The sequence below is a fragment of the Pieris brassicae genome, chromosome 4, assembly GCF_905147105.1.
Source record: "Pieris brassicae chromosome 4, ilPieBrab1.1, whole genome shotgun sequence".
NCBI classification, from domain to species: Eukaryota; Metazoa; Arthropoda; class Insecta; order Lepidoptera; family Pieridae; genus Pieris; species Pieris brassicae.
In genome coordinates, this window is record NC_059668.1 from 21,639,028 (window position 1) to 21,753,519 (window position 114,492).

Genomic DNA, 114,492 nt, shown 5'->3' on the forward strand with positions numbered 1-114,492 from the left:
TGCGGATGAAATCATAGATTCATACTGCTCGTACGGTGTTGAAATGAGGCAAAAGGAAAACATCTCTTAAGAACACTCGCCATAGTATACTTTGTGGAATACGCATAGAGATGCAATGTATCTGAGTAGAGAGAGAGAATCAAGCTGGATATTGTCAATTCGACAAGCCCTACGCATAATTTCGTTAAAAGGAAGAAGCTTATTGATTGTATCTCCATTGCGAGTATAAGCTAGCGTGATCTAGGCACCGTAAGTGTCGCTAATACGTGTCGCAAAAAATGCCACCCTTAACACCCCGTATATTAAAAGCGGCAACACCTAGTTTCTTTTCACCATTTTAGTAGAATATTGACTTATCTAATTTAAATTAAAGTCAACATCAAAATATCACATATTAAATATATATCATTTGTCTTCTCATATTGTAAACAGTTTACTAACTAAACATAATTTTTCAAACAAGGCAATTAAAAAATGTAAATCGAATAAATTCAGATGCATCAAACCAATTCGGTATCATAATTGATCTGCCATATATAGGGCTAGAGGGGAATAGGGAATATAAAACTAGAACGATGACTGGCAACACTGGGAACACTTGGAGCAAAGTCAATTAACGGCACGTGGAACTGACGAACTGATTGTCTAGTATCGTGTAGACGGGCAGATAAAATTGGGATTTTAAATAGCTGGATAGGTTTCACAGTTGTAAGCAATGTTGGGCTTTTAGCTTCAGCATGCGACTCTCATCCCTGAGGTCGTTCATCCCTCTAACGCGAGGAATCTCAAAAAATCGACGACACACAGAAGGCTGCCTATCCTACTTGTCTTGAAGTAAATGCAATCTGAGGCCGAGACCTATAGTGCTGTATTATTTATTATATGTTACGTTTCGGAGTTTAAAGTTTCTTGCAATAAGTAGTGGATTACCAATAAGAAAGATAGTAAAACAATATACTAAAAAATAAAATATAATATAAAGATTGGTGTACAAAACGTAAATTTATTTTTAACTTATGGTTCATAGACTTAATTAGTTAAACCGAGCTAACTGCGGCGGCCTAAATATCTATTGCTTAGCAATTGAGTTTAGTTTTAGTTTAAGACTAGGCTTAATCACTTTAAATAATCCAAACACTTTATACTCAACGCTAGACTAATAAGTAGACATACTAAAACAAGACATATTAAAACTAATTTATAATAAAAATAACAATATGTTAATAACATGTTCCTCATATCAACACCAACTACACAAAACAAGTCAGTTTTGTATCGCCCAGATATATAACGACCGAGTAGAGTTATGTTGTTTATGTCATCTCGAATATGCTTAAGACGTATTAAGAATATCCATAGCACTAATCACCTGCATCACGAGCTCACCCACATACACACCATCACACAACACAGCCGAATTAGGATTAACTTAGTTAAGTGTATATAATATTTTTAATTAATTTATTCCTCTCGTAAATGTCTGAACTTTTGTGTAAATCTTCTGTCTTCTAACTTTGGCTATATGTTTAGTATAATTGTTTTCGTTATATGTACTTGATGTTATGAAATAAATTCTTAAAATACTGCTGGCGATAGAAGCTGGCAAGTCAAAACTATGGCAATACATTTACGCGTCAAAAAATTTATCTGAAAATCGGTCTTGTACTGTAGATTTTGGTAATTTGGGAGTCACGCGCGACTCGTGTCCGGTGCCCGATACCATTCGGACGAATGCCAGATGCAATTTTCACTATGCGTTTTACTATTGCACTTTTTGGGTAACATCATTCTTTAAATTGAAATTCAAAAATCAAAATCATTTATTCATATGGGTAACACAGTGTACATTTATGAACGTCAAAACAGCAATGTATATGAAAAGCTTTTAATTTTACATTAATGCCAGTTCTCAAGGGCGTAGAACGGAAGAGAAGAACTGGCAATTAACTCTCCGCCACTCTTTTTAATTGCCAAGTTGACTTTGCTAAACATACTCAAATATAAAAGTTTACAAAATTGCCTTGAAACAAAAGATCTGAGACACCATCTTTTCTACGGACCATGGTATATAACTTATTTATTAACACTTCGTTACACTACAGAAAAAAATGAACATAATTAAATCAAAAGGGCGGCCTTATCGCTTTCGAGAGATCTCTTCCAGACAACCACTGTGAGTAAAAAAAATGTATTAAATTACATAAGATAGGCAAGAAGTGCAAAAATACATGTTATACACAGTTATTAAGACAAAAACTAAACAGGGACAAAAAAATAATAAACTAAACTAAAAAGCTGATATATTAAAAATAGAAAGTAAAAAGACACATAAATTACGATAATTTAAGATAAGTCTCACGTCAGTAAAGAGGCTTTAAATAATAACTTATAAAAAAAACAATCTTGGGCACTACAAGCTTTTTAGGTCTGTGACTAAAATTTCTGCAAATGTTTCATGATCATTGGTCAATCTAATAGGCAAGTAAGTGCCTCCTGTGGCTGACAGACGTCGACTTTTTGGGTCTAAGGCGGGTTTCCTCTTCCGTTCGAGCGAATGTTAAATATATATAAAAAGAAAGTCTAGTGGTGCCCAGCCGGGAATCGAACCTGCGATATCAGGGATGAGGTTGCCACGCTGAAGCCACTAGGCCAACACTGAACTAACTTATTATAATTTTAAAATAACTATTGAATGTTTAGGCTTTCCCACTGGTATGCCATTTCATTTAACTAATCGAGGATTATAAGACCATTTGGTAAATTTCAAAATTGTATTAAACTTCATTCATTAAAACTTATTATAAAACTAAATTACCGATGTTTTTACCGATTACTACAGCTGCCACAGGGACTAAACTTTTTCAATTTGTTTTAATTTTCTTTTTATTATTTTTTAGTTATTTTCACTATAGCTATGCAGATTTTGTATTGTAAATACTGTATATTTCCAAACTAATTAAATTATATATTTGATAGTTATATATTAAGATTTCTATAATAGCGAATTAAGATATATTAGGTATATTAGATTTTTTTTACTGATACGAAATTACTTCATTGAAAAATATAATCCGAAAATAGAACCTAGTTTCTTTGCAGTCCATTTCAGACCTGGTTTTATCCGTAAACAGCCTTAAATAACGTCCACAATCAATCATGATTCTAAAAGAATTAATTAATTTATAATTAAAATCTTTGTGTAATTTTAAACGACACTTTACTCAGCGTGTTTTATTGGTATATTTTTCTCTTGTATTGACTGATTTCTTATAAGAACTAAGCAAAAGCCTTTACCTAAAATAAACTATAAAATAATAGGCCAAGTTTCTCTGTATGGTCTCAGCAGTAATAAACATAGAACAATATAAGGATTTCCTTATAAATATTAAATAATGTCAACAAAGCTCTGTGCGGCTCTCCAGTTCCGTGAAAAATGCGAATTACTTTAGAAGATGGGCAGCGAGACAGAATGGCATTGTTCATACTGATAGCGACCCTCGCTGGGAGATCGCTCGTGAAATTATTATCGACTAACAAAAGTGGACTTTAAAAAGCTCCTTTGTTTTCATTTATTCTTGGATTTTCATTTTACGAATCCTTAGTTAATTGTACGTGTATCTGGATGTAGTTATTCACTGGAATCACATGGGCAGTATACACAGCCGGTTTAATATATTATAACAAAATTCTAGTGATAAATGTCTTCGCGTTCATTTCGTATGGAAGCTGAAGAAGTAGGTTCGATCCCCAGCGTGGAATGACGAAGTATAGAAAGGACTTTCTACATCAATACACACTCGTATGCTGCAGAAAAACATCGCGAGGACTGTCATGCCTTAGACAAAAAGCGCCGGCGATTAAGAAAATCGTACAGAAATCTGTGGTCCAGAACTAATAGGTGCTGGCTTTATTATGCTCTCAGAGAATATTTTGTTTTCCGAATCTATCTCATTTATACCGCTCTACCGTTGTACCGCACAGGTTAAGGTAACCTTGTTCAAGGCGTTTTGCCAGTCCTTTTATACATGTGCCCTGTGGGTTGGATATACGCGGCGGGCATACAATGCTCTCCGGGTGCAATATAATAACGCTTTCAGGATGTTCTTGGGGCGCCTTAGCGGTACTGTAGCGCGTCGGGTATGTTTGCAGATGCACATGTGTATGACTTTTCATCAATCATCCGCAAACGGACAGCCTCACTGATGCGTGGGGTTCGAGCCAGTACTAACAGTATCCTGATGGTTATAGGTAATAAACCCGAATGTGCTGTTTTGAGACACTGGGTTCATATACGTGCCTATGTACCTGGTGTCTCGAATCAACGGAGATTTTTTTAATTAAATGTTTTAATAATTTTGCTAATATAGTTATAAGTGTCTCTACTAACAATATATTGATTTATAATGGTCTGAAATAAATGATTTTATTTATTTATTTATATAATATACGGGTAGGAGGCTCGTCTGATTTAAGGTGATACCGTCAACCTTTTAAAAATTGTTACGCTCATTTCTTAAAGGGCTTAAAGTCAAACTGGTTCGGATTTACTTCAGTACTTCATACGACACGAATAATATTACTATATTTAGTTATATAAAGACACTTATCAATCCCTTTACGGCGACTGAACATTGACTGGTTTGATAATGTACATAATACACATTCAAAAAATAACAAAAGTTATAACATACATTACAATTACGGTAAATATGCGTATCAATTTTAGATTTTACTAGTATTTCCGTAACGATTCCATAGGTATCAGATAGGTAGATAGCTTTTTTTTATTGCTCCGGCCACTATTGAATCTGTCAAGTTTTTATGAAAGAGCAAAAAGGCTAAAATATCTGGTCAATATGGAATCTGAGGGAAGCAGAGGTTCAATGCGACCTTACAATATAAAAATAATTTAATTTCAGTTTCACTGTCAATTTGTAGGGTTAAAAATTTGCGTTCTTAACATGGCGACTTATAAACTTATGTGTTTAGTATAATTATACAATAATAATTAATATTATTTACGGAAATATAGTTAATATAGAATTCTTGTGTGTATCATTCACCCTGAAATGTGACACAAGGTAGATTATATATTCAGACAGTAACAATTAATCAGACAAACCTTTCTCCTAGATTTTTTCACTGATAATCAAACTACAAAACTCATACTCCACAAGTGAGCGTTTTCTAAGTCAGTTTCTGCCGCGCACCACCACTATGTGGAACCATCTGTCCACTGAAGTATTTCCGAACCAATTCGACTTAGGGTCCTTCAAGAAAAGAGCGTACCAATTCTTGAAAGGCCGGCAACGCACTTGCGAGACTTCTGGCAATGTGAGTGTCCATGGGCGGCGGTATCGCTTCACAGCCTCTTGCCCGTTTGCCTGCTATTATATTTAAAAAAAATAACATTTTAGGTACAGGCTGCGTGTACCTAGAAACAGGCACCAATAAAACTCTTTGCAATCACAAAAGTATCCAGCACAGGGCATCCGAATCTCTTGTTTGTTTTAGGAAACAATTTTGTTAAATGTTCACTATAGTTATGACTTACGAGCATTTCACTTCTCTGTCTCACACTCTCTACACACTTAATATTCCTATTTAATTTATTTATAATTAACCATGTATGCATAATATCAAAGAAAAGAATTACACAATATTCAAATCAAAAACAAATTACATTGTCAAACAATACATACCAAACAGAACAATAAAGAACATTAATAGATATAAAGTAAAACTCTTCCCGATTCCTATATAGCTTAAAGTTCACTGTGTCTGTGCCAGATTGAACAACTCTTCAGCAGTCGCAATCCTATCCACTCCCTAACGTTACAAATCATACCCTTTCCACTTATTCAACTCCAGGCTGTATATTCGCCATCTTGACATTTTGACTTGCCGTAGCGTTTGGTAGCAATGCTCCGTATACATTGTATTTTAATTAATTGTTATGGCCCGGGTCAAGTCGCTGGGCCACAAATGGCGGTCAAACATGAAACCTAGTTCACTCGTAAATATAATTTGAAAACTTTAAGCAATTAATTTTATGTGTATTCGTTTCATTTGAGAAAACACCTGTCTGTAATAAATATTATTCGAAGATTTTGATGTTGGCTAAATTTAGATCAATCAAATTACATTCCGGGTTTTTTAACAGTTTTGATTTTGACCATGTATAATGGTTTGTTTATGTTAAGGAGGTGATCTCGAAATTAATACATGTATTAAACAAATTGTGATGATACACGCGTATCTATAGAAAGCTTTTATTTAATACAATAATTTTAATCAAAGATAAATCCGCCTTTATATTTTTAAATAGAAGTCCTTGAGACTAGAGAATGAAAGAGTTTATATCTTCTCTTTATAACGTCTCTCCTGTTGACACTTTACCTGACTGTGGTCCGGTTATGTACACCCTTACAGTAAATTTTGTCTAGCAATTAACTGACCGCGTTAAGGCCATTACTATGTAAATAGAGTACAGTGAGTAAATGTCCTTCGGGCACGGCCATCCTGAATTCCTGACCCCGCATTATGTGTGACAGACTTTGTTTTATGTAGGCTTATTAACTTCTATAAATTTAGCGTATTTATAGAGAAAATATGGGACGTCAAGTAAAAACATAGGCATATGGTTTGCTGAAGAGTTGTTGCAGGATAGCTCCGAACAGAGCAGATTATTCTAAAATAGACCATAAAACTGGATGCTAAAGAAAAAAGTTATCATTTGTTTTTCGTAGGAATTATTTATTTGTAACCAACGGCCAGAGAATCAAGGCTTTATTTATTAAAAGCCTAATCATAAAGCAATTGCAATAATCAGTATAAATTATAATAATTAAATAATGTGGACAACGGGCTGTCTTATCGCCTTCAATCGAAGTCTACCACCTAGTTATGTATATTCAAACTCATATAGAGAATGTTATATTGTATTTGAAACGTGTCGACAATAAAATCGGCCTGAACATTTTAAATCTGTAAATATAACGAAAATATTATCACATCTTTGACATTTTATATTAACTTACAAATTAAGAGGCAAATGATAATTGTGAAGTAAAAAGCTTAAAAAATAAACCAATATTTAAATATAATCAACTATATAATTATCCGTGTTAAGATTATTGTAAATATTTAAAAATTTATATCTTAAGTAACTAATTTGTATTTACTTAAAAATATCGCAACCTAATCTACGTTTAATACGATAATTATCAACGAAATTACGACATTTATGAATAAAATACCTCCTCAAGCCATACATCATAGTAGCAGCCATCTATTACATCGCTGTAATAGTTAGATCCAAGTAATTATTCAATGTGCCAATATATAACATGTAAGCAATACTTTAACGGTGACAACTGCTAATGTATGGAGGCTTTGGAAATTATTGATTGTATTTGAAATATGATTTAAAGTGGTAAAAGAAGTTTTTTAATATAAATTTTAACTTAATAACTTAGTTCTTTATTAAATGTTTTATTAACTATAATTGTTTATTTATTTACAGCATACAAACGAACAATTATTATAATACACAGGTACACTAACTTCATACTAGTATTTGTTTACAAAACAATCAGCCTTACCAAACCTGTCACAAATATATCCAGTTCTGGTCCAAAACTGAGGAGACGGTTAAGCAGCGAAAAACGCAGAATTGGTGAGCGGTGGCAAGGGTACAGTTCGTGAACTCTTCGTGAAAAACATTTAATTCCTTAAACAATAAAGACAGAAATACAGAGTTACTTCAACTCCATAGTATCCTCATTTAGAATATAATTTACATGGGATGTCATTTTGGCGGCGCTGGTTACGCATTCAATCGGTAACGGATGTTGGTAGAGCATTAGAACTTGAACTGTTTTATAATAATTATTAAAAGGCAATAAGCCGTGACTCTTTTCCGTATAGGAAGAGTACCTATTTATGTGAAATACACCAATAATGAGGAGTAAGTTCCAGCACGGTTAAGTAAGTAATCAATTGTCCTTTTTCATCACAGCGTAAATACAATTTGAGAGAAAAGTATGTCATAATATTATATTTAAGAGTGCAATTTGTCAATTAAAAAGACGTTCTGAATTCGTAGGAACAGTCCAATAGCAACGTTAAACGTACTCATGTCTCTTTTTATCACAATGTAAACACTTTTAACAGAAAGAGACAAAAGAGCCCAACTAAGTCTGAGTAGAATATGTAATTTAGTTTTTTATCAACATCCTTTTGTATCGTGGTCGTATAGATGAAGTTATGTTTATATTTTTATAAGCAACAAAACGGTCTATACAAAACTGTATTGTCTAATGAAAAGTAATTAACCGGTGGGAGGTGCATTGACATGACAATGCCGAGAATCGCTGGAGTTAAAGAGACTGTGCTGAGTCAGCAACATCTTGTAGGACACGCTGATATACATCGGGGTACGAAAGTGCAAAGGTGGCAATACATACCGCCAGTACATAATTTTTTATATATTCACATGAATATTGTTGAGCAGTGTGCCTAGTGGATTAAGCGTGTGACTCTCATCCCTGAGGTCGTAGGTAGGACTTTGCACCAATTCACTATGTGTGCATTGAATATTCGCTCGAACAGTGAAGGAAAACATCGTGAGGAAACCGGCTTGCCGTAGACCAAAAAAGTTGTAGTACGAGGATGATCACCATCTTGTCTATTAGATTGACAGAAAACTGAGGCCCATCCCAAAAAAAAAGCGCAACTTTTTTTGTTTTTAATGATATAACAACGTATATATTTGCCTTTGTGTATAGAGTAAATGAGTTTCTTATAGAAAAAAAAACAAAATAGACTGTATTTGTTGATAATGCATTTTTTTCCTTTAAAGTGTTTTATTTTAACTCCATATATGACATCCTAGAATAAGCCTACTGTTTGAATTATTAACAGTAATTAATAATATGATTTAGTACGACAGAAAATGGGGTCCATATGTAAATGAACACCTTGCGTTGGATCGGGTTAAATAATATAAATATAGACATTTGTGAAATAAGCAAGTTGTATTTAAAAAATATATTCATTATATATGTAATGATATATAATAGGTTGAATGAAACCTATTATGGTTTACTAAGTGATTTTCTTCATTATTAAATTTTAAAAAATGTATGATGACATGTACTATATAAAAAATGTCTAAAAATGAATGATTTCTTAAACTTATAAAAGCACAACCTATGGGATATAAAATATCGATTCTTAATTCCCGCATAGTTTTCTACGCCTTTTTTTAAATATATTACAACTATTATTCTGCAACAATTACAAACTGTTAAAAAACGCAGATTTTTAGTGTATTTCTTCAAACCATTTTTCTCAAACAGTTCTTTTTCTTTTAACGTTTTTTTAAACACTGTGTAAGGGATTAGTATAGATTGTATTTTTTGTAATTGTACTATTGTTTAGACATTTAGGTACAAGAATAAAAAAGTTACAGAATACCAGCGCTGTTTTGTTTGTTACCATATCTATTACATCGTAACTCCCAGCTCTGTCCGGTTAGTTAGGCCCCAAAGAGGCCGACATAAGTTCATTGATTAAGCGTTACGTTGATCGATGCCTATTTATGCCTATTTCACCATTTGTGAATTGTTTAACCCCGTTTCACGGCTTATTTGTGTAATAAACGACAATTTTCACGCGTATTACAACGTATCTTAGGGATATTATCTTTTATAAGCAAAGTCGTAGCAGTGATTAGTGTTTTGGGTAAGTGCCAGATAAGTGGACATTAATACATAATTACCGACTCTGATTTTTGCACGTTTTCTGTTGAATTTTAAAAGTACGAATTATTTATTTCAAATTATTTTATTTTGTTTTTGAGAAACACAATTAAAGACATTGGCTCGCGATCGCGTTGCCGGCCTTTTAAGATTAGATACGCTCTTTTCTTTTTCGCTTATTAAGTAATACCACCGGCCATTCACATTCCCAAGAGGTTCACGAGGGCGTTGCCGGCACTTTAGTTTGGTACCATCTTTTTTATAAGGAATCTTGGTACAGCTATTTCAGAAATACTCAGCGGGTAGATTCCACACGGTGGTTGTGTCAAATGCGGGAAATCCAGGATGACTATTAAAGATATTATTTTTTACCTATATATACATCCAAAGCAATTTGTTCCCAGTCATTAACCGAATTAAAAAATTTAATACATGCGTCAATAATGAGTTGAGGCAAATCGGCTTGGGGTACATGCTCGAATCCTGTTCAGGCAGCGACGCGTAAAGATCCCCGATAGGTAACCGCCATGCCACATGACGGCTACTATTGTACACCTTGACTTCTGCTGTAAATAGAATTCCGAATACAGGGAATATAATCAAAATTAGGGAGACTTTTTAACGTTCATAAGAATCTTCGAACGATTCGACCACGTGGCTGGAGTTTCATACATTACAATGTTGACAATGTGACAAAAACTATTTGTTTAATAGATTCCTTTAAAAAGTCTTAATGCAACAGATAAATCCATAGCCAAGGTAGACTTTAAATTCAATTCTTTCAACACGTTTAACACACACAAACTCACGTTTTAGTTTCAGTTTATTTGTTTAGTCATAGTATATTTATTTGTGTATTTACTGTCCGTATTGTACCTATTAGTATAGAACTATTATAGGCACTGGCCTCTCACTGGTTGTAAAGAGGCAAATAAATTCTATCTTATGTTTGATAACTATATCAGAATCGATTCATGATCCCGTTACACTCTTTGGTTTTTTATTGACCAATTGTTATCAATACAATAATTTGTATTACTTCTGGAGTGGCAAAAATTATCACTAAAACAAGATTTTTGCATTAATTTGCATCATAAATCTTACCCCTAATAAGGCTTATAAACACACAATGACACCTATGTAAACGGAATTCAAAAATTGTTTTGTTAAGATATTTTAATTAAATCTATTTTCGTAATTCAAAATCGCCTCCCACAGGTGAGCTATTGACTTGTGAAACTATGCGAACGATGACATGAAGCTTTAAGCAATCAACTTCGTGCTTTCGAAGCTACAAAGAACAATTAAAAGAAGTGAAGTGCGACCGATGATTGCCTGATATTGGCTTACGAAACTCCGTTATTAGACAAACTAAAAATTAAAATAGCTAAACGGGCTTCCCCGCCTAAGCAGAGCAATTGTAGCGCGCAGCGGGCGGCGTGCCTTTCATTATTTTATAATAAGCCCGATAGAGGGCGTCCAAACCTCCGCGTCATGCTGCGGTGCGCCAAATAACAAACTCTTAAGGGGTTAGTAGACGAGCTACTTTTAGTTGAAAACAGCTTCGCCGTAAAAGTTCACGTCATCGTTCGTTTACTTGCAAATGGACACTGTTTTAGTCACTTTATCTTTCGATTTTTAATAATGCAGTTACTATTTTCGGTTGAAAATTAAACAAAAATAGTGTAGCCTGTGAAAATTTCCCGCTTTTGTGATAGCAGATAGGTCAACTCCCTTGGATGGACACAGTGAGAAGGAAAAGGAGAGGACGCCTACCAGAAACCTGGGAAGAAATGATAGCAATTGGAGGCCGTCACTCCGCCAGAGGCTAATGCTCTAATTTTAAATAAAATAATAACATAAACTTAATGCTATCTTTATTATCGTCCTCGAATAAAGCCTATTTTTATTTTTATCCTTAAATATCCCCGATAAGCGTACAAATACAAAACGTTTCTTATTAATTGAATTTCCCATTATTATTCCTATATACACGAGTAACAATTGCTCGGCAAAGGTATCTGGCAAGTCATAATCCCTAATATTTACGTGTGTCACTCGTACAATGTGCACAGACTAAGTCACCTACATGCCTACAAAGTAAAACACAGATCTGTCTATTCCAAGCCATAGAGACTTCGTTACACGCGACCTAAATGGTCGGTCTATGAATCTATCGCCCGTTTAGTGAGCGACTTCCCAAATTAATTGCTACATTCTGGGCGGTATATCTCTTGTGATTTCAGCAATCGCATTACAATCGTAATTAATGAATTATTGTCTCCGCGATCGTGACAATCGCTTTGTTTAAACTTTTACAATAGACAATGTTTTATTAGTTTTAAAATTACAAAAGTAAATACTTATTGTTCGGTATATACAATTGTAGTAGTAATGTACTCCAGAAGTTATTTATAAGTGTTTTTTTTTAATAAATCCGCGTAACCTTCAACTACACTGAGCGTTTCTTATGGCAGTTTTTGCCGCGCACCACTTAGTGTCCAACTTGCGAGTCTTCTAGCAATGTCAGTGTCCACGGGCAGTGGTATCACTTAACATCAGGTGTGCCTTACTATATACTGCCCATTTGCCTCCTGTTACAAAAAAAGTAACCCTATGTATTGTTTTGTACATAATTGATTCCAAATGACACTGGCTGGTAATGAAGAAGTTTATTATCTTTTACACCAAACAGTTGCATGGTATATAGATTTTGTACACCTGTACAAATCGATAAAGCACTCGATTCGAAATCGAGATAATGCTAAATCGATGTTGGACGTGTCGAATGTATAGATATAGATCATCTTATTAACTATTGTTTTCGGAGGTGTGGTGTGAACGAAGCGCGATATAATCTTGCTCTGATGTGTTTTAAATTAACATAATAGGTTTTGTGAATGGGTATCGCCTATCTATTTGTTGTTAGACAAAGTGTAGCTGTGAGAAAGGCTTTTAGGTTATTGGGATTATATGAATGCAGCTTTTGAGCTAAGAGATTATATATATTACGTATATATAGAAATCAACTGTATACTAGCTTTTTAAAAGCAGCTTTTACCTGAAATTTTTAATATTTGTAGAGAAAAAATTCTTCACTAGTAGCCATATTCTTCTCTGAAACATCAAGGGAATGATATATACCTAGTCTTGCCATAAATACTGAAAGTAAGAAAAGTAATATTTCTATTGCAAATAACATTTATTACTTTTACAATGTGTTAGTTTAATACATAAATATAAAACAATTTAAAATATACTAGTAAACTTTATTCGAAGTGGTCTCCATTTGCTGCAATACAGCTCTTTAAACGTTGAGGCCATATATTAATAGAAGCACGCACTATGGGAACATTCTTCAGTTCGTACGGAGTGTTTTAGGGACTCCAAATTATCATGGCGTTTAGAGCAAGCCGTACTCTCTAAAGCATAAATCATAATCCAGCGGATTAAGACCGAAACGTTCGTTTCCAACCAAGACTGTGTAGACCGAGCTTTATGACACGGCGCCGAAGGACCATTATTTCGGACAGGATTTCTTCGATTTTTTTCCCTTACTGCTTTGACCACCTTTTTCGTACGAATACTACGTGGACAGCCAGATCTTATTCTGTCACAAACAGAGGTCTCATTGTACCTATTAAAAGCCCGGTACACAAATATTTTACTAATAACAAGCGTATTGAGAGTTTTAAAATTTGCATTTGGCTCTATACCTACCTTTTTCTGTTCTCTTTATCACCCCACACTGTAGAATGTATTGGCGCCAAAATGAGAAAACAATGAACAAGATTCCATTTTCAAATGTAATATTTTGTTTATTTTTAATTATAACAGTATTAATGGCCAGACTATGTAGTTAATAAAAAATGTTTTTGGTTCTGGTAAAAAATAATTATGCATATTACATATTATCTGTAAAATAAAATGACAGCGATTCTCAGCAAGCATTGACAACTGACTCCTTTTCAAAAAAGGTTCTAATTCGAACAGAGAGTCTTAAGAAAGGTCCTCCCTTATTTGTCTATTGACATATAGTGTCTGTTAAATGCGGGCATTGACAGGAGGTAATTCTCTGACGTCACAGCTAACAGTACACGGCCATGTTACCAAACTGATACATCGCCTATTTGTTTGTACCGATCCACATGAGAACGCTGTTCTGCTGACTCACTCTAGCCGGCTCTATCATCGTACACAAGATGTTCAGTAAAATGGAGAGCAATAAATGGGATTAAAAAATAAACAAATAAAAGGTAGTTAGCCTAGAAATTTCTATAAAAGAAACACAAATACTTTATTATATTTATCACAAACGAAATTGCCGAAGATATTTCTTTAACTGATTGGCATAGGCTTCAGGCTGAGGTTGAAGGTTCGATCCTCAGCTGTGCACCAATAGAGTTTCTGTCTATGTGTGCATTTAACACTCGCTCGTGCGGTGAAACATCGTGAGGAATGTCTCTATGAGGGCTTTAGACCCATAAAGTCGACGGTGTGTGACGGACACAGAAGGCAACTTGTCTATCAGGAAAAACAAATAACCATAGAACTGATACAGAAATCTGAGGACATAACCTAAAAGGTTGTTTATTTTGCGATAATCGTTGAATAGCTTAAGTTAACTTGACATAAGTTTGTTTCTTAAAAAAAATGTTAACTGTTTTTTTGATTCACTGGTATGTCAAAGTATATATTTTGACACACCCTGTAGTAAACAATACAATGCATACTTGCTAAACATTTTTTGTTTAGATTTTAATTGCTTTGGTTTAATTTTTATGTTATTCTTATTTTTTGTCTTGCGTATCTTATTGTTAAGTAGATATAGCAATTAGGTATCAGCTGTGCCCGGTCATGTACTTTAGATTAAAGTCTAATTCTAGTAAGAACTAAAGTCGAACTTTTCTTAAAGATAATTAAGACATTTTTTTATTCCATAAATTGTAATTTTTTTAATGTAATTGACTTCTAGTCAAACGTTCAGGATCAACTGGTGTTAAGTGATACCGTCGTCCATAAACACTCACATTGCCAAAAGGCTCACGGTTGCGTTGCCGGTCTTTCAAGAATTGGTAGGCTCTTTTCGTGACGGACCCTAACTCGAATTGGTCCTAAAATACTTCAGTCGGCAGCTGGTACTACATAGTAGCAGTGCGTGGAAGAAACTGCTTAAACGCTCAGTAGAACATGCAGAGAAATAAGTGTTTCTATAGAAATCTTATTTTACGAGTCAAGCTCAAAAGCTTCCCATCCAACATAAAGAACGTGTTGCTGTATGGTTGCGAAACGTTACAAAGAGCACCACACAACAACTTCAGGTCTTCGTGAACCACTTAATCAAATCCTTAGAATATTCTGGCCTGAGAGAATCTCCAATAATCAGCTATGGAAGCTATGCAAAGAGGTGCCAATTGACCGGTCCATAAAACGACGAAAGTAGTTTGGGCGATGCCCTCCAAAATACATTGCCAAGACCTTGACTCGAATCTTTAAGGCAAAGTACCAGGTGATGGAAGCTGGAATGACGCGGAGTTAAGGGAGCTGCTTAGGACTGATGAGGCTGGTTTTCTACGGTGGGTGCTCTCTGCCCCACTTGGTTGACATACAACTTTAAGTATAGGAAACTTCTAATTTATCTTTCACCTAAGTATGAACCTCATTTGATTATCCTTATATTTTTTTAATAAATAATTTTTATCAGCGTTTGGTATGAAGATATGCAAAACATATTTATTTGCCCAAATATCATGTCAAGTAACTATGCCATACATCATTTATAATAAAAAAAAATCAATGTCGCTATAACCTTTTTAGGCCTGGGCCGCAGATTTCTGTAACTGTATTATGATCATTTGTTAATCTAATATAGAAGTAGGTGATCAGTCTTCTGTGCCTGACGCACGTCATCAACTATTTGGGTCTAAGGCAAGCCGGCTTTCTCACGATGTTTTCCTTCACCGTTCGAGCAATGTTAAATGCGCACATGGAAAGCAATTCCATTGGTGCACAGCCGGGGATCGAACCTACGACCTGAGTGATGAGGGTCGCACGCTGAAGCCATTAGGCCAACACTGCTCATTTATAATAGAAGTAGCGTTTGTAGTGATACCTTTAAAATTTAGTATTAAAAAACAATCGAAACAGGTTAACACGAAATAAAAATGTAACATAACTATCTTTATTAAACAGGTACCTGCACAAATTGCAATCACAGCAGAATCGGATTGTTCAATAAATTAAGCACAAATTATAAATAGGTGCAAGAGATGCATCGATAGTCCACGCCCGCAGGCGAAACAATGTGGAAAGGCTAGTTAAGAAAATTATAGGCTAAGCCCATGCCAATAACGTTAGAACGACTTATCGTTCAGTTAGATTTTACTTGGAACCCACGAACTTATTTTATTTTCAGCTCTCAAACATCACACATGGATAATAAATTTATTATGAAAATGATATCAGTGATTATCATGTATGAGGACATGAGAACTTAAGACGCAGCGCTAACCAGATCTAACGGTCTTACAATCCAGTCCAATCCATATCTTAGCACATTCACTAGGTGACTTTTTGTATTAAAAAAGTCGCATTCAAAGCATCTGCAAATATACTTATACACTGTAAATACATAATTAAGGAAACATTAAAAATGGTAAGCAATAAAAACAAACGTAATCTAATCGTAATTTTTTTAATATTAGATTAAATTACGTTTTATCTAATATCGTAATTTAATCTGATATTAAAAAAAATACTTTGAGACGTGTCGTTTTTAATAATTTTTACATATTCACTTGTTATCAGAATAATTACGAGAAAACTGGCATGTCTTACCCAAATGCGACTACTAGTTACTGTTATTAAGTGATTTACAATTTTGTTCACCTTTATACATAGAAAGAAATTTTAATTTTAAACTGTAAAGATGAATAAATGATCAATAAATAACATCTCATTAAAATACTGGTACGATGCGTATACGATATATGGGCGAGGACAGGGATGGATTTTAATTGATTTAAATTAGGTAAATGTATTTAATATAAAAAAATTAAACTAAGTCGTTATTTTGAAAATATTCGTCAAGATCGTTTCGTGCATCGTTAGATTGATACAGGCCTTCGTTCCTTCATTCGGAAAGTTTTACTCCAGAACAACTTTGGAAATATACATGTTTGAGATTGGCTATGCAGCAGTGCACATGTGCGTGCGCAGAGATAAGAGTACAGTGCCTATTCCGTGTCTCTCATAATACGATCCCGCGGGATTATCACTAGAGGAGGTACCTGGGTATTTTAGGTGCTCATCCCAGGAATGGTTCTCACACCTTAGAGTTACCATTGAAATTATCAGTCCCGTACGCGATTTTAACCCATACTGCAATGGAGTATACAACTTAACCAATAAAAAAGATGGATTTCTGCTCCTCCTATTATAATACCGAATAACTTGGGATTGATTTGCTCCAGTTCAAACAATTTGTATAACTCAAAAATTAGCGATTAAAAAGAGTGTGTGAATTTTGAGTTTGAGTATATGGACTTAACGGGCCATAACTAATATTTGAAAAGTAAAATAGTAAATAAATAAATAAAAACAATATACCATAGACCACATTCACCACAAAACGAAAGACAAATTCCATACCTGTCTTGTGTCCCGAACATGGCTTAGGAATTCATAAGCCGATCAGTAAAAACTTTCAAAATGTTTCATAAGCTTCCACGCTAAAATACTTCCACGTACAAACACATCTCTAAGACAATAAGAACGTTTTTATTAATTTTTACATTGTGTGATTTTATATCGATACAAATCATTATGATTATCATCAACGATACCTTCTTATGACACATTTCACTTATCGCCATTAAAGGCGACATCCAAAATTGCCGAAATACCACCTTCTTATATGTGTTGATATAAAAATATATATTAACAGTTAGCTGCTTTACAGGAAATTAAGAATGTGTATCAATTTATATGCGATTCAGTTTAATTTGTCTCAATACAATATAGCATATACTACTAATAATTTACCTGAAAATGCAAAAGGTATCAGCATTTCCTTCAGACAAGCCTAGAGAGTTGTTAAAGCACTTCAACACTAAATAAATACATTCAATAAATAATGTATAAACTACGAAACAATTTTATTATAAGCATTTGGAACAGTCTCTGGGCTCCCGGTAAAATTCAAACTTAATGCCGACATAGAAATATGTACACCTAATATGTGTGTATTTATACACACTTTTTGCGACTGCCACGTGTTAGCATTCCATTTCCCAGATGGGGTTAAAATTGCGTGAACTATGGACTCCCGCATGTATTTTGCTTTTTTACTAACGGGTGACTTATGGTATATACGTATTTCACCCCGCTCCAAGTCTTTCTGGCTTGGCTCATTGCATCTGCAACTGTACGACGCTTTGGGTTTCATTCAAGTACTTACTTTGGGATATGATTGGAATTAGGAGTATATGGCCTATCCATTTGCGTCGCTTGATCTTCTAGGTTCGAGGTTTATCGCCAGCGCTCCCAAATTTGCGTGTTACAGATCTTCACGGCCCAGGAGATACCCAGAATACGACGAAGGCAGCGGTTGACCAAGACTTGGAGTCGGTGCAAGATGTTTTATTGGTTTGGAAAATGATGCATGCCACATAATTAACTATTTCTACTAAACCTACCATCATCATTACGGAGGCTTTCATTATTTCCTTGAGATTCTGTTAAAACCCAATCCCACATTTTACAGTCAGTCAAGCCCTTTCAGACCTAATCCGTATCTGCACGAGGCGTTCACCGATCGCCGCCAGCAGAGGGCGTGTGTACAATAAAATATGTATTGGGCAGCGCTTGCGCCGCAAGCATATGATCCGTTTTGCGCACCTTTACGTAATGAGCGATAGTCACAAAGAACTTTGTAAATAGTTTTTAGGTAATAAAACTTAATAATTCCTAATAGACAGAGATGACAATAACGTTGTTATATTGTAACCCGATCGAAAAAAAAAATTATTTCGAAATATTTTAATAGATTCATAAACGCCATGGCATAGATACAGTCGCAAACCCCATAGAGTACAGTGTTAATTCCCGGCGAAACACTTATTGTTTGAGTTATACAACTCAAATCTGTTAACAAGAAAACTGCACAGGCGTATGAGATTTTCCCACCTGATGTTAAGTGAGATGTTGCCTATTAAAGGGCAGAAAAAGCCTGTTTAATCGCCGCGTAAATGAACTGATTATACTGTCTAGGGAATGAACACTCCTCCAGTTTTTATAAGAAATGACGAACCAAATCGTGCAATGCCGCACAAAGGTATGTCGACAACGTAGGGGTGAAAACTTTAGCTTGCTTCTTACATTCGAATAATTTAATAGCACAAATAACCCTTTGTTACATATCGATTAAAAAGAGTTTATTGCCAGTTCTGCTCTTCCGTTTATGCCTTTGATTTGAGAACTGGCAGTAAATGTAAAATTAGAAGCATTTCTGTTTTTGTGTGTGTATTATGAATTATATGATTTTGAATTTTAGTATATAATGAATTTTATTATTGACCGAATTGTGTAAGTTACCTGCACTTTTGTAAAAAATATAATAGATATTGTTAGCAACTATATATACAGTGTGTTTTACATATTTTTATTTTGTATCGCTTGTTAGCTTATGAGCAGTGTTGGACTAGTGCCTTCAGAGACTCTTATTAAGGTCGTAGATTCGACTCCCAGCTGTGCACCAACGGACTATCTATGTGAGCATTTAACATTCGAATGGTGAAGGAAAACATCGTGAAACTGGCTTGCCTTGGACCCAAATAGTCAACGGCGTGCGTCAGGCACGAAAGGCATCACCTACTTGCCTGTTAGATTGATAAATAATCATGTAACTGTACATACATTCATTTAATTATGTATTAACACTTCGTTGCATTACAATATAAAAATTGAACATAACTGAATTAAAAAGTGGCGCTCTTATCGCTTTCGAGCAACCTCTTCCAGGCAACCACTGTAAGAAAAAAAAAGGAATTACCTTAGATAGGGTAAATAAGAAGTGCAAAAATACATATAAACAGGAACAAAAACGAAACTTAATAAGTATGAGGCCCAGACCTTAAAAGGTTGCAACGCCACTGATTGTACAACTAACCTACTCTAAATTTTCTAAGTGAATGAAAAATAAAGTATATTTTAACCGAATTAAGTACTTATATATTATGACCAGACTTTTCTAATAACGGGTCCCGGTGTCCCCGAAATGGACTGTGGGACGCAACATTGTCCCGTTTTCAGAAACCGCGCGACAATTTGAGCAGCAGAATATTAAAAAAATCGTGACATGAGTTTCATTCATATTTGAAATGGTCACGTTAAAACTAATTTGGTCTTTTGATAAATATGAATGCTACTAAACATTATGGATACCTGTATTTGTGATCAGTTTTAGGTAAAAGCTAACTTTTTCTAATATTTTTTTAACTGACTACTTATTATTTGACGTAAATTTAAACAATGTACCGTTTTGAGTCAAAGAATAAGTGTGGTTACCCTATACATATATATATACACACAAAATAAGAAATATCAGCTATCAAAGCTGTTCAGCGTGATCCAATAGCATTTAACAAATCAAATTAGAATCCGTCAAAGTTGTAAGACAGCGAACAATGCACAATGGTCTTCCAATCAGGTGTTAAATATAATATTATCCTGATCCATATCTAGGTGCGTGGTTTTAGAGTGATAATTAAACATTGATCTTGTACTATCAGCAAAATTGGTTGGTTATAAATGCATGTATCCAGGCCACAATCCAGGGCAAACCAGATAACAGAGGACAGATACCATCTTGTGATTTCGATGTTTTTGACAAACCATAAACCAACAATAAAAACGTCTGATTTAGACTAATCTTTCTTGTGACAAAGTAACGTGTAATTGTTATAAAGTGAAAGCTTCTTTTCCGCATAGAAAAGCTTTTTTAGCCTATTTCAGATAAATATAGATACTTATTAATATAACTGTTTCCTTACACTCCCGTTACGAAATATATATATATGTTTCTTCGACATTAGGAAGGCTGTAGAATCTCTACTGTAAAAGTCGTTATATTTTTAACCGAACAAGTGTTTGCTGATAGTACTTTTGAGTTGTATACGGTTGGAGGAAGGCTCGCCCCGCCCTCACAGGCGCCTGTCTTGTTCTAAACGATTAACGACTTATGCTGCATACGAATGCTAAATATTCTTGGAAGCTAGGACGTGTGAAACTCGGAACGTGGAGAAATTGCTGGGATTTAACAAAAGTTCTAAGTATTTAAATGGTACTAATGAACTGCGTGGTTAGGTCACGCACTAAGTTTGATAGTCGAGTCTTGAAGAAATTGAGAATTGCCCGGAAAGTAATAAACATTGTCCTACGCCTAACAGCTTTTACATATTTTCAAAATCCCCTTGTTTATGTAGTCTCACTAGCAAAGCGCTCTTAACGTTTTAATTATGTGATACCGCCACCCATAGACACAATGCCAGAGATATCGCCAGTGCGTTGCCGGCATTTAAATATTTGATTCGCACTTTTCTTGAAGGATCCTAACTCAAATTGATTCGGAAATACTTCAGTGGGCCGCGATTCTACAATGTAACGGTGCGCGGCAAAATCTGTCTTAAAAAACGCTCAGTTATGAGACGACGAACTTCGCGGTGATACGAGAGGAATTTCGTATTCCGCCTCGACGTCCGTTGATGAAATTCATCTGCAGGTATTAATCTGAACATACTAACATCCCAATCATCTCTAATAAGAAAACTTGAAGATCATACAATTAACGTTAGTTAAATATGCGAAAACCAATCTTAAATAGAGTACAACTTTACAAATGTCATCTTAAAATGCCAAGCTAAGAGGAGACAGGACAAACATCTTGTTTCGTATAAGATAAATCGTACAAGAATAGCTTAAGAGGTTGCGCGTTCCAAATCTTGAAGCATATTGGTAACAAATCACCAACGATGGGTCGTTTAGCCGCCATTTGTTGTGGGGGTGGGGGGTAATTGTATTTACAATACACCCCCTCATACCACTCGCGTTAAGCTTTTACCTCAGCTATTTGCTTGTGAACAGTCATTTCTGTTGGTCTAAGAAAAGATTCGAGTGAAATTTGAAATTCGTTTAGGTTGGCAATATATATTTTAAGTAATAGGAGGCAAACCGGCACTCACCTGATGCTTCGTGATACCGCATATGCACACATACATTGCCAGAAAGCTCGCAAGTGCGTGTCTGGCTTGTAAAATGACACAAATCTTTTTTTATCTCTTTTAACTTATAACATATTGATAGAACATTTAAATTTTAAATAGAAATTGTTTTTCACTAATTAACTTTTCAATTGCCTGTCAACCATAGCGTGTAGCGTGTAAAGCTTTTATTTATATTTTATTTACAAAATTTATCACAATTGGTTTATGCATTCAGGTCTTATGTATCATTTATAAATTCGTAGGTAATTATTATATCTATCTATATAGCTCGGTTCAGTTGACACTCTCATAAAAAGCCCATAAAACATAATAATCAATTTACGTTCAGTGACACGCGCGCTCATTTGCGTTTATTACAAACTGAGATTCAAATTTTTTTTACCCTCAATATTAACAGTAGCTTTGATTTAAGAAATTTTCGGAAAGCCAGTTTCTTTATATTACTATTAAAAAGTTGAAGTGTCTTGCTGGTCTTTTAAAAGTATGTGTTAGTATTTTGTGGCATCAAATAGAACTCCTCACGTGGCCAAGAAACGTCTGAGCTTCTGGACGGAGCTAGGCTGGCTTAATTTGCCTTAACGCACAAATGGGCATCATGTGAAAACTGAGTCCATATACATACATATATAGTGTCTATTATATATAGGGCAGAGACCAAATAAAGCCTCAGATATTGCGTTCGAATAGCTGTGTTCAAACCAACCAAATGAACACACACAAAGTGTGAATTTAATTGTATGAAATTAATACACAGTTCGAAAAAACATGTGTGTGTGTGTGTGTGTTTGTGTGTATGTCATTTGTCTTTCAAATATTAAGTGCTAATTGTCGTTTGTTAAAGGTTTCATTACAGTTTTCCTTTTTTGTCTATCAATGTACTTTTGTTTTCTGTTTCATTTTGTTTATTAATGTAATCTGTTTTGGCTTTATGTATTGTAAACGAGCTGTAAGATTACAAATAAATATATTTAAAAAATACTCTAAAACAGTACACACTTAATTGTCTATACAGAAAATAATGATTCATCACACTATTGCATTTATATTCTTTAACAAAACTCTCTTAATTAATTGAGAAGTTTTCAGTGGACGCGTGTAAAATTTACATAAACAAAAGATCCACAATCGAAAAACAAAACACGATTTTAAACTCGGGCCCACAAGGAGTAAATCGAATAAAAAATGGATTTTAAGCGTTCGATCTTGTGGATGCAATTAAAGAGTTCTGCGAACCAATGCCTCGGGATTGCATGGATCCCGCGCGAATATAGAGCATCGCTTTAACTTAAATTATGTTCAGTCTTTCAGATAGCATATATATGCGTTGATAACAGGAACTGATTTAGCATTAGTTCAAGATACTGAAAGTATTACTGTACTATACAATAAAGAAAATTAAACAAATACAAACATAACTACTGGTAGTGACACACACGGGTAATTAGTTGCTTTTTATGTGCGTATATGTAGAGTCACTAATTCGACTAAAATTTAACTTGGGTCATCTTCCGTCACGTTTGCGCGTAACTTTTGAGTAAAGTTTCCTAGAGATGTTTTACGAGCAAATGATAATGATGCACATACAGGAATTGATCCACGTCCTGGCTATCCCTGTTATATGTTTGATTCAATACTCAAAATAGGCTTTTTAGTTTTAGATTACATCATTAATATTATTGACTTAATTTATTCTAATATGAAAAGACTTCACATGGTTTAACTTTTTCGATTGGTAAATTAGTTTTGCAGAGTTGGCCTACTCTTCAGTGTGCGCGACTCTTACCCATAAGTCGTAGGTTCGATCCCCGGCTGTGCCCCAATCGACTTTCTATGTGCGCATTTAACTTTCGCTCGAACGGTGAAGGAAACATTGTGAAAAAACCGGCTTGCCTTAGACGGAAAAAGTCGATGGCGTGTGGTACAGGAGGCTGATCATCTACTTACCAGTTAGATAAACAAATGATCATGAAACCGATACAGAAACCTAAGACCCAGACCTAAAAAGGTGGTAGCGCCACTGATTTTCTTTTTTATTTGCGCCGTGTTCACTGGGGGCTTTATAAAATCCCGCTGCGACCGTATTAGGGCGAGCAAATCATAATATGACTTGCCAAAACTTAAATTGATATATAAATCAATAAAAGAACTAAATGTTTAATATCGTTATCATTAACAAAGCCCAAAGTCGAAGGAACAAGGTGTTTACGAATCTGATTTCGATCGAAAAAAAATCTTAGCGAATAAATTATAAGGGCCGGCCGTGTCGTCCCTTTAATTGGGCTATGTCCTTTGGACATTTGTTAGGTATTCCAAGAATTGTACACTTGCTCGTCCGGTATGTTTTGCATATACATAATGCAACGTTATTGTTCCATTGTATTTTATTGGATAATTACAGCCGAGTTATAGTTTCAAACGCCATAAGCATTTAATATACAAATTATAGAAACAAGTTGAGCTAATTTAACTTCAAAACTATGTTAGTTACTATTTATGTTTATATGTGTTTACCTAAAGAATGCCGCATGTCGATATTTCTAGAGAATTCATGAAAAATAATAATTATTTATAGCTAGACAAATAAATACTTTCTATTGTCTATGACATGTGTGTCGTTTTTGTAAGATTTACACTTAATTTTTTTATTTTTTATATTTCACCAGGTAGGGATTTTTAAAAGAAGTTTTTGTTCCATACTAATTTATAGTAAATCAAGAGTATTATAGCAATGATAATAAAAACTTTATTCACGATAAATAGTTTGTGACAAAATTCATATATTCATACCGACATTAGGGAGAGTCCTTATGTTGTAGGTAACTGGATAACAATTAGTCAATGGTACATGTTTAAAACGGTTTTTTAAGAAAAAGTAGGTTTAGTGTTACAACTCACCAAACACAAGTCTTATAAGACATTATGTGTGAATGAGCGAATATGTTTTTTTATGAAATAAACAAATCAACTTATAAATTATTTTAATTGGAAAGTATGGATTGTGGGCATTAGTTCCAATTCCAGTATTTCATTGAACGAAATTGTCGCATTCAAGAGACAGCCTGCGCGTGTCTTCACACCTTACAACATCACTAACACACAAGCAATTCTAACCGGTATCTCTTAATGTATAAGACCCAAAATCCTTTATAGAAATCAAATATACCTCATTTAAGAAAACAGAGAATTCCCAACTTTCACAAGATATCCTTTGAGTCCATAGTTGCAAATTAGATTGAATGAGTCGTGCATTATCAACTTCGCTTCACGGCTAAATGGATTTAAACAGCGTTAAAATAAAGTCTATGTTTGCTTGAGAGGTTTCGTATTCGTGCCCGTAATGAGGTAGAACAAAATCTGAGCAGTTTCAAATATGTATAGTTTTTATCTTTTTAATGGACATCTATAATCTGAATTGCGATGCTTAATGCACGATTTGGATGAATTTTCAGGAGAAGAGCTTTAATGCTGCTTGCAGCTTGAATAAGCATTTTAACGATTTCATAATGTATTGAAAGTTATGTTTTATTTAATTATAAAAAGTAGTTAATGATTGTTTGACGATTATTCAAATAATCCTAATTCTTGGGATTGATCCAGTTCAATCAATTTGTATAACTCAAAACGTGGCGATTAATGAGAGTGGCGGAGGGCTAGTTCTTTTTGCACGCTCTACGGCCTGGACTTGCAAATTAAGAATCAGTTTACCGTGTTTTCTGTTGACGTTCATAAGTGGGTACCTAAATGTATAAAGATATTTTGAGTTTTTAAAATAACGTTACATCGGGTAAGACTACAATATTTAGAGTAGCTACTTACGTTTTATGGTTTTAATAGCAATAACATTTTGATCGAGGGCAATTTACGAATTGCCAATTCCATATGTCAGAGACTAATCATTTTCTCTTCTTCTCTTTAATAGGCAGCTCATGTCTGAGCGCCGTGATCAGCAACGAAGGCTGCTGTCCAGCGTCTTTCTTATGACAGTGTACAGTTTTGAGGACGTCGTCTTTCACTTGATCGGTCCATCTGGTTGATGACCGGACACGCGATCTTTTGCCTACTGTGTTACCATCCACAATCAGTTTCTCCAAGTCATCTTCTATATATCTATGCATGTATTACTAATTTATTAGTTAAGAAGTTGCAAATGCAAAAAAAATACGAATTTCCATTAATAAAATCTCCATTATTAGCTCATCTTTAAAGCATTATTAATTAGACAGTTATAGGGCGAACAAATACACCTGATAACCTGCACCTTGCTTCAAATGATTGTCTACACCTGTCTTATTTATTTTAACCACCTCCTTGAAATCACTGGAGTGAACAACTAGGTAAGGTGTTTGTGTATTTATAGAATTAATTACGTCAGAATTTTATATCACGATTCATTCCTATTTAACGAAGAGATTACCTTTTTAGTAAATTAGGTTAGACTTAAATTACTTATTAGTCTTAAATTAGGCTAGATTGTAATGTTCCATGATGTCGTAGTAAAGACACATGTATATATAAAAAAATTTTTTAACGAAGAGATGAAAAACACAATATATGTTCGTTATACCACTTTAAAAAAATCAGTAGAACGTGCGCGGTGTACAGTCAGAGTAAGAGAAGTAGAATCGTGTTCCCCATACCCCATTTAACAACAAATACATTTTATTCGATATTTTATAAAACAATGTGGTTTAAATCATAATCAATTCAATGTGGTTTAAATCCAAAGTTCTAATTAGATTTATTATAAATAAAAGTAATTTTAATATTGATTTATCAGTATATCTGTTAAAATAGTATCATAAATATTATGTTGCCTGCTTAGTTTAAAAATCAATTAACAATTCATGTTGGAACAATTTACTAATAAGTTATTGTGTTCAGTTACAAGACTTACATACACAACTAGACTAGAAGTTTTGCTATTTTGAATCTGAACTAAACTTGTCATCATTTGTAACACATATCCAATACATAAGAATAAACATATATAGTCATTAAATCACTAATAAGATTTAGTAGCAATTGGTAAAGATTTCTTAACGTAGTCTTTTCAAGGACAGGTGACGCGTGCCTGCCACCTGACACCTGACGGAGGTTGCAGCCACAGAGTGTCATCTTACAACTGTGATTGTTCATGTGCAAGTCTTACTGAATATCGCTCGTTGGAGCGTGAGTACAAAGACAAAACGAGTCGCTACATAGAATAGAAAATTCTATTTCAAGCCACACTCTTTAATGGGTATACGCGTTGCGGTTCATGCTTGATGGATTACTTAATAATTACTTTAATCAAATTGGAGCACAGGGAATTCTCAAATAATATAATAACAGTTGCGCTACAACATCTAGCCCTTGGCCTCAGAGTTATGTATGTTTTGTGATATTACTTTTCTTAACAGTTCCTTTGGTTGCCTTTGTACGAATCATGACCTCAGGGTTGAGCGTCGCAATCAAGGCCAGGCCCTTGCTATCATATAATTATTGTAATGAATTATAAAATCTTAAACAAATCTCAAAATATTGAAGTTGAATATTTAAATTATTGTAGTGTTTATAGATAAAACTCAGAATCCATTTATTTGTGGTAATAGTATTATACGACTGGCTTTTGATTATAAAAATATGTGTGTGTGTATTTGTGTACACACGTAAGAAGTGAAACTTATTTATGACCTTATTTTTCAAAAATTGATCTAGTATATGCAACAGAAAGTGGTTAAATAAAGTTAAATTAGATAAAGTTTAACAAAAGGCTTTACGACGGCGTAACGGCCAAATGTGACGGTAAATTATGATACACTGCTCTAATAATACGCGTCTCAATCTCTATCTATTCAGCGAAAGGGACTCTTTGAATTGATATGTCTACTAGAGTATTAAACTCTTTAAAATTGAAGCAGTCGTAACATCAGTAGTAAAACAAAAACAAAGTTAATGATCCCATAATTAAAGCCGTTGGAAGATTAAAGGTGTGTTAGCAAACACCCGTTCGTCGGAAGTTGGGGCAGGTTTGCAATCAGAGGTCATAAATGACCGACGCACGTTGATCTACAGGTGCAATATATTGCAATATATTTGTTTTAAATATAGCATTTGGCAATCATCGCAGTTGTAAATACTGGTGATAATGTTACCAATAAATATAAATATTTTGGGTAAGACGAAGTTAATAGAGCAAAAACACGTAGAAATACTTTTATCGAGTATTAAATTCGGCACACTAATTTACTTTTTTATGAAACAGGCAGGACATGCACCCGAAGGTGCATGCCCATGGACAATGTCACAGGGCGAGTGCGTTTCCGGACTTTTAAGAAATGCTACGATCTTTTCTTGACGGACCCTAAGTCGAATTGGTTCGGAAATACTAGGAGTCAATAATAGGAGTACCGAAAACTTATTTCTAGCCTTAAAATTATTTTAAAATTACAATTAATAAACAAATTAATAGCAAGAAAGTGTGGGCAGGCCTTTGTAACGAATTGCTAATAATGAGTAACATGGCTGGAATAGATTGTTCTATAGTATATATTATTTAAAAAACGGTAATTTGTCGAAATGTTTTCTATTTATTTTCATCACTCGACATGGTGTACCATTCAATAATGTGGTGGTGCATGCTCTTTGACCCCATAGAAATTAGTTTAAACATCATGATTTGTAAAATGAATGAAGCTACAAATGTTTGGCTTTGACCACGCCACTTAGCATTAAAAAAAACCTAACCTAACCTAATGTAATTCACTGTGACCCACTGGGAAATGAGACGATATCACATCATGCGTGTAATACTTTAAAATTTTAAGAGGTCCAAAACCATCCTTAATATCAGAAGTCGTAAGGAACGATAGAAAAAAATTGGAGCTTTTTAAGGTGGAGCATTCGACAAATTTACCACATACGTCATAACTATTTATGTCTCCTTTCAAATTTCAATTTTAAAATTCAAAATTCTTATTTAACAAAGAGAGAGTAATGAATAATGATTTTGTTTTTTATAAATAGATACTTATTTATAGGTATTTGTATGTATTTAATGAAAACGTTTAATTGAAAAGTTTCTACCGGCTTATGAGGGCTGAACAATTAAAAAAAGCGCCTATCTGGTACACAATCCGCATTACAAAGCAAAAAATTATTAGAATTTGTAATTTTTATAAGTTTTATATTCACCATGTCATGTCATATACTGTAGACGCTTCATTCAATGATGTGGTATAAATAAATAAGTGTTTTGGTGACCTCAGCATTAAAGTCAAAAACAACGGCAATCGTCTCGGATTGTGTACATCACAGTTCCATATCAAAACTTATTTTCGTGTGACAGCACTTTATCGAAGTATGTGTCAGTTATCAGGTCACCTGCCGGACCCTTGTCGGTTGCTAATTAGCATACTTTAACTCCAACAAAAAGATTATTTGCCCCCAATACTTGGACATTCAATACGTTTACACCAAATAATTACTTCGGATGCTTTAAGTTATATTTTTTGTATATATTACAATATTAATGCATGAGGGAGTGGGCAGGTGCTGTCGTTAGAGCTTCAAATGGAATGGATTTCGTAAAAGAAATTTCACATTAAAATATTTTCTGTTGTAAGACAGTTTTATTATTACAGTTACGTCAGCTGAGCCCGAATGAATTTTGTTGCGTCGGAAATCTAGGAGGTTTTTAATTTAACAAATAAATTATATGTAAAATATTTGTTTAAAAATGTTATACGCGCAACACAATGGCCTTAAATAACTCACCTTAATAAACTCACAATTAAGTAGCACCACTAAAACTTCCCAAAAATAACACTTGATCTATATTGCAGAGATTCTTCAATTACTAAAATCTTATACACATAAAAGTTTTTGTAAAAGGTTTAAACTAAGACAATTCAGTTAAAATGTAATTGCCGACAACACACTCGTGAGCTGGCCTAGACTTTCTGTTCTATAACATGCTCAAAAGCTACTTGTTATCCATATTCAAAGTTATTGTTATACCATACAATTTATTGGCCGTTATAAATTCCAAACATTGCCGTCGTGCAAGGGTCAAAGAGATAAGCTAAGTCGCAGATTGATTCTCGGATCAGACGTTCGACGCAGCCAAGTGAAGTCGATCCTTTTTCTCGATTCGCTGACCATTACGAGTGTGTCCTTAAATAGGATTTAGCCGACACTCTGCTGGGGCTGATCTGCTGTTTGATTTGTGACCGGTTATAAATTATAGCTCTCTGATTTGCTACTTTGACGACAGAGATAATCGAAAATCCTGTAACGTGGGGTATTGTAATTGTAAGCAACTTTACAATATCTTCTTACCAGGAAGATAGGCACACAATATTATCAGCCGTAAGGATTTGGAGAAAATCTATTAGTTTGGGAACAAAGAGAGGTTAGACTGATGCTAATACCTTGCCTCACGATAGTTCTCAAAAACGCTTTAATAAGACGTAACTATTATCAATTATAATTAACAAAAAGTATAAATCAAAATAGAAATGTGTCTAACGTAACCCGAGTAAATCTCAACAATGACTCAACTAATAAATGTGACGATCGGCCGAGAAAAAATATTTATTTCAAAAATTATTAAATTGAAATTATGTAGGTATTTCGAACAATACATTTATGTTAAAATGAATACTATGAAACACTCTAAAAATACATAAGCGAACCATTAAAATATGTACATTTCCTTTAAATCTAATTGTGTTTTATTTGATAATCTAGTTTGATTAGAGGATAAAAGAAATAAAAGAAAATCAGTGGCGCTACAACCTTATCAGGTCTGGGCTTCAAATTTGTAAACCTAACAGGCAAGTGATTAGCCTCCTATGCCTAACACGCCGTTGTTGGGTCAAAGACAGTTTTATCACTGTGTTTACCGTTTCAGCGAATGTTATATACGCACGTAGAAAGTCCATTGATGCACTGCCCAGGATCGAACCTACGACCTCAGTAATAAGACTCGCTGAAGCCGCTGGCCACTGGCCAACACTGCCCTTGGATAATTAGCGAGACGAAAAGAGATTAATGATACATTTAAGTTGCTAAGAGTACTTGTTAACTAAATAAATATAGTGTTTGCTTGTAGTGAGGAACAGGAAAGTCGTAATTTAGCGAAGTGTGAAGTTCGTCGCGTCGGGGGGTGTAAGAATATTTGCTGTTGTAAGCCTCGAATATTCCGCGCTGGTGCCTCAATAAATCCTGCGGAGTGATGGCGTTTTTGTTGGGCGACACATTCCCGCGCCCACAGTGCATATATCACGGCAAAGCTCCTAGTGACTTATGCGGCTGTCTCGAAACTCGTTTAAAACAAACTGTCGTTTTTTTCAAAAACGTTCCACACTCAACACTTAATTCGTGTTTACGTCTTTTATTTGCCATCTACTCGATTTAAAGATACAAATCGTAATACAAAGACGTTTTACTTATATCTAAAGTTTCTGAAGAAACCACCGCAATACCGCAGGATGCAACGGTGCGTGTTACGGACTGGCGAAATCTAAAAAGATCAATTGCAAACATTTGTGTACCAACAATGTCACCCTCGAAATCCGGATGAAGCGATACCGCAAATAAAACGAAACTTAACTAAGGCCTATCGAGTCGGGGAAAGCTTTATATGTACTTTATCCGATGTCCTTTCTGAAATGCGATTAAAATTGAATAGGTCCATATGTCGCAGGCAGAGTTCGTTGCGTCACAATCACACGGCCCGTTGCATTTTCAATTTGCCGCGAGATAAACGTGAATTTTGTACGTTTTTCTGCGGAATGGCGGAATTGATCCAGTGACTTATGGCGAAAGTCGTTGCGGATGGTCAATTGAATGCGATTCTAATTTTATTTCAATGCGGAATGGATGTGTGAGCTTTGTGATGTTCGCTTGACCGGAAAATAAGTAGATCGAATGATACATAGACATTCGTCTTACAACTCTCTTACTAATATTGTAAGTTATGTTCCCATAGAACTTGAGCTGAGTTATTTTCTGTAAATCTACCTGTCATCTTCGTTCCTACTTTGTGGTGTAGGAAGATTCCCTTTAAGAAAAGAGCGTACCAATTCTCGTAACGTTGGCAAACCTTCTGGCAATTTTAGTGTCCATGGGCACTAAACTATCACTACAACATCAGATGAACCTCCTGCATGTTTGCCTCAAAAAATAAAACAAAATATAATTAGGTCTGTAATGGTCAAAGTAAATAAAATCCATATATGAAATATCAATATTTATTGATAAATTATTCGCAATTTTATTTAAAATACACAACTTCACATTGTTCTGATTTATAAACTAAAAATTTACGGATGGGATTATTAATGGGCTTTTCTGTGATCGCTAATTTACATCTGTTTATATTCTAAAATTTTCCATTTACAATAGTATTTACATTTTGGATACTGACATATAATTTATGGGCGTAGTCACATCACTGAAACGTACTGCGTCCACAAATAACATTGATCAATTATGGCCACACAATAACTTAATGTTTAATAAACAAATATTTCACGATACTATTAGTGAATTGGATCACAGATATCCAAATAATGTGACCTATATGGGATGAGCCTGGCACGAGCTTACATTGAATTAATCACGATGAACTAGAATTCAGAATTTAAGCCGTCACACCACATTCCTAATATGGTGGTGGTTCTTATCGAACCACACGTCTTAAGATGTTAGCTCCCACCAAACTCATAAAACATTTCCGATATATTTACAAATTATATGATTAACGCTACTCATATAAATTACTATTGCATCTCAATAAAGTCTACAAATCAAATTTACAAAACTGTCAAACTCTGAACACATCACAATTCCTAGAGCGAACAAAGATTAAATAAAACAATCTATACAGGAACGGAATATAACTTATATTTACAAAATACACATGATAACAATACCGACATTAATCTAAGCGGACATTAGACTTACCTAGGTTATAATACTGTACAATTTCTCTATTTGTAAAACACTCGGGGAAGCGTAAAACGCGTTGAAAAAATGGGATTTTTGTATGAGATATGCTCGCAAACATCAATTCTGTTACAGTCTTATTATTTAAGTTATGTGTCAAAGTGATTCAGTACATGAGTTATGTTTGTGAAATCACAGTTACTATTGTGTCGCCGTCTAAGCTCGGCTTCATGACGATTTAAATTATTATACTCATAGACTTATCACGTATACTCACTCCTCCAGCCAGCCTGAAAGGAAGAAAAAAAACTTAGTCAAGTTATAAAAAAAATCAATGGCGCTACAACCTTTTAGGTCTGGGCCTCAGATTTCTGTATCTGTTTCATGATCGTTTGTGAATTGAATAGGCAAGTAGGTAATCAGCCTTCTGTGCCTGACACACACCGTCGACTTTTTGGGTCTAAGGCAAGCCGGTTTCCTCACGATGTTTTCATTCACTGTTCGAGCTAATGTTAAATGCGCACATAGAAAGAAAATCCATTGATTCACAGTCGGGGATCGAACCTACGACCTCAGGGATGAGAGTCGCACGTTGAAGCAACACGGCCAACACTGCTCTTTATTTTATATTATCATGAATAATGTTATTTTATATGCATGCATTTTTCAGAAGTGATTATAACTTATAAATACTCATTGCTAGAATTAATGGAGTCTCGCAGTCAAATTCTCCCTAATGCTTAAAAGAAATGAAATTACTATCTCAACTTACCATTGAATTAAGCTGCGCAAGGTGGTGGTGATGGTAAGGGTTATGAGAGGCAGGTGGTGGGGCAAAACCCTGGTGCGGCGCTCCATACCAGTGGGACATGTGAGCCGTCGCTGGATGCACTAACCCTACTTGGTGCTGACCTGAAAAATAAAAACGATTAAGGATTTATAATATACATAAAGATGTGTTTTTTGAGGTTTTTTTTTCATATTTGCTATTTGGATTTGTGCAGCAATTATATCGTAATCTATTTAAAAACTCAACATTACTTAAAAGTATATGAGCTATACAAATAAATATATTTATTTCAAAGCTTCTAAGAATGCGTTAGCTGCGTGCGTAAGTTAAAAACAAAACAATTAAAATTTATGATGCACAACGCAATGTCGCCAAGCTTATATAGAAACTAACTGCTAATGCCTGTTGGCGGCCTCATTAAAAAACAAAAATACTAACCAAAGTCCATGGCTGATGGAAATGACCCCCCAAAACCTTTCGAACCGTCCCCTAAAGGTTTGATCATGTCTCCCATGACGCCCCCCAAAGCGAGGGCACACGCCCCGCCTCCCCCCATTCCCATTCCTCCTTTCTTCTTTTTGCTCTTACTGCTAAGCTTGCGATTTCTCGTCTGGATGCCTTCCTTCTTCATAGTCAATGGCCGGTTTACCTATAACAAGAAATTGTTTATTGAGTTTGCTAAAAGGTCATTTAATCTTTATCCAAAAATAATTAAAACACTTCAATGTACTAAACGGAGTCATAATCTCTGTTCTGTGATAGGGGATAACATTGCTTTCCCTTGTATTGTCCATAATGTTCGTGACGAGGTATGGAATCCTTCGTCGAGCAAGGAATGCTACAGAAGGAGAGAGCAGTACGAGAGAGGGAGCTAGTAGTGTGTCCTGCACCGGCGGTTTATGAGTCTAACAGCCGTTGAGGTCCCAGTAGAATGCGAGAGCGACCCCGGAGACTCAAGGTGGTTTTAGTCGGTTTGGCTCACCCAGTCTCTAAATAGCAGAGACTGTGGTGTAGGTCGAGTCCCACATACCTCTACAACTTTTGGGGTCAATGGGTGCGCAAATGCAACTTCCTCCTCGTATAAACAAACGGTAACATTGAGTTGTAAAAAATAGCAGTAGTTAGACAATTTTTTCTATACTATTCGGAGATTAACCTTTATAAAATATTTGTTCAATAAAATATTGGGTAATTATATTTTAATTAACACTCTTTAATTGTTAAACTGAAATAATAACTAAATTAGGTTCTTTCGAAACAATTGTCGAAACATTTGGGAGAATACGACTTAATTATAAGATAGCAATCATTTTTTATTTTATTATATTATATTGTGAAAGCAAATAGAAACAAAGCATTGCTTAACAATAAAAAAGACTATTGCAATTAGTTGCTACTTCACATAACACGAGGTTAACAATCGTAACAAGTGACGCACCAACTCCGGTTTATTACTCTGACACGACATTAAAATGGTATGAAAAAACATTCACAATACCAATTTTGAATGCTAAATAGCCAGCATAAAGCGGCCGGCACCATAAAATGGTATCACAATAGTCATGTGCGAATATTTAGTCGTTTGGTGACCGATGCCGACATGCGTGAAGAGTACTCCTCGTGCATCCTAATGCAACGATGCAGTTGATGACTGCTTTGTGGGAAGCGAAGAAGTTCCTCTTGCACATTCAAATTGGTGATGTCATTTAGGTGTTCTAAGAATGTGGGTTTGGCTGTAGCGCGCCTACCTTCTGGTCCCAGATTTCCTGATGTTTCATACTGTGTCGATATGCATACTAATTAATGAGGAAGAACTTTTCATGACTACGTAAATTCCAAATGAAAATAATGGTTTCTAGAAATTGGTAAGTTTGTACAAGGAAAGCACAGTAGTTAGGGGTATCCTGCTAGGATGTCAAGGTAACGTTTATGCATACATAGGTCAAATATCTCGGTCAGTTACTGCGTTTCCGAGAACATTGTGTCACGACTTACGGATGGACAATGAGTTATTCATTGCCTTCCCTGGAACTTGGCGGCATGTGGCCCTACGGATGAATTCAATGTTCACCGCCAGCAACCCAGCCGTATGACCTGATATTTGTAATTGCAGCACCCTAGTAAAATACTGGCTGGTAGCTTGTCATAAGGAAATATCTAATTTTACACGATTCAAGTATGATTCATTTATGAATAAAACACTAAGAGCATTGAACATGTGTACATCGTAATCAATTGCATCCTTAATTTCGGCAAAATTCCCAACAAATGCTGAACAGTGCGTGCTAATTCCAAATGGCCGTAATATCTTCCCGCAAATCGCCCACACAAGTGCCCGCATACCACGCCGTCTCTGCTCCAATTGAACCAATATAAAATGCATTAACTGCATGCGCCGGCAGATTTACCACCAATTAGGTCATTGGGAAACCTTCGCGTTCCTGTCAAATTGAAGTCTACTTCACGCCTATTCTTTATGCTATGACACTGTCTTTGCCTTTGCCTTTTATACAGCATTTAATAACATAGTTCACAAATGGACTACAGACACAAACACTGTGTGAGATAATTTTGATTAAATCCTTACAAAATATACTATTTGAGTGATTGCTCTTTTGATACTCATCTTAAAATAAAAATGGTATTAAAAATTCAAGTATGTCCCCATCTTCACATACTACGTTGTTTGCATGCGAAATACTACCTCGTAAAGTATATATCTATAAGTAGTTGCGGAAGCCGTGCATCATATTGAAGTAGTTCTTCATACCTGTCGAGTTATATAGTTAAGACATCCGCCATGTTAGCAGAAATTGCTTAATAACATGCCATTATGTCAGGTTAATTACATTGCTGTGAGTCGATCTGCTCTGTATACTCGTATGTACATTATATTTATGTGTACATATACAAACGAGACATATAACTTGAAGATAGAAATACATATTAAAATAACAATTACGAGAACTATTTTCGGGCTTGTGGAGGCAACAGATACTTTCGTGGATATGTTTCAGTAACAAATGAAATCCGAAAGTAGAACAACAGCAATGAAACCTTAAAAATAATTTTGGCGAGGTCAGATTTTAGATAGACACTGTTTTTATATCTAGCGGGGTTGGGTGAATCATTTTATTTAGTTATAATAACCATTATTTACTTGACATTAACACTGTACTATTATTATATATATTAGTGCAAATTGTATTATTTTAAGACTTCAGACTAAAAAGCATACAAATGAAATAGATTATAAGCAGTAGATTAACTTAATACCACAGCTCAGCTCTCACGATGTGATTCGCTAGAAATTTTACGAAGCAGACTGGCTTATCACGTGGAAAGTAACACGCCCATTTCGCAAAGGCAAAACAATCATAATTACCTAGAAATATCTTGGTCATACAGTGCTCCCACTAACGATACACGCACTTTGCATGCAACATTCCACCTCCTTGTACGGTAACACAATTGGGTAATGCGATGGAAAAGCGTCCATGCTATTATGGCTATTATGCGTTTGCAATAGGAACCATTTCGCGTTTTAATAGTTACATCTAAATAGGAAATACTCAGTATAAGGCTTTGCTTTTATTTGTTACGGCAATAATTGTGTCAAGATAAAAGATATGTTTGTGGAAAAGGATAATAAAATTGTCTTACATAATATAGGACCGTTTTAAGATTAATATAATTAATTTATGAATGTACATTAAGGCCCTCTTGCCTCTTTACTCTGACTTCGATTTTATTCCCTATGCAGTGGACTCTTGGGCCGCTATTAAAAATAAATTAGTTGACGCCTGGTAGATAGTTGACCCCAGAGCTGGTGCTTTCCTGTCTCATCGAATAAGTATTGCAATACAAGCTGCTAATATAAGCTGCTAAAATTGCTGTTTAAAATTCCTTTAATAATATTAACTGTATATTTCTCATTGTTTTTATTACTCGAAAGCTGTAATGAAAGTTACTGAACAATTACAATTCATGTTTCCCATACTATAGGGGTGAGTGTTTAACTTATAACGCAGGAAGTATTGGTAACTTTACAATATTATGTCTGTAATTTAATACTAAATTTAAATATTTGGATGCGTTTAACAGAAATGCGTAAGAGTTTAAAAATAGTGAACACCTAATACAATTCTAATGTTTTAATTCAAATATAATCAATATTAATGAGCATAAAAACTTACAAATAGCTGCTATAACATGCCGCGTGCTAATTGCAACGACATCAATGCGTTGTACGATTTTCATCGCGTTTTTTATTAGCAAATTAAAAGCCTATACACGCAATCATTATGTTAAAATATATATGCGTGTGTTTAATAACGTTTTCTAGATTGCACTATCTGAGTCCATCTGACTAAATAAAACCGCAGGGAAAATAGCAGGCTCACATAACAATACCGTGGAAAATTCACTGAATAATTTTTCCGACAGCTAGAAAGCTTCATTCTATAATTAGAGTTAATGCAAATGGTTCATTGTTACGTACTGTTACTTTGTATTTTAACATGAAATATCATGTTAGGTAATTAAATCACGTAGCTTTAATTAAAAAGGATATTCTAAGTAAGTCTTGTTGAAAAGATTATTTATACAACACTATGCTTTGAAAATAAAATATAATATTTAATATGATGTATACTTCTTATCAGAAGTTAGTTGTATATGTCATCATATAATACATAGCATAAATGACCACGCAGATGAGAGTAGTGTTGACGGGTGGCTTCAGCGTGTAACTGTCATCCCTAAGGTCGATCGATCCAAGGTGCACCAATGGACTTTCTGTTCATGCACATCTACATTCACTCGAACGGAAGACATCGTGTAGAAACCTCTCTTGTCTCTTGCTTGATAAATCATTATAAAAGAGATACATAAATCTGAGGCCCAGGCCTTATAATGAGACAGTATATATAATCTCCCGATTACTTTGACAATTAACAAGTTAATATAACTTACAATTGATCGAAAAAAAAGCTTGTCTATTGAAATATAATCGTTGACGTGAGAGTATAGTTTTTACTGCGGTTGATTGATACACCGTTTATTGGCATTTAGTCAACAATACAAGCATAATTATTGCGTTTATCACGTTTTGTTATAAATAAAATAAAAAATATTTTACACAAGCCGGTGCTCGAATTTACTCCGAAAAAAGCACCCACCTTTTCATGATTTAAACTAAAAACAAATTTTAGTAGATTCACTGAATCACAAGCCGTTTTTAATTGTATTTCTATGTATATGTAAAATAATAATATATCTATTTGTGTGTGTGACACTGTTAGTTAGACACTTGCTGACAATTTACAAGAACTTAATTAGTTTTAATTCCATAATATGGATGCCTATTATGTCACGCTGAGAGCTTTAATATCTTGAAACATCAGCTCAGTTTCCAAGTAATTATGTATTATGAATGCATCATAAATCTTAATTGATTAATCAAAACGTTACCGTCACAGACTCTAGACTCAATATAAATCACTCAGACCATTTATAATTCCTAAACCTGTCATTCATAATTCTTAAACATATTATTTTGCAAAGATCGACGAAGCGTCTAAAACTACTAGGAAATAATAGGTTGTTTATTTACGAGTAAAAAAAAATATTAAATCAGTAGCGCTACAACGTCTTTTGAGGTCAGAGCCTCAGATTACTGAATCTGTTTCATGATCATTTGTCAATCTAATAGGCAAGTAGGTGATCAACTGTGCCTTATACATGTCGTCGAAATTCTGGGTCTAAGGCAAGCCGGTTTCCTCACGATGTTTTTCTTCACCGTTCACAGTCCTTGGTTGGAAATCGAACCTACAACCTATTGAACTTTTAAAAGCCTAATCTTTTAAAGGCCTTTTAAATAAGAGATTTTCAGTAAAAATGCAGGACCGCTGCATAATATCAGAAATTAGAATGTTAAAGATGGTTTTGGCGAGGTCAGTTTTCGGAAATATCGGACACTTGTCAACTAGCGGGATGAAGTGATTTATGATATGTTCGATTAGGTTTTAATCATTAATAAAATCTTCTACGTGTAAATGTGAGTAAATTTAATATAAATTAAACTAATTACATTTATAATACAAAATATACTATAACTAAACTATAACTTCTACAGCAAAACAGAATATAATAAACGAATTGATTACATTTCGATTTATCAAGTATAAGCAAACACAATAAAAATCGTATCCCGTATTTTTAACGATCTTTTAGTTAAAACGTGTAATTAAATGTAGAAATAATTCCGAGGACAGGAGAAATGTTGCGTGGAGGAAAAATAAAAGGAGACGATCTCAATTGGGCGCGACGCGGCCACACGCGAGTTATAGGAATTGACGACACAGGCTTAGTACTTATTTAAATATACACAGAGTATATCTCATTATTATGATTCTAGTTAGCTAATAAAAAGTTATAGGAAGCTACTATAAAACAACTTAAATGATAATGGTTTAAACAGGAATAAATTACCGAAGTGATTGGTACTTTGTAGTTAATAGGACGTTGGTTGTTATTAGTCGTTCATTTTCACTAAAACTTCAAGAAACAATGTTATATTACAAATTACCTTAGATATTGTTATATATTACGACTATAATTTTTACAACAACTCTCTGAAAGCAAAGATTTCGCTTGATAAATATTTACGAACATGTGTATATTTTACTGGGAATATATATACTAAAACATTAGTCGGTCTCAAGTGAAGTAAATTGTGTACCCTCTTTTTAGTTAAATTTTTTAAAGTAGAAAATTCAAAAATAGAACGAAACCAGTGGCGCCACAGACTTTCTACGCTTAAAAGATTCTTAAATTGTGCATTCACGAAAGGGGTTCACAAATGTTTGGTGCATCTTTTCGGTTCAATGCGGTCGGCTCTTTCACTGTCAGTGAATTAGTTCCGCGTAGTTAGCGCACCCGGCAATCGAAGGAGCCGGCGCCTGCGCATCTTTTTACTTTCAAAGATTATTGATTTCATAGCCATTCGATACAGTTTTATAGATGTGTTTATTTTGTCTCTATTTTTCAATGAATGATTTAATATAAATTGTTTGTATTTTTTTCGTTTAACGAGATAGTTTCCAGCTTTGCATAAAAAATATAAATATATAATGTGTAGTTACTGGTACGAGCCTTATGAATCACATTTATTAATGTACGGCTGTTTTAATATTACAAACATATTATACAAAACACTAACGATATAATATATTTAAAAATATTTATTTGTATTTTTAATTTCGGTAGATTGGTCTTAAGCAATATTTCATAATTAAGGATGTGCCCGGAGATATGTCGATGAAACACCATTCCTTGTTTGAAGTGAGCGTGTGATTAAAATAAATACTCCGGCCAGAAGACAGCTGCTACTCGAAAAGATAATTGAAATTGCGATTTATACCACACCAAATTTATTGATATTCTCAATTTCGAGCTTCCTCGCGATCTTGAAATTGTTTATGGAACTAGTGTCCAATGGGTTGAAAATAATGGCGTCATGTTAATCTAGTTTTAGTTTATTTCGGTTCCTTTAATAGATCGTGTTCGGACGTCGAGGCAGAATACAAAATTCCACCCGTATCACCTCGACGTCCGTCGTTCCATAATTGACGTTTTAAGGCAATTTTTGCCACGCACCAACACTATGTGGAACCAGCTGCTCACTGAAGTACTTTCAAACCAATTAGGGTATTCCAAGTCAATAGCGTACAAACTTTTAAAAGACTGGCAACGCACTTCCGAGCACTCTGTACACTCAGTCCATAAACGATGGGATCACTTAACATCAGGAGAGCCTCCTGCCTGCCCCAGTTTTTAAAAGAGTTTGAGTTTCCATGTCTTCAAGCAATGCTGCAGTCAAAATTTCGGCACCAATAGTCAGATCTTTACCAATATTATCATCTTTCTTAATATTGTTTATGTATGTATATACGATTTATACATATGTATGTTTTGTGTATTCTAGTATGTTTTCTCTTTCTGTAATTCTATATATTTTGTGTTTCTAATATTTAAATATTACAAAAATATTTTTTCAGCTTAACTATAAACGCACTAAAATATTAAGTCGGTGAAAAATAAACACTACACTAATAACAATACACTAAGCACTATTTCATTTTTATCGACAAGTTTTTAACTTTGAAAACAATTAAGGAAACCGATAAATTTATGATGAGCCCGTGGCATCAAACCCAGACCAATTAGATGTCAGTTGTAAATCTCACGCAGCTACCAAGCTACACTTTGCCGCCAACGATTTTAAATGTTGACACACCGAATATCGATAACTCCTGCCAACCTTATTTATCTTCGTCCTGGATTAAATTTTAATATTCACCTTTATGTTTGTTTGTATATTATTAGTCAATTTTGGTAAGGTTTAAGAGTCGATTACCACTAACGATTAAAAGAATTTTAATTCAATGGTATATTGGAAATGGATTAATAGGAAATTTTAGTCACGTGTCAGCAATTGTTTACAGTCGAACAGTGAATACCAGTATTTGAAATGACTAAGTCTTAATTATTTATGTAGAAACATTTTTAGTTCTAAAGGCCGACAACGCGCTCGCGAGCCCTCTGGCTTTGAGAGTGTCCATGGGCGGCGGTGTCACTTAACATCAGATGAGCCTCCTGCCCGTTTCAATAAAAAAGTTCTCTTTTTCTTACGAAAATTATTAAGTTGTTTTAATCTTTAATTCTCAATATTAATCAATCATTAGTTGTACTTTAAAGGCTGATCGTCAAATAATTTATCCGTTATATAATGTAACTGTATCGAGAAAAGATTGCATTCGTGAATATTGAAAAAAAGATTTCACTATGCCGTATCGGTTAGTAGGCAAAAAAATAAGCGTCCAACCGAGCGAAGCTAGGATACAATTTACTCATAATTAATAGTGCATTTATCTTTATCACTTCTGTTATCAAGTGTCCCTGAAAAAGTTATTGTGATAGGAAATCTACATAAGGAATTATTTAATGGACGCTACAATAGCCATAACTTTGAGCAGCTGTATGGCGGACATGATGTAACAATTTATGAGCGACTACTTTGCAATTTATTTGATTGTAGTTTTACAAATTAATGTATTGTTTAGAGAATGATTCTGAAATTAAAGTTTATTAATTGTCTTAAATATGGATTTGCCTATAGCGAATTGTATCATATTTCGGCCTAATAATACGTAGAGACAATGAGAACTTGGAAATACTGATCGTGGTAACGAGGCTAATGATCACGTGGCAGTTTAGCAACCAGATGGATCAAGTGAAAGATTCATCGTCCTCAAACCTGTACACCACCATAAGAAAGGCGCTGGACAGAAACCGTACAGATAGTCTGCTTATTTTCTAGTTAACCACGACGCTCAGACCTGAGCTGCTGATTAAAGAGAGAGAGTCTTTAAATATCTTTCAATTAAAATCTACTCAACGATTTAACCGTAAAAGTACAACATACCCATGTGTTCTGATATTAATATAGATATACACAGAACGCTATTTAATATGAAAGGGTATATTTTTTTAAACACTATGACGCTGTCTAAATTTACCTCCCAATCATCTGGTTAAATCTCGATACAATAATTGTTACATGTAAATCTTAAATTCTTTTCAGTATCAACGAATCCGGAGACAATCACAGTAATACTCGGGAAAACAAGGGAAATATTGCGCAAGGGACAAGTTTGTCACCATAAAAACTAGTGATTAATAACACCAATTAAAGAAACGATAGACTTTGTATTATCTAAGAATTCGGTTGGATAAATTTGGCTTAATGCGGCGCGTGCGGCTTAGCACCTGCCCCAAGACCCCAATAATTATTCCACTTATTATATGATTATCGGACTTTTTTGGTGCTTTCAATCAAATTACACCTTGAGTTTAAGTAAGATGTCATAAATTTTTTTCGACCGTTATTAACATTGCGTGGCAACAGTGTAAAACGTTCGAATATTTATAATTATATTCATGTTGAGTATTTCGAAATGACAGAAATGAAGCTCCGAAATGTCACTTCAAATCACTAAAACTGTTTCATAGTATTTTTGTACTAATTCTCTTACGGAAGGCCTAAATACTTGTTAAAATTTGAAAAAGGAAATACGTGAATAACATCAGAGGAACCTAGATAATTTTAAATTTGGAACGCACTACCACTGTAGCGCATCGATGTACCGATAAATAATTATAATTAGAAGTGGGGTGTAGGAATATCGTTGGGATAGTGATGTTATCGGTAACCGCGCTTTGTGTCAAACGTCGGATCGTTATCTAAGATGTTTACAGATGTAGGGGTAACGGGCCGAAACGCAATCGACCGGCACTATATGCCTGATGTGGACCGAGGTAATTAACTGTGGTCTACCTAAATGTGATGCATTGATTTATTGACGAGCTAATACTAGACTAGAGAGAGCGGTGTTGGCCTAGTGGCTTCAGCATGCGACTCTCATCCCTGAGGTCGTAGGTTCGAGCCCGGACTGTGCACCAATGGATTTTCTTTCTATGTGCGCATTTAACATTAGCTCGAACGGTGAAGGAAAACATCGTGAGGAAACAGGCTTGCCTTAGACCCAAAAAGTCGACGGCGTGCGTCAGGCACAGAAGGCTGATCACTTGCATATTCAATTAACAAATGATCATAAAACAGATACAGAATCTGAGGCCCAGACCTAAAACGGTTGTTGCGCCATTGATTTTTTTTAAATACTAGTCTAGATATAAAATGTATAGTGTAAATTTAAAGTTGATAATTCAAAATTAACGTTAGCTTGGCTGTTTCGTTAAGAATTATATAAAAGAAAAATGTGATTTAATTCATAGTTTGCCAATGTGAATGTAGCGAAATGGTCCGGCCACATATTTTAGCTAAGATATATGGAAATTTGGTTTTTGGACATTGCGAGTCATATCTTGACAATATTTTACATGAAGTAATGTACAAATAAGTGTTCAAACAACGTATTTTGCTTGTTACTTAATTTATTGGCAATAGAATACTTGTAAAAGTTTTCAAGAATGTGAGATTTTATTTATATTAAGATGTAGTTTATAAAAACTGTTTACAGCTTTTTGAAAGAAAGTAGTTGGTATACAACAACTACCTACAAGATCATCTCGGGACGTCGCGACATTTCTTGCCTAATATATTTTTTGTACGCATATAAAAACGTCTTCTAAGAACTATAAACGCGGGAAATCTATTTATAAATTTAGATTTTATCCAGTGAGATATGCAGATGTCGAGTGCCCGTAGATCACGGTAGATGGCGCTGATAACACTGGCGCAATGCCACATCTCTGGTGATCGCCGCTTTGGCGTTATATCTACTCATTATAATTAACGTCTTGATATAATCTTCAGTTTATTTAGCTGGCCTACTCATGAAAATACCAATGTCATGTAAACGAATTAATAAATAACTTATATGTGTTTACACGCACTTTATGAATATATTAATAATGCAACTACTATTTATACGTAATTAATACATTAATAGGCTTTAATATATAAGACTTTAAATTATCAAACTTAACAGGCTTATCAATGTCCTGTGTCTTCAAAAATTTATCAATAACTATGTAAACTTTATGCACTATATAAACACCACAGGTACAAGATATTTTCTTCGGTACAAATCGCTACAACTGTTTTAGGTCTGGGCCTCAGATTTCTGTATCTGTTTCATGATTATTTGTCAATCTATTAGCAAAGTATGTGATCAGCCTGTGCCAACACACGCCGTCGGCTTTTTGGTTCTAAGGCAAGATTTCCTCACAATGTTTTCTTTCACCGCTCGAGCGAATGTTTAATGCGCACCATTGATGCACAGGCGGGAATCATACCTACGACCTCAGGGATGTCAGTAGCACGTTGAAGGCAATATAGTCACTTAGTTAACTTTATACTGGCTACTATAAGCTGTAAGCTGCTGTAAGCAGACAGTCTCCTGATGACATATGAACAACACTCGACACATAGTAATGTAATAAAACCAAAGATTAAAGAGTAGAGATTACAAAGTATGTTATTGAAATTGTCTATTTGTATAAGCTATAAACTTTCTGCTTTTATTCAAGCGTATAAATACCAACGTAAAAAATAGCAACATTCGCCAAATAGATCTTTAGAAAGCACAATAATTGCTGAGTGGAAGGACACAGTTTTATCGTACTTACGATCAAAGTGCCGTGCAGCTGCCTTTTGTCAAAAACCCCCTCAAAATATTGTAGTTACACAGCGGCTAAGTACCACTCATTCGCATAAATTAATATTGTTTTAAGAACGTTTTAAAAGGTGTTAAAACTTGTATATAAAACACTTGTTCATAAAACATACTAAAATATATAACTTAAGAAACAATTAAACCAAGGTAAACGAGGAATGCTCTCGTGACAAATGCGCTGCAGATATCTATAATAGATCGTATAGGTGTTTAGAATTCAAAAAGCAATATATCCTCAAGGAGCCCAGTTTCCCAAACACAAAGACAATAAATCAGGAGAATCGCTCGCTAAGCGGAATGAGAGCCTCATGAATAAAAACATGCTATTTAGCGCTACACTCCGTCTTCGGATCCAACAAAACCGTTTTATTCCACTCATTGGCACACGATATTAAACTCTAACATTTCGAATTGAGCTTCCAAATTGCTAATAAACTTTATAGAGCCACCGTTGGCCAGTGCTCGCCAGTTCTACGCAAACGCATTTCCGGCCGAACGCTGCCGGGAAAAAGCTATTTAAAACAAAAAAATGGTAACACGCCTCGCGCCGCGCTCGGACACTTCCGGTGGGCGCCATTTTTTCTGTATAGCCAACAGATAAAATCTTTCCGGCCTACTGCACGAACGCCCACTTTATTTCTTTTATTTTAAACAAACGATCACGTTTTGGCGAAATTAGATCGTTCGGATTGACAACTGTTAATTGTTAAAATTTTTAGAAAGTTTAATTCCGATATCGGCAATGCATTATGAGAGCCTATTTGCGAAATGAAAACGCCAAGTCTATGTTAATGGAATTGCTATTCGAAGTTGAATATTCAAATTGATGTCATTATAACATTCGCCCAACCTAGCGGCTGTTTGGCGACCAGCCAGTGCATGTGTAATGTAATGAGAAAATTAACGTTTTTTATCTCGCACGCGATTAGGTTCAACAGTTTGGTATTCTTACTTTAACGCCATTATCTTGTGAAGCCGTCGTGCATTTCAATAATTACCTCGTAAAAGCAACGTATCAGTAACCTAATATTAAACAAAACAGCGAAATAGTAAAAAAATAGTGACTGTCACATTCTCTCGGATGTTGGCCGAACAAAACAGCACTTTAGACGAAGGAAAAAAAAACAGAAGAACGTTCTCAATTCAAAAATTGAATTGATCGCCCATTGTATTCGAAATGTATCATTTGAGCTGTTATTATAGTAGCTCTCTCTCTAACGTTGTATGCAACCTGGTAATCCAATACTTTTGAATAGAAGGCACTTAACGTTTTGGTCCAGTTTTGAAAGGCCGTAAGCGCTCGCTGCTCGTGATTTGTTTAGTATTTTATTATGATTCATATAGGGATTTTCACCTTCTGAAGTTTTTTTTATTTATAAACGATTTCAAGTTGTTTCACAGTGTTAACATTCATTCAGCTACTGACTAAAGTGGTTTGATTTTTTATAAGTTAACTGGATCTTTCACTGTTTACTATATATAATGTTAATAATTATTAATATAAGAAATTACAATGAAAAACATAAACTTACCGGAAGATCGCAAAAAGTTAATTCGAATTAAGAATTGAAAAACTCCAACAAAAACATGTACACCACAAAAACCTAATTGTGTATAGGAAGTTCCGAATAACGAGCGTGATAAATTAAATAAACTTTAAAGCTATTGAGAGCTTTATTAAGTCGTTAAAAGAATTTTGACCTTATTTATAAACGTATAAAGAATGATATCTCGTGTAGAACCGTTGGGGAAGCATCGTAGTTAATCCTATTAGATATTGTGGGTAAATTCAATAAATTATATGGTCGATTCCCGCGTATTTGACTGCATTGAATTGTATTTAAGTTACCACATGCAAGTCAAATGAAGGCGCGTAACAATAATTAACAATATTATGACAAATTGGCCAATGTCAGGACTTAATGTTTAATACCAGTGTCCAGTGCAATAGCAGCTTTCCCAGTTGTTAAGGCTATTTAAAAACCTAGGGCCCAGCCAGGTTTCTTTATTTATTTAAACCGTCTAGCCTTTCACTTTTCAACATACGTTGAAACGTTCATTTCAATCACAAAAGCGAATAACAAATGCAACCCCATAAATATTTATAAGAATGTCATTGCTACCTACCCGCATTGTGCACACATTTCTCGAGTACCCTCCCATTTTCTTTGTAGCTCCTTCCGAATAATTAGACCAAACAACATTGTATTCGCAAGTATACATTTCAACATTGAGGGCTTGTGCATTGTAGCTGACAAATGTATCGCTTACTGTAAAACTGTTTCGGGGCTGTAAGTGTCGTGAGAATGCAGTATGATTTCAAAAAGTTAAGGACTCGTAAAGGCACCAAAAGTTAGGTATAAGGGTGATTGATATTCTCAGAAACACTTTTATGCGTTTAAATTAATTAAAACTATTGAAAAGATTGCTTTATTAGAACGTGCACGATTTCATAAAATAGCATGAGAATCAAAACAGTTTTGTTTTTTTTTTAATTTTCCGTGTCTCGTATGAAACCGAAAAAGGTTACTATTAAAAAACTAATCCTAATTTATAATTAAATTCTTATTCACGCAATCGCAAAGTCATAACGAAATCGTTATTCATAGGCATGTTATGACACATTTGGGGTGTGGGCCATTTAGTTCCCCAAAGGTAGTGAGATAGTGTCAATTCATCCCGGGAGGATAGCCTTGGGGATTTGGGACTTAAAATTGTTTATAGAGATCACATCAAGTGTATGATAGAGAATTGATTTAAGACTTCTTTTGTGTTATATGTATTTTATAATTATTATTTTTATGAAAATAGCATTAACACAAAACAATAAGGAAAGGAGTTATCACGTACAAATTAAATTAAAAATATAAACAAATTTTGACTTACAACCTTATTTACGAGTAAATAAAGTTAATTAAATAATTTTTTGGGAGGTATTTTTTGGAAAACCTTCTACTTGTTTTGTGTAAATTTAAAAAAAAGTCTAGTTTCGTTAATATTTCTGAATTAGCAATTCCAATTAAAATTAACGTAAGATTAATTTGTACTCACATTATGTAATTTGTAGTAGAGTCCACACGCATTGCACACAGGTTCGCCATTTTGATTTCGTCTCCATAGTGTAGTGGTTGTCGTCTTGCAGTTGGCGCACGAGGTGCCCGCCCGCCGCGCCGCTGACTGCAATGACTGGAAATATAATATTTATATAAATACACTAAGGTACTTACGTAAATTAATACGTAATTCTGTCCTAAGGAACTTAGAACATTGTTTAACTAAACTGAAACTCTATAATATTATGTTTAACGCTTAATTTTTAAGTTTAATTATCACGTTTAAAAAATTCAATCAATTTTTTTTAATAAGTAATTTAAAACATCAGTTATACATGAAAGTTAAAAGTTTCTTCCGATTTTCTTAGAAGTCTGATCATATAAAATGCTCACTGAAAAGACACATGTGTGCGTTGGCGGATTAAAAGTCCTTAGTCCATCATTTCAATGTAGCCACACTAGAACAGCTATCGGCTTACGCACCTGTCCATTACCACACGTCAATCAAAAATAATTCCGGTGGCCGCTTATACAGTCGACAAAAGTGCTTCACTCAATTAAAAATGCATTCCCAAAACACCGGCGCGTAACTCATAATAAATCCATTAATTTGACATGACATTCGGACAAAATAAAGATTTATTAAAGTAAACAGTAAATACTACTTAGACGATAGTAGTATTTTACAGTCGTATAAAATAAGGTTGTTTATTTGTCAAAAAAAAAATAATCAGTACAAACATTTTAGGTCCTCTGATCTGTATGTGTTTTATGGTCATTTGTCAGTCTAGGCAAGTAGCTGATCAGTCTCCTGTGCCTGACACACGCCGTCGACTTTATGGGTCTAAGGCAAGCCGGTTTCCTCACGATGTTTTCCTTCCCAATTTGAGCGACTGATAAATGCGCATATAAAAATAAAGTCCATTGGTGCAAAGCCGTGATTGAACCTACGACCTCAGGGATGAGAGACGCATGCTTAAGCCACTAGGCGAACACTGAACACATTATTTGTCTAATACATATGACAAATATATGAAATAGTTACGAATATATTCCGCCTCTAATATTTTGTCCACCATACCTAACGAATAACTTAGACCTTACTATAAAACGTAGTTTAAAGTTACTGACGTAAGTATACAAATAATAATAAATATTAACTAAAACTGATTTTTTTTTGTTCATTATAATAAAACTTATTGGTTTGTACATAACACAGCTACTTCTTAGCTATTCATAACATTTTACACTAAATTAAATAATATAAACTGCCTATAACTTATCAGCTGGTTTCCTAAAGGCATTTTCCTACAACCTAGTATTTAGTTGTATGAATGAATGAATAAAATTCACTTTTGAAAATATTTCTATAAATTTTAAAACAATGCATAAACTTCAGAGTTCTGAGCATGACATTACACTTAGAAAATCTTAAACGCGTACAATAAGTATAATACCTAAATGTTGGATGGTCCGTCAATATCCGCCTCGTCATGGCATTTCTTTTGTACCACAATAAGATTAGAGCGGTTTTTTCAGATAGACTTTGTCATTTTATCTTGATATTTCATTGAATACTAAGAAATTTGTCTATTATTAATCGAAACTTCGGACACAATAGAAAACTGTATTAAGTTAGTAAATGTATGCGTCAATCAATGTTGGAACGGCTCGTGGCTTATTCTAAAACATGATTACGAGAGAATTTAAATAAGACTTCCGTATGCCAAGATTCTCATTTAGAAATACTTGAGTCCTACCTAGTTTTAAGCTTCGACTTAGAATCTAGCGCCTAAACTGCGCCTAATAAGTGTAAAAGTCAAAAATAGTCATATAACCATCACCGAAGCACGCGTTTATGTATTGGTTATAATTAGAATTTTTGTTTAGAATGATATGGTACTCTAAAATTATTACTGAGAATCGAAGCCAGGCGCGCAGTTCTGAACGCATTAAGTTACTTATAGATATCTATTATAAAATGGGTACCACAGCCGCGCCCATCTTTCTATATGTATGAAATTAACTCCAAAACTGGACTATTGTAGAGTTTAAATGAAAGTGTCATACTGAGGAAGGTTTAGGCTTATAAATTAAATGAAATGTAACGGTTTTTGTTGGAGAGCCCGTAAAAAAATGACCAGACTACACGAAACTAGTATACTATATTATGATACCAACTGTCAAACAATTAATTATAAACAGTGTTAGTTAGAAACTATGTCTAATAGGAGATAGAAGTTGCTATGAGATTTATAGCAGTTTTAAATTAGCCCCAGCTTTACGACTCAATTACGCGAAACCGATTTCATAAGCTGAAGATAAGAGTTTCTAATCAAACTATTGCATAGCCCTGCATCTCCTGGGAATCTGGTTAACGGAGGGTTCTATAAGCCGATTACAAAAGTCAACCAGTCGTAGGGGCGCTTTTATTTCCGAAGAAAAACGACTGTTTATTCGTAATTTTATGGGCGAATTACTTTCGCTCCTAAAACACCGATACGCCGGGGAAACATCGTAAATTTTACGGGCGCAATTATTTTTTATTTCGTATAAAATGGGAATTCTCGAATTAAAAAAAAAACTCGAGGCACGCGGGCACTTGTACCACGAAAGAGTTTTATTAATTGCTGTACCCGTTTCACTGTCAACGGCATTCCGAATTATGGGATAAACGCCGACAAAGATAAAGCTATACACAAATAGACAAAATTCAGTACATTGTAATACTGGTACTTAAATTTTCAGTGTTGTGTAAACTCAAAGGAGCGCGCAGTGACAACAGGCCAGCCTTTGTGCTGTGAGACAAACAAAAACGTGTCCTTTGTTGTTATTTCAGAAAGAATTTGTCAATTATAAACGTAACGTCCTTAACGTGAAACTTTATTCAAAGTAAACAATACGGCATCATCGATGAACACGGACGTAATGAATATTTAAACTCATAACATTAATTTAACTTATAAACAAGTAGCACATCAAACAGATTAGTGACGCTCCAATTCACTCGAAGTTAGCTAATTCAATAATCCACCCACATTAAAAACATATTTCCATAAGCCCTGCCCCCTCCCCGCGATCCAATCACCCTTATCTCTCGACCCTACGCAAAACACCTCCTAATCAAATCAAATCACAGCCTCCGTCTTCCCTAATCTATCCACCTATCTACACTTAGACGTAAAATTATATTACAAAAAAGGGATGGCTACCTCCAGCCCCTCATATATTTGCAAACACAGGCAGATTTTAACCCAACGGAAGCTACCACTACATACCGGCCTGTAATCGAGCGCAAACACTTGCAAACATCGTTCAGTCACATCACGCTCACAAGCCCGCATATCAGCATATCTACGCCATCTAGATCCCACTATGAGAACCCCCAAGAGGGAGGCAATCCATTTACCAGCGGTACGGCTATACTGGAAATTCTCTTCTATGAGTAACGATTTAGAGATGACAATCGCACGGCTACTGTGCTGTTGTTAAAGGTTTACATGGCCCCTAGCAGTGAAAGCGCGGAATCGATGTAGCCTTTACCCCCGCCCCGCGCCAGTTTTTCCGGCGCTCCGTCCTTATCTGACTGTGGCGATTAGATAAAGAGAGATAGAGCGTGAAAATAAAGATTTTCATCGTGTTCACTCACACCACGCCGCTTTCAGCTGGTACGTTTTCATAACGTTTGTGTGCCGTGTAGGTATTAATAGGGTTCGTATACTATAGGTAAAGCGCTTTTGAAATAGAGCAAGGGTCGAAAGAACTTTGATGTAAGGAGTGGCTTCTTCGCTTACAAGACCGCTTGGTTCTATATAAATTACACGAACAATAAATGAATTTAAGATGACTGAATGTCTAGATACAAATTGATTCGATCTAACAGGCGAAACACTGATCTATCAAAAATGAATTGATAAAATTTGTGTCCATTTCGGTACCAAAACTAACAAAGGCCGGTTGCTCAATAGATATTAGTATCGCGATGGAACAGATTGACACGTCAAGAGATTATATCTACGTAACGTAATCGGCAGCGTCACGCCGCCGTTCTATCAAGCTAATGAATATTTTACAAAATATCCCTGCTACATGAAATAATTTTTGAGAACGAATAAAAATCTATACTAACGGTTATAAAAACTGGGTTTCTTTAATTACAATTATCTTTAAGCAGGGTTCATGTAAGTGGGAAAAATTTAAATAAAGAATATTTAAAATAAGAATGCACCACAATTAGTTCAGGCCGACGTTGATGGATGGCGCTACTATGCAATGTAAATAAAGCCTTAAGGTACTGAGCACGGAATTTCCGAACTAAGACATTGTACTTGTTATAATCATATCTTATTACTGGTTTAGGTAAGTCATTCATATTTAGCTCGCTTTAATACAAATATTCGTTAAAATTCTACTTACAATAACTTATATTAATAAATAAATGTTGGATATAAATTGTCTGTACAAAGACAAAGGTCATTTGTAGTTAAGAAATAGATTGTACATTATGGCTAGAATATAGAGTAGTCTATGGGCTATGTAATGGGAGCAAAAAAATCATTTAAATAGCAATAACGCGGCAATATAACAAGCGAAAACATAAAATTATTTACCTCAGGCGACTAAACGTTCGTAATTCTGCGTTCAATCGTTTCTTATAATGTGAGAATTTGCATTGAATGGAAAGGACACTGGGAGCTTTCTCAAATTGGATACAAGGAGAGGCTGCTTGGAAGACGAATAACGAACTCCCGAAACGATGCTAAACTGTGTTAATGTTTGTAAGAATTATCGAGTTTACAATCGAATAACAATTGGTTAAATACATAGGTACCTCGAAAGAAGTTTTCCTAGTAGACAACGTGCCTTTGAATATATATAGAATTGTATAATAAGTACAAATCATATTTCATATATAGAAACTTTATTTATCTATATATATTTAAGTGATTTACAACCAGCATGGTCAATGAGTTTATATTTTTTAATACACCCGCCAATAATGTTAATTTGAACGTGGAATAAATTTTCTTCGGACATGGGCCGCTATTTTTGAAGTGATAATAATAGCACAGTTATGTCAGCTACATGACAGGTCGGGGAATTAATCAATCGAAACAGGTGCATAGTCCCGAAGGAAAGCTGCACAGTGGGAAGTCATAAATACAAAACAGCTGCTTCTATAGTCGTAACACTTTCTAGGGTCCATTCTGATGTGCTAATTTACATTCAAATTGATATAGTCCTCTTTTTGTGTCAATCGAAGTTTTTAATAGAGAAAACTCGTTGCATTTATGCCACAGTGCAAAGGTTATGTCGGTTTTAACATTGTTGACATTTGAAGAAATGTTTTTACCCTATTCGGATAGAACGTTTAGATACTTTAACATAACTGACAATTTAAATGTCTATCTTTATCAGGAAAATCGACTTTTTTCGTATTTCAAATATCATCTCATTTGTAAGGCATATTGATGAAAAGTAAAGTAATAGATAAAAGTTGCCAGTGCAACAAACAAGGTTGCGCTCACGCAACGAATAGAAATATAGCTTTATATCACAAAAGGCATGTTAGCCATGTTCCCTTATAAAACGGTGCGAACAAGCCTCGCGGGTCGTGGGGTCACTTCGCACAGTTTAGCACCGCGTCATATTTATAATTACCGCAGGCGTGCGCGAGCGCAAACCAGCGCTGCGCTCACGTCGATAAATCAAAATTTTAAATCACCGGTGGGCGGAACGCACCGCTCGCCCAGCGCCGAATAAAATGAATTAAAATAAAACAACGTGCGCCTCATGCGCCCTGAGAAAATTTAAAAATATTTCGCTTTAGTTTTTTTAATTAATACCTTGTTAAAATTTAATATCGAGAGCGTTATTACAATGGGTGTGCGAGGTTAACTTATTGAACGCTACCCTTTATTGGGATATTTTATGCGCGAAAATGTAATCAATCAATTTTGAAAACAGAATTTAAATCGTATAGATCATAAAATGTATTTACATTCAACTAATTAACCACAGAACAAAGTTGACAGATGACAGACTTAAAACATGATCGCTGTACGCTGTGACGTGTTTTGTTGTTACAAATAGTCTGTGGATGTTTTAAGGTATCTGTCTTATATCAAGATAAAAAAGGGAATTTAAGACATAGCATTAATAAACTCAGGTTTTACATATATCGTACAGAAGTCCAAATTACGTCACCCAACCAGTTCAAACAGTTATTTTAATAGCGTGCCCTCTAAAAAATAAAACCTACCTTGGGTCAAATATTCAACGTCAGTCTGTACAGTAGTTGCTCACGCGTCGCTGCCTGACAGATTTCATATGAACATAATGCGTATACTTTTAATATCTGTGACAGACGTGAAACGAAACTAATGACTGGCAACTAGGCTTTTGGGCAACAAAAAGTATAAACCGCCTATCAGATTCTTTTTAATTACTGTCTGTCAAATCTAGCTTGGTATGTCGGTTGAGTTTTGTTATTGTTGTTCAAATTGTGTTTGTAGATTTATATAAAATTTTCTAACTGAACAGTGCTTATACGGAGCTGGATATATTCGGTAGTGGGCTGATCGGTTTTAGCGAAGCCATTGTTGGGTGCCCATCTCGAACCAAATTCGCTGTTTAGCTGGAGATTTTTTTTATATTTCTATTTTTTTTTTGTTACTTTAACAAAAAAAATGTTATTTTATTGTGTGCTTATTTTATTTTATATGTTTTAATTGTATTTTTTAATTTTTTTAAACACGTATGTTTAGTACAATTGTCATACATTTTAGATGAAAGATTTTGTAAAATATGCAGTAGATTTAGTACTATAATGTATTATGAGTATGATGTGGTAAACTTTAATAAATAAATAAAAAACGTTGTAACTCGTGTGTATTGAGTAAACAATTATGTTTACAATGTTTACAACACAAGGTGAATGACCTTGGTGACAGTTAGACAGACTTTGTTTTCTAAATCATCTGAAACAATATGTTTAAATTTAATAGTATATTAAGGTAACCGTATTTGAAAATGAAACCTATATTACAATATAATAATCGCAATCAATCCTTCGCAATGGCAGGTGTATCCTAGTGGCATTTAATATTCTTAAGTATTAACAACTTTGATCCATTTTTTTACATTTAGCGTAATAATGTATTTGAACTGAGCACGTTATGGCAATATAATTTTTTACTACTAATTAAGAATTAGTCAAGCGTCCTATAAGAAATTATAACCTTATTGAGGAATTAAAATTATAGGTTAGTTAACAAGGTAATGTTTGCAATTGACTGGAGTAATTTTGTGCTACTTTATACGTTTTTGCGCAATTTCGGCTTAATGTTAAATGAAGTAACTTTTTATAGTGTTTAAGTGTATTACTTTTTAGGTAGTAAATTATTAATTTATATTTTAATTAATTTTGTAATGAATTCATGTTTTGTTAAATTGAGTTTTTGTGTTTGATTATTTAATTATGTCCCTTGCTAGCTTGCTTGTGTTTTAAAATTTATGTGTATGTGTGTAAATGACGTGATATTTTCTTGTATTTATTATGCATTGTTGTTTTAGAACTTTTATTTTAATATAAGATTATCATAAGCGTGTCTTTACAATTTTACAAAAACCGCTGGACCAAGGAAGATAGATAATTCGAATTTAAATTTTTACGAAACATACGGGTTTGTCTTGATTTCGCCAGTCGACATTTAGTCGAAAAACTTCCAGACGAAAGTCAATAATAAATTACTTCTACACTTAAGTGACCGTATTTTTTTTATAATTTTATACGCCGCCCTGCACGCAAACATAAGTTCACTCAATTCCAAGTTTATCCTTTTAATTGCAATAGTTATGGAGTGTTAGGCAATTGAATATTTATTATCATGACTTTAATGTAAAATTCAATTTGCGCTTGACATTCGACATTTCTCTTTTTATAGGTCATTTGAACAGAACATAAATTAATGTTGCATACATTTCATATTAATTCAAATGGGTTATAATTAAAATATTAATTATAATGTTTGAGGTATAGAATATTTTTGTTTAGAGAGCCAATGCATAACTTATTGTTATATGTTTTTCCGGGAATCGAACCTGGAACCCCCAAATTATGTGCCTTTGTATACGCCACAGAGGGCGGAAAAAAATGAAAGTTAAATTAGCAACAATCGAAGAAAATATTCTCAAACACAACACTCTGTACGTAAAACAAACATCTTTGTTTGTTATGAAAGCCTTAAAGATACTTAAATTAAGGTTGTATGGGCAATTAAACGCTGGCTAAAGCACGGTAACAAATTAAAGACGATAAGGGTGGGCCCACATTTAACAATACGGATTAATTATCGACCAAAACCGAGCACTCAAATATACCTGTCACCGCTGTATAGTGAACCGATCGAATTTATAAGGGCCCCGAACAATGGTAAATGCAGTAAACACAATGACAATCTAAAACGAACAAAAGTGTATGAATGAGAACGAACGCAGCCGAGATATGAATGTAGTCTTGTTATAAACACTTGCGTATGACCTGATTCACTATTAAACTCTAATTTAATTTATAAACAAGCCTGAAGTTTTCACGTTAATGTAGTATCGTTAAAAAACAACATAGAGTTCAGTTGCCTCTCATTCGAATTCTTCGCGAATACCTACCACAGAAAAAACGCTAGTTACGGCTTGACATATTCGGTAGAGGAGTGTTCAATTAAAAAAAACGTTAAACGCCCATCAAGTAGGCTAATCCGCGTTGTTAAGTAAATAAGTGTTTTTAAATTAATATGAAAAACTTGGAAGAGTAATATTTATATTGTATTTAATTTTTTATTAAAATTTATGTTCACCGTCATATCATTTCGATAGATTGTAACATATACTGTAGAAAATGCTTTATGTGGTGTACTTAATAAGTAAATAAAAGTTCAAGAAATTACGCTAAAACAAAAGAGCATCTCACATATATTTTTCCCGCCAAATTTTCTGTAAACTCAAAGAGTTTTATAAATTTTTGAAATTGGATTTGTTTGTGCATTGTAGGACTAATACAATAATCTGCTAATATTTAGAAACAAAAGTTTATGCAAAGTAGGAGGGTAGGCGCGCACGCGCGGTTGTGACGCGAGGACCACCGGGCGGCGATGTCAGCTCTGATTCACGACCCTGGTGTTAGGGTTAACACTAGATCTTTGGTACAAAATTTAAAGGTATCACAGGCAAGGCAAACAAACATTCACAAATATTATAAAACGTGTTTATTAAAAAAAAATAGTTAGCTATTGGCTAAAGGATTTAGAAAAGAATGTCATAACACTGTTAATCAGAAGATATATTGATAAATTTAGTGTTTTTAGGCAGATTAATCTCGTCAATTATCAAATCGAGCCAGCCCTGTTGTAGCGGCGTTGCAACGACAAGCCTACACCATTGTTAGTATGAGGCCGCCCTCAGCCCTGAATAAATACATTCATATTGCCACTCTAAATATCTGCAATATCTGTTCGCAATATATATCAATCGAATTGAGCGTTATCACGTTAAATGTGAAGATTAATCGATAAGTAAACCGGTTCGATATCTAACAGGTGTTACAAGTACAGCGCATTGCACACCACCTTCAAAACTCCACGTTAACACTAACGACTTACTCCTACAACGCCCCAGGGCTCACAAAATCAAGCGCATCGCTTCGTATTCAATCGAAAAGAATGCGCAGAAAATGGAAAAAACATGGCGCTAAACCGCGAATCTTTATGTATTTAAACGCCGATTTCAAGATTCCGGACCCTCAAAAAAGCGGCCAACGCTTGGTCATTTAAATTTTTCCAAAACGTGAACACAATGGAACAGTGTTTTTATTTTTAATTTTAAAAAAGGAATCGGCAGAGCCGTCACATCACTCCACCTAAGTGATGCCGGACGCACGTCGTTCTAGATATTTTTTTTATTTCGTCCGAACTGTATCTGCTTTTTATAATAGTTGTCCGAGTCGCGTATATGATTAATTTTATAGCCGTTTGTTGTGTGGCGGGTAGTATATGTATTTTACTACTTTGTCAGTTCCAACTTTGTTCTTATTTTGTTGGGAATTTTAATATCAATACTACCTGATATGGCAAACTGTATTAATAGGTACGTCTTAAGCTCCTTATGATATATACCTTTGCAACACTGGCAACATTTTCTCGCTGTATTACGATACTTATTCGTTGAGCGTGAAAAGCGTCACTCTTTATATACAACAGGCACTCCGATCTCCGGCTCGACTAATGCGATAGCATTATAATAATTACCACGTATTAAATATAGCCTGAGGTAGCGATATCAAAATAAAGGCGAGAGCTCACTAGTGACTGTCCGTCTACTTGCGATTGACGTGCGTCCAGATGACACTAAAAGGTCTATTGTATACGAAATGCTCGTTACTCCGTTTTCAACCGGTCTTTAACACGCTGGAACAATGTTATCATTCTATACATATGTAAAGGTGTTCTATAAAACCAAACGAGAAATTTGAATTCCATTTAGGTTTATTGGCTAAAAGCGCTATGGCGTTTTCAATTCAGTTCACTTATAAGTATAGTATAGTATATCAGAAATTTATACAAATTTGTGAAATTAATTTTTTTATCAGATGGATGCAAAAGGCGTAATTTTGGACCTAAAAGCTGATGATAAAAAAATCATTTACCTAAGCCTAAAATTTGCATTAAAATCCACGAGCTTAAAAGCTCATTTAAATTAAGTTTAACTAAATACTGACGCTATTTGGAAAGCACACAGTGCAAGGTTATACATTAACTTAATCGTAACCATTAAGGCATAACTTATTGTAACATTTTGTCGATTAAAGATATACAAAGCCCAAATTGACCTGTTACATTGTATTAAAATGTTAAAAACACATAATTCATAAGTGTCAAGCTTTAGTAAATAATTATTCTAGTTGACTCGTTAATAGGGCAATCAATCAAACGTTATGCGTGATTACAAAAACAAAAGCAATTACATAAATGTATGCCTCATTAAGCATTTGTATATTATGGCAACGGAGTGATCCTAGAGGATATTGCGCAATTTCTTGATCGCATCGAACTTTTGCTAAAGATTATGGTTCAAGTTTCAAAATTGTCAATAAAATATTTGTTGAATTACAGTACATTTATCAGTCTTTGTCTTGTTTTCTTCTTTATATTGTTTAATAGTCTGTGTAAAAAAGGTTTTAACAGAAATAAAGGTTCTATGACCATATAAAATCCTTCGAAACCGTTTATGCACAATATTTCTAACAAAACTTAGTATAGCAGAATATTTCCTATCATAACTCGAACTCAAACTCAAAATAACTTTATTCATATAGATAACTAAGTACAGTTATGGACGTCAACAGAAAAGATGTTGAATTGCATCTAAATTTACATTTACTACCAGTTCGCAAGTCAAGGGCTTAAAGCGGGCAAGCAGAACTGGCAAGTAACTCTCCACAACTCTTTTTAATCGCCAAGTTTTGAGACATACAAATTGTTCAAATCAATCCCAAGGAATAGGATCATTAAGTATTCGTCAAGTTTATAAAAAAGCTTTATTGATTAATTTACGTTTAACGAGAGTTTTGAATTTATTCAGTGATTTAATTAGTGAGTAATTTCGCTTAGGAGTTTCTTGTAAAAAAAAAATAATTCCCGAGACAGTACTATACAACAGTTGAACAATATCACTACAGCTATTGTGTTGCCTTTAAATAAAGCTTTTGTTTCACAAAGCAGTTACTAGTGTCCTTAGATAGTGACAAATCGTCAGCCAGACGCAACATTTCTGTAATAATGGTCGTTTGACCACAGGAGACACGGAAGTAAATGGGAATGGCTCGGTGGCTTGTACGACCGCGCGTGGGATGGCTAACAGTCGGCTGGAGGGTTAACATTTAATAGATAGAAAACAATGATAGTGACGTGTTAATAGAGAGTATATCTATATATATCTTTATAAGACTTCAATTAATAAAGTACTTAGATTGAGATACAGCGCCGAGACCTTGTATGTCTAAAAAGCTTTTCCTTGGAATATATTTATTTCTTTACATTACAAACTTCATTTATTCAAGCAGACAATCGGTTTATATATTAAGATCAAGACTAAGGAATGCTATTCGTTAAAAACATTTTTAAATCAAATTCCTGAGTACATTTTTATAATCTTATAAAATTTATCTATAATTTCATATTATGTTAAACAACATCTATTGAATGTAGTGGAATTAATATTTATTATAAATTAAAGGTATCCAGAAGCCAGCATATGTCAGTATAAAATATTCAGTCTTATTAAATATTGTATGCAGCGGTAGTGTAATCATTAGTCAACGGGACACCCGACAATTTGACCAGCCCAGTACTTATGCACTGTCTATGTGTGGTACCTGTGATTTTGTATATGAAATACTTTGTTTAAACCTTTCACTGACTGTAACTTAAATCAGTCACTAAGTCAAGATTGTGCTAGCTGAATTTCACGGTTCTTTGTTAAGTTTGTCTGAAATTATCGCTGTCATAATATATTTTATTTTATAGATCAGTGGGCAAAGGGTAGGAGGCTTACCTGATATTTAGAGATACCACCGCCCATGGACACTCAATGCCAGAGGTATCGCTAGTGCATTGCCGGCCTTTTCAAAAAACAAAATTGTCCGGACCCGAGGGACTTTTTTTTATTATAGGTTTATGTGATAGTTACGGCTACTCTCACCTCAGTTATAAATTTAAATAGGACAACAGGACATCCTCGTCACTTGTGTTTCATTTAATAAAAAACGTAGTCAAAGAATCGTTTCTGGCATTAGAAATCGAAGTACAGACACACACTCATATAGGCATTTATAGGTAATAATTATGTAGTGGTAAACAGTGATTCGTAATGCATTTGGGAGAACAGTTGGCGCTGACGGGGTAATGACAGCGAGCGCTTCCCGTATGTTAATTGCTGAGGAAGTCAATAGACTGCGCTTGCCCCATTTTTGGCCCGTCACGTTGGCGTCTACGCTTCATAACGCTTAACGCTTAGTTTAACCGGGGTTTATTAAGCTGTTGATTAAATTTGTGTAAACCAACTTTGTCACAAACGTTACTTTAGTAGTTGCTTTTTTTTATATAACGGGCAGGATGTTGAGTGATCCTGCAGCACATTGTAGGCTTGCGACTCCTTAGTCGGGCTTTAAAGAATTTTTATTCTTTTCTTAATGAAATAAAAATTCTCTTACTTTAGAGTAAAAAACTTTAGAGTTAAATGATACAAAATCGTCCAGCTCTCAGATTTAAACGAGATATTTAATACATTAATGTATTTTCTTTATTATTTTAATTCTCTCGCTTTAAGATATGTGGAACCTACCCACAGAAGTTTTTCCTAATCAATTCGACTTAGGTAAGAAAAGATCAAACAAATTCTTAAGAGGCCACGCTCTTCCCAGCCTTCTGGCATTGAGTGTCCATGGGCGGTGGTATCTCTAAATATCAGGTGAGCCTCCTACCCTTTGCCCACTGATCTATAAAATAAAATATATTATGACAGCGATAATTTCAGATTAACTTAACAAAGAACCGTGAAATTCAGCTAGCACAATCTTGACTTAGTGACTGATTTAAGTTACGGTCAGTTTAAGACCTTTAAGGATTGATTTTAGACGTTTAAACAAAATATTTCATAAACAAAATCATTTGCAAAAAAATATTCTATACACTTTGCTAGCTTAAAGGCGTTTTGCTTTAGAACCTATATATCTTTTTTTCTTAAGAACAACGGGCGGTTTGAGAGTCAGTCAACTTGGCTCACTGCCTGTCAATCGGGAACCAGCTTAAGCCAGATTATAACGTAATACGGTAGTTTGGTGTCATTCAAATGATTGCTTAAAATTTAATTGCGTAAAAGGTTTTATCTGATACAAGACTCGTTTTTGTTTTAAGTAACATAGTTAAGATGTAAAACTGAAAACAATATTTAGAAACAGGATCAGGACGAAATTAAAGCGCATAATATTATATTAATAATCTAAAATACTTTTCGATACTATAAAATTGTTTGTAAAACCGTAAAATATTTTCTAATCTTAATGCGTAATGTGTGTATGAATATTTTGTTTTACTTTTATAAATATCTATTTTAAGATTATGTAAATAATTTTATTAACAATAAATCATATTTTCTTGATTTTATTCCCTTTGGAGTAAAGACTCTTGGGCCGGGGCCGCGGTATATAGTACCAGAGACGCCAGAGCTGGTTCAACAAATAATTATCCCAATACAGCGTGAAAATCCAACGCGTTACAGCTACACTGCCACAAGTACCAAACTTTTAAAAGGTATTAAATTTTCTATTTATCAATTTTCAATTATTTACTTGTAGGCTCAGAATTGTAAATACTGTATATTAGATATGTATGTGTGTGTATGTGAAATGTATTTGAATAACGTAACATAAAAAGCGTATGCGTTGACACGATTAACGTTAATTAAATATTAAAGTATAATTTATTTCGAGTTTCCTATTAACAATAATATAACCTTAAGTCTTTAATTAAAGCGTTAATAATTTTAATAAAACTAAAACTGTTCAATATCAAGCTCCGTTATAAAAAAAACAATGCAGCAATTTATTAGCGGGAATTTCTCCCGTAATTCCAAGGCGTGCAATTTAGGGCTCTAAATCAAAATCACGTCGCCCGTTGCTACCGATAAATAACGCGTCGAGCCGCGCGAACAGATTAGTGGTACACGGGTACATTGGTACAGAGCTCTCGTACTGTATTGAGTTATTACGGCCAGATTAATTGCGTTCCATTTTTAAATTTCACAACTCTACTTTGCAATGGAATTCGAATAGCTTTTAAATATTTCTTGACCTTCTTGAGACGTAAAACGTCTTTCTGTCAAATTATATTCACGACGACAGAAGAGAAAGTAAGAAAGCAAGTAAGAATGGAATCAAGGAATTGTTGAATGCTTCAGCGAACGATTCTCATCACTGAGATCGTGGGTTCGATCCGCATGTGCGTATTGAGCATTCGCTCGAACGGTGAAGGATCGCGAGGAAACCAGCTTGCCTTATACCCGAAAGTCGACGGGGTATGCCAGGCTCAGGAAGCTGATTATCTCCTAAACAGTTACAGAAATCTGAGGCCCATTACTAAAAAGGTTGTTGCGCCACTGATTTATTTTTATTTAAAAATGTATAGTTTTTGTACAAAATTCACATTTGCATAGTTATCCTATATTGACACTGTTCACTGTTTCAGTGTAGTAGTAATTCCGGTCCTCAATTGAGTACACGATGCGAGCAATCGATTTTCCTCGCTCGACGCGTGAAATCGACCATGCTATAGTCTACGGATCTTTGATTGACTATTATCTATAGCCGATATGATAAGTAGAAAGAGACAAAACACTAGACAAGAACAAAATTCTATTTGCACATATTACATCGAAAAATAATGCTTGACATATTTAAAATGATTAGTTAACGATTGATTTTAAAACTTCATTTAGCTTAGGCTTCATTTAGGTAGGATTTAGGTTATTCATTTTAGCAGTATAAAAATAATGATTTCTTTGTAAGCAGTAAAATGTAACCATAATATTTGTCAAGCACAAATTTATATTATGTCACAAAAATGTCAAGTCTATTTTGACAATAATCGTTGACATACAAATTTATGACACATACATTTCCAATATCCTGACAATAAATGTCAACTGGCGCCTTACGCAGGTAAACTAAACTTATAAAAAAGTTAGAAAAAGTTTAAAATTTATATAACCCGGCTACGGGGTCCAATCTTTCTTATATGTCAAATGAAAAAAAAATATTGCTAAAACAAGGAACGGTTACGATATCAATCAAGGCGTTGACAAAAGTGGAATTTGGGATCGTATGAAAAAAGGGTCGTTTATGGAAATGCAATAAAATATACTTTTATTTGTTTTAAAATTGATAGGTACGTTTCCCGAAGGGATTATTATGGAGAATATAAATTCCATTATACATTTACCAGCCTTGAAGAATGATTTCCTAATTAGGTTGCATTTTTTATTTATTTAATGTCTGATGTTAAGTGATCCTGACGCCGAATGGTTTGCAAATGCGTTGCCGGCCTTTTAAGAATTGAGACGCTCTTGTCTTTGGTAATCGAAAAAATCTGTTGCTTTAGTAACATTATAATCGTTCAAGTCTCATAATAATTTAGTAGCCAAATGCCGATTTAAGAGAAATTCTAGCTTTTAGCTAAACTCATATGGGGCACTGACAGTTCATGTCAAATGTCTTTAGTAGCAAATATAGATAAAAAGTTTATCTACTGGCCTATTTTTTACGTATAAATCCATACACCTGTAAGGACAGGTAAAAAGGTATAATAAAATTGTACGCCCCCCGTAGTGCGAGAAGACCCCGGTGTCACTCACTGTACATCACAACCATACATCTTGTGTCTTGGGAATGCCGGTACTGTGTAACTCCCAATAGCGACAGCGATTGCGATACCGATTTAAGTATTCGGTTTTTGTGCCGCGTAAAAATTGCAAAATCTATATAAATTTGAAAATCAAACATGTTAGTTTTGGTATAAAGTCCTTCTATAGAAACCACGGCACTTAGCTGTTACGAATGTACAAAAATTTGCCTTATTCTAGACTTTATTAATAACCTATAAAAATGTATTGAAATAGTTAATTTAATATACTAAATGAATATATTCTAATATAAATTACTTTTATCGTGTGATTTGCGCATAAGTCCGTATAACATTATCAAATACATTTAAAAATTGCCATTTTACAGCTCCTGAGATTATAAAATTGTCCCAAAACGCTAAAAATCGTCGTTAAGCGTAATAAAATTATTCTAAGAACCACTATACGACACAAGATATGTTTTTTTTAAATAATTTTGTTAAATATAATGTTTAATATTGTTTTATATTAGATCAACGGCTAGTTGCCTCCTTCAATTAATTATAAGGGCTAAGATCTACGCTAAACGGCTTTTGTAGAAGTCATGGCTTCGCAACGGAGTGAAAAGGTTTTGCAACTTTGGAAGAGTTGCTGCATCTGGCACAGGGCAAGACACGCTGGAACAGACTGACGGCCAACCTCCAGTAATGGAGAGGCACTATAAAAATAAGAATATTGTTCAGTTGAGATGAGATGATGTTGACAAATAGATCAGACGGTCTTGGACATCAGTTCCAAATTCACAATCATACCTTATAATATGTGTTTTATAATTGGGTCCGGCAATATCGACTTCCTTATATCTGAGTGTGTTCACAGAAGTGATATCTTATACTTCTATAGAGAAAGACAAATATAACGTCTGCCAACTTCCATTTTGTTCCCTTTGTAGAAGAGAGTCTTTGGCCATGGGTTTCAAGTGCACAGGTCCTAATTAAAGATTTAGGTTGGCTCCTGGTAGATAGTACCGGTGACCTCAGAGCTGGTGCTTTTCTCGCTCAACGGATAAGTATCACAGTATAGCGAGCAAATGCTGCCAGCGTTAAAGGTACTGCCACGGGGACTAAACTTTTTAAATTTGTTTTAATTTTCCTTTAATTAATTTTTAGTTTAATTTTAACTAAATATTGATTGTGAAACAATAAATTCGGTATAAGAGCTTGCTCCTAATCTATTACTTCAGATGCAAGAACATGCCACACAAAGCAAAGTTTATTATAAAATTAAACAGTATATAAATTGCTCGCGCAAAACGTGAATGACCTACACATGACTCGACGAAAAGACTCATTAAATGTCACTTTAATTCGTGCAAGTTAACTTAACTAGCTCTGGCTATAAAACCTCTATTTTCTTGCGTGTTCTGCTTATTAATTGGAGTTCATAAACGCTATTTTAACCTTAAATAAATACACGTCTTCTAATATTGATAAGGGAATGAATTTTAACGAATAAACTCGAAAACTATTTTTTTTTCAATAAAGAACTGGATAGACGTTTGGCTCCAATCCCATCTGATGTTAAGTGAGATATTTAAGGGCATGCCTGTCCAGGAGATGCCTGGTCAAACGCCGCTTTCATGAACCCATATCATACTGTCTAGGCAATGGCAAGGACTTCGCTATTTTAAAGGAACCAAATTGTGCAACGCGTCATCTGGGAATGCCAACTCGGATGAAACTTCAGCGTGCTTCTAGTTGAGCGTTATTTGTAAGGAAAGGACGGCCTCAGATTGTGTAGTTCCATGAAGCATTTCTTAAATCTATAGAAGACTGAAAGACAGGCAACTGAACGGCGATGTTGACCATCAAAAGTAGACTGCTGGAGCTAATCGAAAATTACGTCACTAGTAGAAAGCACAGAAACGGGAGCCGCATGTTAAGGAGTATATGAGAGTATTAGACAAATGGTAATCATATAAAAAAATTAATATTCCAATCAAAAATCAACGAGAAAGTCGTTTATAACTTGGACCGCAGAAGTCAGGATTTATTTGACGTGCGAGGTGATCGATGAGACTGAGTGGGTATACGGTCACTACTGGACATGTTAAATACACAAACATTATTTTTAATTAGCACTATATTGCTTCAAATACACGCACACAATATATAAGTAGCATGGAGTATAGAAACGTTACGAGGTCTTACACGCTATACAAGAGTAAGAAAGAGCTGCAAGGAATTAGGAAAAGCTCCAGTAATGTGATAGAATGGTGACCAGGTCTGTGACCACATGAGCGATGGGCGCCCAATGAAAGCAAATGGAGAAGATGGCCTTTTATAGGGAGCTGCTTTCAATAATATCATTAAAATAAGACCTATTTTATTATTATTGTAAATACTGTACTGTTGGAGCAGTTTTGGCTTAGTGGCTTCAGCGAGCGACTCTCATCACTAAGGTCGTAGGTACGATTCCCGTGCACCAGTGGACTTTGTCGTTGTGCGCGTTTTGCATTCGCTCGGCCGGTGAAAGAAAACATTCTGAGGAAACCGGCTGGCCTTAGAACCAGGAATTCGAAATCCTCCCTCAGGGCGAAGAGGCTAATAATCTAATCCACATTGACAAATCATGAAACAGAGCAGAAGTCTGAGGCCCAGACCAAACAAGGTTGTTAAGCCACTGACTTATTTTATTGTTTATACTGTGTAATTCACTGAGATTTACTGTAGTTAAAACAATTGGCTTAGAAGAATAGAATAAATTTATTACCGTTCATAGTTTAACGTATAAATCCAGGAAAATCTTTTCATTTGCTAAATGTATGAAACAAATAACTTTCCATATAAAAACAGTAAATATGTAATCCTTACGACACAATCAAAGCCAATGGGAAAGTTCGGAGGGCCATAAATCCGTGAGTGACGTCACTCCTCATATAAGGCAGACAGTGTGGGACCGATTTAAGCGTGAGCCCAAAGAATTCTTATTGTAATATTTATTTGGCACTTGTTGGGCCTTTGAATGCCAAATAGCCGAGTTCTATGGCCGCCTCGCCGAATTGCTCATGCAAACGACATACAACGATCACACTATGTGATAAAACTTAATATGGTCTAATAGTGACATTTATCGCAGAAAGATGGCGCTGATTTTATATGAATGGACGTAGATAATGGACAAACAGGTGGTTATTGATTGAGACATTAACAAACACATGTGCGCCATTAGTAACATTTTTCTTATGTACAATTACATAATTATGCAATAACTAACACGGGGTAGCTGGAAGTAGTATTTGTATGTGCAACACATGAATCTTCTTCTCCTAGTAGTCTTCATTACTGAAGGTCGTGCCTGTCTTGTCCTAACTGATACGTCGACTTGCTGTCTCCAAACCACTCTATTCTCAGAATATCATTAGGGATGTTGTGGAGGGAGGAATTAGGGGTCTAATTGTCTTAATTAGGTCAAACTAACGGGGAGGAGATCGATCCCAACTTCTCCTGCCATCACTCCTCCCTACCTTTACCAGTTTGTCGAGACTATTCAGTTCTCTCCTGGCAAAATAGCCGAAGTAGCTTAGCACTCGTTTGTAAATGATAGTGGACAGTCTTGTGGTGATCTTAGGTTGGTTGAGTATGGACTAACTGATGGTTCTTTTTCGCTCCGCTGCACGAATTGACCAGGAATCTGATCCGTAAAAAAATATGGAAAATCCTAACACATCAATAAAGTAAACTTAATCAAAATATTAGGAGATACCGTCGCCATGGTCTGCTTCTGACGTGTACTGCAAAGTTCGTTGAAAGCCATTAAAGCAATACGCTTCTTTCATGACGTATCTGATACTTCATCAGAGTGTGGAATTGGTTCGAATAAACCCAGAAACCCAGTTCCACATAGTGTTACGTGTTATTTTGAGGTGATAAGGGTGGAATAAATATAATATTTTGTCATATAAAAGATCCAAAATATAGGAGACAAAGCCACAATACAAAAACAGGTTAGCACGCGTTGCAGCCGCGCAGTAGTCGCAAACAGATTAAATATATAACCTGGCAACTCTCGTAACGTGTGTAATGTTTATAGCACTTCGGTACACGTCTGCACTGTTTTATTGTGCGCTTGCGGCGGAACATTAAAATTGAAAATATTGTTATAAGGTAACAGTAACCAGTTGGAAGACTCAAAGTAGCAAAAACAAAGATGAGATGTTCATAAGCATGGTTAAGGCGTCAAGAGCGTCTTGAATGGCTCTCCCGAAAAAAGTGGTTTGGTTAGGTTAGGTTTTTTTTTTTTTTTATAAAATAGGGGGCAAACGGGCAGGAGGCTCACCTGATGTTAAGTGATACCGCCGCCCATGGACACTCTCAATGCCAGAGGGCTCGCGAGTGCGTTGCCGGCCTTTTAAAAATTTGTACGCTCTTTTCTTGAAGGATAGGTAAGATGTACGTTAAATAGTCTGATAAAAACGAATGTATGACATAGCTCTCAATTTTGATTGGTTTTCTTGCTGCGAGAGACATGGCCCAAAGACCTTCCATTAGAATAAATTTAATTGAAATGTATAGCATCCGATTAAACCAAAAATAAATCTGGGTTTTTGTTAAATAGTCGTGAAACGGTTACAAAAATATTTTTTAGTTATACTTTTTAATTACCGCAGTGAAAAAAAAGCGTAGAGTTGTCATTAAAAAGAGCATTTAAGTCTCAAAACAATGTGCTCTACACCTTTTGTGTCCATAACTCAGTATAGTATTTTACTGAGGTGCGCAGCGCAGGGGCAAAAATCACTAAGTTCACATAAGTTTATGTGCATACATATATTCATACAAGCGCATTTGTCTTGGAACGTATTACATTTCATGTTGTGCAAAAATAAAAGTTTAAGGTCTTATATGTTGTCACATTCGTGATATGAAATTCATAATATAGAATCGGCCAAAGGTAATTTTTGCTAAATTAACTAAGGTTACTAAAATAATTTCAATGGCAACCTATTGTCGAGTTTGAATCAACACCGCTTCTGATGTAACAACTACGATGTTGGGCTTCGTCATTGTAACGAATTATGGTCTTTTGTCAGGAAGGCATTAATAAAATGAAAAACGCTACTTTGTCTACACAGGTCGTGTTAAAAACGTCTTTAATCTGCCATCTGTCAAATGTCTATAATCTCTGAAAGTATGGCTTGTTAAGATTCAGATTAAAGACAATCAGTAAGCAAACTACCGCTTTAAGTTTCAAAATCACAAATTGAAACATATTAATGAATTACGTAAGTATGTAATAATAAATTTTTATTGCATTATGCACTTTACTGTTCAAATTAACCCAAAATTATTGTTTAACTTGAAAAATTTACAGATGCCTATCTTAACTTGAACACTAAAAGTTTATCGTAAAATCTACAAAAACCTACACTTTTGCTACTGAACTGAACTTTTTATTTACACTTATATTTACATAAATACATTCAAGGATTTATTTTTAACAAATGATTCGGGAAGTATTGCACAATAATAACTTCATAAGGTTCTTTTAAAGCTGAACCTCATTGGACGGTTCCTGTATCATATCAATAATAGAGGTATTACTATATCAATCACACGCGTATAGCAATAGAATATATGTGAAATAATTAAATGCTATGAAACGAATGTAATGTAAAGGTTAAAGAGAGTGTATGCGTCTAGCAAATATTCTCGGGGCTTAACCCCGACCATTCACAAAGCTTCTTTATTAACTATAGTAATGTTGGCTTCAGCGTGCAACTCTCATCCCCAATGGACTTTCTTTCTATGTACGCATTTAACATTCGCTTGTGCGGTGAGGGAAAAAATCGTGAGAAAACCGTCTTGCCAACCCCAAAAAGTTGACGGGCACAGGAGGCTGATAACCTATGACAAGTGATAAGAAATGAGGTGCACACCTAAAAAGGTTGCAGAGCCACTGATTTTATTTTTTTACCGAAATGATTACGAACACAATCAAAAACGCTATTTGCAAACTTCAGTGTTATATAACCGATAGTAATTACTATGACACGTATAGCTGAAAGCGCACTTACTGCCATATTTTCTTGGGCTTTTATCGTTTGGGCGATAGAAAGCTCTGATATATAATTTCCTAACAATACATTATTGTCATTACAGTAGTAAGATTACTAACCTTAGGCAATCAAATTGACAATGCTAATATTTGTAAATTGTGTCAAGTTCGTGCGAGTAACATTTCACTTAAATTGAAGTTAATTCCGTAATTCATTGTTGTAGTTTTTTAAATTCATTGTCCAATTATTTCGTTTACTTTGAAGAAGGTCTCTGTTTCTTAATGGATTAGCTTAATTACTCCGTTCTACTTTTGCTTTTAATGTTGTGTAAGTTTTGATTAATTAAGTTTTAGACTATTTTAAGTAATATTAACAATAGAAGATGTCGTTAGAGTTTTTTTTTTGATAATCTGTGGCAACTGTAAAAAATTACAGATTAAAAATGCAATCACTAACATCGCAGCCTATGAGTAATTATCCTAAATTGCTTTCCTGTACCTTTGTAAATGATTAAAGTATGTACCTCGCTATGCGCATTGTCTCATAATTTCCCACAATGAAAAATAAAAGTGAGAATTCAATCTCCTGCATTAACGGTATCCACACTACAGTGATTTTTAGTATAACTACCAGCGTATCCGGGTTTAAAAACCATGACAGACGAAAACATTCCAAAAATGCAAATCAACGTTTGGTAAGAAAGAGTCTAAAGTCGTTTAACATCCGTTGCGATTATATCATGTTTGGACATTACGTAATTTAGCCAACAAAAGACTAGAAATGCGAGGTATTTTATGTTCGCGGTAAGGGCATTATGGTAAATTGTACAATTGCTGGCACGGGCCAGTCGTTAGGCGAACATGCCGACCGGCAACGTGACGTCAAATGTCGCTTTGTTTCAGTTTTATGCGTACCCGAGCTAAGATTAAACGCTAGAGATTTATGGCGGTCATAGAGCAAGTTTTTGGGACGAGCTTTCGTCGAAACGCTCAGGTTTCTTAAGAGGCCAATTTGTGGCGCAGCTTTATGTCATGTCGTGCATGCCCCGCCTTTTTATTACTGCCCCTTAACTGTAAACAACACCCATTCTGACCGTCTTGGATATTAAACTTATATATTCTTTTGTCTAATAAAGTATGAGGTTTATGGACTGTTTAAAGGGTGCCCGAAACGTTGAGATTTGACGACGCGATAACATCTCTGAAGCGAGCTCTTGGAATTCTTACAAAGAAATTAGACCACAAACGTTATTGTCAACTTTAAATTTAATTTAAGTAGCTATTATTTTTGTATTTAAAGCTTGGGTTCGTAAGAGTTGGTATTTTACACCTAAATGGATGACATCGACTGTGATACAACACAGCGTACACACGTAGTTTTTGGTTTGACCAACTTGAAAAATCGAATGGTCACATAAGCATAAAACAAATTGGTCGGATTCTTACACTCACCAATCTTCGTTTGGGCTTGATGAGGGGTCGATTTTGTCCGTTCATCTTGTAGTAAAGTCCACAGGCGTTGCATAGGTAATGCCCGGTACCATCTCGTCTCCACAGTGGAGTGCTTGTCGCTCCACAGTTGACGCACTCCCGGCCCTCTGTTGTGGATAAAACTGCATTAGTATTTGATAAAATTATTAAAGAATGCTACAACATGTTTTATAGTGAGACAGACGTGTGAATTGTTGAAAGTATTGATTTGAAGAGCGATATAAAACTGTTTGAATTTTCTCATTTTCTTCGTGTCTGATAGTGTGTAATTTTTACCTGTTTCCTGGCAGGCTGGGGAAGACGAGAGAAAAATCACATTCAGAAACAATCACAATATGTTAAATGACTTAAAGCATGCAACATACACTACAACAAACATCATTAAAATATCCCGCAACCAGCTTAATTATTAAAAAATAATTAATAGGAGAAAGCAAGACAAGTTTCACTCGTGAAAACAAAATATATCAAGATTTTTTTTACACGCAAGGAAAATTTAGTTAACGATATTATTGGTGGTCATGCAAACTGTTTAGATTAAAAAAAATCCATATAAATTACGTATTCAACTACTTAGTTCTATTTCAACATCTAAAATAATGTCCATATAAATATTTCTAGATTAAAAAACGTTGCAAAAAACTGTTAGCAACAAATATAATCAGAGCGCATCGCGTTTAAATTACTATACACATGCTAATATGCCGTCTAATTGTATTATAATCGCGGTTTTAAACAATTTCTACGAAGCTCTACATCTCAACCATTAAGCTGTACAAGTATAAAATTGTTTAAAAGAAATTTTCATACATGCGAACAAGAAAAACCCTCAAGATGAGTTGTCCCCTGGGAGAGTATTTCAATTAATGTCGATTGTAATTACGATCGATTCGCGGGTCTTTGCTTTATTTTCAGTGCGCTGAGTAATTACTCGCTACTAAAGTTGTTACCAGAAGGATGCACTCGCTCACACACGGGATGCGGTGCACCGCCCACAATTTCTCTAAACCCGATTACAATATTGATGATTTACAGAGGTCGAATATAAAATCTAATCTCGTTACCTTAGCATCCTTTAAAGGTTCCCACAAAAACGTTAAACGATAAATTCAATTTGAGTCGGGAGAAATTTCGATATATATTTCGCTACATTAAACATTTTATCGTTAAATTAATTTGACAGAAGGACCATTTTAATTAGCTCAATATTTTTTCACTCACATTTTATAAGGGAATTTTATTTTACATGTCAAAGACAACTTTTGGCCCGCGAACTGGCCACATTCTTATACGACGAGTTTATTGCCCCACAGATAGTATCTCGTATTGGTATATATCTATATCATAATAACACATATCTCCATCTGTGTTCGATTATCCAAGTTCCCAGATATACACCGCGATGCGCTGAATAAATAATGATGGCCGCGCAAGGATTTAACGAGAAGGTGAAAGTGATAGTCTCATAGAAAAAACTCTGGATACCAATGTTCAAGAGCTTTAGGCACTTCGGCCGTTCATCTTTTTTTGTACATAAAACCAGATCACAACCAGCAATTAAATCTCCCGAGCTTTATCGAAAACTTATTGCGATCGAACCGACAACTCAGTTTTTGGGTTAACCCTTTTATTTTTTAATATTACTCCGATAAAACCTGTAATTTGCCTCGAAGTTTCTAATAAATAAACAACAATAGCGATTATTATGAAAAAATAACAGGATATTAGCCGGGAGTATGAATGTTTATAGTGACTCTTTCGGACTACAATAACATCTCTATCGGAGAGCGTTTGTGAAAGTTGCCGCGGGTTAGTACATGATTTACAACCAGGAACCACAAAACAAAATTATACGTATCATAAGGGATTTTTAATTGCTAGAAGGAAAACAGACGTTACAATTGTAAAAAAGAATTCATAATTCAGCTATCGAGTAATCTCTGAACGTGATTTTGAGGTGAAATAAAGATATGTTTAAGTGCGCATAACGGTGCCTGTCCGGCTAGAGATAAACCACTCCTGTGCACAAGTGAGATTTGAACGAAAAATTCCAGTGTTTGTACAAAATTAGAATGCGGCTCGCTCTTTATTGCCTGGAGTGACGCGCGGTCGTGACGCGGCCGGCTACGTGACCGCGATAAAAGATTTTCATCTGCCATATTTACGTTGCCGAGTGGGCGGTTTTTATATTTCGAGAGTCTCAAGCACACTCCTGCCCTGAGCGCAAAACTTTTCACACGCCCCTTGTGCGTGGGGAAAATAGATTGACATTTCATGTATTCGACTGACGGTGCAAGCTCAAGTGTCAGTGGCTTTGTCACGATTATCACGCTTATCTGTCTATCTTTAATAATATTTGCTAGTGTAGAGTAGAACGTGTTGACATTATCCTTTCAATCTATGTCTACCAAAATGTAATAGCAACATTTGTAGTACAACATACTATGAGCGGCGTAGTACTATCATCTTTTTAATACGTGAAACGCTAAGTTCTCATAAAAATATGTTTTCATAAGTTGTTAAAGGACCATTCTCCCATCTACCGTGACGTGGTCAGCTCATCAACACGAAGGCTATTTTGCATACAAACCATTAAATCATTGCTCAAACTTATTCTTTGTTGCGCCACAGAGGCTGTTATTACGCCTTAATTATACACCTGTATGCAAATAGAAACTGGAAGCTAATCTCGAGTACTGTTTTCACTCAGGGTAAGATAAAATCAATGAGAGATTTTGCACAATATATAAAAAATAATTGTACTAGGCTTTTAGATTGGATTGGACAGGTTCTCCGAGTCGTGACTAACTGAGACTATGTCACTAATACGTCTTTAACTAATTCCAGATAAGTCTGGACACTGAATCTTAGTTACCAAACATTTTTCTATCTCAGTTATGTCGGCGAATATATAACCCTCACTGTTCAATATACAATTATTTTTTAAACGATCGGCATGAAACGGGCAGTCATCGCAACTCATGAACACCTATTTTAGTGCGTTGCCGGCTTTTAAGTATACTCTTTAAACAATTGGAAGGCGATATTTTTTACTCTAGTAAAAGGTACGGCTAATTCACCATTCTAGAAGGAAAATCTTATATGATTAAAATTATTTTTGTTGTTTAAATATCTTAAGATAAAAAAACAAAGGCAAGTTTTAGTTAAAAACACCAGCAAAATTTACGAATGCAGCAATCAGCAATGACTTCTTTAACATTAACATTGACACCGGTAAACGACGATAGTTCTATGCATGTGTGTACTGCAGTGAAGGAATGAAGTCATTTTTCACGGCGCCTGCGCTGGCAGCCATTCATATTTGCATTGGTTATTACGATACGGACAGATAATTATGTTTGACGGCGAAACAACGAACAGTTGCAATGAACTCACTGTAATTATACACGATACATGTACTTAATGAGTACATTGTATTTTATGGCATTATTTCACTTGAATATTGATTGATACGTAGATTTTAAATACGTCTGGTTATAGAAAATACAATACAATCAGAGATCGTTAAAGGTTACCTGTCAGTTACGGACTATCACCAAAACCTCTCGCAGGCAAACAAGAGCCTCCAGAAAAAAAGCTTAAAAAGTATAACTTAGATTTTTTCCTAATTTGTTTAAATGTTTTTTTAATTAAACTATTCAATGAATTTCCGTCGGTGTATGCAAATGTTGCAATTGTATCCCACAATGTCTGCGCCAGAGCGTGACGCTACACAATCGCTGCCAGGAAAAATATTCATTATCATGTAAAAAAACAATGCAATATATTTTTTTATACGCCGGTGACCACTAGTACAATAAAACCGCTTTAAGTCTATTAACGACCCTGAGGTCAATTGTATGTGCAATTAACACTTACTTGTACGGTCGGAAGCGTCAAAATAGGTGCGTGTACCCAAAAAAGTTTTTTTCCTAACTCAATTCAAGTCTGCAAATCCTATCATCATACTTTTAACACGATTATTATTGTAATATCTTAGAGGCTGTTTCAGCGCAGAGGAATCAGTCACCCACGTAGTCCTGGAATGCGAGGCTGTGGCTAATCAACGTACAAAAATCCTCGGAACAGTGAGGTCGCTCCGCGAAGCCTGTGAAGTGCCCGGGAGACTTCTGTGCTTCTGGAAGGAGTTGGGCTGGCTAAATTAGCCAGGGCTTCTACGCACAACGGACCGACTACGTGTCTAAGTGCGGAAATTGAGTCCACCTACCTACCTACCTACTACCTACCTACCTACCTACTATTGTAATATCTTGTGTTGGTCTATTGGGTTCAGAGACTCTCATCCCTGAAGTCGTAGACACGATCCCCGGCTGTGCACCAATGGACTTTCTATGTGTGCCTTTAAGCGTCGCTCGTACGGTGAAGGAGAACATCGTGAGGAAAACTTAGACCCAAAACATTTACGGCGTCTGTCATTCACAGAAGGATGATCACCTACTTGCCTATTAAATTGACAAATGATCATGAAACAGATACAGAAATCTGAGGCCCAGACCTAAAAAAGTTTTATTGATTGATTGATTATTATTAATAAATAAAATATTGACAACAATACTTCAAGGCTTCAAATATCTGAACATTGTATGTAATTATAAGTACTAAAGTCTACGCTTAGCTCAACTGATTTTGATTTTGTGCTATTGGTGATTCAGACTACTTCTCTATAGCCAAAGTTACATGCCAGAATATCTATCTGTCCATATATGACTCCTAAAACTCTCTTAGCACAGTTTGGGACTAACCGTAGTCAAACGATATTAAATTTTGCATAATTAACTGGAACGAAACTGCTTTATAAATTATACTTTGTATGAATAAAACATAGTACATTTATACTCTAACATAGCCTAGCTCTCAACACTAACATAAAACAATATTTTCTATAAAAAATAATATACAAACAGAACTCATTCCTACTGCTCATCAGGCCGTAGCGGACATGAGGAAATTAAAACATCTGCATACTAATTTGATATCTATTACAATACAAAAAGGGTCATTGTTGTATGAATTTTTTTTATATAAAATTGGTATAGCGCTTGGTTACACTAATTGTTTGCGCTTTCTTAGAAACATCTTGCAACGTGCCCAGCATAGAAATAACCATGATTGGCGATAACACATAGACTAATGACTCATGGGCCCTCGGATTAAAGCCATAACATTCAAAAGTGAATTCAGTTCCGTGAGATACATTGCATTTGAATTACTGTCGAAACATTGGAATTGTAGATTAAATTAAATGCCATTTTAGTGAACGTAAGCATTGTTTTAGAAAGTACAAACATTGGTATAATTTGCTGTACTTTAGAAATTTACGATTATTGAAGTATTGTCCGGTATTGAATTGAGTTTATGATAGTTAGATGTTGGTAGTATGGGAGTAATATTTCCAAACGTTAATTTTTACATTAAGAATATGATTCTTTTAAAATTCTTCTTCATGGTTTTAAAATAAGAACATAAACATTATATCAATTAAAAACGATATTTAACTTCGAAAGAGGTTTTATAGGTGAAAATACTCCTTGATGGAAGCAATATTATGTTAATGCGCTGTGCCCGGATGTGGCCCATTCCATTGTGAGACTGACCTCGTAACCATGTGCTAAACAAGCAGATTCAGATGAAAATAACGCTTTTAAATCCTTAATAAACGATTGCAACTGTATACTCTAGCTATTGATTCAGTAACGGGTCACGGACGAAGCCTTTGTTGTATGCAGCGTTTTTAAGTAATTCATTTAGATTCTATCTTTGTTCTAAATTTATTGGATAATATGTTAGTTAGTTTTAAGAATACCGATACAGTTGTTGGAGTGTGCCTTCTTAATGAGGCTTTACTTGGGACCAAGTACGAGTAGTGTAGTTTCTGCGGTTTGAATCTAAATAACATCTTACTCAAACTCAAAATAACGTTATTCATATAGGTAACCAAGTAAACTTATGAACGTCAACGGAAAAAATGTTAAATTGATTCTAAATTTACATTTACTACCAGTACGCAAGTCACGGGCAAGTAGAGCAGGCAAAAAGAACTGGCAAGGAACTATCCGCCAAGTTTTGAGTCACACAAATATAACATTTATTTGTAGTTACTGTTAATGACTCTCTCAATGGTAATGTATAGGATTCTCGGCAGAACAACAATTGTTTCGATGTTATAAGCTTCAAAACATACGAAATGATTCAATAGAAGCTCACGGTAAAGTTGTTACTATTGCAAATAATAATAAAAAATATATATATTCTCAAGTAAAACGAGTAGTATGGCGATATCCTGCTGAGCTTACGAAGCTTCGGTGAACGTCACCTTGAACCGACGGTAAGGTCGCTAGCGGAATTCTAAGTAAACCAATTCATTTACATATCAGAATAGAAAATATTAATAAAAGAATTGGTCAAACATTTGTAGCATTGCTTTAATTTTGTTGAAAATGAATTCTGTGTCTATAAAAGCTTATAAACAAAAACTTGACAAACTTTGTGCGTATTTCTCATAAAATGTAAATAGGGGTATCTCATTAATTGTTCAATGTATACATAATATAACTGATTTACGCTGCATGTAAAGGTCAAATATATGGAGTGATTTAAAACTTTAAACCAGTGGCGCTACAACCTTCTAGGTTGGGTATCAGAATTATCTAACCTAATAGGCAAGTAGGTAGACCGCCATCGATTTTTTAGGTCTAATGCAAGCCGGTTTCCTCACGATATTTCCTCTACCATTCGAGTGAATGTTAAATGCGCACATAGACGGAAAGTTCATTGGTGCAAAGCCGGGGAACCTATGACCTCAGGGATAAGAGTCGTACGCTGAAGCCATTAGGCTAACACTGCTCTGTCTGATATAAATATACCCTTGTAAAACATGTGGACTGAAAAGAATATTTTGCCATCTTCATATCAGTTCGACTTTGAAAGCGAAATAAGTTAGCTCTTAGCCCTAAATTTAATAAAATATAAAAATATACTTCTTTGTCTGAAGTCGGTTAAGAAACTATTAATAACGTGATATACAATTATCAATTAACGTCTACTAGTTTTTTCTGTAAACGTGTTTCTACTAAGTAAGCGTCTTATAAATTGGTAAACGCTTTATTCCTCAGGGGGAAACGTTTTTGCTCAACACATGTAATTGTAATTGAAAATGTCTGGATTATTAATTAAATTCTAAAAAAAGCTACTATTATTATAAGTGTGCTTTCTTAAAGCACCTTACTTAGATAAGAATTTACTTTATAAATTTTAATATTTATTTAATATATTCGCATTATAAACTCTATCATTCCAATCTATATTTTTCTTTATTTTTGAATGTGAACCTATATTAATGGTTTTGTTTAATTTTTTATTATCTCTAAAGTTTTGTATTATCTATTCGTGTATGTCAAGTTTGCTATACGTGCTTGTCACATTAATAATTGTACATAGTGGTTATTTTACCAATGTTTCAAGCTTTTTCAATAAAAAAGGACATTCGTTCTTGTCTAAATGTGTATTTCATATTACATTTGAATTAGTTTTGGTAATAATAATTAAAAAATATATGTCGTGAATAAAATTCCTTCCTAAATCGATTGATAATAACAACGTAATAGCTCCACCGTTCTTGGGATATGATTTACGAGCCTAGTATTAACTAATAAGTTCGCAATGAAATAGCGAGCAAATATAAAAAAAGTAGAGTTTCCGCTGGTTATCAGGCGAATATATCTATAACTTTTATAACACCTCATCCAATAGCTTTGACAGGCTGTCTCATAGTTCAGTTTTTCTTCAGCAATTAAAGCCAGTTTTTTCAATACATCGCCAATTACCGCTCTGAGAAATTCCTACGACTATTAGATCCGCTCTCGTGGGATACTTATGTAATAATTTTTATGATACATTATATAAATTGCAACAATGTAAAATGGATCGTCTTTTGTTTAAAGACAATTTTGTGAAAACGCGACCTACTTGCTATTATTATAATAATAATAACAATTATAATATAGCCTTTATAATCCGAAACTCTATGATCTGTGATCTTTGATATATTTTCACTACAGTGTATCTCGAAATTCGCTGTGCCACTTGGCAGAATCCTCCTCTAACGCTTTCCATTTTTCTCTATCTTTTGCGACTCTTCTCAAGTAGCTGTTAATTTGAGTACGTCCTCCCATCTTTTGCGTTCACGGTCTCTTCTTCGTTTTCCGTCTCTAGGATACCATTCCGTTAATATTTTGCTCCAATTTTCCTGGGGCTCCTTAGCATATGAACTCCATTTCATTCGGTCTATCTTAGAATGTGTGTCATACCTTATGTCTGTGTTTCTTTGCTTGTCTTATTGACTTGATAATAGACACACAAGAATCAGTGTTTAATATACTAATATTTCTTCAGCGAAACCTTCCAACGAGGTATAGAACAGTGCGTATCTACTTATATATTATGAAAAGGACTATATTGTCTTTGTGGAAGTAAAAAAAAACTAATGTTCCATAGTAAAATAGGAACTAAACTAACAATTCCTAACAATACGCAAAAACAAATCCAGCCTCTGGACGTCATTGATATTTTGACTGTCGCTGAGTAGCTACATACAAAGGCATCGAAACCTTTTATTAAAAAAAGGATTTTGAACAATTTAGGTTTGAGTAATTCTCGCTTTATACATACCTAATTGCGAAAACGGCAAATGAACAATGGGCACTTTATGTTTTAAGGTCGTTGATATGTATAGCCTTAATTGTTATATGAATTATTTGAATAATGTTTTAAGATGCGGAAAAATAATCGTTATAATACGTAAGTACTTTTTGTAATTATTTTATTAATAGTGTGTTATTATTGTTATGGTAGAATAGATATGTGATGTGTGTGATGAAATAGGTAAGTTTCTTCTGTGTGTGTATTTTTTAAGGCAATCGTTTTTAATACTACATTACCTATAATGGAAAGTTATTTGTTCAATTAATATTTTACCTTTAGGTCCCAGTTGGCGGAAGTCGTTTTTTCATCTTAACAAAAGGTTTTTTATGATAGCTGTGTTCATGTTCTATCTAATTATTACATCGTATGTAATTTTTATTTGTGTGTTTAAATACGTACATATTGAAAGTGACTAAATATTTCAGATAAGTCAAAAACGATCTAATTTACTTAAGTAAATAAATTAGGTAAATTTCATCACGATTTCGAAAATAATAATAAAAAATTAAACTAGAAACCAACAATAGAATCAGCAATTAAGTAATGAGAAACTAAACTTTAGAAGTTCACATGTCACATTCAAACAATGCGCCCGCGCATAAATACGAAAAATACCGAATTAACTAAAGTAATTGCCTAAATTTTATCTAACTTTTTTATCTTTATTACTATGTTACATTATTATTAAGTAATCGCTGTATTTGTTATGAGAGTAACTAATTAAATGCGCGAAGGACATTGCAATCTCTATGTTTCCCATACAACAGTAATTTTGTATGAAGGACTGTGGTGTCTTTTTGGTATGCGTTGAGGACCAAGCTTATAATGAGAATCAGAGACAAGGCTTATCAATATGGCGAGAGAATATTGAGGTATTTGTTACCGCGGCTAATAAATGGACTACCTGGTCAGTTATTAGATAGCCTAACGTACAACAAAAGAAAGTTGGTAAACTACCAACAAGATTGCTAATGTTAAATCTATACAAAACCCAGCGGTTTTCTAATGTTAGATTTCATGATTTGTTTTCTGTAAAAGAAAAATAAAGTATGATTTACGTTTGTCAAAAATTATTTACCATAGGGCATATACTTAAAGCTGTCACAACTCTCAATATTACCAATAAACCATGGTATTTAATTCAAAAATAATGTTTGTCTGTAGTCCCACTATTTACTTTAATACTTGAAAACTAAACCTCTCACGTGTGATTCAATTCTTATAATACCAACACCTTATAAAACTACCCTCAACCGCAAGCCCTGAAATCGTAGTACGATATTAATTGGTTGTCATAGCAACGCATCCCAAACCATTCGGATTACTGCGTTGCTATGGTAACTTCATCGGTAAAACGATATGTTTAGTAAGAAGCGTTATTTAGCACCAGAACACCAGTGACAGTTAGTGAACACGTGACATTATCCCGGTGCATCATACGATTATCCAATCATCTTTATCATAAATGGCTGTGAGTAAGCTACTTGGGTTTTACTTCAACAAAGGGATGTGGATGTTCTCGAAGAATTTAATAGTTCTGATGTATCGGATAATCGTTTAGTAAGTGCGAGCGAGCGAGTGCATCGTGAGCATTCGCGCGAACTCACCAGCGCTCGTACGCGTCTTGTTCGGCCGCGGTTTGTTTTGCTGCTGCCCACTATACCCCTTCCCCTGGTAGTTGTAGTAGTCCGCGTTGTATTGCGCGTTGTACTCCCCAGAGGGCTGACTCTCCTGAGGACACGTGTCTGGCTGCGCACCTTCGCGTTGCTTCGACGGTGCGCCCATCATGGGCTTGACGTCACCGCACAGAGGAAGTTCCTGCTGCTGCTGCATGAACGCGACGCTCATGGCTGTAGCGTGGGCAACGGCCGCCTGGTAATCCTGCTGGCCGAGCGCCGCAGCCGCTACGGAGTCCGGCGTTGAGTCTTTAGGAGGGGTGGGAGGGAATGAAAAGAGGGGGTGAGGGTGTGGATGCTGTGCTGGGGAGAGGGGTTTCTCTGCGGCGCCATCCTGCTGGAAGCCGCTGCCCCATGCGCCACTTCCGAGTGCCTTGGAGTCCAGCCACGGATGCAGAGGCGTGTGGAAGTGCGGCCTGCACACTTGACCACTACCACTACCTAATGTCCGACCTAGAAAAGATATTTTAATTAGTCAATACATGGTCGTTATGCATACATCATTTGGACTATTTAATTCATTTAATAAGAGGTAGTACCTAGGTACTTCAACTAAGACTCGCAGGCATTTTTTTTTTCTAGAAATACCACTATAATGCATCTTCTATTTAAAAAAATGCATTGCAGTACAGTAAAATGAGATTTTAGAACGTCGGGATTTTGTCTTTTCAAGCTGTTTAGTTTCTTAGACACGACTTTGTTTTAGGACAGTTTAAATTGTTGAACTATTTGACAATGGTTAACAAGGTGTTTGAAAGTTTTAAATATCTTAACAAGGGCTAATGAGATCTAATTAGAGAGATAGAAAATAGGATAGTATTGTCTCCAACAATTCTCAAGAGATAATGAAGATTTTCAAAATTATATTTTAATAAATTGTAATGGGTATTAGATAAAACTGTGAAAGAAATGTCAAGTCATACCGCGGCATTAACAAAGCCTCTATTTTCTCAAATGCGGCAACAAAGGGCAATTAAGACGGAAGTTTCGTTAATTTAATAACTACTCTGTGAGTCTAATTATATACATTAGTTTTAGTAGTACAGTAGTTTATACGTTTACGTTTTACAGCTACATAAAATATAGATTTCCATATTACTGTAATACTAGAGCGAAAAACTTGAATGTAAATATTGCGTCTTATAGGTACAATTTTACTCGACTATTATTAATGTGTGGCTTAGTTGTACGAACCTGGAGGTCTCTGATACGATTCCACAGAAACTATAGTTAGATAAAGATGTTATATAAAGGTAAAGAGAGGCAATGTATCATATAGTCACTGTACCCTTCAACTCAAATTGTTGTTTCGTCGGAACCACTAAACTACAACAAAAATCTCTTATATTCGTTTTCAAAGTTAAATTCACATCAATGATTTCAAGTAGGTCTATTAAAGAATTACTTTTGAAAGTCAAAATTTGATAAAAATATTTTTACAAAAAATTACTGTAGTTGCCCCTTACAAAACGTTGTTTCATAGGGAGAAGAGTGTGAAAGAAACTCCACTACTACTCTTTTAAAATCAATGGCGCTACAACCTTTTTAGGTTTAGGCCTCAGATTTCTGTATCTGTTTCATCTGCATTTGTTGCTCTAATAGTCAAGCTTCTGTGCCTGACCGCACGCCGTTGACTTTTGGATTAAGGCAAGACGGTTTCCTCTAGATGTTTTCCTTCACCGTTCGTTCGTACACATCTGGGGATTAAACCTACGACCTCAAGGATGCGAGTCGCACGCTGAAGCCACTAGGCCAACACTCTTCGATGTTCTTTTAAAATAGTTTTCACAATATTTTGTATACATTGATTTAATAATTATATGTGATTAACAGTGGTCTATGATCTAACAACCTAAAAAATACAAGTAATTAACTTAATATACATTCGTATCAATATAAATAAATAATAGATAATAAATATTCCGCTTTTAATATCAACGTAATTAAAATATTGAAGAACGTCAATCAATTTTACTTACTAAATGCACCGCACAGCAAAATATGATTCAGCAAATAATTTGTACGACAGCTAGCATATGTACATTAACTCCCCTTTCAATTCACAATTATTATTTAAAACACCAACATATGTGCTGTGTGACGATTGGTTAGGTTTACGAAGGGTAGGTCCCTTGCACTACGGGTTACTAGTTATATTTGTAATTGTGGGTAAAATTCAATAAAGAATAATATATAAGTGAATTGTGGTTTATATTTGGCAATCTGTTGTTAGAGCAGTGTTTAGTTAGTTTCAGGAACCACTGATTCTAATCTAGGCCTTATTTTGTGTTGGATATTCTATCGAATGTATATATATTTTATGTAAAGTCTAAATATAATATGAAAAACTTTAGTTAAAAGTCATATCAATTTATAATGGCATAATTCTTTTGTGTAATAATAATAAATACACAACATTCACAGTAAAAAAGGCTTATTTTTTATTTGCAATTTGATTGATATAAAAAAATTGTTACCTTAACAATATTGTCATACTATCTATAATAATATAGATCTGTTATAATAATAAAAGCATACAAAAATAAGCAAACAGTAGTTTTTACCCTTGCCCGCATCGATCCTACCCAGGTGTTGATCTGACCGGGAGATAAGTGATATTTATCAGTGCACCCGGTACGGTAACTGGGCTCAAAATTCATTAGTGAATGTGTTTACAATACTTAATGAGATTGAGCTTAAAGCTCAGCCTAAGTTACGATTTTAACATACGGAAGTGTTACTTAGCGCTTGGCCTCGCCACTAGATGTACGAAAAGACGACTAAAAGATCTCTCTAAAGTATTTTTTCTAAGTATACGTTTTGAATTCGGTTCATATATTCCAAATAAATAAATAATACGTAATAACATTGAGCTTAAAGCTCAGCCTAAGTTACGATTTTAACATACGTATGTTTCACTTAGCGCTCAGCCTCGATACAGAACCTAAGACCGATTATCTATCTAAATCCGATAAACTAATTATCGTAGTCGAAATATTCAACTAAGGCGTTCTAAATTAAACGCATTACAAGCTTTATTATACGAATTAAAATATCACATCAAAATCCAAACCCTTTCCCCTGGGACTCTCTTAAATCTGCTGACACGAAAACAATAATTGCAGACATAGGCCGCACAACGTTTTGACATCGACGACCGGCAGCCGCCCTTCGTTCACAATACCACTACTGATGGTACGATAGCGTATGAATAATTCTCCTTATCGCACCATCTAGCCACATGGCCTACCTGCCCCCTACCATGATCGCTGCGACGTCAAATAATGCGACACTTTAATAATAGATTTTAAAACAGCGTGAATCATTTTCTCTCAAAGTAATAGATTACTTACACAACTGTTGACATATACACAATAGTATTAATGCAATAAATGTAGATTTACTGCCTCAATTAGTGCCTTAACAACTAAGTAACTAAATAATATATATTAAATAGTACTATTCCAAGCAGGACTGTGAAGGTAGAGTTCTCTTGTTCCGTTGGCCAAGGCTCTCTAGAGTCGCAATCGTATCGCTAACTTTGATATTATAAGATATCGTGGTACGGGGTGAGCTTTTTATTCATTAGCGCACAAGTTTAGGCTATTGTGTTATATAGAATATTGATTGTATTGAATTATAAATCCATTCTTGTTAGGTACAGGACAACCTTCGATTAAAAGATATACATAATACAATTACATAGAATACTTACGTTCTACGAAATGACTGGGAATTTGTGTTTCTATATTACTTTAGAATATTACATTGTTTTGACAAACACGATGGCCTAAACACCTTAAGTAGATATTGTAATAATGGACTGTTAACCAAGAAACAATTTTCTATACATATTGATGTTAAAATTAATTTACATTTCGACGATAACGGACATCGTGTGATTAAATAAACAATTCTGTATATAAATAAACAAAATCAAATCATAAACCAATCAAAGCGGCTTCTCAGAGCAGACAAAGCACCGGAATCGAACCCCAACCCCTGCATATGTCCGCTCCGGCAGATGCAACCAGAGATGTTATCAGGAAACGCCGCTGGGTGGTGCAAGTGCTGCATAAATGTAACGGTTTTACAGCCCTTAAAAACCTTAACAAGCTCGCTAATTTTAAACTTAAATTATAAAGAATAATATTTGTTTATATTGTATCGTAGATCTTCATTTTGACCCAGTCCTTGCCATAGTTTTTATAAATTAACAGTTTATTATTACAACAGTCAATTGAGGCGTATCCTAATTGTTTTATTTTCACATAAATAAATAAATCTAAATATTACCTTGAAGATTTCAACGGCAATTTTGTATGGACCGAGTTGTTTTTGGTGTTTTAAGCTTATGAGTGTCAGCACGATTCTTAGCACTAAATCTATGTCGAGAGGACGTTAAGAAAAACAACACGATAATTAAGTTAAAGAACAATTGGCGGTAACATTTATACAATACGGTGGTTTTCTTATATAACATATCACGTTTTTATTCTGTAAAATAAATAAATAAAAATATTACTACTATTAGTTGTGCTCCTAGCTTTTTTAAGGCTTGGAGATCAGACGTCATAATTTCGCCATTTATTAAGTAAATTTATTCAATATTATGTTTTAGGAGCTAATAAATTAAGGGTTATAAAGCATAATACACCCATATCAACAAAACAGGCTTTATAAAAGCGTCAAAGCTGTACCTAAGTGCATTTACAAAACACAACCTCCAAAGCATTCAAATTCGTATATCGTACAAATAAGTCTTCATGCTATATTATTCCTTGGACATATAGTATTTAGGTTTATTATACTATGTTATAATACGTGCTCATCACTGACCCTTATGTCCTATGTTTTAGACATTATTTCAGCGTGAAATATCCGACGTGTTAACGAATGATAAATGTAGGCGTTCATATCGTTTATCGGATCTCGCCGTTCGCACGCCGAATTAATTTTAATTTATTGATCGCTCGTTGTACAGTTTAAGGTAGTATCAAAGTATCAACAAAGGATTCCATATCGACAGTATAAGAACATTGTTATCAGTGAAGAGAATTTCTGTTTTTAAAACATTTCATATCCTCAACTAAGGAAGATCCAAGAGTCTTTTCTCAAACTTCGATTTTGTTCCCTTTGCATTGAAGATTTAAGTTGGCGCTTGGTACCAGTGACCCCAGGGCTGGTGCTTCCCTCAACAAATAAGTATCGCAATTCAGCGAGAAAATGCTGCCAGTGTTAAAGGTACACTGTCACAGGGAACAAAGTTTTTTTATTATATAGTAATATAGGTTAAGAATATTATAAATACTGTATATTTGTGTGTTAACAATAAATAAATTACGTACTAAATAAAAATGTAAGAAGATCTTACAAGACGTTGCTAATTAAATAGCATTTATTTATTTATAAAAGCTTGCCAAAACTCAGCAGACATTGGTACAAAAAAATTAAATACTAACGAAAAATCGATTTCAAAGTATATGGGCAGCATCTATGGATATCCAGACCTTAGACGTTTATCAGAATGCTGCAATGCAATCTGGATATTCTATACATTTAAACTCAAAAATGATTCCTTAAACACATAAGACTTTTAAATGGGAAAAAATTTAGTGTTTATCCTGATTTATATTGAGTGCTTTTAATACTAATAGAAGCTTATTAATGAATCTAGGTATAATTGATGTACGAATACTATTTTGTATTGATAATATAACCGTATTTATTATGCCGTACGAGTTGCAGGAAGTTTTGCATGCAAACAAACCGTCCGTCCATATTTAGCATCGGTACAAAAATGTATAAAAGCAGTTTCCGAATCAATATGCATAAATCATATTAATTAATAACGTGGGAATATTATGTGCAAAGTAAATTAAGTATATATTATAAGTTATCGAAAAGTTCTAACTCTATTTAAATTTCACCACCTATTCGGCACCGATTTATTGGTTTTAAGACATGCCAATTTCCTCAGCATGTTTAAGATCGCGTTTCCATTAAGGGTTTAAACTTAATACCTTTTCAGGCCACTAGGCCAACACTGCTCTGTCAGAGCAAGTTCCACATAAACCTTCGCGAAAGTCATTTAATTATATTTTGACGATCTGATTATAATAATGTACTTTGTTTAATTATAAGCAATCTTGGAGCTATTATAAAAAGAAAACACTTAGTCAATATACAAAGCCAAAATAGATAACATTGTTGTGATAAAATGTACGAAACGGAAAACATATCAATTAAGTAAATGAATAGATAAAAAAAATTTCATGGCAGTCCACTTAGACCTATTGCACAATGAATTAACAAGACATCGTCATGCCACACATGAAGTCTATATTACCTATTCATTATTCGATCCAATGCGACGTCCTTCTAATTCCTATAAGTGACCAAAATATGTTTTACGATCAACTAGCTGCGTTACGAATGGTTAATTGTGAACGCGGGCGGGCAGTGTCATGTTCTGTTATTGGATTATAATACTTTTATATTACATTTCTTATTATAGGACTACTGCATTGTGAGACTTGAATAATAATTAGCTGGACGGATTATGGAGGGATTAATCGAGTATGTTATAGATTAAATTGAATGCTGTGAAGATATGCAGCTGGTTCGCGAGTTTGCGTCAGTAAACTTAGACATATGCTAAATATAAAACTGGTGTATTTTAGTATTAATCGTTAGTCCTCTTGGATATTAATTTACTAAGCCAAAGTATGTGCGTATTGTTAGAAAGATTCATACATATAATATTATATCCAACGATAGCTAGGCAGGAAGCCAAGACACTTTTTGGGACGTAGAGCCAGTAAGTAAGTATTGTATGTTATTGTTAGACCTTACTTTTTAAGCGACTACTACGACTACTAACTATTAAAATTAAGGCTTTAAACTAAAGTTTAATAGAGTAAAGTATTTTTATTTATTTCATTATTACATAGTCTGAGATTCATTTGTTATATATAATCGAAGAGGAAGTTTCTATGTATATTTATACGTAAGCATATAAGGCGATTAAGCACTAATTAATTCTGAAGTCATTAATATTATGGAATGAGGAATATTAAGAAATAGCTTATATAGACAATACAAGCAACAGGTCGACAGTACGGGATTACTAAAGCTTCTTTTATTTCACCGCCAGTAACGAACGATGATGGAGCATTCTGGTATTTTACAAGGTCTAAAATTTCATCATGTACTATCAAAACCAGCAGTTCCTTAGAAACAAAGAAACCTCTTCAGCTTTGTATCGTTAGTACATATAAAATAAATCAGTGACACCACAGCTTTTTTCGGTATGGGCCTCAGATTTTTGTATCTGTTTTATGAACATTTGTTCATCTAATAGGCGAGTAAGTGCCTTCTGTGCCTGACGCACGCCGTCTAAGGCAAGCCGGTTTCGAGCGAAGAACGTCCATTGGTGCACAGCCGGGGATCGAATCTACGACCTTGAGGACGAGAGTTGCACGCTAAAGCCACTTAGCCAACACTGCTCGTACTCGTCGTTAATACATATAGGCAGCCAATTTATTATACTATCAATTTACTTTCTATAACTCCACAAATTCGCTACCAAAACTTTGATTAGATTTACTGTCAATTATAGGATCGTCTACGTGGGTGTCTCAAAAAGATTTATAGCCTTCATGCGTTTATAAACTTCTCATAAAAACTATAACCAGTGCCTAAGAATATGAATTGTGAAGGTTCCCGCGGCGATTGTTTTGTATTGGCAAGAAACTGGTTTCGATAGGTTCCTATGTCGTTTGACTATAGCCTTATTATCAATGTTGTACCTTTACAAGATATTTAGAATACAGAACGTATTACACTGTTTATTACTCCGAAATAGCTTTTAAATCATATAAAATTAAGTATTTTACGATACTTTGTTTATTTTGAATTAGTTAAAGTATCGTCTCATTTATTTATAGTAACATTGGATGAAGACAAAATTCTTAGGTCATAAATATGTTTGTGAACAAGGGGATTAGAATTTAGAATGAAATGGGATCCATAAATAGAAGATTTCATACAATGTTTGTATAAAAAAAATCAGTTGCGATACAACCCTATTAACTGAGCCTCGGATTTCTGAGATTCTCAATTGTGAGATTGTCCGACTCCTGTGCCTGACACACAACGTGGACTTTTTGGGTCTAAGTCAATGTTACTAGACGAATAAACTGAACATGCAGCTAGATAATTTGACGATATATTTGGGTGCATCGGACAACGAACATTTCTTTGCATACAAGGCATGTAATCCCAAAGTCTGCGCACTGCATACGAAATGCCAGAACCGGGGGTGGGACATTGTATTTTTATTTTCTTACGAACCCATCACTTCTCATTAAGTGGCGTTTGGAGAATATTTTAACATCACTAATGTCCGGACACGATTTTTATTGTTATTGCATTTTAATAAAAATTTCATTGTTTGACGGCCCGTCGATACCTTTTTATTCTGAGTAAGGAAGGAAGTGGTCATTTGAGGTTGAATAATTCAGGTTTAATTTTTTTAGTTTACCAATCCGTTCAAATCCAAATATTTACTATAAAACTTCAAACTATTGAATCTTATGCTATGCTTAGATGATGGTGTGATTTTATGAAGTCCTGAATTATAAACCCAGATAACGATGGTGACGTTATATATGGTTATAACCAGGAAAATCGGGATTCGATTTCCGATTACATAACCACTTAAAATTAAACACTTCTTGTGGTATTGGTATGTTAAGGTACTTTTTTATATTATGGAATAACTCAATAGCTAATAACTCGAATCTAACCGCAAAGAAAAAGCTCGACAGAATTCGAATTAGCTTTCAAAAGTTTAACCACGAAAGCTAAGGTTACAATTAAAACGTTCGACCGAGTTTATAGATCCGTAAAAATCTATCGAGCACTCGGATATGTCACGGTACACTTGTGATTCACATCAAACACGCCGCTCCTTGCTATGCCGGCGGCGTATGCGCAGCCTCTAGAAAATTTCCACTACACTTGCTGTGACAGTCAGATGCTACCTTAACCTATTTGAACTTGATTTCTATAACCAATGGTGTTTTCTTTTTCTTTATAATCCTAATTATAATTTTATTAAGTTATTTGATTGGCAATAAAATTAACTTTGCAAATTATTCATCAGAGCTCATTGAGAGCTCGTTATACAACTTATCTACATTCCGAACGTTATGTAATATTCATTATAAACAACTGTTTCGTCGCTTAGGTACATAGGTGTTTAACTCCAAGATCAAACAAGCTTAAAATTTAGTTAAACTGAACTTTGTATATTGACGACAATTACGTATTACAAAAAGACAAGGGCGCTACAACCATTTTAGATAATCAATGTAATGGTCAAGTAGGTGTCAAATTTTTGGGTCTAAGACATGCCGGTTCCTCATGATATTTTCCTTCACCGTACGTCTTTTGGTGCACAGCCGGGGCTCGAACGACCTCAGGGATGAATGTCACACACTCATCAACTAGCCCAATTCTGCACCGCAAGAATTACCATACTTAATTTACAGTTAAAATCAAATGTGCAAAACTATACCTTTAAACATTTTCATTCTAAAAGAGTCATAAATCGAAATTATAACGTAAATTGTAACTCGATTTATCGATTCCGATTGCGTTAATCAAAGGGCATTGTTACGCCACAACCACTTTTGAATGTAATTAATAACAATGACAAATTCACAATTCGACAATTATATATTTTTTTAATGTGTTTTATATTAATCATTATCCAATTGCTCATGATGTTTACGCTGTGATGGATAATATAAGTAAGTAATTAGTTAAAACAACGCTGTTTTTTTCGCCTTTATTTCCTTAATCAAATCTTTTACATTGTATGAAGCTATAAGAATATTAACCTTATGTAGGTTAATATTAGTAATAAAAATAAGAAAAATTAAAAGTGTAAAAATAATTCAAATTCTACTATCTCTATAAGTAAATGTCGAGGCTATTCAACTCCTTGATACAACGGGCCTAGTGAGAAGACTGAGAAGAACAAAACCATTTGAACTAGTAAATTAGTGTTAGTGCAAAAAATAGAACACAAGAACAGAATGTATTCCCTTTAATAGAGACTGTGATTAGTGTTGTTGGACACTTTATTTTAAATATCCTTTTTTTATTAAATTAGGTTAGCTTTAAATTACTTTTTAGTATTAAGTTGTGCTAGATCGTAAAGTTCCGTGATGTCTTGGTTAAGTCACAAGTTAAAAAACTAATTAAATCCAGTTTAAATCATTGTGTAACAAACAAGATACATACAAATTCAGTTTAATTGAATCCAGTATGAAACTGTATATTGTCATTCGTATTTTTCCCCGATACCGTAATACGAAGGTCACGATCGCTTATATAATCCGCTGCTCACCGGCGCCGTCATTATAGGCATTATACGTCCCAGCCATTGTCAAGATTGTGGGGTCAGAAAGACCCGCGAACGTTAACCGACTAGATACGTAATTTCGCTATAACCCTATAAATCGCTTGTAAAACAATTACTTGCCTTGTTGAAGAGCCAAGATTACGTTTAATGATAGAAAACGTGATCGAACCGCAGTTATTAATTATGGAAATTACGACTACTCATGCAGTACCTAATATGTTAGATATTGTTATCACGTCAAGGTCATGTTAGACAATCGAGTATAATCCTTAATACTGTTCTAATAATCCCATAATATAAAGGGTGCCTTGTAATACGAAATAGGGATAATTGAAATTGACCAGTTAACCAGTGTTGGCCTAGTGGTTTTTGGGTGCGGATCTCATCTCTGAGGTCGTAGGTTCGACTTGGTCTATATGTGGATTTAACATTCGCTCGAACGGCGTAACCGGCTTGCCTTAGACTCAAAAAGTTTACCGCGTGCGTCAGGCACAGAAGGCTGATCGCCTATTAGCCTATTAGGGATCAAATTATCATGAAACAGATATATGAAGTCCAGACCTTTTTTTTACCTATCTGATGTATATTGGTAGAAAAAACGTAAACGGCTACTGAGTCTAAATTAAACTAAATATACGACCCCACTGTGACAATCAAATAATCTTTGACTATAATCTTAAAAGAACTACTTGTTATTTCTGAACAAGTGTGCCAACACTAATCATGGCTATTGAGAGCGCACGAGACTCGAACCAATGATTATCACTACAAACAGCATTGTACTGATTCTAGGTCTGTATTAACAATTCACTATAATTCCATAAAACTGGATCCAGGATTAAATCCTCAGTATTGTTCCTTATTAATATATAAAACTTGTAATATCAGTAGACAAAGTATGAGAGTACAATTTTTATGACTCAAAACTTGACGATTAAAAAGTGTGGCGGAGAGTTTCTTGCCTGCTCTACGCCCTTGACTTGTACAATTCAGATTCAATTTAACATATTTTTGATGACGTTCATAATTTTACTTGGTCAACAAAGTTATTATGAGGTTGAGTAACGGTAATGGTCTGCTAATGGGAGAAATCGTAATTATAAATAGATATCATATATATAACTAACATATAGATAACTTATATTTTTCATAATATATAATAAATTAATTGAATATGTACACGATTAGTTAAACTCCCTCAGCAACGTAAATCGATACGAGGTAGAAGAGCGATTGCGTGGCAAACTCAACAAAGAAAGACAAATGTGATAGTTCCTATACAAAGCTACGAATGGACACTTCCATTCTTTACGAGGGGCTGGTAATGAGTTTACGTAAACTCAAGCTGGTAGCGACGTAACAACGAAGTATAAATCATGGCGCAGCAGGAAATCATTCATCCTCAGTAATGTGCTGCGAAAATAGCCTTCCAGCGGACTCGCGACGCTAACGCCCTCTACCCTAAATGTTTTAAACTAGGAATTATAGCGTAATGAAAGCATTTATTTTATTTCTTGGCTGAGCGATTTATGCAAGGTGTGAGACAGTACGCCGGCGTACGAATTCCGCGAATTGCAACACTATTTATTCATTATATTAATAGTGCTTAAGCGTTATCTATAAATTTAAATTGTAATGTCGTTTATCTTTTATAATTAAAAGTCGACCGGATAGCCAGGTTCATCGTCGCATTTTTATCATAGCTTCTGCTTATATTGTCTTAAACCGCACGGCAATGACAAATCGTGACATAACCACCGACTCATCCACAAAACGTTATTAACAAACTTACACGATCCCTGATGAATTACTGCCATTCGAAATTGACCTTTACTACCGAGGACTTTGCGCTATTTGAACGTTCCAGCCGGCAAAACGTATGTTGGGATTTGATACACGAATTCACTCGGGTCGACCGCTTCTCTACCTTCATCCATCAAGCTCTCGGCGAATCACCTTCACCGTGGCAATCGACCGGAAACAAGCGGAGACCCGCAACAGCCTCCAAATTGGAAGGGACTTCATAAATAACAATGTAAACACAACTATCAATCTTGTTAAAAAAACATCATTCTTTTGTTATTAATTAAATTTTAAATTCCTAAAATTGATGATTTGAAATGTGTTGTCGCGAGGAAGGCTTTTATTGCTTTAAATGTAAACCTTAAGGTTATTAACACAAAAGCCATGTATTACTCACCGAACCGGATCGTATTGGCATAATAAACGTGCTATATTTTTTCATTCGTGTTCTATAAAGACGATTACATCAACTATTTCGCTTCCGACTTGTGTCGTGTTTGCAGGATAAAATAGGGTTTATCTGTCCTTTTCGCACTCGGCGTGAAAGTAATTTCTATCTCTGTCATAGAAACATTTGAATATTAACATCAATATTTGGAAGCAATCAATCAGAGTTAATCACGCGAAAGATATAAAAGTAAAATGAATACATTAAGTACAGAGTGACCGGCGTTTGTGCATCGAACCGAATATGGGTAAGTTTTTTCCCTAACAATAATGACCGATTAGAAAAAGTTACTGGGAAGCTTTGTTCGGGGTATTAAGTATATTGTAGTGACGTAAGCAACTTTGATAATTAGCTTTTAATAAGAGGGGTCGGAAGGCCAATATTGATTAACGTTTTTACAACAATCGATTCTTATACGGTTTACAAGCTAGTTAGGAAATAAATCATGATGTAAAGAAAAAAAAAACACTTTAATATACAATAAAAAAGGATTTTTTTCTTAAAACTGCGGATTCCCTGTGTCGTGAGCAAGGCTCTTCCATTTGACATATAACATAAATTCTACATTTTATAATGAAACTATTGGCCGAAGAAAGTACGTTTTTGGGTAGCTTATAAGTAGGTTTGCGTTGTTGTCGGTGTATCCAAAAAGTCTATTAAAGTTTTATTGTTCAATTTTTAAGATTTGTAGCGAAATTTCATATATGAAATTTTTTCATCTATGCCATTTCTATTATATATAATAGAAATGGCATAGATGAAAAGCTCGGAAAGCTCTGTTTACATACATAAAATGCTTATTCAATACAATCATTTTCAATAGTATGAACATGACATATGTTGCTTAATTTCAGTTAAGGACCAGTGAAAAATATTATTATTTATAATTAACTTATGAAAGTTTTAAACTTCTGGTTCGTTTGAGTTTTGCATTTGGGAAAGCCCTAACAGCATACAGACGGTAATAGCGGGAAGGCTGGGCTGCATGGGCCCATATCTATTCAAACAAATCTGTGATTTTGTTGCGGTGATGAGTGCGGTGCGGATTTTATAATTTCATGGTTGAATATACATTAAAGCTAACCTACTAATATAATATTAAGGACAATATTGTAACTAACAAAATAGCATTTATAGTCTTGTCTGCTTAAATATTTTATTATTAATTGAAAGCTTACGTATTAGAACACTTAACCCAAAATTGAAAGTTCTAAATACAAATTAAAAGCGTGCTTCTAATTAACCTGAATCGCATTTTTCCCTTTACAATAGTGTTATTCAGGTTAACAGTGAACTTCGTGCTTAGAAGCAGTATCGATCGGCATCCAACAAACGAGCCAATTAAAAGTAACTATTTTCTATTCGTGAATCGATTTTTATACGTTTACTTTTGTATTGCAATGTTTACTTAGTGAGTCCATATTTACCGAAAAACCTTACAGCTCACTTAATACGAAAATATTTTTTTAAATTTACAAACTAAACAGATACAAGAATGTGTGCAGGGTGTGGGTGAAGGCTGTCTTATATTCTTCATTTATATTATGTCTGATTTAAGGATATCTTTATTGGAAGTTGCGAGAGAAATTTTACGTCTAGCGTTAAAAATCCTATACTAGAACAATACCATTTTTGTACTGTTATTGTGGTGCAATAATAAGTAGTTGTCATGTGTGGCATGTCAGTGTTGTCAATGTATAATTATGCACATATATACTGTAAACAAAGATATATATAATACTTTTTATACATCCTCTTTTGCGTATCTACACTATATAGCAGCACAGTCAAATAAATCAGTGGACCAACAATCTTTTTAGGTCTGAGCAACAGATTTATCTATCTGTTGTATTATCATTTGTCTAATAGGCAAGTAGGTGATCAGCCTCCTGTGCCTGACACACGCCGTCGCCTTTCTGGGTCTAGGGCAAGCCGGTTTCCTCATATTTTCCTTCACCGTTCAAGCACTTTAATTGTGCACATAGAATGAAATTCTATTCCAGTCGGGGATAAAACGTACGACCAGAAACAAGAGTTGCATGCTGAATATAGGCCAATACTGCTTTTTGCACAAGCAGACACAAAGCAAGGCTACAGTGTACCGGCTTTGAAGAAGAAGAAAATCCACTAAACCCAAATATATCTAAGCTGAACTAACAATTTTGAAATTAGGGTATATAATATCATGGCATGATCTTAATAACTCAATACAGGTCAACGTAAAGTTTGTGAATTGCCGTAGGGCTACCGTGGTATGGGGCGTATTCTGCAATAACTGATGCAATTATGTTGCCTATCGTTAGAGCTTTGTAAGTAAAAGCTTTTTGTTACTTGACGCCTTAATCGTTGAAGGTTTTGGTGTTTTATGTTACATACATCGTCTAGCAGATGATTAAAAAATTAATTAATGGCGCTACAACCTTTTTTAGGTCTGGGCCTCAGATTTCTGTATATGTTTCATGATCATTTTTTAATCGAATAGGCAAGTAGGTGATCAGCCTTCTGTGCCTGACGCATGCCGTCGACTTTTTGGGTCTAACGCAAGCCGGTTTCCTCAGGATGATTTCCTTCACCGTTCGAGCTTATGTTAAATGCTGCACAGCCGGGGCTCGAACCTACGACCTCAGGGATGAGAATCGCACGCTGAAGCCACTTTTTTTTATTTTTTTTATGAAGGAGGTAAAAATGCACAACTGCAGGCCCGCGAGCGCATGCAGTCGCTATCGTGGGGATGGTTAACTCTTATCCCTCTGCTAATCAGAGGGGAGAAACCCGACCCACTAAAATTTCCTCCTGAGCCCTCCATATAGCCTGCTATGCCGGACACATTCATTCTGAATGAATGACATCTGGTACCGCATTGAGTCCCCCGGGGGTCGCACTAGGCATTCAACCCAGGGAAAAAGGAATGTTGAATTACTGACCACTTGTAATTTCCATCCTCGGCCTAGAACGTATTGCTACATTCTAAACCTACACAGTCTCCCTTCTATAGTTCGCACTGCATACTATAGAAATTCGACCGTGCCCTCCATGTACGGTTTAAGCACCCGCCCGGTACCGTACAACCCTACCAAAGGCCGAGAACAAATTTAAAACTTGCACTCGAACCGGGAATCGAACCCAGTACCCCTCACCACAGCAGTCACATACAAAGACCGCTAGGCTATGAGGCCCTTACGCTGAAGCCACTAGGCCAACCCACCTCAGCAGGGATTCATCAGCTGCTAGCAGATGATTAGTATCAGATATAATCAGTAACGAAATTCACTAGTATTATTTATAAAGTGAAAATAGCCCACTCACATTGTCCATTGTGATGACAGATGGGTCAAAAAAGCCCTTACTTGAGATTGATTAGCTCCAGTTCAAAAAATTTGTATAACTCAAAAATTAGCTATTAAAACGAGTGGCGGAGAGTTTCTTCTTACCCGCTCTAGGCTCTTGACTTGCGAGCTGGTAGTAAATGTAAATTAAGAATGAATTTAACATCTTTTCTGTTGACGTTCATAAGTGTAAGTTTACCTATATGAATAAAGTTATTTTGAGTTTGAGTTTGAAGAATTTGGCGGAGACCTTCTCTCCGTCGGAGGTGGTGTACGAAGCTTAAATAAAATGACATGGACTTAATGTAATCCTGATTATGTAGTTCTCGTATAAAGGCCCTTTTTTACTTAATAATTATAGTAACCACGTAAAAAAACTTCAGGCTTAATAGTATAGACCGAGTATGGGTGAAATTGTCTAGAGGCGTTTAAAAAATGACAATCGCCTACCGGAGGAACAAGTATGCCGTTGCGTCATCCAAGACAGCAACCGAACGTGTGGTAAATGTATTGTGACGGCCAATAAACGCCCGCTCTAATGAATAACGGACTGACTTAATTAATCTTGAATGTTTTTTTACCGATTTAGAATCCCGCGAATCTCGAATGGATAAAAAAGTTATATCATTCAACATTGGTCTTTAATATTTATGCGTTTAACATTCCATAGTGTTAGAATTTAATTAAGTCGACTTTGGTGGTTGGAGTTTTTATTCGTGTTTATATTAAAGCTTTTGAAGCTTCTTCAAATGCGATTACTACCTTGTGCAAGCTTGTGAATGTGAAATGGCTGAAGCGAGTGACGGATGCAAGTGGAGATCAATAAATAAATTTAATCACCTTTGTTATAAGTTTAAATTTTGTCGAGTTGCACCGTTTAGTTTATCTAATCACAGGGACACTTTAATGGGCAAACTATGAGTACATTTGCCTGTTTAGTGCCTTGCGTTAACTTGTATATATGTAGCAATACAAGCACTTATACAAAAACAATCTTCTCAAAATTATGAATACATAAGAAGCTCATTAAAATATCGAAACTCATTTCATAATTTCCCACACATTGAAGCAAACATAACTGGGAATTCTGTCTGGAAAGTTTAGTTCAATATTTGGTTTCCAAATCGCTGCATCCCTTACGGCCCGGCCCGGGGCGAACAGCTCCATCTATGTTTGAGTTTACGAAACATTTATAAATATGCTAACATTTCGAGCTTTCGTCATTTAAGTGTAGGAATTTGAATGAAGATAGTATCTTTGTGAAGTATATAATTAAAATATAGTTATTAGTATAGTGAACATAAAATAGTGAGAAAGCCTTTAATAAAAAAAAGGTTTTTTCTACTAAAAAATGTCCAATTAAAAGAATCCTGCGCCAATTAAGTTACACTAAACAATTTAAGAGCTATGTTTAATCATATAATGAATACGTTTTTAATAAATAATGTATCTATTTATGTAATATAATTAGCGTACAATTAATTCAATCAAAACACAAACTAACCGACAAAGTAATCCTTAGTTTATCTTAAAAGCTTCCGATTAAGTTAACAGAGATTTAACTAACATTATTTGTAGATAACGATTGTGTTATTCAAATAAACGCTTAAAGAAAATGTTCAGGGGAAATAATTAAAGTTTCATGTCCTTGTCGCTGTGTGCGTGCGGGGAGGCGACTGCGTGTGCGCAGGCCACGCCCCGCTCTACTAATTGCGCCAATCTGTGCGGACCGTTTTTTATAAACGTGCGTGCGTACGCACTCGTTTTGTTAGACAATGTTATTGCTAATTATATAAAAAAAATTGAAACAAATGTGGCCAAAGAATTATCTTTTTGTTTAACATTTTTTTATTACTTTCGTATAATAAAACTAACACAACCTTCTGATGCAACAATCGTATTGATTCCTAAGAAAATTATTATAAATAATAATAGTCCTCAATAGGCAAAAAATAAATAAAAACTTTTATAACTATTAATATGTTTTAATACACACATTGACACTATGTGAATGAAAAGACTCTTCATTAAGTTATCTCCGCCAGACGAAAATAGAAGTATGGAAGTATAAAATGACAGGAGGGAAATGAATTAGTAAACTACAGCAAAACGTTGATGTCTACTTTCAACTGGACGAGGGAATAATTGAAAATGGAGTTTGATTGAAGCGAAAGTCATTTCAAATTGACCAACCAATTTAAAAATTGAAAAAACTTGTCCATAGATACAGTACATATAATCGTATTGATATTGTTAAGAACAAATAAGTACGTAAAACTTTGTATTACAATATTAATTTAGAATTTCTTGAATATTTCTTGATACATCAGCACAGAGTCTAAACCACAAATGTAAGGTGATATTTTAACAGATGTATATGATTTTAAGAATTCCAATTAAAACAAACAAATTCAGCCATATTTTAAATAATCATTACGTTATTATGTTTATATCTGTAATTATATTATAATAAATCATACATATATTATAATATAATTACATATATAAACCACTCTTCATTATTTTATAAGGTAGTTGGTAGGTTAATTTCCAGTAAATATATGCATTGGTACTCTTTGGTATCCTCTTCTTTTGAAGGACCCTAAGTGGAATTGCTTCTTTAACAATGTCAGAATTTTATTAAACATAATATTGATGACGATTTGTAAAATTACGCATAAGCAGAGAAATTTCATGAATTTAGTTTGGTAATATCGAAAGATTTCAAATACATAACAATTATTATTGTTAAAATATACAATAAATCAAAAATGAACTGGTCGAACCTTAACGAAAATGCACCCATAACTTCTCACACACGACGCCATGACAATATATCCCATTTTAGAATCGCAACACCTAGAACATTTCAATAAGTGTATAGAAAATCATTCTTGGAAGCAACAAAGGTATCATTACATCGCTGACGTCAAAAGCCGACCTTTGAACGCAAGATACACATTGAGTGATACATTAGATGATATACTGTGCGTCGGGTCCAGCCCCCGTTAATTCGGCTGTAAAGCAATTAGCTACAAACCCAACGCAAAAATAATAGTGAGTTTAATCATCCCTGAGATCGTAGATTCCATCGCCAGGTGTGCGCCAATGGACTTTCTATGTGCGCATATAACATTCGCTCGAACGGTGAAGACATCTTAAGTAAACCATGCCTTAGACCCATCAAATCGACGGCGTGCGTCAAGCACAGGAGGCTGATCTACTTGCCTTTTAGATTAACAAGTGAAACAGATACAGAAATCTGAGACTCAGGCCTCAAAAGGTTGTAGCGCCACTGCATTATTTATTTATAACCCTACGTTACACGGTTGCCAGCGCTAAAGTGAAAATTGCATTAAAAAACGTTCTTTATTTGAAATTGTACACAGACTACACTTTTAATGCGCTGTAAACATAAGATTTAGCGTTACTAAATAAAGTTCTTTATACATTTTTGAAGGTTTTAATGCAATGAAAGGCGTTATAAAATAAATAATATCATCCATATCATCAATCGTGTCAGCGTCTAATAAATTATACAATGCGCGTCGAATCCTCTCGTATCACGTTATGCGTCCCCACTAAGTACCCACAATTGAAAAACGAACATAACAGTTGGAATTTAACAAGTGTTTTATTACACCCTAAAAGTATATCATAACATTGTTTAGCCCGTTTCGTATGTGTAACAATATGTTAACTGTGAAACATCTCGTCAAAAGCTTCGCTTAAAAACTATTACTCTTCATTATATTTTATAATATATCACAGCAGTAATTGTTTATTTACAGTTAATATCCGTATGTTATAATTATTTTTTGCAATGCATCCAATGCATTAAATACGCTATAACAGGTCATACTAAATATAAAAACTGAAACATCGCTTACGATAATATGGTATTAATAAAAACAAGTGACAATCAATGTTTTACGTAATTTTATAGTATAATCGAATCGTCCGCTGCCGTTTTGTCGACAAATGAATTAAACATATTTAGATATAATCAAAGCAACAGGAAGCCGCTTCGTGAGTGAGGACAACACGATAAGAGAGTGAGTTAACATACAGGCCAAAAATCGTATAGAGACGGAGACACATAAAGTACTGTTAATAACTGCTGTGAACCCAACGTATTCGATTCTCAGTTCCGATTCCAAGAAATGACACAGTTTCTTAAGTGTCACACCACTACCGACGGATCGTTTAATAAATTAAATACCGACCACCTCAAGCCAATCTAACCTTTAGGAACCGGGTTCGATATGACTTCGTGTACTTTCGGGCTTGTGGTTGAAGTATAAAAGAGCCACCTGTCCCCACGAAAATCTTTATAGCGTCATAAAATAAACCTCGAAATGTTAAAACAAAAAAGTATGGTGTTTTTTTTTTCTTTTACGGTCCGTGGGGCATTTTGGACCGTGTTTATCTAAGTTGTCACCTAAAAGAATGGCGATTTTGACTTGTCGGGTTAGGTAAATTAATTGTGGTCTTTTGAGATATTCTGATGTGCGATAAGATATTTTAATACTGTCGCGGAGTTACTTATTACAAGTCCAGTTAAATTTTCTGTCTCACATTTTAATTGCTGTTATTTACGGTTATACCGATTTACCGGTTATCTAATAATTTTGTGTTCCGGGTTACGCCATGTCTCAAAACTACTAGCTTTAAAAATTAAACAATATTATAATTGTCCTCTTTTGAAATCCCTTATCAAGGTTCAGAAGGAGAATGTTCGAATGTCTCTGTTCATACCACTTTAAATCTATTGAATTGTAACTCACCATGTGATCCAACAGCTGAGGAGTACGTTCCGTGCATCTGTTGATGGTAGTACCGAGCGCGGCTGTGATGCCCGCCTTCTAACGGCGAGTGGAAGAAGTCTCCATTGGTCTCCGAGACTTCTGCAGCGGCCGGGCTGCCGTTAACCCGGCTGTCGTACCACCGCTGCTGAAGAGCCCCCGCGCCCCCCTCACCGCTCATGTCCATGACTGATCCGATCTCACAAACCATGCATCGCTTTTTTAACACGCACTGTAAGTCACTATCCGCATTTCAGTCAGTTACCGCTTCATGACGCGCCTATCTGGAAAAAGAAACAAAAATTAACTAAAGAATTAAAGAAGATTGAATATTAAAGGCATCTTCAAAGTCTGTTTTTTTTTTGTGGCTGCTTGTTTAATTTTGTCCCTTGCTAGCATGCTTGATCTAATTGAATTCATGTGTATGTGTGTAAAATGTAAGTCGTATTTTTTTGTATATTTTAAACGTACATGTTGTTTACGATTAAAATAAAAGACCGTATTTAAATCTGAAAAGAGCAACCAAGAAATTTAGCCGGCAACCTTTCCGACCATATCATGGCACAACACAAGAAGCGGTGGCAAAGTCTAGCACCCGAAGCCAAGCCAGAAGATTGAGTGTGTTAAATCATACATTTTAAAGCTTTTTAAATTTGAGAACTAGCTATTTAATCAAATAATAATTTGCATAAAAGACGCGCTATTATAAATGATATAAAAAAAATAAACTCAAGTGGAAATGGGTGGGGTATAGACGCAGTGGACCAAGAGAGTACTAAACTGGTGCCCAAGTTACAATAAACGCAAAAGAGGAAGTCAATTTAGAATTTGACTGGACCAGATTAAAGAAACAGCCTGGTACATGGCAGAGAGTGGCTCAGTGACGGAATTTGGAGGAGGCCTGGGCCAAAAAACGTCTCACAGATTACATATCTAAATCTTAAAATAGTGAAATAATAGAAATATTCTGTTTATGTGTAAAAGTATCTTAATTATTATTATTAAGCTTAATCATATGTACTTTAACTAGAAAAATATTTAATAATGACAAAACTATATGGCCCTGTGTTATGAACGCATCATTAGCTTCCAAATGAACTAACCACATAACAACTTGCCCATTTATTATTTCTAACTATATTATACAACGTTTAACTAACAATAATACTAAGTTTCCGTGTGGGCACGAGACTACCATATATTCTTAAAACACATACCACAAGTTGTCCCCCGGGATTTCATTTGTAATATGTCAATAAATATTAATCTACAAATAGGTTAATTCATTTCATAAAACATATTATTAACTAGTAATAATAGCAGTACAGTGTTGAGTGTAGTGGCTACAGCGTTAGTGAGGAGGCCTGGAATGCAATGGTCTCCTTCTGAGAGCATGTTATGCTGCAGGAGGTGGTTGCTGAGCGATTGAGGGAGAGGTCTGGCATTGATCTTAGACTGGCCGGTGCTTTAAGGCTGGGGTCTCGGGTCTTGATTGAGCTCTATGTCAAGCGGGACCCTTGGGTGGATTACCTTGGCGAAACCCGCCCATCTGAAGGGCGTGTGGAGGGCTTAGGTGTTTTTAGTGGGAAGGATATCGCTGCCCCTGTGAATAGCAGAGCTTTTTTCACTTTTCAATCTTCACCTCATTAAAAAAAAGAGGCTTCATCATGCAACTCTCATCCCTGAGGTAAGACGGATGGAACCCCAGTTAGACCCAAAAAGTCGACGGCGTGTGTCAGGCACCAGGTCACCTACTTGTCTATTTGATTGACAAATGCTCATGAAACAGATTTATTAATAATTGTAATATTCTGTTTGTAAAATACTTATAGGTACATAAACACGCTATTGTATTTTTTGTCAAAGAAAATGGCATTTTCTTGTAAAATAAGATGTATTAGTGTCCACTTGGACACCTCTAGAATAAATTATTTATCTATACATGTCGGACTTACATGGTACAAGATTGCTGTATTTGATGAATTATTATAAAGAACTACTATGTTTTCCTTTTATGTAATCTTGTTCTGTCCAATAAAGCGGCCTAAACGTTTAATGTTTTTACAGCAAGCCACAGAAACTGGCTTACGTTTGCATCAGAAATCGTTAAAATTATTATATATCTGATTTTAAGGGATATATACAAGCAATTACGCAGTTTCAAATTGGGACTCTTTTCCGAAGTTGAATTGGTTCGGAAATACTGCAGTGGGCAGCTGCTTCTAAATAGTGGTGGTGCAGCAAAAACTGCTTTAAGAAACGCTCAGTTCTGGAACGACGGACTATGATGTGATACGAATCATATTTTTAATTCTGTATTCCAAGGACAAAGACAAATCACGTCTATATTATGATTAGGAATATATATTATCTATGTATACATATATTTATTATATATTGTAAATTATAATTTATGAGGACTAATACAGCATTAGCAGTTACGTTATTAATAATTAATTATGATTAGATTATGTCAGTTCTCAAGATAAGATTGATAAGATTACATCGTCTAAATTATTATTGATATTAAAGATTATATACAACTAGGCCCTGCTTTGGCCTTGTACAATTAGTGCTGCAAACTGGTCTTCGCCTCTCTGTCTCTTCATGTCTGAGCGTCGTTATCAGGAATGAAACATTTGGAGCGAACAGTTTTCAGCAGTTTTTTTCCAGCGCCTCTTATAGAGTACAGTTTTGAGGACAATGAGCATATCATTTGATCGATCTCGAATTGGTGAACGGCCACGTGATACTTTGCCTTCAACCACAATCAGTTTCTCCAAGTTGTCATCGTCTCTGCGTTTTGTACGGCCCTTCGTAAATATTCTTAATTGTTTTCCCTATAGTTATAATACTATCAACCTACTACTACCAATATATATAGCTACAAATATCTGAGTCTCTTTTTACCACAGCGCAAGCACAATAAATAAGAAGGAGATACTTTTAAAGTTAAAACAGCATGAAAAAATATTTTCAAAAACTTTTTTGTTATTTAACTTAACTGTTTAACTTTTGATAGCGGTTTTGCTGGCATTCCTGGGCTATCATTATTTAATTGGAGCATTTCCTTGCTGTTGATTTATCAAAAATTACAAACACATTTATATACAGATTAAATATTTATCATAAAAATCAAAGTCTCCTCGACAATTGTCGGATATGACAAAGAAAAATTATATTGATTTTGTTATCATTTTTGATTTATGATAATTGGTTTAATGGCGTTTATAAATTTAGAATCATTTATATTTAAAGACAGTCTAAAAATGATAATTAATTAATATAAAATTGGGTAGGTACTCTGCTCCCGTAACAATATATGTATATGTTAGTATAACTCCTTAATGAAGTGTTTAACCCATAATCGTTTAAAAATACTACCGATGACTTAAATCACTTGTAAATATCACTATGTGTTTTTTTTTTGTCAAAAATGGCGCTCACTGCCTCTTAGACAAGGGCGCGCCAGCGGAGGAAGATAACGTATCTATAATAATTATAAACCCCAAATGAGTGTGCTGATACGCAAAACCAAAATCTCAAAATCCCTACATATATTATATAAATATCAGCCGCGTCATTATATACCGAAACAATAATGATTATTGAAGGTTTTTATTTTGATTTTGCTCTCAAACTTTACAGATTTAACAAAAACAATTACATAATCATACACCTACTTATGAATATATGTTAAAGGAAGGATACACACGTATGAAAATGACAGGAGCTTAAGCAGCGTTGTGTGTCATTTTGTTTAAATGTAAATTATATGTAACGATTTTTGTTGAATAGATCGCAAAGCATTTGCACAAACAACACGGGCTTCACCTGTCTAGATCTATAAGATTTCTTAGAACTTAATCCTTACCGATAAGATGCGCAAGATACACCACAGTTAGTTACTATCACAACTACTAAAGCCGCTATCTGACCATCGACCATCGACTGACGATGGATTTAAAGATAAAATAAAAGAAATCACCTATTTATCGTAAATTGCGTCGATTTTGAACGATTTCCTTGCAATGTCATGATTACATATCAATAATGTGGTGAACAAATTTTTTTATTAGGTTTATAGGTAAAATATAATTTTAAAAATTAAATAAAATGACTGTAAAATATTATATATGTGTAGAAAATTGCCAAATGAATTGTGAGTTGAAAGCTTTAAGTATGACTTCCGTTTTTCAAAACATATACGTTTTTGATATACAGGCGTAGAATTAAAATTATATATAATAAAGTCGACCTGATACATTTATGTTGAAATGAGCGCTTGAGTAAGACACACTTGCTACAGTAAGACAATTTTTTATTTATAAAAACCATAATATATTAATTTAACGTTTAATAGCCAAATATGAATAACAATAGTTACCCAACACATAATTCATATTTAGACACATATAAATCATGGTTAATAATAATTTTAATATAATGCTAAAAACCAAAATGTCAAATTCACATAAAACAACTTATAAAACAAGTGAAGTGCATAATTAAATATGTTAATAATGTGAGAATAAAAATGAATAAATATTCATATGACTCAAATATGCATCGTATAAAAAATATATTTAATCATGGAGGTGAGATAATAAGTAGATAAAAAAATTATCTTTCAATATCATCTATTATCTATAATAAAATTAGCCTAATTTATTACTAGATTTGCATAAAATCAAACTGCCTCAGAGAGCTAATGTTTCATACAAAAAATAATGTTTACATTAAAAAGTTCTTTAAAGTGAAATAACTCGCCTTAAAAGTTTTTATCTCTTTTTGGGACCAAAAAAAACTCACTCAGGGCTTGAACGCAAATCCTATATAATGGACTTTGATTCCGTTCACATATAGTCACACAAATCACGGCAAGTCGACACTGCCGATAAACTGATAACACGTATGAACATATATTTATTTTTAAAATAAGTACAACTACTTGTAACTATCTTATCTTGACCGAGGCCAAAAATTACTGTTACTCCCAATAATTAAAACTTTATTGACATTAAATCGTGTTATATAAAAATATATTTAAACCATAGTATTATAATAATAATTAATAATAAGCTCGTCTCACGTCCCACAGACAAGCACAAAAGGTGGCGCGACCACAAAGCAGGGTGAAAATAATAGACAGCCAAATGTAAGCCTTTTCTCTAACTTTGATTCTGTACCCTTTGGAGTAGACACTCTTGGACCGTGGCACTTGAAGTGCGGTAGTACCAGTGCCCTCAGAGCTGGTGCATTCCTCGCCCATCGAATAAGTATCACTATATAGCGAGGAAATGCTGCCAGCGTTAAATGCACACTGCTACAGGGACCAAACTTTTTTGTTTATTATTATTACTATGTAGGTTAAAAATATTGTAAATGCTGTATTTATATTATATTACTTCCTCCAGAGACTAATACAAATAATATTTTTATATCATAATATAATTATTACCTTTAGAAGTCTTAATGAGGTGTGAAGTTCTTATAACATATAATATTTCAATATGGAGTTTTAATGAGATTCCATTTAGTTGAACTTAAGTGGCCCCAGAATTCAAACATTTTGTCTAACACAATAATCAAAGATAAGGTTATCTCAAATACATGGATAATGTCTAGTGGGTTACTGAATGACTTCATTTGGGGCCGCACATACTGACTGAGCGTTTATATAATACCGAACTTTTATATTATGTATGGGCAAATGGGGAGAAGGCCGACCTGTTGTGAAGTGATAAGCCCATGGAAACTCTAAATACCAGAGGGCTCGCGAGTGTGTTGCCGTATTAAATGGTAGGCTCTTTTCTTGGAGGACCCAAAGTCAAATTGGAAATACTTCAGGGGGCAGCTCCACGTAGTGGTGGTGCCAACTGCCTTATGAAACGCTCAGTTGTGGACGAGGCATCGTAGCTTGTCAACGGATAAACTCATTATTAGTTTGAATGATATTCTGGAATGGTTTTTGTGTTCATGAGTTTATCAGCTCGTCTCTTTCAATAGTTTTCTGATGATGCAGCTCGAAGTTTGTCAGGTGATTAAATTCTTAAGTATTTCAAATTCAAAATCATTTATTAATTTAGGTAACACAATATACACTAATGAACGTCAATGAAGAAAAACATATTAATTGCTTCTAATACTACATATACTGCCAGTTCTTAATCAAGGTCTTAAAGCTGACAAAAAGAACTGGCAATAAACTGGCCACTATGTTTAATCTCCTTATAAAATGTTTGTAAGGAGGTGCAACCCTTAAGTACTTATATTCCACATGACATCTTTAAGTAATTAACTATAATAATAATAGAATACATATATAAATGAAAAAAATACAAATAGACAGAGGCCAAGCTATATAGCACATAGGTCATATGTTTTTTTTAAAAAGATTATTTGTAAAATACTGACTTTACAATAATATACTATAGACCCGAGTGGAACTAGATGGAGAGGCCTGTGTCCAACGGCGGATAAATCAAAACCTGACAAGCATATGATGGTTCCGAAATATGTAATTTACCTAACGTTAAAGTATTTTTTTTTTCAATTAAAAAAATAAATGTAATACTAACTCATTTTATGCTCAATGCTCATAATTAAGTTTTGAAAACAGAGGCTATTATTATTTAGTTTGCAATAACTATTATTATAATACAATGAAATACTGAAGCACTATTTAGCAAAAAGTTACCAGTCATATAGATTCCTTGTTGATCAATACGCAAGAAATGAATTATTTTTTTGGTACGTTTCGAGACCATAAATAGAACATATATAGACAAACTTATTTTCATAGAAAAGCTATTAACCTTACCGTCTCTATTTCAAAACAGGATATCCACACATAACTCCAACGGAAACACAGCCTTATCGAAGGCTAATCAGCGTTCGCGCATCGGCCGCATTCAAATTTCGAACGCGAACTGTCCAACCAATCGTAACGTCCGAAAACGTAGGGCTCCGATACGAAAACAGTGATCTGACATTGACATTGATTTGTGCCTCGTATTTATTCGTATTACTTGTTGGAATACATAAGTTCCAAACCAGACCGTAAAGGATTAAATGGCGGAATTGTTAAGCAATTGTTTATTTATTCTTAATAAAATATAGAAAATAAATCAGTGACGTTACAACCTTTTTAGGTGAGGGCCTCAGATTTATCTATCTGTTGTATGATCATTTGTCTAATAGGCAAGTAGGTGATCAGCCTCCTGTGCCTGACACACGCCGTCGACTATATATACGTATATACGACTAACGTCGCGTGCTGACTACTGACAACTCTTGTTGTATACTATGTGTATAAAAATCAAAACCAACAAAAAAAACTGGTCACCTACAACATTTTTGATATTTTTTTAACACGTACGGTATTTATTATAAGTTACATATATTATTAATATAAATGTTTACTCATAGACACGATAATAAATTACCTATTAATAATAATAAATATTGCAAAACGTCAACGATTTGGTAATACACTATGTAAATGTCGTTGCAGAATAAATTAAATTATAAGCCAGTTTTTTAAATCATTTGATTACCAGATGAACAATTTTTTTCACACTTTAGGCTGTAGTTAACATAAATTTTATGTTCTAGCCACGGGTGGTGTAATTTTGGGAAACTAAAAAGTATGTATATCGGAATTATGTTTTTAATTTCTTCAAGTACAAAAAGTTTTTATTCAAAATAAATAAAAACTTATTTGACGTATCTAGTATCTAGTAGTAAGTCTCCTTGGTGGCATAGGCCATAGACAATTAAAATTATTTGTAATACCTACAAATAACAGTTGCTTCTAAAGTATCAAATATCACAATTATATATAGGTATACGTATAGGCAATTTGAAAGAGTATCGGAGAGTTTCTTGCCAGTTCTTCTCATCGGTTCGACGCCATTTAAAAACTGGCCGTAAATATAAATTTATATGCATTTTTGAGATGAGTCATAATGCAAACGACATCTACGTGGATAATTGATATATAATTTGTCCTTGATATAATTCTAATAGAAATATTGGGTATAGAAAAATTTGTTTGGCGGGAAAATCGATAGATAAAAAAGTTTGCTATAGACTGTGGCTTAATTACCACAAAACAATAAATAAATGTTATTTTACCATACTCTGTGGTTTCGTATACAGGAATAAATCAAGATAAATATTTTCGTATTATACCGTAGGTATGCCTATATTGGTCCAGGTATAGGAAAATAGGTCTTTCAAAGTTACTACTAGTTTTTTATTATTGTATTGTAGATTTTTAGAGTTTTAATTTATTTACAAAAGATACTATGTTATACTTACTACGAATTTTTACTCAGTGAAAACGGATTTTAAATCTTAAAAGTAAATACCAACTAATAGAAAAAATCCTACTTAAATTTTATTTTTTCAGAATTTACACAGAAAGCCAAAAGCTGTGATAGACGCGTTTAGAACAATTGTTTAATAATATTCAGAATGATGTAGGAGATTATTAAATCATTAGATTAAACATATATCTATGTATATCTTTCATAGAAAAAGCTAAACAAAATTTAATTTTTTTTCATATCATAAAACGCACCAACAGTATTTTTGCCGCGCATATGAATTTAGCCGACGGAACACTTGAAATCATGTTCTGTGGCATTGTTTTGTTTATTTTACTATCTATGAAATATTAAATTGTCTGTTAAATAATTTATAAAATAAAATATATGTAAAACAGTATATGTTCTTATTGGAATATATCGATTATATTATGTTTCATTATTATTTATAAATGTTGCTTATTTTTCTTTTATAGTCTAATTTATTACTTTTTGGCTAAAAATCCAATTTACCAATCCACCGAACTATCATCATTTATATTATTGACAAATACAAATTACCCATTTGTATATTTTTATTATAGTTGCGTAAACCTCCTTACCCAACATTAAAATAAAAGTATTGCGTTTAATGCCATATCAAGAATTAATTATAATATAAATAAGTACCTTTAATGCTATCTGTCTGGTATCACTTAATTCGATCACTATCACTAATCACTAAAAATGGCCTGATAAACACTGAAATCTGCTCCATTCCGTCCGCAGGCTCATTTCAATCACAGAACACTCAATGTATAATTATTATAGTGTAAATGAGTTGAGAGCGATGTTTTGAAATGGTTTTTAGTTCATTTGCGCAGGCGCGATTCAACTTAAGCACGATACGCGAAGCGGCGTCGATGGGACGCAACCCGACACTAAACCAGTCGCATGATTTTTTGTTGTGAGCGTGCCAGTCGGGTTCGTTCGGCGAGGTTCGGAAACCGCGGCCGACGCTTTCAATTTCTCGGTCTGTGATTGGCCGATTCGATTCACAGGCGGCAAACAGAGGCGGGCCAATGGGAGGGACTTTTAAATTTTCTTTTTCTCTTTTTGGGCGGGAAGTCAGAGCGTCAGTCGCGCTCGCGCGGCGTAGGTTGATGGATGGTGGGAGATTGAAATGTATTTAGCAGTTTTGCCTATACCATTGATCAATTATTTCAGTTATAAATGATATTTGAGTACTTGGCGTAAATGCTAAATAAATACATATTAGATGATTAGGGCCATACGTTTAGTTACCTAAATCAATTATTGTTTGCTTGATTAAATTTTTTCTAACGGCGCTCCATTTTATTCTAGAATGACCTATGTAATGGCAGTTATTGTTTAAAATAGTAGATATTATTCACAGTTCTTAACCTAAGCGTTGTTTATAGGTAGACAGACAGACATTTGTAGATAATCTATGAATTGATGGTTTTAGGTTTCTTTGGTCAGTTATAACTTACCTCTCTCATATTAAGTGGGTTACATGTGTTTTATCTATAAATATAAACAATGGAATAAACGTACATATATATTGTACAAAAGAAAGACCGTCAAACGCGTTTGAGAAATTTGTTTTAAAAACAAACTTGATATAAGTACGCCGAGGTTAAATTATGATAGTTATTCATTTGTTAAATCTTGTACTTATTAATCTATATTTTAAATTATAATTTGGATATAAATATTATTTTGACTTTATTCTGAAACTCTGTGATGTGAACGAGGCCTCCTGAAACCCTTTCCATTGTTTTCTATCCTTTGCGACTCTCCTCAAGTTGTTAATTTGCGTTCGTCCTCCCATCTTTTGCGTTGTCGGTCTATTCTTTGTTTTCCGTCTC

At 34.5% G+C, this 114,492-nt stretch overlaps 1 protein-coding gene across 5 annotated transcripts; it reads right to left on the bottom strand.

Moving 5' to 3' along the window:
- Positions 1 to 32,302: 32,302 nt before the first annotated feature.
- LOC123708119 (GATA-binding factor C-like) lies at positions 32,303 to 113,526 on the bottom strand. Of its 5 annotated transcripts, none has more exons than XM_045658640.1 (8): positions 113,291 to 113,526; positions 104,271 to 104,572; positions 83,553 to 83,924; positions 73,030 to 73,181; positions 49,079 to 49,213; positions 34,206 to 34,416; positions 33,750 to 33,889; positions 32,303 to 33,267 (listed from the first exon to the last, which is right to left on the bottom strand). In XM_045658640.1, exons 2-8 carry the CDS (start codon positions 104,497 to 104,499, stop codon positions 33,241 to 33,243), a joined length of 1,266 nt encoding a protein of 421 aa, XP_045514596.1. In that variant the 5' UTR covers positions 104,500 to 104,572; positions 113,291 to 113,526; the 3' UTR covers positions 32,303 to 33,240. The 5 variants fall into 5 exon arrangements, with proteins under 5 accessions (XP_045514596.1, XP_045514595.1, XP_045514594.1 ...); XM_045658639.1 differs by having other exon boundaries at positions 49,079 to 49,204; positions 73,036 to 73,181; positions 83,403 to 83,924; XM_045658638.1 differs by having other exon boundaries at positions 73,036 to 73,181; positions 83,403 to 83,924.
- Between the last annotated feature and the right edge of the window lie 966 nt (positions 113,527 to 114,492).

Bases quoted from the DNA above. Each gene is read 5' to 3' on its own strand.
- LOC123708119 (XM_045658636.1), bottom strand. From the start codon at position 104,499: ATGGTTTGTGAGATCGGATCAGTCATGGACATGAGCGGTGAGGGGGGC. The intron at 83,925-104,270 runs GTGAGTTACAAT...TATCTTTTCTAG, and splicing joins CTCAGCTGTTGGATCACATG to GTCGGACATTAGGTAGTGGT. The intron at 34,417-49,078 runs GTGAGTACAAAT...TTCTTGTTATAG, and splicing joins TCTACTACAAATTACATAAT to GTAAACCGGCCATTGACTAT.